General features: G+C 40.4%; 5 protein-coding genes across 8 annotated transcripts in view; 3 read left to right on the forward strand and 2 right to left on the reverse strand.

Annotated features, from left to right (window-relative positions):
* The first annotated feature begins 299 nt into the window (after nucleotides 1–299).
* Nucleotides 300–25,133, forward strand: nyap2b (neuronal tyrosine-phosphorylated phosphoinositide-3-kinase adaptor 2b). 2 transcript variants are annotated; one of them, XM_084732933.1, is made up of 7 exons: nucleotides 300–1,193; nucleotides 3,789–3,990; nucleotides 10,154–10,470; nucleotides 15,332–16,408; nucleotides 20,369–21,592; nucleotides 21,721–21,824; nucleotides 23,468–25,133. In XM_084732933.1, the coding sequence occupies exons 2-7, from the start codon at nucleotides 3,812–3,814 to the stop codon at nucleotides 23,762–23,764; spliced, it is 3,198 nt and encodes a 1,065-aa protein (XP_084589059.1). In that variant the 5' UTR covers nucleotides 300–1,193; nucleotides 3,789–3,811; the 3' UTR covers nucleotides 23,765–25,133. The 2 variants fall into 2 exon arrangements, with proteins under 2 accessions (XP_084589059.1, XP_084589060.1); XM_084732934.1 differs by having other exon boundaries at nucleotides 15,335–16,408.
* A 3,021-nt stretch (nucleotides 25,134–28,154) lies between these two features.
* On the reverse strand, nucleotides 28,155–52,379 carry LOC146317610 (uncharacterized). The gene is made up of 47 exons (XM_084732474.1): nucleotides 52,339–52,379; nucleotides 51,168–51,210; nucleotides 47,489–47,560; nucleotides 46,866–47,000; nucleotides 46,303–46,347; nucleotides 45,587–45,703; nucleotides 44,259–44,324; nucleotides 44,060–44,095; nucleotides 43,420–43,482; nucleotides 43,213–43,248; nucleotides 43,050–43,091; nucleotides 42,816–42,899; nucleotides 42,633–42,677; nucleotides 42,480–42,551; nucleotides 42,317–42,361; nucleotides 42,181–42,234; nucleotides 41,694–41,757; nucleotides 41,136–41,240; nucleotides 40,476–40,634; nucleotides 40,288–40,296; nucleotides 40,079–40,168; nucleotides 39,723–39,874; nucleotides 39,551–39,623; nucleotides 38,631–38,737; nucleotides 38,303–38,492; nucleotides 38,127–38,198; nucleotides 37,680–37,787; nucleotides 36,815–37,033; nucleotides 36,504–36,668; nucleotides 36,143–36,310; nucleotides 35,282–35,425; nucleotides 34,820–34,930; nucleotides 34,502–34,680; nucleotides 34,314–34,377; nucleotides 33,996–34,070; nucleotides 33,700–33,807; nucleotides 33,138–33,245; nucleotides 32,921–32,992; nucleotides 32,606–32,734; nucleotides 32,190–32,297; nucleotides 31,900–32,055; nucleotides 31,703–31,810; nucleotides 31,413–31,550; nucleotides 30,891–31,004; nucleotides 29,928–30,116; nucleotides 29,513–29,796; nucleotides 28,155–29,130 (listed from the first exon to the last, which is right to left on the reverse strand). The coding sequence occupies exons 1-47, from the start codon at nucleotides 52,377–52,379 to the stop codon at nucleotides 28,873–28,875; spliced, it is 5,022 nt and encodes a 1,673-aa protein (XP_084588600.1). The 3' UTR covers nucleotides 28,155–28,872.
* A 496-nt stretch (nucleotides 52,380–52,875) lies between these two features.
* LOC146317611 (uncharacterized) lies at nucleotides 52,876–83,932 on the forward strand. Its single transcript, XM_084732815.1, has 52 exons — nucleotides 52,876–53,103; nucleotides 55,645–55,698; nucleotides 58,755–58,844; nucleotides 59,004–59,048; nucleotides 59,167–59,211; nucleotides 59,318–59,380; nucleotides 60,339–60,392; nucleotides 60,556–60,582; nucleotides 63,167–63,235; nucleotides 63,389–63,451; nucleotides 63,536–63,571; nucleotides 64,554–64,598; nucleotides 64,769–64,846; nucleotides 66,077–66,130; nucleotides 66,305–66,370; nucleotides 67,310–67,354; nucleotides 67,451–67,504; nucleotides 67,594–67,635; nucleotides 67,753–67,837; nucleotides 69,363–69,398; nucleotides 69,530–69,703; nucleotides 70,707–70,796; nucleotides 71,057–71,140; nucleotides 71,235–71,305; nucleotides 71,559–71,747; nucleotides 72,156–72,327; nucleotides 72,453–72,542; nucleotides 72,671–72,778; nucleotides 73,314–73,408; nucleotides 74,096–74,246; nucleotides 74,357–74,467; nucleotides 74,615–74,779; nucleotides 75,065–75,151; nucleotides 75,287–75,427; nucleotides 75,696–75,794; nucleotides 75,919–76,014; nucleotides 76,292–76,431; nucleotides 76,563–76,689; nucleotides 76,784–76,864; nucleotides 77,060–77,158; nucleotides 77,257–77,304; nucleotides 78,634–78,816; nucleotides 79,088–79,218; nucleotides 79,526–79,598; nucleotides 79,880–79,954; nucleotides 80,605–80,730; nucleotides 81,134–81,229; nucleotides 81,576–81,785; nucleotides 81,884–82,061; nucleotides 82,220–82,334; nucleotides 82,436–82,608; nucleotides 83,382–83,932. Exons 1-52 carry the CDS (start codon nucleotides 53,032–53,034, stop codon nucleotides 83,506–83,508), a joined length of 5,028 nt encoding a protein of 1,675 aa, XP_084588941.1. The 5' UTR covers nucleotides 52,876–53,031; the 3' UTR covers nucleotides 83,509–83,932.
* A 4,268-nt stretch (nucleotides 83,933–88,200) lies between these two features.
* On the forward strand, nucleotides 88,201–90,750 carry LOC146317612 (somatostatin-1-like). The gene is made up of 2 exons (XM_084732814.1): nucleotides 88,201–88,583; nucleotides 90,059–90,750. The coding sequence occupies exons 1-2, from the start codon at nucleotides 88,269–88,271 to the stop codon at nucleotides 90,251–90,253; spliced, it is 510 nt and encodes a 169-aa protein (XP_084588940.1). The 5' UTR covers nucleotides 88,201–88,268; the 3' UTR covers nucleotides 90,254–90,750.
* A 13,440-nt stretch (nucleotides 90,751–104,190) lies between these two features.
* Nucleotides 104,191–144,179, reverse strand: part of fgf12a (fibroblast growth factor 12a) — a 49,162-nt gene continuing 9,173 nt past the window's right edge. Inside the window, exons 1-6 of one of the 3 annotated variants that reach the window (XM_084732810.1) lie at nucleotides 139,808–140,888; nucleotides 136,960–137,007; nucleotides 131,429–131,539; nucleotides 124,470–124,573; nucleotides 108,615–108,813; nucleotides 104,191–104,563 (exon numbers count right to left, since the gene is read on the reverse strand). In XM_084732810.1, the coding sequence (XP_084588936.1) occupies nucleotides 104,448–104,563; nucleotides 108,615–108,813; nucleotides 124,470–124,573; nucleotides 131,429–131,539; nucleotides 136,960–137,007; nucleotides 139,808–140,003 (774 nt within the window). In that variant the 5' untranslated portion in view covers nucleotides 140,004–140,888 and the 3' untranslated portion in view covers nucleotides 104,191–104,447. Of the gene's footprint in view, nucleotides 104,564–108,614; nucleotides 108,814–124,469; nucleotides 124,574–131,428; nucleotides 131,540–136,959; nucleotides 137,008–139,807; nucleotides 140,889–144,179 lie in introns of those variants that run through there. The other 2 variants (XM_084732811.1, XM_084732813.1) reach the window with 2 other exon arrangements.

Genomic DNA, 144,179 nt, shown 5'->3' on the forward strand with positions numbered 1-144,179 from the left:
GCACTTGAGAGCAACACGGTGTATTCACTGCAAGTGTTTTTGTGTCGTGGTCTTGTTTACGAGCTGTAAGAGAGAGGAGAGGGAGGAGGGAAGGGGGAGAGCGCAGTGGTTGCCGGGGGAAGAGGAGGTTGTGTCTAATGAGGTCACACCCTGGCAACCCGGTGACTCCTCCCTCTCACCCCCCCCCCCCCCACCCTTTCCACTTGGTCCCCTCTGAGTGTGCCCACCCACTCAACCCCCTCCTCACCCCCTGACAGAGAGAGCTCTCCGTGGTGCTGAAAGCAGAAAAACATCCAGGCTCCAGTTACAGTGCAGCTGCAGAGGGAAGGCAGGCGAGACACACGAGACAAAAACATAAAAAGACTACTTGGGGTGTAAGTGCCTGTGAGGATGAGTTGAAAAGCACACAGCAAGAGGGAGAACAGTGCAGGAAAGGAAGAAGAGAGGGAGAGCGGATGACGTCCCAGTAGAAGGTGGCTACAGTAGGCAGTGGGCGTGTTCTTCTTGTTGTGATCTATAGTTGGGAAGCCCGGTGTCATCTGCTTAAGCACAGACCGACTGTACAGACCTGTGTGGATGAGGAGGATGCAGGGAGCCGGCAGGGAATGCCAGGACTAGAAAACGCACACTGCTTTGCTTTACCTCAACCTTCAGGGCACTGTGGATGAGGATTCCTTCTGAGACATTTTGTGCATTCTGACGTATTGAAGCAGAAGGAGAGCATTAGAAAGACTGTGAGCGCCTGCTTGGTCTGCAGCTGCAAAGGGGAGTTTGATGTGAGAGTATTTGTGTCATGCTTGCGGTTGCGGGTGCGGTCTGTTGCTACGCTGCGTCTTCCTTCCATCTCTAGCATGTGCAGATGTGTGGAGCAGTGAAGCTGGCACCTGGCTCGGAGTTTGCAACCATCTGGACTGGAGGGGTCGCATCTCCCTTTTGTGCCCAGGGGAGGGAGCATTGGGCTGGGCGCCCAATGGCCTGCCTCCCCTCTAGCACCAGCCTTATCCTGGGTCACAGGGACTCCTTCTAGCAAGTCAATCAGTTGGACCGTACAATGGATGGAAGTCTATGTGGATTTAAGTGGAATAGTGCACTGGTGCTCCAGCATAGGTCAGAGTTCACTAGCGTGCACTGGACTCATCAGGGGAAGACAGAAGAAACGTTGGTGCACAAACCAGCAGGGACACAGCCCCTTTGTAAGTATGCATCACAATTCTGTTCCGTTTTGTTTGTATGGTGACAAATCATCAAAAGTTATTTCAGGGCACTTTTCATAAAGAGCGAGTCTTGTACTCTTTATAAACCCAATTTTTCCCACCAAGAGCAAGCACTGAGGTGACTGGCCAGAAAAAACTTACTTTTAACAGAACAAAACCTCAAGCAGATCCAGGCTCTTTATCAACACTTACTTATACATAACAATGACCCACAAACCCACAAATATGCTAGCAAATGCTCCATCATAATGCACGCAACAGTGTTTTTTTCTCTACTCCTTTCCACTTAAAAATCCCCAAAAGCAGAGATGCCAAGTGTAGCACCTGTGTGTCCTGGCTTTACAGGTTAATCTTCACTTGGTCCACTGTGCTGCACTGATGTGTGCTTGCGTGCACGAGCGCCCACGCGTGTTGTCACCAGACAATTGGCCTTGCAATCTTTTTGACATTGTGTCTCGAGAATATCCATGCTGCCCTTCTCTTGTGACATGGTTGCCTGGAAACAGAAACGGTGTGCCACTTTCATTTACTTTTAAAGCAAAGTGCACCTCTGTTCCAACTGTTGCGGCCAATGTCAACTGAGGTAAAGGGATAGAGGAGAGATAAGATAGGAAAAAAAGAGAAATGAAGGGGAAAGAGTGAGCATAAAGGTTGGTTGGAAAAAATGGGTTACTCAATTGACAGGTTTTATAGGGATTAGGAAATAAAAATAGCATTTTACATCGATGAGTTATGGGAGGACAATCCAATGTGAAAGGCTGGGTTGGTAAAAACAGTGTGATAAACAAGCTGATTCTAGTGCATAGTGCTGCTGCAGGCTTACAGGGATTAGGCAGGCAGGCTTAATTCAGCTCAAACACTGTTTGAACTGTGCCTTCCCATTGCTGCACCCTTAACACATCTAACCGGTGCACCTCGTTTCTCCTCAAAAACCAAGATTTATTTCCTTTGTACAGCTTTGGATCTCTTGCTGTGCCTGTGCATCAACGATAAGACCTGATAATCAGGGAGAAAAAATCCGTACACCACTTGACACCAGGCTTCTGTGCCCTAGAACTCTGCTCCGAGATGGTGAATCTGTCCGTTCTGTCAGCTCTTATCAGTGCCTGTAAAAACCTGTGCTAAGGAGTGTCGAGAATTCAGCATAAGGAGTGTAGCCGACAGATAAACCCGCCAACCTAGGCCCCATGCTGGACTTATTGATAGACAGACACGAGTCAGAGGGATGCTGAGGATGGCCAGACAATGGCCGGTCTCTCAGTTGGCCCTGCAATCTCCATCTGGCAACCCCCCACCACCCCTCGCTGCCCTTGCCTGCCTGCCTACACACACACAAACATACATACAGTTATCACAAGCCCCCTTCCCCTCCCCCCTCCCCACTCAGGCTCACACTCAGTGCTTCTCTCACACGTAAACAAGTATGAGTCTTAGGCTGATCTGAAAACATTGACCTACATAAAAGCATGCACTGTCTTCTTCTCTTCCACCACTGGCCACTCTAAATTCACATCCGGCTGTTGCATGTAGTATAGACAATGTTGCATGCAGTTGCACATGTTTTCAGGCATACTGTACATGCAGGCACACTGAGTCATTAGCTGTTCCATGCTGTGTTTGGATCTTAAGTGGCTGCAAACAATGCTGTTTCCCATTTAGAGCGAGTGAATCATAGTATGATTGCACCAGTGTGGATGTTTCATTGAAGAGGCTTTTCCTCACAGAAACATCCGCTCACTTTCTTGTGACAATGATGCTGTCAGTAATAGTCTTTTTACAGAATCAAAAAGCAGCAAGCAAGGAGGAGGATTATTTTTAGATCTTAAACATAAGATTGATGCTGATATCCGCATATGCAAAAGCATGCATCACAGTCTAGTACGAGTGGTTCGTTTAATCTGCGTGGTTGGTCCCAGGAGTGCAATATTTTCACATCAGAGCCCGGCACATATTACAACCGCAGAAAATGAAAGCCCGTTTTTCAGTATCATTCAGACATTCACTCAGTTACAGCCAGTAATTTCAGCCAGAAAAGGTGCAAACACAACTGAGAAAATGAGCAGCCGCTGCTTCTTACCCACAGCCAATAAGAAAAAACTAAAACTGAAGGTTATGAGTAACAGTAGCTTGATGGTGCATCCCTTGACTGTTTGCATATTTACATACATGTGCATGTGAGCTTTTGTGTTCATGTATGTATGTGTGCTCAGAAAGATGTTGGAACCCTCCAGGGAAAATGTTTCTTCTTGTGGACACAGGCATGATGCAAGTCTGAAGTATCTTTCCTAGGCCATGAACTCCACAGCAATATTCAGGAACCTTAAAAACAACAGCAACATCACACAAACTCTACAGTGTGACATTAATATGGTGCTGATGCAATCTTGTTTCATCTGTTTCCATCTCACCAAGCCTGACCTTGAAAAATGAAGGTTGAGAGAATGATTACTGACACGCTTGTTTTGCATTCAGAAAATACTTGTAGATGATACCCTAGTAGTCCATTATTTGTAGTATTTTGTGTATCTCTTGAACAAACATTGGTCACTAACATTTTCTTAATGTCTTTATCAGAATGCTGTGGAAACACTTGAAGAATGATGAGCTCCAAAGAGGAGGAAACTCTCCGTTTTTTCCAGTATGTTGAGGAGAATGGGCTGAGAGCCTACAACGGCCTGGTAGCTCAGAACTTGGACCACGCCAGGAATGAGAAAAATAGGACATTCCTGCAGGAGAAAAACGACAAGAAGAGAAAACAGGAGGAAGCCATAAGGAGGTAGGAAGATAACAAGCAAATACAGTGCTTCACAAAAGGAAAGGCAATTCATTGACAAAGGTTTTTCACAGAGATATCCTATTAAAAAAACATAAGTTAATAATCTGGTCTAGATAGGATAGGATAGGATGGCGGTAGAGCTCCTAGTTGTTTTATGAGCTAGACTCATAAGCACACCGATGGGATCCTGTTCTGCAAATGCAAGGATGTCACTGAGTTCACTTCAGGATGAGGTTGTAAGGAATTGGGACAAGTGGCCAGAGGGTCCCTGTGGCAATGGCAGGTTGCCATATTTTGGGGGTTGCCAGTGTGGACTGGTACACCCCACGATCTATAGAGGATAATTAATTTTTCACTTTTAGACTTATTTGGGACTTGTCCTTGAATGGAGGTCGTCGCTGCTCCATTTTTGAGATGGAGAGCGTTTAGATTTAAGACAGAGCGGGGTGGGCTGTGACAGAAAGTGTGTTAGGATGTGCGACATATTAAAAGACTTCTGTCTATGCTGTGATGTACATATATCTATCAACTTTGTTGGAGGAAAATTCTGAGAAGAGTTTGAGAAAATGTTTCTTTTTTTCCCAATCGATCTCATCCGAGAGAAGTCACATGTGCCCTGTTTCCCATGTTGTGATGAGCAAGCAGTTAGAGCAGAGCCACTATGCAGAGCATCACCACTGCGTGGTATCCCGAAACCTGAACGAGTAAGAAGCACGCACTCACAACGTGACGGGCACGTGGATACGGCGTGCTTGTGTTGTGGGGTAGAATAGCGAGCAGTGAGTCACAGAGTCATTGGGATGTTAACGGGGCATAGAAACATTGCAGAGGGGTTTGGAATGTGTTGGTGCGCCATTATGGACATTTGTGTTGATTTGTGTCCCAAAAACTGTATGAAGAAACACCAAGAGACACTCTGTCGACTAATTTTTGTTTTTGTTTTTTTGTTTTATAATATTTTTAAGGGTTTTTTCTATGATCTAACATGTGATAATATCTCTCTGATTCCATAATACTGTCTTAGTTAGGTCGATAGTACTCATAAGTAGCATTACAATTTGTTATGTGATTTATCTTTTAAAGAGGGACATCGAGGATGCATATTTTATCTGAGAGAACACTAGAGCTGCAATGATTAATGAATGAATGGATTAGAATTCAATTATTACATTCAATAATCTATTAATCATCAGCAATTTTATTGACCAAACAATTAATTGTTTAATCAAGAAATAATCAACAGATTGATTGATAGTCAAAATAATTGGTAGTTGCAGCATTAGAGAAGACCCATAATGCAGTAGAGAAACTCGTTTTCCACTGTAGTTGTAAAACAATTAATCTAATGATGCAGTGTGCTACACAAACATCAGTTTGCAGTGAAAAGGCTTATGGGAAATGTTGTCTGTGTTGTCATGGAAAATCATTTGTGCTGAGCCCGTCTGTCTGATGCGGTACAAAGTCTTTTAGCAGCTGTTGGGAGTTTTAGCTGTGCATCAGATGATTGCATTGATGTGGTTGTGGAGGCTGAGCATTCACATGTGTCCAGATGTGGTTCTTCTTAACTGATTTATTCAGGAACACTTTGAACCCCACCACATTTCTGTCAAAGGGTCATGCGAATCAAAAAGAGCTGCTTCTCAGCTGGCCCTGTGATTGTCAGTGCATGGTACAGCAGTATGCGTACTGTATATCACTCGATGATCAAAGCTGACTTAGAATTCAACTTTATACCTCAGGCATCAGAAAGACAGCTAAGTTACAGTTCTAAAAAACTCTCTTTTATCATTTGCCAGCCAAATTTCCCCTGCTCCTATTCTTATTAGCAGTCTGATGCAGTCCTGTACAGTAACTTGGTGAATGGGACAGGGTGACGCCTGAGGAAAGTGGCATCTACTGTCCTGCTATCCTTCCACTGTCTTTCAGCTGTTGCTGTAGCTAAAATATTAATACACAGTCACTGAGGACAAGTCTAAAAAATAACTGGATTTTTCATGAGGCCTATAAGTAGGTCAATGAGACGACCCATTTTTACAGTAACTGACTGAGAGTGAGAGGGAGTGTGAGGATTCATGTGTGCATGCTTGCATTGCGTGTGCTTCTGTACACATGCGTGCATGGACGTGAACAACAGGAAAATAGAATATATTAGTGTGTTAGGAAGAGCAGGAAAGAACAAATGGCCTGTGTGAGGGTGAAAGAGCTTGTTAGAGCAAATGTGTTTAAGAGTATGGGGTGAAAGAAGGGGAAAAAAAAAACTGTTAGAGGGAGATTAAGTGTGAGCTCCGTTGCAGGAGATGTGTTCTGCCTGGTGACAGCTGGAACAGCCATAGGCCAATCAGATCAGCACATTGGGTTTGAGTGAGGCGGGCCTTCCTGCCTGCTGCTATCTCACTCTAGGTTTCTGTTATTGTATTTCATCAGAAGAACTTATTCACACAGTCATACACACACATGCACGCAGGCCCACAGATTTACTTGAACATGCACATGTATTCAAAAATGCACACACACACACACACACACACACAAAGAACACACACTTACATTTACATATATTTACATGTGCTTGCAAATTCCAAACGGCTGTTTTCAGGATTCTTACAGGTGCTGGAAATCCTTGAACACACTTGAATTTTAATGTGATGTTTTCAAGGTTTAAAAAGTGCTAGGATTTTGAATAAAGTGTTTGAAACTGCTTCACACTGTAATTGCATGACTTTTATGATAAATGTCTCCTTTTCTTTAATTTGTCACCCTTCTGTAGAATTCTATCATAAAACATTATTTTAGTTATTTAAAGCACAATAAGGATTTAATGTGATGGAGAAATTATTTAGGACCTACTCACTCACACAGCATATTTTTGCACGGATATATGTAAATTACCACAGCTGTATGGGGCTGCAAAACCTTGATCATGCACCTTGAAAATGCTTGAAAAGTGCTTAAATCTGACTTTGGAAAAGGTGCATGAAACCTGTGCTTTCCTCTTTGTTTACCCTTTGTGCACACATTTATGCATGCACAGACAGACATCTTTTTTTCTATCTATTTTTTTCCTCCTTTAGTGTTTTGTTTGTTTCTGTGATGTTGTTTTTTCCTGTCACACGGTGTCACAGTGAGAGAACCAGAGCTGCCCGACAACAAGTCAACTCCAACTGGTTCCAAGTGCACCTGTGGTCTGTCCTCCAGCCAATCACTGGGCAAATATCCTATAAATAATCCAGTCACCACCACTCCAGTCACACCCACCCACCCACACACACGCAGCCCATGCATATGGGTGTGCGTGCACACAGTCGCAGCAGATGCACACCAAAAACATATGCAAGGGAGAGACTGTTGATACTGCGCTGCTGCTGACACCTGTGGCTAAATGCTGTAGATGAAGATTTTCTGCTTTCTTCAGAGGCATTTTGGCCCTAACATTGATAATTGTTTTTATACAGAATATGAATTAATGTCCTCTACACATAGGATTTTATGTTTACTTTTTCTAGAATTATTTGATTAGTTGTCAACTATTAAATTAATCCCTGACTATTTTAATAATCATTTGGTTGAAGGAATAAGAACAAAGTCAAAATACTGTGATTCCAGCTACTTAAATGTGAATATTTTCTGGTTCCATTGCTCTTTTATGACAGTAAACTAATATCTTTGGGTTGTGGACAAAACAAGACATTTGACTCGGGCGTTGGGAAACACTGATCAACATTTTTCACCATTTTCCAACATTTCTGGTAAAACTAATTGATTAAGAAGAATCAAGAAAATGATTGATCAAGAAAATAATTGTCAGATTAATCGACAATGAAAATAATTGTCAGGTTCAGCCCTATTTTTTTCCTAGGTTTCTTTAAAATAACATTGTCAATGTTGCTGCAGGGACCTTTCTCTTGTACCACCACTGTCATCTTTAAACAACAAAATGTCATGCTGTTATGATAAGCACACATGATGTGCACGTGCACTTTATTATTGTTGTGCGGTGGCAGCTGGTTTTGTGTCTGGTTTCTATGGGTACCCTGTTGCTAGGCAAAGATAAGCCCCTGACCAATGAACCCACCCCACCAAGCACCTTCTGTTCAGCAGCTGGCCTGGAGGGAGTCAGAGTCAGCAAAGTCACACACTGAGGGGTCTCACACACACACATACACACACATGCATGCACACACTGACACAAGATGGAGATTTGTCAAGACACATGCAAATTCACCCTATTTGATGCCATTTGGTTAAACAAATCTCTGACATTAAGCTTAGATGTGACTCTGATATGAGAACCAATACTGCAGAGTAGAGCCAGACAGATATATTGATTGGCTGATATTATTGGCCCAGTATTGGCCTATTACAGCTATACTGATTGTCAGATGATTTCAGAAATCTACTTGCCTGAAATCAATTTTTACTTGCCCCTGCAAACCTGTTTTATTTGTTAGTGGTTATCAAAAACAACAGTCTTAAGTTAATTGTCATTTTTAATCTAGGGCTGCAACCTCTATAAAATGTCAGAAAATAGTGGAAAAATGTACATCCCAGGTTTCAGAGTCCAAGTTGAGGTCTTTAAATGTCTTGTTTTGTCAGACCAAAACCAAAAATATTCAGTTTAATATGATAATAAACACAAAAAAGCAGGACGTCTCTATATTCGAGAGGCTGAAAATGGCATGTTCTGTCCTTTTTTACATGAAACATTACTTAAATAATTAATCAGCTATACTGTAATGTGTATTAGTTTCTCCTTTTTTGATCATTTACTTGGTCAGTCAAGTGGGTTACTAGATTCACTAGCCCAATGTGGCATTTTACTTGTCCCAGGTAAGTGACCAATCCATATCGTTGAACCTTGACCTTTCAAACATAGTTACAAAGTGCTTCATGGCAGCAAAATATAAGCAGAATCCAAAAAATGAGAATAAAACATTGGTATTGGAATTCTTTTATTCCCTAATATTAATATCGTCATTTTCCCTAAATATCCAGTACTGGTCAGGCTCTACTGCACAGATCAAGTGTGTGTACATGGCAAACTTATCATTTCTTTAGTACAAACCATTTTTCCTAAACACAAGCAGATCTTGAGCTTGTTTACTCTGTGATACACACACACACACACACGCGCACACACATGCAGCCCTCTTTTCCCCCTATTACTACCCAACACTCAGACATCATTAACGCTCCATTCAGGCCAATCATCCATTTATGGGGATTGATTGTGTACAGGCTGGGGGACTTCCATGGTGTCAGTATGTGTGTGGTTGTGTGAGCGGCGTTGGTCATATCCAGGGTTAAACTCAAATCAATGCTTTGCCCTGAAAGAGACCCTGTTTTCAGTGGCACTGACATGTCTGTTATTGTTAACTTGGCGATCTCATCGTTTGAAGCACTTGCACAGAATGAAATGCACGCGCGTGTGCACACATGCTCACATATGCTCACACAAATGGGGACATGTCATGATGACTCTGTGTCAGGGTATGTCTCCTGACAGGAACAGTTTCCAGGGCATGGAAACTTGGGTCAAGATTAGAACTGTGATTATTTTCATTGTGGATATTTTCTTGATTATTCGATTATAAACTGTCAGAAAATGGTGAAAAAAAGTTGATCAGTGTTTCTCAAAGCTGATGTCATCAAATGTCTTGTTTTGTCCACAACTCACTGCCACAGAGGACAAAAGAAACCACAAAATATTCATGACTTTTTTTCTTTAAAAAAATTACTCAAACTGATGAATCGATTAGTTGTTTGGTTCATAAAATGTAAAACAAATGTGAAAATGTTGATCAGTGCTTTTCAGAGCCCAAGGTGATATCTTCAGATGTGACACCCCAAAGATATTCCATTATTGCATCGTAGAGGAGTAAAATAAACAGAAAATATTCACATTTAAGAAGCTGGAATCAGATTATTATTACTATTTTTTCTTAAAACAGTACTCAGAGTGATTAATCCATTATCAAAATAGTTGGTGATTAATTAAATAGTTGACACCTCATTGATTAATCGACTAATCGTTGCAGCTCTAGTCAAGATTGAATGTAAACTAATATGGTATTTAAAACATTGTAGAGCATTCCTCATCGATTTACATCAATATTTCTGTTCTATTTACCTCTCTGCCCTCTCCCTTCCTGTCTTTTTGTTTTAGGACGGGTGAGGACATAGCAACTGAAGGCAAGCACTTGCGTATGGGCTCCATTACCATGCCGGACCCCCAGGAACGCATGCCCATGCCCCACCCGCATGCCCTCGCCTGTGGGCAGGGCTTCTCTGTGCGCTCCCAGTCCCTCCACTCTGTCGGTGGTGGGAACAGTGGGGGCGGAGGAGAGGAGGAAGTGGGAAGCCCGACCTCTAGGAAGCAGCCCCCACCCAAGCCCAGGAGGGACCCGGCCACCAAGCTGAGCATGTCGTCTGAGGCGGTGGACCACAGTCCCATGTCCACCTGCCGTGGGGAGAGATGTGACGGTGAGTGGTGGTGGCACTTCACACCAAACTGCTGCGCTATATATAGCTGCTCTCTGCAGTGCCCTCCTCAACTCTGTTTCTCCTACAATGACATGACATCCAGCTATTCACTGCATACTTCACACACATATATAGCATGTGTGTGTGTGTGTGTGTATATATATATATGTATATGTATTTACACACACACACACACACACACACACACACACACACACACACACACACACACACACACACACACACATATAATCAAACTAAGTCTTTTGTTATTAGAGAGACCACTAGCAGAAAAAACTTGCATGTTTTAGTACACTGGCTAGCACAATTGTGGATTAAAAAATATATGAGGAAAAGCTCTTTTCCGGGTTTTTCAAAATGGAAACTCTCACTCAGCCATTAGCAGAAAGTAGTGACATAGGTTGCAATGCTGATGCCCTCTCCGCCATCAGCCTAAGGGGGTTTATATGTCGTCATTCTGAAACCTGTGTCAGGCCACAAGGGGAGACATGTTTAAAAGGGCTTAGGAAAATAACATTTTGTTGCAAAAACATACATGCTTTGAACAAAAGATGAATATTCAGATTCAAATAGATAAGAAAGGAAAGATACCAAAAAAAACTTAAAAAAAAAATAGAAAAAATATGGGACCAGCCTTTAAGGATAAGTTGTAACTTTGTTTCACTACTTTGTTTCTTCACAACACTGTGCTACATTGTTTAAAAGTTTACCTAGTGATTTCATCTACAAAACAAAAAATTTCCTGTAGTTGTTATAAAGAAGTAACTCCCAATGCTGGATCTAGTGGCTGACACTTGCTAACGTTACTTAAGCTGTTGTAGTCATCAGTCTCTATCATTATTTTACACTAAGCATAAATTAAGCACTGTTTGTTGTTTGTTCATATGGTCAAATTTATTCACGGTAGCTTATTATGGTTTGTAAATAGTTTTCTTTGCTGTGACTCAGCCATGATAAATGAAGGTAAAATAAAAAGCAAACGGGTGAGCTGACATACTCTGGGCTGGCTAACTTGTGATTGCCTTGGGTAAACTGATGTGTGCGTAACCCAAAACATTAGTACTTCACATCCTGTGGATGACACACAACAATCAACTTTTTTCCTCGGGTTCCAGCCTACTGCAGCTTCAATGTCAGATAAACAAAAAGGTTGCTCACATGTTTTTCCTTGCCCTACAGCTAAATCAGATAGTATAACATTCAGAATCGTGAACTAACATGTTGAGCCAGGAATTAAAGCATCATAATGTGATGAATATGAATGAGTGGTACATTTTTGTGCCGTTTCAAGCTCTGGGCTTTGCAAAATATAGCTTCCTACGTCATTTTGTGTTTCGTAATAGCTGCACTTTAAGGCTTTGGCAGATTCTGTTTCTTCTTGAACTTAATGGTCATTCTATTTTGAGAATATTGAAGAGTGATAGAGGAAAGAAGGCGCTGTGTCAGTTTGAACAACAGAAACAAGTATTTATAAATGTTATCATTTTCTCAGCTTGTGCATGTAATCATCAGGTGCTAAATATCCACTATGCCTTTTGCTCAGACTTTGAATACGGGTGCAGTTTCTATTCCTGAGAGTTACAGTAATAATAATGACAGTAAACTTTATTTATATGTCACCTCTCACTGTTATAATTAATATAGTCACAAGTCTTGTGTAGCAAGTTGAGGCTCCAGTAACTCTGCTGGTTACAGAAGGTTATTGGTCACACAGTCACTTGTCAAAGCTGTTCTGAGTGCATATTGAGAAGGCAGAAGTGTCTTTACAGTTCTATAACCTCATTTAAATACGACATACTTTAATATTTCTACAAGGCAAATTACCAAGAAAGGCCAAACAATTTTCCTTCCAGTTAAAACTGGCGAGGCCAACATTTAGAGATGCCTTGATCAAGATCCAGTGGGAGCACCCTGCAGCAATTTCACTCAGTTTTCTGAAGCAAAATAAACAAACACAATATGCTTGCTTGGCCATGGATGAAAAAGAGGGCATAATTATAGTACATGAGCTCAGACTAAGACAAGCTTTAATGAATAGGACAGGAATTAATTGAGCTAACGAAATGTTTCCCCCAACAAGACACTGATACAACCATTGCTGCATACACAATGCACACAGTTCAACAGTTGTATTAAAAAAAAATCAACCACAGCACATGTGCATTGCAAAATTAAAAAATATTATTTAGAGAATAATAATAGTTTTTGGGGCAGGTGTCTGTAAGAGCAAAAAGATTTTAGAGGTTGCAGGAAGCTTTGACTCCATTTCAGTTTGGATGCTTGGTTGCCAATGTGATGTTTAGGGAGTCGCCCAGCCTGGCTCAGATTGGTGGGGATCTCTCTATGTGCACACAGATCTTCCTGGGCACCACGGCAACCATCCCACAGAAACAAGACCCCCTGCAGCCCAACCAATCACAGAATCACTGAGCAGCACGAGCCAATGGGGCTCTAGAGATGCTGAAGTCTGAGGCGTGCGAGCCAATCGGAGCGAGAGTGTGGGGGTGTCCCTGGCTGAGGGGAGGGTTGCGTGCTCTGTAGCTGGCGCTGTAGCGGGAAGGGGAGGAGCTTGTCAGAGTAGAATTCATTCAGGAGGAGCGATTGACCTAGATTCGTTTTCCCCAGGAGGAGAGGGAGGGGGGAGGGGGTTGCGGGTAAACACATCCGCTACAGGGGGAGGGGGAGAAGAGGGAGCGATGGAGAGGGTGAAGAGAAGGGACAGGGAGGAAGAGATGTTTGGAGGGATGGATTCATCATCAGTGCTGAAACAGAGCTCTGCATTCACCATGCAAACCTGTTAGTGGAATAAAGAAAAAAAAACAGCTTAGTTACACCACTGCATGCACCTTACTGTATGCACGCACATACTGTATATTGTATGTGCACATACTGACACAAAGAAAGGGAGGCAGAGTACACAAGAATGTGAGTATCTTGTCAGTTCAATTAAACACATACCAGGAGCACATCTGGGTTGAACCAAATCTTCTATTAGCACCTTATTAATTAGTGGTAATGAGGAGAAAATGTGGAACCCAAAGTCCTGTTTCATCCTCAGCTCAAATTAGCATCATCAACATCAACCTGGATAAATGCATGGCGTGCAAAAAAATCATCGCCAGTTAAACAAAACGAAAGGTTCTGGTTTGATTTTCAGTCGTAATACTTTTGTTTCACCTGGGGCTGGACAGTATATCAATATAATTGATATCATGGTATGAGATTAGATATCGTCTAATTTTAGATATTGTTATATTGTAATATGGCATAAGTGTCTTTTCCTGGTTTTAATGGGTGCATTACTGTTCGATTATTTATTTAGAATCTCATTGTGTTAATATTTTGTGAAAGCAGGAGGCTGTAACTGTATTTGGGGGCTCATCTGGGATTAGAACCTGGGGCCTCTCACACCTCTGTAATGTTGTTGCAATATTGCTATAAAGGTATTTGGTCAAAAATAACATGATACTTGATTTCGTCCGTATCACCTAACCCCCTACTTTGGATTAATATAATTGTGGCATAAATATGTATGTTGCATTTTAATGCTGTAGATATTTAAGACTGTGCTATTTTATATACTGTTGGGTAGTTTAATATGCAGCAATACATCATGTTCTATAAGATCATCATATGTTTGCATAGAATTTACTGTATGTTTATTTAGAGAACATATGTATTTTGAGATATTATCATGTATCACGGACAAGCCTAAAAATATCAAGATATTAATAAGCCATGTTGGCCAGCCCTAGTTTCACCCATTGGACTTTCTTTAATTTGGATTTTTTATCTAGATATATTCTCATCTTAAATAAAAGACTTTTAATATAACAATCCTTTAATTTAGCCAGTTAATCTAACTTTCTGCAACATTCACAAAGCTATACATTCAGATGCAACAGAAAATAAGGCAAGAGTTAAAGTCCCAGTCTCTGGAGACATTGACTTCATAGCTTGTGAGACTGTGTGGTATAAAGTGTGTACATGCCTTGTCCTAATTTCCCTCTCTGAATGTGTAGGCATGCGTGCATGTGTGCGTGCATGTAGCATTGGTGGTGAGTCATACAGTTACGGGAAATATGCGTGTGTCTGGGCCATCTGGTATCTGAATTATTAAAGGTGTAAAATCTGCAGTTTGAAGATTTCAGACATGGTCCGGCTCTTAACTACACTTATCTCCCCCTGCCTATCAGAGAAAGGGACACTCTTATCCAAACATCTCAGGGTCTGACCTAGAAATACACTGTGTGCAACCCAGTAGTATAGAGCGATGTGTTCTGTGAGTAAACTAGCATCAGTACAGTAGAATCTGGTCAGAGTGAACACTGTACCACAGGCTCACTGCACCACATCTAAAGAGATTCACACTGCAATGCTACGTCACCACTATCAGAAAGAAGCTCCACAGTGTGTGTGACCCACATACTATACTCACATACTGCTCCGCTGCCATATATGTGACCTAGAAACATGCATATGCCTCAACTATTCCCACATATCTGACTCAAGACTTACTACTATACACATTGACCTACATCTGACCTGCAAAACTGCAGCAGGCTTTATAGTAATGATAATTAACGATAAATGATTCACGAAAATAGATTTTTGTCAAATTTAGTGTTCTGTTGTGTATAATAGCAGAAAGCAGCAACAGAAGAGTTGTGTGAGCAGTGATTTAATACCACAAAAAATACAGTTACACATCACAGTCAACAAACAAAAACCAGAAAACAAACAATATGCTGTATATTTGTGTGTTTTTACACTGTGCTTGTGAATGTGATTTTCACCAATGGATTTGTGTGTGTAAACTTTCTTTCTGTTTGTCTTTTAGCAGCTCAAGGATGCAGTGAGGACTGCAGGAGGGTGCCACCGCCCAAACCTAAGAGGAACCCCAACACACAACTGAGCGTTTCCTTCGATGAGTCCTACATCAAGAGCCATGGAGGCAACGGGATCTGTCCCTCAAAACCCCTGCACCACGTCACATCACCCTGCGAACGCAACCCCTCGCCTCCGCAGAGCGATGAGAGCCCTACAGATGACTGTGAAGATGAACCCGTCTACATAGAGATGGGCGGGATTGATGTTGGAGCACGAGAACCCCTGAAGAGCGAAGACGAGGAGCCTGGAGAGTCTGTGTACGAGGAGATGAAGTACCCAGCTCTGGATGATATGGAGTACCGTACTGACCCTGTGGGGTGTCGCTCCGCGTGCCCCACACCGGCACCCTATGACCCTGAACCTCTCAGTCGCTGCTCCACTCCTCGAAACATTCCCCTCTGTGACATTCCTGCACCTTTTCCCAATTTACTCACCCATCGGCCCCCACTGCTGGTGTTCCCACCGGCACCAGCCCAGTGCTCGCCCAACTCGGACGAGTCTCCGCTCACCCCTCTAGATGTAGCCAAATTGCCCATGCTGGAGAACCAGTCCTACAGCAAATCGCCAACATCTTCCACTGAGCCACCCTCCTCTGCGCATATCCGCAGGGAGCTCACCGCCACCCCGACCCTCACCGTGTCTGGCCGCTCCTCTGCGCCTCCTCTACCCTGCACCCTCTACAAATCCTCCTCCTCATCGTCTTATCAGCGCAGCCACTCCGCTTGCCCATCGCCAGTCAGCATGGGCCGCTGTCTCACCCCTCTCAGCCTCATGCGTACGCCTCCCTTTGACGCTCCGATGCCATTCCCTGGAGGTCTGCCGCGGAGCGCCTCTGCCACCCCTCACGGCAAAGGCTCGCCACCTCAAGACAGCGTGGGCCGGCTCCATGGCTCTATGCAGAACGTGTCGACAGGGCGTTCACGGACACCCACTAGCCCACTGGATGAACTGACCAACCTGTTCACCACCGGCAGGAACATGCTGAAGAAAAACTCCAGTGGCAGGAAGTCTAAAGAGCCTGGAGAGAGTGAGTCATTTCACACATTTGTCAGATCATTTTGGAACGTAGTAAAGCAAAGGGCACACACGCATTTATTCATGTTTCATTGATCCCTGAAAAGCGTAAACCGCTTATGACAGCATCGCCTTTTATATATCTTGTTAATACCATGTATGTACCTAATACGACTGGGCAATATGGCTTATAAATAATATTTTAATAATATTTCTTCTGCAGTATACAACATATATCTTGATATGCACGCTTTCTCTAAGATACCATACTGTAAATTCTCAAATAGTGCAAACATATCACAATCAAGTGTCACAATATTTTTGACTAAATACCACAATATCGATGTTGCGACAATATTGTAGCAGGTTTGAGCGGTCCCAGGTTCAAATCCCTGACGAGCCCCCAAATATGTGGTGGCTTCCCGAAACAAAATACGTCTCCCCTGGGGACCGAAACCAAGACAAATATATTGAATTTTAAACCCAAAGCACCGGTATGAGACTGGCCTGCCTGCCGTCCAGATCTGTCTCCCATTGAAAGTGTCTGATGCATTATGAAACGCAAAACACAACAATGCAGACACCAGACTGTTGAGCACTTAAAGTTGCATATCAAGTAAAAATGGGAAAGAACTGGTGATGTATCACAGTTGTCCAGAATGAGTGTGTATTTACAACAAAAAGTGTTCAGTTTGAACAATAAACCTCTTGTCTTTGTACTGTATTCAGTTGAATATAGGTCAGAAAGTTTTACACAACATTCCCACTTTTTGGAATTGGTGTTGTACTGGTTGCACTACTACACTGCAGTGCAGCCTTTAAAACCAGGAATGGACAACATTTACGTTTATATGTATGCCATATCCCTATATAATTGTCTAAGACAATATCTAGTCTCATGTCATGATATTGATATAATATTGATATATCGCCCGTTCCTAGTACATATAATTTCATACAGTAAGAGAGGCTGATTTGACAGCACTAGAAGGAAGCTGCGACATCTCAGAATAACAAACAGGAGAGCAGGAGTAACATCCCAGAGTGTCTATGGACGACGTGGATAGAGTCAGTGTCTAAATTCTTTGTCTGCAGTAAACTCTAGAGCAAATACAAATAAATAGTCTTCACCTCCCATCAGTAATAGTCTCATTTCTGTTTTTGGGTTAACCCTGCTAAATTAGGAGGCTGTGCAGTGAATGCATTACTTCTACAGTACCAAGCATTGTGTTTGTGGCGCTCTCTGCAACCTTCTATTTGTTTAATCTAGGCCCAGTGAGCCAAGTCTGATACAGATCGTATGATTTAATCTGAGGGGATTAGAGACTAAAGCGGACAGCAGGTCCCTCAAACCTACTCATGGCATTAGGCCATCAGGCAGCATTGCTTTTAAATATGTAAACATCATGTTTAAATACAGATAGCCATGCCACAAGCAAGGCTCTGCCAAAATTAATGCAGCTGTGAAAGAAGACACAATTTGCTTATAACAACAAGAGTTGCTTAAAGTTTACAAAAAAGACACTAAATCACTTATGCTCACATTATCATATGGCGAGTCTGGTGCCAGCAGCATTATCAGTCACAAATTAACATTCTCGTTCTCATGCATAATGCAGCCACTATTTTTGTGTTAAAATAGCCACATTAAGCCTTAATACTTTGAAATCTAATGCAATGTAAATGAATGAAAGCCATCGAAATGAAAGACATTAAGCCAAACTAAATAAGCAAAAGGGTAGTTCATAAATGTATGAAGGATAGTGCAGTCCATGTAGAAGCATGTCATGCATTATTTGAAAAGGGTCACTAATAAATTAATAGTCAGCTTCTAATAATTTAGAGCGGAGTTTGACATGAACTTTAACCTAACAGTTGACATGTAACTGCAATGATGCTTCCTCTTCAAAGCTGAGCTGTACATTGTGAAAGAATTCTAAAAAATGATCTAAAATCTGCAATTAAATCCCCAAAACAGAGAACATAAATCATAAAAGAATTACTAAGAGTCCACACATCCATCCTCACTCAACGCTCTTAGCAACTACAACATAGCAACAGTGGAAGGAGGAGAAATCCCTGTTTCTTATTTGCAGATTCCCTCCCCATGGGTAATGCAGCCAATCACAGCTCAGGGCATGCCAGTCTACAACGGAGCAATGAGCTTCTGATGGGGAATAGCTGAGGCTCTGAACTCAAATCTACACCTGATCAGAGGATTTCAGATTCTCTTTTCTGTCCAATCAGCACATACTCCACTCATGATTAAGCCAATCAGGATGCTCCGGCAGCTGTGCATACGGGGATAGTAGGAGCTGAGGCAATTTATGAGTTCTTGATATTTTGACTTCAATGATAAAAACATTTTCTAGTTGGTGAACAGATGAACTGTTAAGTCCTACATTTTCTATGCATTGTCTTGAATATATTAGGGGGCTACACTAAGTGATGGTAAGGTTGTCATGGAGTGTGTTCAAGTACACAAATTCCCTGTGATATCTCACCAATGACAGTATTTTGTTCTCTTTCCCCATATGGGTTGTAAACAGCAACATATGCTTTCTATACATCATGGGTGGGCTGTGCTGACAGATCTTTTAAATTATTAATTTTTTTGATCCCAACACCTGTGTTCAGGTGCCACATGGGGCTAAAGGACTGACAGGTTGTGTGTGTGTTGCTGCTCTGTAGCTACAAGCACAGTGTAATGAGCACACAAACCTAACACAATGAATGGAGGTAAATTTTTTCTCGCTCCCTTTCTGAGGCAGTAACAGCTAGTGTGACCCACTTACCAACCGGTTAATCGCCACACTCCCTCTCATCCACACATACACACAGACACACACATAACACACTAAAAAGCCATATATGACGCATGACATGACAAGGGATGAGTATGACAAGGGATGCTCATGCATATATAGGCAAAGCCTACATGGAAATCAATCATGCACATGCATGTTTCATATATGCAGCAATGATCTAAAATGTCTTTATTGAGCTTCAGTGACATACATACGGCTCCCTATTAGCATTTGCTGTGCACACAGGCTGTAATATTGCAGTATATGTACACATGGTAAAAAGGAGTCAAAGGAAATGATGCAATTGTGCATGAAGAAACTGGAAAGTTAAACACAGAGGCATCTGATGTCAGCGGGTCATGTTTTAGAATGTGTTCTGTACTAGTAAACATGGTATGGTATTTTGGTACGTGGTATTTTATGGTATGATTATGTGCATTATTTTGTAGATTTAACAGTGAAAGAAAAGTACAGTGAAGACATAAAATATAAACTATAAATTTTTAAGTTAATCATAGTGTGCCATTGCTATGAAGATGCAGTTCTAAAGCCTGTTAGCCCAGATATTCAGTCATCCTACTACAGTCATTTACTGCAGCTGCAACAATGAGCAGTGAGTGACACCTAGAGGATAAATAATGGTAGTGCAGAAACTTGAAGCAGGAAAACAGTATTGTTTATATATGTAATATATTTATATTGTTTATATATATATATATATATATATATATATGCACAAATATGTTTAAATATAATTTCAGATTATATTTAAACAATTAATTTAGTTTATTACCATGTTTTTTGAATAAATTCTCTTTGGGTTCCTACACCTTTTCAGAAGTCAGATTCAAACATTTTCAAGTTTTTCCAGTAAATGACATAGCCTCCCACTCACTATTCTATCAGAGGGCACACATTAAAAAAACAGACAGATCACTAAGTGTGGCAAGTGAGGCTTAAGCAGAGTTGTTTTCATTTAATGCAAAAGTCAAAATCAATCTGAAATCTTTAATTTCTTTTTTTTAAAGCTGACTATTCAGTCGGAATGTGATTTGTTGGGAAAGTAATCAAATTACAGTTTCAGGCACTTTATCCAGAATCTAATAAACTTGGATGTGCAAATATTTAAGTGTTTGTGCTCTGAATTTTTGTTTTCTGTTTTCCAGCGGAGTCCAAAAGCAAGTCCCACAGCGAGTCCAAGCGCGAAGGCAAGGAGCGCCACAGTCACAGCAAGGAGTCCAAGCGAGAGTCCAAGGATCGCCACAGCAAAGAGTCTTCTCACCGGAGAGACAGAGACAAAGACAGAGACAAGGACAGAGACAAAGACAAAGACCGAGGGAGCAGCAATGTAGACCCACTGTCCCATAGACGCAACAGCAAAGACCGTACCTGTAGCAGTGTAGATGCACCACCTGTTCGCAGGGACAGCAGGGACCAGGGCTCCAGCAGCAGTGTGGAGCCAGTCCCGCTGATAAGAAGAGACTCCAAGGACAGAGGGATCAGCAATGGTGACCTGATGGTAAGGAGGGATAGCAAGGATAGGGGACATGGAATGGAGTCTTTGCTGAGACAGGACAGCAAAGAAAGAGAGAGACTGCTGGATCAGCCACCCGAGCTGTTACCGAGACAAGACAGCAAGGAGAGGGCAAGAAACGGTGTAGACTGTAGACATGAGAGCAGAGAGAGACTGCTGGATCAGCCACCTGAGCTCTTACCACGACAGGACAGCAAAGAGAGAGCCAGGAATGGTGTGGACTCAAAGCATGACAGCAGAGATAGGCCGCCTGAGCTTCTACCCCGACAAGAAAGCAAAGAAAGAGCTAGAACAGGAGCAGAATATAGGCACGAGGGCAAAGACCAGCGTCCTGATTTGTTACCCCGACAGGATAGCAAAGAGAGAGTAAGGAATGACATGGAGCACAGACATGAAGGTAGAATAGACCAGCCGCCTGAGATCATTCCACGACAAGAGACGTCCAGAGGCAGCAACAGCAAGGACAGGGCTGCCTACAGCTCTGAGTCCAAGCATGAGGGGAGAGATCGGAACTGCCACAACGGCGGAGATCTTCCTCCTCCTCCCCTACCCAGGCAGGACAGTAAAGATCTGAGCAGGACTGGACTCGAAGTGAGGCGGGACAGCAAAGACAGGAGTCTGAATGGCTCAGAGCAGCATCATTACGATGTCAAGAGCACAAAGAGCCCTTCTGCAATGGAGTATAGGTGTGAGAACAAAGATCGGGGATACCGGTCAGATGGCACACCCAGACGAGATAACAGAGCACAAGAGAGGAACGGCAGCACGGTGTCAGGGCAGCATTCATCCACCACAACACCTACTCACCATGGGAGATCATCCGGTAGCCCACCGATGACCACTGGAACAGGAAATGGTGAGGATTACAACCTCAAATTCATAAGAGAATCTCATATTAATCTCATAGTCTTTGCATATATGGCAGAGTGCATACATTTGGATAAAACAATATGAAGAAACATGCCATTTTTCCTCTCTTTGTAGATCTGAAAGCAGCACCTAAGTATAGCCGCTCACCTTCTATGCCTGCTAACCCCTCCCCGATGGGAACTCCACAAAGGAGAGCAGCAGAGACACAACAAAATCAGGTATGCAGAGTTGCTTGTTTTTCTTTACTTACTTAGTAAGTAAACTACTTACTTAGCCTGTTAGGCCCTGAAAACATATTTTCTCAATCATTCTCTTACTGTAGACTGACTGCAGTAATTTGGTTCTACGGTACATGAACACACAAGTTAGAACAGTTCTCGGTTTCACTAGAGACATGTCTGTAATTTGTTTTTCTCCTCTGTGGTTTGAATTGGGATGGGTTGGGTTATGTCCTTATGTGTACACACATTCTTCAATAAAGTAGAAGTACAGATACTAGTGTAAAAAAGAAAGAAGAAAAGTGATTGATTGATTGATTGATGTTACTCAAGTAGCATCAAGTGCAAATTAATAATGCACCTTAGGCAACATACCCAGGTCAAGGTAGATTTGTCACATAGGAAATTCAAAAGGCAATTGCTGCAATGTAGGCAAAGAAAACTGAAACCTCCAGCACAAGCTGGACTTGTCAGTACAGATAGCAAGAGCTAGCATTAGTGGTGTCAGCTATTGCCAAACAAACAACACAGAATATAAAAGATGCTAACTACACTTACAGTTTTACACTTAAACCAGTGCATATATGCAGGTTTTTTAAACACAACTAAACCTGCTAAAAATAGCCAGTTGACCGAGTAAATGAGTTTGCCCCTCTGTTTTTTGTTTCTGATGTGTGGAGAGCAGAGAGAAAGATGTTTTTTAAGTATCCATGAGTTCAGCTCTCATTTTATTTTTTGTAGATTCTATCTAAAGTTTAGTTTCTCTCCTGAATCACTCTTTGTACTTTCAGACATCAGCTTTATTTTACTGTTTCATGTTTGCCTCAGCTGGATAGGAGTTGTGTGAAGTCACTGCTGAAGAAAAAACAACATTTCCTGATTTTGCTGCTTCCTAATAAAATATTTTAGATAACAAAACAACAGGGAACCTTTAGTGTGAAGAATCTATATAAAATACAGTTTCTTTCCACCATCCAGCCACTCAACAAATGGTCATCAATTAAATACACACCTTCGAGGGGGTGCAAGCTCCACTGTGCTCGGCTGAGACACTGAGTCAAGCCAATCATGTGAAAAAGGAGCAAAAGAGTCACAAAAGTTACCAATAGAGGTGACATGCCTCTGCCAAAAAAAAATAGCATGTCTATGTTCATCACCGCCACAACTACTGCAGAGTCATTTGACCCAGGAATGAATGCCACTGGTACCCTTTCCCATTGAAGACAAACACCAGATTTCAGTGGGTTTTTTTGTCCAGTGTAGACGGAACTATACCTTTAAGATGCGTCTGCCAGTTGCCAATTTTGGTGCACAACAGAGTTCTCATCTGAGTCTGGGTCTGACTGAAGCTCAAACATGTATGATGTCTTCCTAATGGTAATGCCAGGCATCTCGATGAAATCTGCTCTTTCACCAGTCAACCTAGGACAAGTAGACTCCGGCCTATTTTCAGAGTTTTTTTTTTACTTTTATGTAAGAAACCATGTTAAACTAAATATTAATAATAGCAGAGTATTTTTACATACTTTAAATGTGTCTGGAGGGGGACTTTAAGTGCCAAGTTTCAGGAGTTTTTAAGTGTGTTACTAACTTTGAAGTCAAGCTGTCTTCCCCTCACTTAATGCGTTGACTCTTCCCCTCAGATGCCCCAGATGCCCTGGATCTGTGGAGACACTACCATGCTGGAACAGATCGAGAGGAAACGTACCCTCTGCATGGAGATCCGCTCCAGACAGCACCCGCACCTTCAGAGATCCCTGGAGAGGCCTCCTCCTCCCCCTCCGGACAGGAGCGAGGAGCGGCACCAGGAGCGGCACAGTCAGTGCAAGCAGGAAAGTGCGTCAGTCCTCCCGGGCTGGGGGAAAAGCAGCGGGGCCAAAAAGATCCGTCCTCCCCCTTACCCTACACAGACAACCGTGTTCTGGGACACGGCCATCTGACAGTAACAACACACTCACACCTCCCTGCCGCCACACAACCCCCAGTTACCCACTCCCTCTTTTTCCTCTGGGCTGTGCTGATTCTTCGTCAGGACGGCCAATAAGAGCACCAGGGGGGATGATACTCGCTGATGTCAAAGGACAATGGTGGTTACCATAGCAATATTTCTGCTCGTTCAGGTTGTCATGTTTTCTTATCATCACTGGTGATATTTGATATTTTTCTATTTCCCGTGATTGGATTCTTGTAATATAATTAGTAGAATAGATATTTGATGAATAGATATTTTCTAAATGAGATGGGGATTAAAAAGCAGCTTAAATGATGTATAGTAGATGTAGATGCAATCTAATGTTTGTTTTTATGTTATTTTTGTTTTGGTTCTTTTACATTTGAAAGCATAATCTATCAATACTTGTACTGTAGTAGCATAATTTTCTTATGCCCAACTCTTTTTTTGTGCTCAAGGGCACTAAAATGAATGGACTATTCAATTCTGTCTATATATACTTTACATTTTCACTGTTGTATTGTAAGTTGAGGAGTTAACGTCAACGTGCTTTAGATTCCAGCGCCCTCCATGCCTGGTCCAGTATGTTGTAGAATGTACAACAGTTGGTCCTAGAACAGAAACAGGAAACTTTGTGTGCTTCAGTTTGTATATTACAGTAAGAAGCTGTGTAGTCGCTACGTCAAAGCCTTTCGAAGCGGTTTAATCGTTTTATAGGAAAAAAACCTGTTGGCTGGCATGTTGTAGAGGACGGAGAACGTGTGAGAAATGTTTCTGCTGTATTCTAAGATACACTATGAGGGTGGGTTGGGGAGGTAGTAAATTAGAACATACATTATTAACAGTATAATTTCCAAAACCAGCCAAAGCCTGTTAAAGCGAGATATAGGTGTGGTTGCACTTTGGATGACGGTTGGTTATTTGAAAATGGGGTTGGTGGCAATAGCTGGCGAGTACCAGCGCCCTTACTTTGCCATGCACACTGCAAGCACCACGACACAGTGTAAATACTTGATGCCAACGACCAGCCCGTACAATCAACACCTGAGCTTTTAGAGCATTTCTTAATTTTACTGCAGATTATAATAGCCATATGCACTTGCTTAAGAAATAACTTTCAAGATTATTGCTTATATATATATTTTTGAAAATGTTAAAAGGTAGCTGTGCCATGCAAGTTTTAATTTATTGGCGGGGAGGTAAAGCCTCAGGAGGCTGGCTGTGTGTGACATGCAGTCATCTATCATTGGTTGTCTCCGACGATATTCCCAATTCAATTGGCTGGCAACCATTTTAGAGATCAAATGGTAATGCTTTATAATAAGGATACATTAATTAACCTTAGTTCATGCAGTAATAAGCATTAACTAACAGTTAACTAATGAGTTTGTTATCATTTACTAATGATGTTCATGTTAACTAAGGCATTAATTTATACATTTATGTTTTTAGTTTACAATGAGCGTCACAAACAGCATTAATAAATGGTCAGTTATGGGTAAGTAATGCTTAAGTATCATGCTCAATCATTTAGCTACTTTAGCTTATAAGCTAGGACTCTCTACATGAGGACTATAGATTGGGTCCATGGAACTCAAACCTTTCCAAAAAGTCATAAGTCGGAGGATGGTTGGATGACTGTTACCCTTAAATAAACATTTTTAAAAACAGCTTTCTATTAATAAAATTGCTTAGCTGTGAAGTTCATGACAAATATCATGGATCCCTATCAACCATGTACCAACATTAGTTAGTATCTTCATTAACGTGTAAACTATGGTTGGAAATGTTGTGTATTTTCTTTTTGCTAACAATAGATTAATCATTAGTGATTAATAAGACACAAAATGCAAGTTTTCTTTCTTTTTCACTTTTTCCTTGTTTTTTTTTTTTTGTTTTTTTTTTTACTTTTTCTCATTTTAAGTTGAACTTTGTTTTCTTATTCAACAAATGGCTCCACCAGACGAAACAAAGTCTAATGAAGCACAATTACTGTCATTTAATGATCAAATAATACCATTGTTGTCAGATAAGTTCTTAATAACAATTATCAGTTGACTAATAATTAACATCCCTCATCTAAACCCTTGTTAAATGTAAATAAGAGACATTTCTTAACATTTACTTACTGCTTATTATTGTAATTAAATGCTTATTTCTGTATTGTTATTGCACTAATGTTAATCGTCTATTTATAAATTATTAAATAATTACTGAATTAAGGCCTTAATTAAAGGTAGAATCAGTAGAATTTTTGGGAAATGTTTTGGGATGATAAATTATCATGAGTGCAGCAAAGTAATCAGAAAATAATGAAATCCAGGCAGAGAGCCAGGTTCTTAACTTAAGTCATGACTAAAAGGGATTATGTGCATATTAGTTTATACATTTTTCTTTTTTCTTTTTTTTGTTTTTTAAGGAAAATGTTGCTTATTGTGCCTTTAGCATGAGCATCATTTGTAAATGATACTAAACATATTAATTTACTGTTAATGAACTTCACGAACTAATGTTAATTAATGTACCCTTATTGTAAAGTGTTACCGATCAAATCATTTAAGGACCTATAACATGGCAGCAGCTCTACCCAGTCGAGCAGACAGGGGTTGCACAAAGGCCTACAAATCTTTTAGGCTTTGAAAAAGAAGTAACTGCACTACCCATCATATTCCATGACATTTAATCAGGCTGATTACATACATGTCCCTCTCCCCCTGCTCTCTCCCTCTACCTCAACCTCCTACTCACATCATCTAAATTGGTTCTCTTAGCACATTAAAATGCAATGTTGACATTGCCAAAATGGTGTGGGTTTGACAAATGAGCTAAACCCTCAAGAGTGGAGTGCAAGTGCAGTACCCCCTCTCTGGTGAGAATCAACGCTACAGAGGTCCCTCTGTGTTTTACCTGTATGTGTGTGTGAGGGAGAGAGCTGCGTGTGTTTGCGCGTGAGCGTGTGTGTGTGTGTGTGTGTGTGAGTGAGTGCCAAGCTACACTGTATGCAAGTTGAATCTTTAAAAATGATTGTTTTGAGACATTCACTCCGCCTGATCCATGATGTTGGTGGGTGGAGGCTGGAAATGTAATAATGATGATGTACAATCTTTTTGTGTGTATAAACGTGCACTGTGAAAAGGTAGGGAGAGCACCGCACTGTCAGAGTCCTCTGTCTTATTGCACTGAGTGTTCTCTTGTTTTGCGTAATAAAAAAGAAAAGGAAAAAACATGTTTGAGGAAAAAAGTACTGTATTCTGATTGTCACTTGGGTTCTGTTGAGAGAAATAAATAAATATGAACTTGAAACCCGCTATGGAAAACTGCATACTGTGGAAATTATTCATTTTATTCTGTCTTGGGATTTTTGCATGTAGGCTGTTGTAACTGTAGTAGCTGTTGAACTCTGAATGACTCATGATGTTAAAACTTTTTTAATTGAAGATCTCAACTTAGATGAAGGAACGGTCATCTGAATATTTCTCCAAAGGAGAATAATTTAGGATTTCAGCACTAGTCTCTGGGAAAGATGGAGGATTATCTGATGTGAGGTTGCATAAAGTGCTAATCAATAGGCAGTGTATTACCACCTAAAAATCAATTTCAGTTTAGGTGTACACTATATTTAGAATATTTTCACAGCTTTATCTTTCCCTCAGACAGCTTTTCCCATTGGGAAACCACTGTTACAAAAGAAAAATATCACTCTCCAAACCAACCAAACTCCATGGGCAAAATCAGTAATTTTGCCTTGCAGAACAAGGGAGTTGTTGGTCTACCACTGCCTCAGTCTGTCAGTTTGTTTGTGTTGGTGTGTGACTTTAATGTTTTAAAAGGGATTTGGATTCACCAAATTCACACAGGAGCACAAACAAACTAAAAGATCCAGGCACGAGTAGACCAACAACATCCATGTTCTGCAAGGTAAAATTATAGATTTCACCAATGGAATTTGGTTGCTGAAGACAATGACCTTGTCAAGAGCAGTTCATTGCTCAGCTTGCATGCTGGTGGTCCTCTCTGCTTCCACAAACATAGGGTGTGCCGACTGACGTCTTCTGAAGCTAACCCACTTACTATCGATAAGTACCTCATACACTCCCACATCAGATCAGGTACAGCAGCAAGATTTTTTTTAATATACATTATTTATTTAGCTTTGTTTTTCACAATTCACAAAGATACATTATAACAAAACACAATGTAAGACTTCCTAATGAAAAAAACAAAAACAGGGTAATGACATTATGTCAAAGAGATATAAGCCACCACAGAATCATATGGTATGCATTGGTGTTACATTTGCATTATCGAGGAATATATGACCTTCAGGTTTCCAAAGCTTCACCCAGCTCACAATTTTCCAAGAATGTAAGAAAGGGACCTCATTCTGTATGTTAGCTGTGTCAAAGTCAGTGACCAACAGATGGGCTTTTCACATCTTTCCGACAAAAACAGATCAAACTTTTTTAGTTTCCTTGCTGCAAATTAAGAATAAAGAGTTTAAAGAATGCAAAGAAATTGTGGAAAGGAAACTAAAAAAAACTTTTTTAGGAAATATTTTTAGTTTCCTTGGCTGAGGACTGGATACAAGGTAATTTGAGAAGTTCATGTTATAATCCAGAACTTTAGTGTCTTAGTACAGTTAATGAAATAAGGTGCCTTTCTCTGCATTGAGTTTGACACAAAAATCAGGTTTATTTTGATTCATCATATAGTAACATAAGTCCTCATGATCCAATTATTTGTAATCAGTTTGAGATGGGTATCAAATGTATTTACTGAGCATCTCTCACTCCACTCCCCCTCTGAAATATCTTATTAAAAGTCACTTATCTATTGAGTTGTACAGCAGCAAGATGATCAATTATAACACATTTTCATTATTAGAAATAGCACCTCATTGAACATGACAGGAAAAAGACAGTGACAGGACCATTGTATAAAAAAAGTTACTCAGGGTGAAAGACAGACAGCATTTGGTGACAAAAAATGTAGCTTAACAATTTAGTCGGTGAATTTATCTGAGTGGTAATCAGAATTGAAAATGGAATAGCTTAAAAGGGTTAAAAGTTAGAAATAAAACTGACAAGAGGTCTTTTATTATTCTCTGAGGCAGACGTGACACTGACTGGCCTTGCGTCGCTGTTGGTCACCTGCCTTGATAGTGCCAGGTCTCGGGGTGATAAACTGCTCTGCTGGAGTGACAGTGGTCAGCCAAAAACTGTAGAGGTTGCCAAAGTAGGAACAGGAACCGCGTGCGCCCTGACACTCTATGAAGGGGTGAGTCCGGAAATCCTTGAGGCAGCTACCAGTAGAAGTCAGAGACTGGCCGCCCCCCTCATCACCTGACCCTGTGTGCTGGAGGGAAGAGGGAAGCAGGCACACAATCAGTGAGCCCATACACTCTTAGAAATAAAGGTGCTAAATAGAACCATAAAGGATTCTTGGAACACTTTCAGAGAGTTATACCTAAAACCAAATGATTATACATCAAACTATCTGTGAAAGGTTTCACCCAGAACCCACTATGAGAGGTTCTTACAGAGAACCCTTCTATGGTGTAATGCTTCCACAAGAACCCTGTCATGAGGCTTTTATCTAGAACACATCTGGCAGGGTTTACCAAGAAGCTTTTTTTGTTATTCCAAAGATTTTATCTAGAATCCACCGAACCCTTGTTTTGAAGAACGTGGCATTTTCTTTCATGCTTACAATCAAACTTTTTTTTTATCACACTCACCAGGAGGAAAGAGTATCCCGTCCAAAGACTCCTCCAGCCACGTGGGCACGGAGGCACATTCTCATCTTGGCTGTGAAATGCCACCGCAGGCGCAACTGTCTCGCACACCACACAGCGGCTGATGTGGGAGCTAATCTCATGGCCAAAGAGTGGCATCATGGGTATAGGAGCGGTAGTAGAGAGCCAATAGGATTTGTCGTTGCGACTGGAGAAATGACAGGCAGCTTTGTTGCAGTAGGAGAAAGGCATGGTGGAGAAAACACGGAGGCAGGAGCCGGCCTGGCCTACAGGAGAGAGAGAAAGTAAAAGAGAAAGGGGAAGAAGTTTTTTTTTAATCAACCCTATAAACTCGCAGACTGATGGATAAACTAATTTCAAAACACCAACAAAGTTATCATTTAACACAGACTCTTACCGAGGTCTTGAGTGTGCGCCTTCTCTTGTCCCTCCAAGTAGACCAGACTGTATCCCACCCAAAGCTCACTGCTGCCTTCAGGGCACCGTGGCACCTGAACTGACTGGCTGTGAATAACCAGAAGCAAGCCCGACCTCACAGACGCCCCACGGCCTCGCTCACCTGGATCACCCGGTGAACCTGGGATACCTGGAGGATGGAAGGATTCAAGAAGTAGCCAGGTGAGGACAAGAGGGAGGACGAGATTAAATGACCTATGTATTGGAGGCTGTTTATTGCTGTATCTGCAGCTGTGAATGACCAAAACTTCATCCAGACTTTCTGACAGAAAATAAGTGTCTCGTTTAAGGAGACTATAATGCCTCTGGCAGTTATAAGTCCAGTGGAGTTTCTTGTATAGAACAGCCGTATTTCATGTTGGGCATCCTGACAAAATCTAATCCTGAATGAAAGGGATAGTTTGGATTATTTAATGTGGGGTTGTATGAGGTACTTATCAATAGTCAGTGTGTAATCTGCAGTAGGTGGCAGTGGGCACAGTGTTTCAGTGTTTTAAAAGGATAGTTCTGATGAGGGGCAGATGTGTACACACATATACAAAAATTATTTATTTTGCCCATCAAGTTTGGTTGGTTTGGAAGAGCAATATTTGCCTTATATAATAGCAGTTTCCTGGCAGAAAGGGCTGTCTGATGGCAAGGCAGAGTGGTGAAAATATAGTGTATTCTTCAACTGATACTGATTTTGGGTAGCTTAAATGCCTGTCCACAGCAGTTCATTCACGTAGCCTCTATGCTGGTACTCCTCTCTGTTTCTCCATACTGGGAGCCAACAGCCACCTACAGTAGGTAATACACTGACTATCAAACAGTATGTCATACAACCCCATATCAAACAATCCAAACTATCCTTCAAAACAGTGCAAAATTTTGGATTGTTAAATTTCTGTGGCTAATTATTCACCTTGAGGTCCAGTGAATCCTCGTTGACCAACATTTCCCGGGTCTCCAACAGGACCATTAAGACCAGGAAGACCTAAGCCATCATTGCCCTTATACCCTCTGGGACCCTTCTCTCCTGGAACACACAGATACAAACAAGGACAAGTATACACATAAAGACAACTGAGGATGATTAAAAAAGACACACAATACAGATTCAATCAGACAGTAGTCCAGGCATAATGACACTAAAGGTCTTACTCTGGTGATGCCTAGATTCCTAGCATCAGGCTTAATGTATTCAGATAGGTACCCACAGGATGACTGTATTTTTTGAGTTCAACTGAAGAAAATTCATACTAATATCTAGTTTCTTGAAACTTTTAGGTTCTCATGCAAAGAACTCAGCACACTGAGGTCAGTGAGCTTAACAGGGAAATATAGCATTATGTTGTCAACATAACAGTGGAAGGAAACAGCATGTCTATGAATAATAAGCATATAAAAAGCATGTAAAATTGGTCCCAATATGAGATTCTCTTGCCTTTACGTCCTGGAGTCCCAGGAGGACCCACATCACCAAGGAATCCCACAGATCCTGGATGACCACGTGGTCCTGGGGGTCCAAAGGGACTCTTCAATTGGATTCCACTGAGGGAATCACCACGAGCACCTTTGACACCTGAAACAAAACTTAATATACTGATTGTCTGTAGTTACATATATCACAACATTTTAGTAGTATCGAACGAGTAAAGGCTAAGTAAAGGCAAAATGCAAAAAAAGTGTTGCCGTAAAACTATGGTCATATCTCTTGGCTAGAGTGCCCCTCACCTATGTTTCCAGCTGGACCAGTTACTCCCTTGCGGCCTGGAGCCCCAGGGATGCCTGTCTGACCTTTATATCCTAGAGGACCCCTAGGACCAGCAGGACCTCTCTCACCTGTCAGAGAGCAGGAACATTTAGGGTGCGTTCAAGTGGAGCAAAACTCTGTAAATACTGATGGCAGCAATCTCTGCACTGTACTGCACCTTTTGGTCCTGAATAGCCTAAGTAGTCCTGGGGTCCAGGAGGTCCTTGGGGGCCCTTAACCCCCTTGCGACCTGGTAACCCAGGGAGGCCTGGGTGGCCAGGGTCTCCTTTGGAGAAATAGATGCTGCCTGGAGGGCCCTGTTCTCCAGGAGGACCTAAAAGCCCAACACAAATACCCAGCTCATGTACATGCATGCAAAAATGTTTGTTCCTAAATGTGGCTACACAAAAAATGAGATGAAACAAAAGAGGAACAGATGAACATGAATAGCCACACACACACACACACCTGGGATTCCTGTAGGTCCTTCATATCCCACATCCCCGTCGGGTCCCAGCGAGGGCGTGGGGCAATTTATGCCAGGGTAACCATGTTCACCTACGCAGCCAGGAAGACCTGAGGGAAGAAATACAGAAAAGTTTAATATCTTATCTCAGAGTATAGTATACCATACTAAACAAAAGTAGGATGAAAAACAGCAAATAGAGTGCAATGAAATGAATGATAACAAAAACACAATACAATCTGGGTGAACATATTACATACACTTATTGCAAAATCATCATTGTATCACTGTACTATTTTCATTGGACTTATACTGGAAGTGCTGTAAAGAGACAATAACTCAAAATGGGCTAAAGTGAATTCAAAACTGTTCAAAACACATGAATTAGATCCACTATTTATAATAACAGATATGATACCTGTGTCACCAGGTTGGCCCCTCTGGCCTTTAGGCCCAGGAAGAGTGCCCCCTGGAGGCCCTGGGAGGCCCTTGGAACCTTTGACTCCAGGAAAACCATCTGGTCCTCGAGGGCCAATTATATTTATGCCTTGAAACAATAAACCAGTACATTCAAGTCACAGAGTAAAATGTTATAACATACTATGATCTCATGTGCATTGACTAAATGAAATAAAGATAATCAGTACCAACAGAAACAACATAGAAGACAAGCAAAGAAATTATTGCTAAACTATGCTGAAAATGTCACTAAATTTTTTTTTAGCCCTCTTACCACTTGCTCCTTTAATTCCTTTTGGACCTCTAAGCCCATCCAGTCCATCCAGACCTGGCACTCCAGAAGGCCCTAACATAAAATCACAATACAGTGTGAGATTAATCCTGTTTACAGGATTCCTTACCACCACAACACAAATAACACAGCAGACACACACAAAGTGTGTATCCCGTCTTTCCAGTGATTGAAGAAATACCTGATATTATATTCATACCTGGAGGCCCATGTGGACCAGGTGGGCCCAGTGCTCCCACACCTCCAGGACCACCTGGAAAGCCTGGAGGACCTGGAAGACCTGTTGGGCCATGAGGCCCAGGGAAGCCTGTAAAGACAGACAGACAGACACACACACACACACACACACACACACACACACCAGCGCTCAAACCAACATGAATACAAAAAATGTATAAATTAATTATATTATATAATTATTATATATTAATTATAATTAATTATTAATTATATTAATTATAAATTTGAAGACAGTGGAAAGTTATTTATTGCCATCGATGTATGTGTGTCTTTAAGTATTTTACAATATAAATGGCCTGTATATTATGGGAGAACAAATTATCCTGGTTAGTGGCACTGTGTCTTTACACATATTTTTTTTTTATCTATTAAATTTTTTCCTGTGATGATCTAATATCCAACCATAACTGAGCACTCATAAGTTCAGAGGTGAACATCAGCAGTGTTACTTCATTTATCCACTTTTGAAATGAGTGCTGCAGTATATTACTTTTTTCATTCGACTATCCACAGGAAATCACCTGGTCCTCCTGGTCTTCCTGGTTCCCCGGGAGTGCCGTGTTGTCCAGGCTGTCCTGACCTTCCCGGGGGTCCTGGGTAACCTGGATCTCCTGGATACCCGCTAGGTGCTGAGGGGATATTGGGGATTTGGGATTGGGTTTGGGGGACATACATTTATTTTCAGTTATATATCTATTTACAGAAGAGACGATATGTGGATATGATTTTTGTTTCTGATGTTTCCAGTCCTTCCTCATTATTTCTAAACTAATTTCAGAATACATTTTCTGTTCAGTGTGGTATTTTCTTAACTCACAACATGGTCCATTTTCCCCTGGCAACCCTTTGGGTCCTGGTGGACCAGGTTGTCCATAAGATGGCCCTGGTTCACCTGGAACAGATTTGGACAGGGGTCATCAGGTTCAACTAAATGACACAGATATGAAATCCTGAGATAGGGTTAGCGTTGAACTTTATTGTTTTATATACTGTGTTTCAACATTATATCATATATTGATAAACCAGACATCAAATCATTCAATCTGCTGTCTATTCACATCTTGTTGTAAACTGCAATTTCTCTCCATGACATGAAACACCTGAAAACACCCTAACCCTAACCCCTTTGACTCACCCTTGAGCCCTTCAGGTCCCGGTAAACCTGGGTTACCCGTACATCCATTAAGCCCTGGATCTCCCTTTAACAGACAACAGATTCAGACTATTAAACATAATGACGATTACACATAATGGAGAGATAATAAAAAAAAAAGTGCACTGACAGACTCTACAATTATGAGACAATAACTGTTCATTGTGTACCTGATCACCAACATGGCCAAGATGTCCTCTTGGACCAGGAAAACCTTTGATTCCAGGGTACCCAGGAGGTCCTGGTATTCCTCCCCTGCCTGGAGCACCAGTGTTACCTTTAAGCCCTTGCACACCAGGCCACCCATCAGACCCTGAATCACCTGGCACTCCCCTTGGGCCCTTTGAACCTGTAAGCAACAAAACAAACTAAAATATGGTCCTGTACTGTTTATTACCATCTGTTGCTGCTTTTTGTAACAAAGTGACAAGCAGTTTAACAAAATCTTGTTTTAAAGCATTGTTTAAGTTAAGTGACAGCTCCATTGCCTGCAAATCCTTGTGGTCCTCGTACTCCAGTCCTTCCTGAAAATCCTGCTGGGCCTTTAGTCATATTCATGATCCTTGATGGTCCTGGTGCTCCTGGTGGACCACGTGAGCCTGAGTGGACCACAGAGTTCAGGTGAAATTGTTGCCAATCATAAAGTACACTGAAAGCAATATAACCAATAGCTGTATAGCCACTTCTGTAGCTGTATAGTCTATTCTGGACAAGTTCTGGTCAGGACTAAGTGGTACAACTATCTTTTTTTATGGTTTGTCCTCACGTCTAGATATTGGGTTGACCCTCTAGATTTTGCTACCCTGCTACCATCATGTGACTCTAAATAATGATTACATGTATAGGGCCTGAGATATATTTGATGTTTTCAAATTTAAAAATAATTGGCAAAAGATACTGAAGACTGAGCATGGCTATCACACACATGATGTATGTATACAGAGACTTACCTTTATGACCAGGTGCTCCTGGGTTTCCTGGGTCTCCTGGGCGCCCATCAAAACCCCTCTCTCCCTGTTTACCTCTAGGTCCTGGTGGTCCAGGACGGCCTGGTAAACCTGTGGTCCCAGCCCTGCCTGGATTCCCCCTTTCACCTAGATTTATTGAAAGAAAAGTCCCATTTCAATCAGGACAGACTAGTTTAGTGGTATAAAGCATTGGTGTGGACTAGATTTCTGTGTAGATCATTTTTTGTGGGTCAGTACATGAATCTTGTTAGTGCCACCTCTCCAGCTTGGAGTGTGATGCTAATGTTGGTGGGAAATGTGGTGATCAGATGCTGGGATCACCGCCAGGATCTGGAGACAGTTTAAGCCAAAGTATTCCAGATACAAGTGTTGCTATCTTATACTGGTGATGTCACATGAAGCCAGAGTCTCTGCAATAGTGATCAGGGTCGGAGCTGCAGTATTGAGGTGCCACCCATTCACCTGACTAAATAGCAAGTAGGGCTAAGCAGGGCTCATTATGATGTGAAACTCCCCTTCAAATGAGTCCCTCTGGACAGAATTTCTGACCTATATTGCAACCAGTCATGAGGGGCGATCTAGATGTTGTGGCTCCACTTTTGGGGGACTCTCATGTTGACTATCTTTATATATGCTAATGGTATAGAGGTACAGGTGAGTTGGGTGAGTTAATGAAAGTGTTCTGAATGGAAACTAGCTCCTGTGTGTCATTGGAGATACAGGTGGTGTGATCAAGCACTTGTCCGATTCTATGCTGAAACGGTTTTACATTAAATAAAATGATGAGGTGAAAACATAATGCTTTTAAGTGAAGTTTCAAATCGAGACAGGCCAGTGATTCACCTTTCTGTCCTGGCCAGCCGTCTATCCCAGGATCTCCTGAGAGACCAGTGCTGCCTCTTGGTCCAGCTGGACCCGGCAGACCAGGAGGGCCTTGGAAACCTTGTGGACCCCTCCGTCCAGCACCAGGTGGACCTACATCTCCCTTAAAACCCTTCTGACCAGGGTAGCCTATGCAAGATAATATAATTCAAGAGAAAGAAATAGTTTATGCTTAATAGGTGGTTAGATGGTGGCAGCACAATAAAATATTAAGTAATGTACTCTGGAAATAATCTTGACAACATTTTAAGTGACATTCAGGGGAACATTTGCAATGACAGCAAGGTATCTATAATTTTCTTTGCTGCTGCTGTGTGCTCACCTGGTATTCCCCTCGGACCAGGGTTTCCTGGAGGTCCTGAAGGGCCTGGTGATCCATGCAGGTCACATATGGTGCAGGGTGGGCCTATGGGGCCAGTGGCCCCAATGTCACCATTGACTCCTCTCTCACCTTTATAACCTGGTTGTCCAGGTGGGCCTTGTACCCCTGTAATTCAGAGACACTGATGGTAAACCAATTCTAATGTACAGTAAAGAATGAGAAGTACACTGTAACAGTTTCTGTGATACAAGACACATTAACTAAAAGTTGTTGAGTGTTTTTTGTGTTACCTAAATGTAAATGAAACTTACCTGGGGACCCTGGGCTTCCAGGAATGCCACGAGGTCCACTTCTCCCCACAGCCCCAGGACGGCCAGGTGGACCAGTAGTGCCTGGCCTGGCAGAAAAAGCATCTCCTGGGGCACCCTTCCTGCCTGGGGGTCCTGGTAACCCTTGACTGCCTTGAGGACCCTCAAGACTAACTCCTCTGGGACCAGGGTCACCTGGGTCCCCATCTAAACCTCGAGGTCCTTTTACAAATAAGACAAACACATGTAAGTGTACAAACAACCCTCCTAATAGTACAATAATTGACCCTTCCTAAGTCCCACCCCTTTTCACTCTGTTCACCAATAACAGTTGAGCAAGCTTGGTATCTGGTGGAACCTTGGTCAATTTTCTCCTTTCCTTTTTCCTGTACTTAGATATGCTATGTGCTACGCTTGTCTATGTCGAAAGGAAAAGGACATTATGAAGATGGTTAAAAGATGCTGCTGGAGGACCTGAAAAATGTGACATATGTAGTTACATCTTAAAATAACTAATGTTAGGAAAACACTTGCTAACTAGCTAGCTAACAACTGATGTAGATTACCAAGCTACTTTGCCAGTATTCTGCTAACATTAGCAATCAGATGTAACTAACTAGGTAATGTTTGATACAATAAACAGGAAAGGAGAAAGTTGTTCGAGCTTCTGTCAGATACCACATTTCTCAACTTCTATTGGAGTACAGTGCGAAAAGTGGCGGATCAATAAATTATTATCTGACAATTTTCCTGCAGTGCAGATGCTTGATGATCCACAAACTTGAACCTGAGCCCTCCAATGTAGGAAGATCTTTGACAAAATTGTGTAGAATTTAAAAACAATTGAAACATTATAGAGAGTCATTACCTTGCAGTCCAGTCCCTCCAGTTGCAATGTCATCTCCTTTCAAGCCTTTAGGGCCTGGGTATCCTGGAAGTCCCTGGACACCGTCTCTTCCTGGTTCACCTGGAATCCCTACAAGGTGCCAAAGAAAAGTAAAGTTGACTTGAGACATAAGCTGACCATGTTTCAAGAGACATAGACCATGTTTCTTTCATGACTTGTGGCTTATTATGTTCAACCAACTCTGCTAACAAATACATCATTTGTATTTAGGACCCATTTTATGTGACCCTGACAGTGGTGAGATGACACATTTACCTGCACTTTACAAAAGACTGATCAACAATAATTGCACTTGGAGTGGCCAACAAACAATGCATCAGTCACCTTTGACAAATAAATGAAATGTTTACAGTGCCTGGTGCAGTGACTATTTTTTAAGATATCATGTGTAACACAAACGAGATTTACCTGGTGATCCTCGCTCACCCGTAGGACCAGGTGATCCAACGTCGATTTCATGACAGCATCTCTCAATTTCACCTGGTGACATAAAAAAGATTTTTGAGTCAATGCCACTGGGCTTAATGTGGGAAGGAGTGTACTGACACCAACTGAGAATCCCTGAATTTAACCCAGCCTCTCACCTGGAGGGCCTGGTGGTCCAGGAAATCCTGGTAGGCCAGGAATTCCCCGATTTCCTTGAGGTCCAGGTAGCCCCTTAGGCCCTGGAATACCAGGACCTGGGGGGCCTACAAGCCCTGGAAACCCTTTGGGTCCTGCAACACCAGGGTAACCTTTGGGACCAGGTAATCCTATATATCCAGCACCAGAACCCTGCAAAAACATTACATGATATCGTAACTCTAAAGTATAGTATAGCAAAGCATTTTACATGTACAGTATAATTCACTATGTAAACAATTAACCATACAACTATCAATGAGTTTTAGAACTTAAAATGCACACACTCACTGGTGGTCCAGGGTCACCTGCAGGGCCAGGGGGAGCATCCTGTCCTGGCCTACCTGATGTTCCAGGAGGACCAGAGTGTCCAGGGACTCCTTGGTCACCTTTGACACCTTTCAACAACAAAAGGAAAGGCCATAAATGTTTAGTAAATCTTGCTGTGTCTGTGTGTATATATATATGTATGTTGCTGCTGTGCCTCCGTCGAGGAGACTGTTGTTACTATGGTTGATGCTGGACCATATTTGCCATGACTTTTTCAAAGAGTGGTAATCAAACCACTGGTTTTAATGATAATTAAAATGTGAAATGTAAATAATAACAGTCTGGAGTTTTAGCTCGGTTTACTGTGAAACTGGTTACAATGGAAAGATTCTTATTTTCAGGTACGGATGTAATGATCCCAAAACCTCAAGTATGATAATACCCTGATAAAAAGTCCACAATACATTATTTATCTGATGTGTGCAACATCTTAATTTAGCCTGCGTCTGCCTTCTTTCTTTAATAAAAAGAAGTAAAAGTAACCAGTAATGACCTAAGCATGTAAAAAATATTGCTGTGAATTGTCTTTGGCAACGAATGTTTGAATCATGCGTTTACAATTTCAAAATAAAAACAATGCAGCAATCCACAGTTGTCCTTTCATTAGAAAATTAAATAAAATTAAAGTAAATTTAAAAGATAACCAGATACTATCATAGTAGATATGATTACAGTATGGTACAGTATTGATATCACCACATTTGGTATATTGTTATATCCTTAATTTCACTGATTATACACCAAGAAAATCATACTTGTGAATACCATATGCCATGCCAATAAAAATCCTGTAAATCTTACACCACGGTCCCTTAAAATACCTACATACACTTTGCTCGTATGACAAAACTGTGTATAATACGGGTTCAACAGGTGCTCACCTTTACCACCTACCACAAAAGAGTCACCTTTTTGACCCTTATGCCCCTTTGAACCAGGAAGTCCTGGAGAGCCCTGCGAGACAACACAAATGAAATAGCAAATTATGTTTCTGAGGCTATAACAAAGAACAGACTGCACTTAATTATACGCTTTGTGTCCTGCTGTCCTTACGTCTGGTCCTTGTGGACCTTCATATCCACTCAGTCCTGGGTCTCCCTTAATTCCTTTAGTTCCAGGTAACCCTGGAGGTCCTGGATAACCAATTGGACCAGGGGGCCCTATGTTTCCCCCACCAGACGTACATGGGCATTCCCCAGGACAACCTATAGGAAACACAGATGGCAAATATATGACTATGTTGCAGTGCTTTCTTATACTTTTATATAGCCTAATTTGTCCTGTTTGTATAGTGCTATATATAGCAGGATAACAGGATGTTTTTAGATTCCACCAGATCTCAGTAGACAAAGAAGAACACAATCCCTGCTTGTAAGATCAACTAATGCTTACAAACTGTCATAGATTACCTTTAATTCCTTTGGGCCCTATGTTTCCAAGAGATCCTTTGGGTCCTATGTCTCCAGGGTCCCCTGGATCACCAGGCTCACAGTAGTAATCTGTGGGTCAGCCAGCCACAAATATTGACCAATATACATTTAGAACCCCTGCGAGTAGTTCTATTGCAAAGTTGATTTAAATATGATGAGACTTTCATCAGACATAAGGGAGACCTCACCTCCACATCCTGATCCGATCACATCATGTATGCCACAAGCCAGACGGTAAGTCCACATTCAAATGAACATATGCAAAAACACATGACAAGCTCACAATTATTCAAATTATGAAATTACATTTGTGAGATTCACTAAGATATAGGAAACTGTTTTGTGTTAAATATGAAGGAAGTACTAATTTGCATACCTGGACGACCTGGGGGGCCCATTTCACCTTTACGCCCGAGGTGTCCTTTAGCTCCTTTTGGTCCAAGAGATGGATTAGGTAAGTTACTATACAGTCCTGGCTCTCCCTTGTAGCCCTTGGGACCAGGCAGCCCTCTTGGACCAGGCAGGCCCGGCTCCTCTGGGAACGTGTGAGAGACAACGTGAACCCTCAAGTAAGGTTGGATCAAGACTGAATATTTTTAACTTTGCCATGAAATAAAAGGGGCAACAAAAGGCCTGGTAGTCTGCAGATGACACTGACTTATAGTACCATACTTATATCTGCAAAACCATGTCTGTCATGAATAGCTGGGCTGTCAGATTGAAGGAACACGCCAAGTGACGAGATAAAATTGGTTGTTATTGTTATTGTTATTGGTTGCAAGTAGCTCCTGGAAGAAATGTGACTTGATTTTATGTTTTTTTACACACCTTAATTCCAAATTAAGTCTGCTTGGGTTGTAATTTGTGTCAGCGACTTTGTGGCCATTATGAAGAGAATATTATTGCCAATATGAGTGTCGGAGGACAGAGCAGAGGAATTGATCAAATCTTGACCAGAGTGAGTGATATGCTCAGTGGTATACCGTCAGACGTAAGGTAAAAGTTAAGAGACCAGAAACAAAGGTTGAAGTCGGACCTGGTATTGTGTGCCCTGGAAGACCAGGAATTCCAGGCTGGCCCATTGCCCCAGGGTCACCTGGGAGTCCAAATGGTCCAGGATACCCACGGTCACCTTTAGCACCTGAACCATACAGGCATACAACAGAGAAAAAGTTATGATTATACTCATAAGGTAATTATGGTTGTTTAGCCTCACAGGAAGGTTTACATGTTTTAGTCATCATTGTTAAAGCAAAAGAGCATATCAGAAAATTTAAAGTCATATTCTACAAAAAGTAGTGTATCCAGCCATGTTATGGTGGAAATATGGCCGCTGAAAACATACAGATAAACAAAGGAGAAGTGGATTATGCTGCAGGAGTGGTTTTAGAAGTTTCTATGGTTCCAACTTCTCATGTTGTCCATTTCTGTATATGTCAATGGCCAAAACAATAAGACCAAGTTTGTAAACTACTAGACTTTAATTTTTTCAAAACATTTCACATTATCATATTGAAAATATAAAATGTACATACATGTGTGGCCACATGTAGCTCAACCAGTGAGGAGAGTGTAATTACTGCTATGGTCTCACCTCTAGTATCAGCTCCATTCAGAAACTGCTCGGGACCTGGAGGACCTGGATCTCCTGAATAACCCTGTTAGATGCAAAGTCAAACATGGAAGCTGTAGTCATGAACAGAATATGCTCCTGATGTATATAATACTGCTGAAGATGAGAAGCATGGTGAAGCAACACTGGTCTTGTCCAGTAAATGTGATAATCCCACTGAGCAACCACCAGAGGGCAGCAGAGAAGAAAGATTGTTTTTCTTTAGTTTTTTCATTATTTGAAGGTGAGCAAAGGGATCACAAATTACAGCACACGTCTGCCCTGCTGGAGAACATAGATCCTAGTCATCAATATCAAAGTGAGTCCTTCAAGCTTCCCTCGCTGTGCTGCTCTACGTTTTCAGTGTGATGGTCCGTTTTTACAGAAAATGTTATTCTATTTGCACTTCACAGAAACTTGCTAATTTTGTCCAGATTGTAATGTAGATTACTTTGATGCTCATTCTCACCTTTGGCCCAATTCTTCCAATGAGACCTGGAAGTCCTCTGTCTCCGTGGAGACCCTGAAAATACAGTATATCAGTGTACTGAACCTATAAAAAGCTGTCTAGGTATAGTAAGTGATTAATCATGTTACAGGTCTACCTCAGGTCCTGGGGTTCCATCTCTACCAGGATATCCTGGAGGACCCTAGAGATGAAAAACAATGAAGTGAATATTGTGTGTGTTTGTCTGTTTAAACTTTAAACAAAAAGATATACACACATGCTTTTAGTCTCTATTGCATAGTCCAATTTAGGTCACCTACCCGTGCTCCAGGAAAACCAGGGATTCCTTGCTCTCCTTTAATATTTTGACTGCTGTAGTCTCCTAAACCACCCTGATAAGGAATAAAACACAAATGAAATACCTCTCTCTTCTCTCAGACAGACCTGTAGACTAACATACAAGATACACTCACGCTCGGGCCTCTTGGTCCACATGGTCCAGGAAGACCTGGGTCTCCCTGAGAAGTAGAAGAGAAAATAATGAAAAATTACAGCAAAGAGAAGAAGAGCTTGATTGAAAGAACATAAGTAAAAACATAAGTTTGAGTTTTCCATACAGTAGTTTGTGTAAATACAAATGAGAGTTTTTCCTTCACCTTGTAACCTTTGGGTGGAAGAATGACAGGAGGAAATTCTACGATTTCTTCTGGTCCTGGTGGGCCAGGTTTGCCCGGCTCACCCTGTAAAGTGAATTAAAGGGGCTGAGAAAGGGGCTGAAGACATTTGCCGGGGTTGTAAGTTGGATGCATTGATACAAATACACACACCCAGAAGCACACACTCGCATATTCACTTTAACATAGCTGCCAAAGGTGAAAATGGTTTCTTACATCATCACCTTTATCGCCTGCCAGTGATCCTCCACGGTCGCCCTAAACAATAACCAAAATTTTAGTAAGGTTTTGTGTGTGTGTGTGTGTGTGTGCACACAAAGGTGTTTTCCCTCTTTTTTCATATTATGCACTGGCAAAAATTGTGAAGCAGGTGACTCACTGGCGGTCCTCTCAAACCTTTAAGTCCTTCTGATCCCTGAAAGGAATCACACATTAAGTTTCACAAATATGTAAAGCACTGCATTTCCTTTTGCAACGTAGATCATAAATATTTGTTGTCTAATATATATACTGTGCATGTGCAGGTGTATACGGTCTTAATTATAACCTGTTTAAAAAGCATGTTTTAAAAAAAGTGAAAATTCACCTCAGGTCCAGGGAGGCCTTGAGGGCCAGTCTGGCCTTTAGGCCCGATGTCTCCTTTTCTCCCCTGAAAAAAAGAAAATCAATCATATAATTAGATAACCCTACAAGAGGTTATCAAATTAAAGAAAACCCCAGAACAGAAGCAGAGCACAGATCTGTCATCAAAATGTGGAATAAGTTGTCGACTATGATTGTTGAAGAACCCAGTGAGACAAATTTTAAAAGACTAACATTAATGAATCGACCTAACAATAGAATTCTGTAGATTCCTGTCCTATGTCCTGTCCAAACCTGTTCAGCTTCTTCACTTATAATAATTATTTAACAGTAACATAATTAAATAATAGTAACATAATTAAATAACTGTACTTTGTTTCTAGTGTTCTTGTTTTTTTTTATAACACAGTCAGTTTTCTATTTCATATTTATGCTATTTTGACTCCCAGTACTTGCCTTAATCTTAATTTATGTTTTTTGTACTTTGTTAGTTATTATGCACCAATATACCACAGCAAATTCCTTGTATGTGAAAACCTTGGCACTGTGATTCTGAAGTCTTGTTTTATATGTTTTGTTTTGTTGTGTGATATAGTGTGATTATGCTGCTCTGCTGTCAAAAAAAGAGAAAAAAAAAAACATACGGGTCGACCAAGTTCTCCATCTCTACCGGGCTGCCCCTGTAAGATAAAATGAAATGAAGATTAGAGTGACGAGAATTTAAGATGAGAATATTTACAGGCACTGTAAATTAAAAGTAACTATGAAATTGCTCAAACAGATATGACATTGGTGAATACCAGTCCATCATTGTCTGAGCTTCTCCAGACCAGGGGAACTTACAGTAGTTCCTGAGGGGTCACTAATATACACAGGTTCTCCTTTAGTTCCTTTCAGTCCAGGTGGACCCTGACAAAGACAAAATGTTTACATTAGACACACAATTAACAGAAGCTATTGAAATTAGCTCATTTATTTTGGATCATGTGGCAAAACCTTGAATCATGTTGAGTAAGAATGAAGAATAAAGAGGAATGAAGAGGATTTAACTGATAATTCCTACAGTATCTGCATATTGCATCTGCTGTATTAGTTCAGCTGCAGTTTTTCAGGGAAACATCACCATGGTTAAGATTTTTTTAAAGCTAACTGATAGCAGGCCACAGGATTCACATTCAGGCCTCTCATCAGCCTTACCACCGTCTTTACTTCTCTCTGTGCTATTTGAAAGTAAAACTACACCCTGCATTGCTGCCAAATGCTAGCATAACTCATAAATTGTGTGCTGCAGAAACCCTACGTTTGTAGATACACGACAATACAGCCTGACCCACATTAGTATTTAAATGTCAATAAGTATCAGCCAGTAGTATTCTTTTCCCAAAATGCAAACATAAACAAACATTTCTGATTATTATTCCCTTGTTTGTTTGTTTTATAAGATTTTGACCCTGTACTGACATACATTGAGTGTCACATTTTTCACTGATTCTAGATTTCCTTAAACATATACAAACACATTTTTTGCATTTCTATATTGTGATTTCTTGTTACTTGGTGGTAGTCGACATATAAACCAGTACAGATTTATCAGTCTAGATGCAATATACAGTATCTGTGTACAATAAGAGCACCAACACAGTCCTTTACACTGTGCAGAAGAATGTAAACTACATGGGTACAAATACTATAAACATATTAAGAGCAAGAAATACTGTTTCCAGGTGCATTAAGTAGATTAAATACTTTTTCTGGGAAATACTTCATAGCCAGTACAAACATGTACACACAAACAACTTAATCATGCTCAGTGACAATGTTAGTTCAACACTCAGTGTTGATGTTTATTTCATTGATTATTACTACATTAACTATACATTGCATCTGTTCTTTTAGTACAACCGCAGCTTTTCAGGGAATGATCACCATGTTTAGATTTTTAACTGCTGGAAAGAGACACAAACTCAGGTCTAATGTCTAACCACCACCCTTATCTCTGTGCTATTTGAATGTCAAACTACATCCTGCATTGCCACTAAATGCTGGCATAGGTCATAAATTGTGCAATGCACAACCCCTTCCTTTCCTGCAACAGCTAAAGGACATCTGAAGGTCTCACTCCTAACTGAATAATGGCAGGACAGAAATGTCAGAACAGGAGTTACACTCACCTGCAGCCCTCGGAGACCATCCAGACCAGGATGACCAGGGAATCCTGGTCGACCTGATGTCCCATTACAGCCGTCCAGTCCTGGCAAACCAGGCTCACCGCCTGCTCCAGGGTGGCCCTGAAAAATGTAGTGCAGTTATGGTAGTGAAGCACAATTACAGAATATAAGAAGTCACAATCATGATTCAAGTCAAATTATGCTTTACGGCATTCATAGCTTCAGGCCCATATTGCATCTGAAATAATTATATCATGCCATAATTATACATACCATAATTATATAGTGATTAAGATGAACAACTTGAGATTTTATCAAACACAAACACTTGAGTAATGAAGCAGCTGCCTACGCATAGAAGGAAACACATCCATATAATACTGTGATGTGTCCACTAGGGGGCGCACCAGACACATTTCAAATCACTGCACCATTTACTGTGTAATCTCTTATATTGTTCATCGTTGAAAATACCACATGATATATTGATAATTGAAAAAAAGTCTGAAATTATTATCAAGGTTCTATTTTTAAGGACTTTTGAGAGACTGTGGAAAAACAAATGAGGAGTACGGCAACTCAACATTTAGCTAGGCTTGACAAGATGGTGAAATCCCTTCAGAGAGTTACTTACCTATAAAAGATTATTACTGTCAGTGTGACCTGTAAGTGTCTTTTTCTGATTTGTAGATACAATTAATAAAAACTGGTTTACTCACTGGTGAGCCATCATGACCAGCAAAACCAGGAACACCAGTTTTGCCCTGAAATGTAAAAAATATGGACACAATTCAGTCATTACAAAATTAGATTACATCACTCCCACACCGTCTGTTCTCTGTCACTGGCAATAGATTATTTTGAATAAGTTTAATAATGTACACTTTTTGCAAGGACAAAGGGTTTGTTTCAACATTGGGGAGGACACATATTCAGTGGGGGGCATCCCTCAGGAAATTTTGAGCATCAAAAACTTTTTTAGGCCTTTTATGCATCAATTTATAGTGGAGATGTCTTTAATCATATAAAGGGAAACACAAAAGTCAGGCAGCAGGTGACAATTTTAAATTTATAATGAAGATAATGGAGTAAGGCTCTTAGGCGAGTGGCTTCTTCAAAATACAAGGTCTTTGCTTCTTTCATGTTTTTATTACAACAAACGCATGTGTTCTAAAAAAAAAAATACACCTAGTCTGATCATTAGCTATACTTGCATGCAGTATCTGTTCCTGTCTTAGCCACTTAGCACACACACAATATGCACATGAACATGGACACTAACTCGGGCTCCTTTGGGCCCGTCTGGGCCATGTGGTCCCTCCGCTCCCCTCCTGCCTTTCTCTCCAGGTAGCCCGTCATGTCCCCTTGGTCCCATTGGCCCCCGGAGGCCTTGCTGGCCCGGCTTCCCAGGAGCGCCCTATGTGGAGAAAAGCAATGTATATAAATCTTAAACTTCTGTTGTGAGTACCACTTTTAGGATGAAGAACACTTTTTTTTCCTTTAGAAACATTAAGCTATCTTTGGCTTTTATCCACCTCGATCAGCAACCAAGGATTTGGAATTGGCTCTTGCTTTCTCATTTACAATTTTTGGCTTTAGTAACTGTGTTTTATTACAAAAAGCTATTAGGCACAACATATGATCTGCCAAATCAAGTAATCTAATAATTTCTGGTTCGTAATTTTCACATTTTTGTATCTACTTTTTTCTTCTGTTAGTCTTTCAAGACCTTCCTCAGGAACATATAGAATAATTTTAGAGAAAAATATGAAAATATTTTCCACAGCTTTATACCTTTCTAATGAAAAAATCAACTAAAATCCAAAATGCCAATCCACTGAGAGAATAATTAGGCTAAGGATAACTTTCCAATACATAACAACATGAGAAGAAAAGAGTTATTACCCGTGCACCTTTGGCAGGAAGACATTGACAAACACTGCAGTCTCTCCCTTGACAAGGGCCCTCAATTTTACCCTAAAACAAAAAGAGACAAACTATAGCTTTAAATGCAGAGGAAACTGATCATTACTGGATTTGGGAGAGCGCTGGTGCTTGGTCGAGGCTGTATGTGTATGTGTGTGTCCAACTGGAGCAGATTACAGTCGAGGGTCAGAAGACATTAGTGGGAACATCAGATAAGGTTGTGGTTTGGGCACATGTGCCACCCCTGAGTATTTTACAGCTTTGAGAATAAGCCATGAGAATAAACACATTTCCCACGGAGTCTGGACACTCCTGACTGGATGATCAGTGTTCTCACATAAACATGGGTAAATAATACGTGTTCTGACCTTGATGAGAAAGAAAACTCACAGCACTCCATTGTTCTCATAATGTACTGAAAAACCATTTCATGAATCCACACCTCCAGATGACAAGTGTTCCCACCGACGTGTGCGTGTGAGTTTGAGCGTATAGGCAGTTTCACATTGCTGAGATGTCTGTGTGACAAACATTTAGTAAATTCTCAACGCTTACTAAATATTTGGACGGGTTTATGGTGGTGTAACATCTGTTGACCCTCTTTACTTTCTCTTTCAGTCCAAACATTCATGGCTATCTTTCGCAGCAGTCACAATAACATACAACAGTTGGCTATGTCTTAGACAGACCACTAGCATTTAGCGCATTAGCCAAATTAGGAACACTTAAACACTGGCAGGTCTCCACTGCTGCCTAACATACTGTAGCAGCTAAACAACAATTAGCTTTAAAGTATGACCAGTACAGTTTCAGATAATTTAGGACAACTCCCTGAGTCAATGAATATCAAGATCATTGTCATCAGTTAGGCCTGCTTTGTCGTTAAAAGGATCTTACTGCAGGCCTATCCAACTGGCTATTTAAAAAAACAAGCTACTTCTAGGTGTATGGGTGTTTACATTGTTTTATTAGTGTGCTGATGATCCCATTCATTGCTTACGTCTGATTTTATGAAACACAGACTTTTATTATTTTGAGAAGTCTTAATTTGGGCTGTTTAAGCAGAGGGAATTTAGGCGAGTCAAACTGAATGAAAAAGAGATGTTAATTGCAACAGCGTGATTTTTTTAAACAACAAGCTACTTCTAATCTAGAATTACAATGGTGCATTGTTTTTTTTTTTTACTGAAAATAAAAACTAAAAATGTGTAATGTTTTACACACATTTAAATTCCTAATTTTACAGGACAGATATAGGAAATTTAAATACCCTTGACAAGTTACTTTTTTCACATCTGGTCCTTCTAAAAAGAAGTAATGGAATAAGCCTGTGTACATATTGACTGATGGTGCTGTGTTGAGAAATTAAATATTATTAGTTATGAAATGCTTGTGAATGTTACCCTGTAAACATTTAGCATTACATTATTAAAATACATCACAGCTAGGAGCTTTTCTCGGAATATGAAAATTGGAAACAAATTATAACATTTTGCAAAAGTTGAACTAAGTTGTAAGTATGCAAAATTGAGTCACATTTGTGACATATTTGCTCAAACCAAAATTATCTTGCTAGCTGAGAACATTCATGTTGTCAACTATGTATCTGTGCATCCAGGTAATAATTCTAGTATTATTTTTCAGCTACACTCAATAGTGTTTTGCACCAAGATACATAGTCAAACTAATACTGTAATCTAAATGCTACTACCAATATTAATTATATATTGAACAGAAGTATCCCTCTTTCCAAAATGCAAACATAAACAAACATTTCTGATCATTGTTCCCTTGAATTTGTTTGTTTGTTTGTTTTAAATAATTTTGGCCTTCACAGGCCTACTGAATGGTACATTTTGCAGTTTAAAAATAAACGTATTTAGTCTCTTGTGGACAAACTAACAGCGACAGTGTTTCTAGATCCTGATTTATAGTGTAAACCATTCTAAATGTATGCAATAAGCCATCTGGGTAGTATGCAGTATTTGTGTACCATAGGACCACCAAGCAGTCCTGAACACTGTGCAGAAAGAAACTAAACTACATGGTTACAAATATAAACACAGAGATAAACACTTAAAGTTTCCAGGTGCATCAAGTGCATCGAGGAATTTTCTGGGAAATAGCCAGTACAAACTATACAAACTATAGTCCATCTGTCTGTGCCAATCAGATTGGTTTTGGGAGAATATAAGAACCCAGATGTGTATACAAGCAGCTGACATACCTAAAGTTATGTATATTCACTGACATAAAGTGTATTGACAACGTTTGGTTTACAGTAAGATTGTTGTTTGAGACAAAACCAAACTACATTCCTGGCTACTGTAGCAGCAGCAGCAGTCGCAGCAGCTTTTATAAAAATCATGTCATTATCAGCAAAGGTAGATCCTCAACGCAGAAACAGACAGTGAGTTAAGTAGAATAAAAGAGGTTTATTACAGGGATAGCGGAATGAGGATGGCAGGCAAGGCAGATCTGAGCTGAGCAGGATGGCCTGCCGAGGGCGTAGGTGTGGTTGACTGAGGGTAAGCTTGGGGGTTTAGTAAGCAAGCAGGAGAGGCAGGAAGGCGTGTTAAATACCAAGAAACCAGACAAGAAAAGCAAATAAACAAATGAGCACATTTGCAAAAATCAGTCATTATGCTGTTCTCTGAAGTTTGTTCTTTCATTTTTATCTTTGTTTTTTTTTTAGAGGCATTTCTTCATCAAAGGTCATTTGAAGTAGATATGTTGGGTTTAAGGGTGTAACCCCATGCATTTCCCTGAAGTTTCAATAGAATTGACACCAAAGTCTGGCACCAAGCAAAACAAAGTTTTTTAGTGATGTTACTCTTTCCTGTTGGTTCGTTTTCCTGGTTAAGTACAGGTAATGCAGACAATATCAGGAATAACTCTGAATATGTTATTGTAGGGTGGCCAAGAGCAAGAATCTACCCCTGCAACTGAAAAAATGATCTAGTGGTGATGAGTTGATGGAAGGATGAGATGGGTTGGAAGGAAGATATGCAAGATGTGCAGGTAAAGTGAAGGAAGGAACCCATGTTCATACTGTGTGATATACTGGTAACTCAGGGTATAACGTTAAGTAGTAATAAGAATGTCCTCCATATGTAAATTATGTGATGCAATGGTAATATAGTCCAAAACAACACCCTCACAAAGTAGTCTCAACACAAACTGTACATTTTAAGAAAATGAATATTCATGTGGGGTGCAGGGCTTTTGAACTGCTCAGAAGGTGCATGTGTTTCACCCAGTGCACTTAAAAAGCATGTTTAATCTACCGAGGCGCTAATCCACTAAATAATTTAAACACAGTCTTCAAAACTTTACTAAAGCAGAAGGTTTCAGCCCAGATCAGCACATAAGTTTCTGAATTTTGAATTTTCTGCAGTTTATTTAAAACAAAATCTAAAACTCAGAGAATATGGATTATTGTTTTTTGGCTAAATTCATGGGATCATTGAATACAGTTTTGATTACACTAAGTGTCTGCGACGATGTATCTAATATTTCTCTCTCTCTTTGTATTTTTGCAGTAATACTTTTTCTCTTGAAATTATTCATTACAAGGTTTTTTAGATTTAAAAGTTGTCAGTATTGATATTTTACTTTTAATTAAAACTTTTTATGAACTTAAAGGGGAACGTCTTACCGCATTGAGCTGCTGCACCAAGATAACCAGTACGAGGAGCCACCTGTGAATGTAACAGGGATAATGATTAAACTTTAGTCTCATTTAGCCTGAACTACTACTACTACTACTTTACACTGACTACTAACTACTCTACATTACTTTACACAACCATAACCATAACTGAGTTAGTTACCTCAAGTTACCTCAAGTTACCACCAACATCTTATAAAATTCACACAATGTAAGGCAATAGTTTTATTCATTAAAATTAAATCTGAAGAAGAAACAAGGGAATTCATCTTGCTAAACTGCTACACATCAGCTTAAAATGTGTCGCTCTTGTGCACAGGAGAACTGAAACTCCTTAGAGAAGGAAAGCAACGAGAATGTTGTCGAATGTTTTCACACTGCAGGTGATACCATAGTGTGTGTGTGGGCACATGTGAGTGCAAGTGTCAGTGTGGTTTATACAGAGTCTAAAAACTGGAATGCAAGGATGGGAATGTGTTGATTATCAGAATAAACAGGCAAGAAGTGTGTTTATCATCAGGTGAATACATTTACAAAGTAGGGGATGTTTACAATTGCTTCAGTTATATTCAATATGTCAAGGCTCATTGACATGTACAGTATTCTGTAGTTGAAAGTATTTTTAATGGATAGTCAGATTTCGAAAAAATATGTTATTAAGGACAGTAGCTCTCTTTCTTTCTATTCCAAATAAAAAAATATTTTTTTCATAAATAATTATTTAACATTTCTTAATTTTATGATGATGTGATATATAACAGTTCAGTCACACAAAAGCAATCCAGTGATCCACCCCATGGACTGAGAGAATAGATATATGAATCAGTGAGATACAGTAACACACATTTTTTTTAATTATCTCACTGCTCTATACTGTGAACTTTTGCACATTCCACTCCATTATTTTTTGTCTATGTTATATATATATATATTTTAATTTATGATTGTTAATGTTTTTGTATTTTTCTCTTACTATGTTTATTGCTATGCACCAAAATACCAAGGCAGATTGAGTGTATGTGAAAACCTACTTGGCAGTAAACCTGATTCTGATATTACCATCAGATGTAGGTGCTGCTACATATACCAGAATGATCATTTGCATGTCATATTGCTCTCATTACTACTAATTAATTATTTATATTGCAGTAAGACTCACCTGAGGGGTCGCTGAGTCTCAACAGTAACTGAGAATCCCATCTCTCATCTCATCAGTCTCCTCAACAGGTGAGTGTTGCCTCAGTGCTGCCCTCTGTGGTGGATTAAAGGAAGCATGAAACACCAGAGACACCTGTGAGCAATGGTTCAGTTATTATGTGACATGAAAGAGTATCTTTGAGATCAAATTTAGTACATGCAATTATGAATACAAAAATCTAAATATGCCACTGATAAAGAAAATGTGTGGCGTTATCCTGCCCAGCTGATCTCCTCAGACATGAAATTGTACATCCCATGTTGTCCATGTCAGTAGCAGTCCATCATGCATATAAAACAACTTTCAAAACTCACCCAAATTTAGAAGCTCATGAACTCTTTGGTGTATCCCAGGTACAAACTAATCTCCTTGCCTGAGCATCAGTAAAAACCAAACAGAGCGACCACCACTGATTCTAAATATCGGGACTGAGACGAGGAGAAGGAGGATGACTGGGGTTGACTGCGTGAGTTCAGACCGCCTCCCTCTTCAGGGTCAAATTAAACAGACAGAGAACTTTACTTTACCATCACCCATGTTGCAGCAGTGGATCGGTGTAATGTGATGGCTGGTTTTTGAGGAGGACACTCAAAAAGACATGACTGTACATTGACACACTCCTGAGCTTTTGATATAACTGGACCAAGAAAAGCCATGGGGAGGCCAGTGTTCGTGGCTCCTCTTATCATGTTTGCTGTGATGCTGATGGGCACCGGAGCCAAAGATGTAAGCTATTTAATTTTTCCTTCCTGACATAACATTTTTCAGAAGAAAGATCTGATTTAATTTAGCCAACAGCGCAGACTCTTATCTGCACAGGTACTGAAATGCAAACACTGTATTTGCTGCATGCACATGGAGCACTTGCTTTTATTTGTAATCCTTTCAAGGTCTCACTGTTGCTTGTTACACTGCAGAAACTGAGTAAATTGCTGAGCTAGATAGTTTATCTGTCTTTTTCAATTTTTCTTTTTTGCATATTTTTAATGCTGTTGAATGTAACTTTTCCTCTCTGTTGCTGTAACTCTCCCAGGTCCCACAAAAAACCCCACTAAATCACTGTTTATAGGAGAAAAGCATCCTTCTGTAACAGCATGTTCCTTGTGCGTTTCCTGTTTTGTATAATGTTAGCACCATTCACTCTTCACAGCTCAGCTTTGATATACAACTCTGTCTGGTCTGTTTGGAACTGCAGTGTCTCTGCTTATCCGCACACATCTTGTATCCTGAAGAGATGCAGGATTTTTGCCGGCTGTTTGCACATGTACTGTGTACAGTGTTCGCTGGGCTATGTTGGTGGGCCTTTTTATGGAAGGTCATGGAAAAGGGACAGGAAATATGAGAAACACAAACAAAATGGGCACCCAGCACTATACAGAAAGGTCAGCAGAAACATTTTTTTTATTAGTTATTAACATCTTTTTTCCTATTAAAAAACTCTTCTGTACATCACCAGATCGATAAAGAAACTAAAGATCATGAATGATGAGAAAATTAGGGATGCAAGATAAATATTGGTGGCAAGTAATCATGTGTTGATATTGGCTTATCCAGTTATATCGGTCTAAATCAATATTGGCATAAATTAGCTGATAATTATCAGCCAAACTACTATCTGAAGTTTTTTGATGAACTTTACTAGAAAAACACTACAGGTTGTATAAAATTCTTTTTTTTTTTTTTTTTTATACAAAAATATGAAATTATTGGTTATCTTATCAGTATCGGTCAAGAGAAGGAGGTAATTCATATTGTGCATCTCTAGAGAAAATCTACATTTTCATGTTGTTATAACCAAGTGGCTGTTATAACCATGGCAATACAATCAATCCTAGCCTAAAAGTTAATACTTTATCTGAAGGGGTGTGCATAAGACTGTCATGACACTGTCTTAACCATGCCATGACACCTGTCATAAACACTCATGAACATGAGTCTTAATGAATGTTTATGACTGTTGCCATTAAGTGTCATTCAGTCAGTTATGCCATTTTTAATGCAACGCTGACATTGTTTAAGATGTATCTGTTATGACAACTTGACATTGTAAAACTTACAGAAACCATTTAGTAGGGCCACAACTAATGATTACTTTAAGATTACTTTAACTTGTCTCAATTATCAGATTAATCAGAAAATGAGAATTATCAGAATTATCAGAACACGGTGAAAAATGTTGATTAGTGTTTCCCTAAACCCAAGTTTTATCCACATCCAAGAGATATTCAGTTTATTGTCATAAAGGAGAAAGGAACAGGACAATATTCATTCAAACAGTTAATTGTTTATTAGAATAGTTGTTGATTAATGTAATAGTGGATTCATAATCAATTAATCATTACTGCTTTACTCTTGGTTTTGAAATGGTTTTGTCCTGGAGCAATGCACTCTGGTACAAGGCTAAGATGAATTGAAAATGTAATGCATCTGAAATAACTTCGTTAAGTGATAGTGGTTCATTATATCAGTAGATTATAACCTATTGTTGACCCGTTGCTGACTACAGATAACCCCCTGTGCATTTTACTATTTTTTTGTTACTGCTGCTTCACATCTTTAGTGCATTAGCCTCAGTGAACCTTTCCTCTGCTGATAAGCAGTAATGTTTATAGCCTTCAAATTAAAGGCCGCTGCATTGGACGGAGACACAGGAGGTTTTAGCCCTTAACACAGGAGACTTATAGATGTTATTTAGGCAAATTGCTTCCATGAATCCTCTGCAAATCCTCCAAAATGTGTAAACTCTTCACTGTGCAAACAACAAATTATAGACCTCACAGCAACCATATTTATATGAGATAATAGGGTAAACATAGGTGTTTCTAATGATAATTAAGGTACCGTTCCTTAATTAGTATCATTGGTAGCATCTGTGTTTACACTACTATTTCCTGTCAAAATGGCTGCTGTGAAAAAGGTCTATTGATCAACATAATGTTTGTATAAGTTGCACTTGATCATTCACCAATTTATGTCTCAAATCAGTCAATTACCTTCAGGAACTGCAGCCTAGTGGTTCCTAAGCTGTGGGGAGGACTCTTCAGGGAGCACAGATCCATTAAACCGGGTTGCATATGACCATGGAGAAGGAGGATGAAGAAAACTAAATTTAGAGGAATCTGATTTAACAAGAAAGAAAACATGCTAGTGAGGCTATAAAGAGTGAGCCGACCACTGCTGTCTGAATTAGTATAAGGTCAGATTGAAATTACAGTGTTTTCCATTTACATAACACTTACTGAACAGTGTTACAATTTCTTTTTTTAGTGTGCGTGCAGCGGAAGATCAAGGTGCCACTGTGAAGGAGTGAAAGGCAGCAGGGTGAGTAGAACATCTGTTGTGAGTGTAAACCACGCTCATGATTTTGTTTTCTTCAGCCATCACAGATCCTCTGACTGTATAGTTATTATTCTTCTGTCACATGTTGACCTGTCACAGTAGGAAGAGCATAAATAACATTAACGACAGCTCTGCAACAACAGTTAATCAACGCCGATTGATTAAGATTAAGGCAGTGCTCAGATTTGCTGCTGTAAAATGGCCTATATTCTGTCTTTCAAAAAAAAAACAATCTTTATCGTTGATGTGATGTTATGGTTTTTATTTTGGTCTTTCTGGTGTATTAGACCAGTATTTATAGTTTCATCTTGTTGAGGCAGTGGTTTATTTGATTTGATTTGATTAAAAAATGATTTGATAAAAACAATGCATATTTTCCCCTGGCCTGTAGAGCTATTTATCCATCTAGATTTTTTTGATGTGGGTTGCACAATTTTGGAGATACTGGCTGTAGAGATGTGTGCCTTCTCTCCAATGTAATGGATGGTTTGCAATGCTTAAGGAGCCCCCCCCCCCCAAAAAAAAGAGAAAAAAAAAGTAAAATTCAAAACCAGTGATCTACCACTTCTTCTACTACCTCTTTCTACTATAAAGAAAGTAGTTCCCACATAAAACTACTCTCAACAAGGTGTGTGGATCATCTTGAGTCATGAGTCATGATTTTTTTGGAAAGAGACACTAGTTTTGAATTTTTCAAATGTAATGTTCCCACAAGCTGAGGGCCTTTTAGACCCATTATACTGGAGAGAGGGCAGACATCTCTACAGCCAATTTCTCCAAAACTCTGCAACTCACACCAAAAAAATCTAGATTTATAAGTAACACTTAAGTCCAGGGGAAAAATATGTATCTTTAACTTTGCAGTGAACTGTCCCTTCAAGAAGGGATTCCTGACAAGTTTATGGTATATAGAAAATGTTAAAAAAAAATGCAGCACTAAGTTAAGTGCTGCATAAGTTACATATTGTTTCACTTTTAATGGAGCTAAATGGAATTCAGCCATCATCGATTTTATCATTTACACCTGTGCTTTTCCTCCTGTGACTTGTCAAAATGTCCTCTTCCTGCGTTATCACTGCCACCATCATTAATTTAAACATCCCTACAGCAGGTCTCCCTTTCAAAACAAGCCTGGCAACAGCGGCACACTGCTACTGTGAATGTGTGTGTATTTCAGGCCTGTGTGCGTGTGTGTGTGTGTGTGTGTGTGTGTGTGTGTGTGTGTGTGTGTGTGTGTGAAATAACAACAGAGTGAAAACATGTAATTTCCCCAAGAGAGATTAATATACTATGCCTCCTCCTCCTACTGTCAAACCTCACAGCTGCTTTAAAAACACCACACTGTACAGCAGCTTTCACAATCAAAGAAACAGAGTGCTTCAGGTGCATTTATCCAGCAGTACACTCGTCAGATCAGGTGCAGAGACTAAACAGCTCTTAGCTAAAAAAGCATAAATCGCTTCTTATCAAGTTTGTCTCAACATCCTTCAGCTTGTTAAGAGGCCAGCTGTTTCGTTTTAAGTCAATTTGCAGTGAGCTCCGAGCAGAGAGAGTAGAACACATGAAACCTTTTTTATTCTAACAGTTCAGACTCAGCAGTGGTCTGCGAAAAATTGACATTCCAGATTAGCATGAGCCAGTCAACAGTTTGCAAAGTGCAGTCATCAAGAACATCAGGTATCAACGTCAGGTGTAATTACAGCTTGTCTGCAGATAATCTCAAATACTACTGGATTGACCTCCGTGGTTCAGAATTCTTGAAAAACCTTGAAAACTTTTTTTTACACGACTTTTATACCCTCAAGTTTTTATGTTTTATGTTTATGTTTTGAGGTCATTCCATGATTGTGAACAGGATATCTTTCTATAACACCTTCAGGGCATTTCTCCTAACTTGACATAAATGTTCACTTGACCTCAGAGAGGAGCTTATTCAAATTCGTTGTTCAGAGGTCAAAGGTCAAAGTCACTGTGACATCAGTGAACACATTTTGTGGCCATGTATTCCCTTGCTAATTATGACAAAATTACACACAAATATCTAATAGGATAAAATGACATGGTGATCATATTTTATATTCAAAAGGTAAAACGCCATCTTCAGGGTGAAATCGTAACTTTCAGCTCTTTATCAGTCCTCTGTACTCCTGTGTAAAAATAGTCTCTAAGTGAAGACAGTGTGTGTAACTGTAAATTATTCAATGGAATCACACATTGTGCAAAAAAATATGCTTATTACCTTTTATTAAGTCACTTCAAAGTTACAGGTCAATATAGTTAAATTCTGAGTCTTCACCTCATTATGAGTCTGAACAGACATGGATGTAAACTGTAACTTGACCAGATGGTGGAGACATACAACTGTGAGCCAGTAACTCTATTTTTTGACTGCTCTGTTTTTTACAACCATTGACAACTGACTTCTCGCTCTTGTTAACCAGTCACTCGGGGCCGCAAGCGATCAAATACAAACAAATATCATCCCGTTTCAGCTTGGGACACCATATGTTAATGTTGGCTGAACTTTGCAAACCTGCACTGGTTGCATCTGGCAGTTGTGATGGTACTGCAGAACATCTGTTGTCTGGTGGGCAACAACAAAGTTCAAAGTAAGAGAGTAATGAAATGGACAGCTTTGCTATTTACTGAATTTTAGAGTGTTAAAAATATAATACGATCGTTTGAAATGATTTCAAATTATTATGTAAACTACCGATTTTGTTCAGAGAGACCTCTAATATCAATATAATTTGAAAGTTCCATGTTTCCATTTTGAATTTAAGCGGGCATTTACCTTCACTGGTGACATGCAATGGTATTTAAGTATACAGTAAACATCCAGGAAACTCTGCAAATACTTCAACAACTTCATCTTTACTTACATCTTATTTAAAACATTTACAAATTTGTGAAGTTTAAATTACATCTCCATTGTTGTTTATTGTCATTTGCTGTCTGTTTGTCTCCCCGTCTCTTTTTGTCTGTCTCCCTCTTTTTATCTCTCTTACACACACACACACACACACACACACATACAGGGAGACAAAGGTTTTGCAGGAGATCAAGGTCCCCCAGGGCCAGAGGGTCGTCCAGGAGCTGATGGTCATACTGGACCAATGGGACCAAAGGTACATCCTCAAATACAATACTGTTGTCAGAGGGCAACGTTGACTGTGTATAGACTGTGATGGATTACACTTTCTCCTTGTGTACCAAGACAACGCCTTCAGCTTATACTGCATCTTACTAGATCGCTAAGATTAATTATGAGTTGCTGTCTTTGACAGGGCAACACTGGACCTGTTGGACCTGAGGGGCCAAAAGGAGATCCGGTACCATAACTGTGCTGTCCTAACTTGTTTTTGTTTGGGTGTTTGTTGGGTGTTTATTTGATGTCTCAGTATGTATAATTGTGTATAATATGTACCGGTTTTGTTACTGTCATTACAGGGACTTGAAGGCAAAGAGGGATTTGCTGGATCTCATGGTTTACCGGTGAGATGTCTTACTCTCTTGTACATCGATGTTACTCTGTTCATTATAAGCATGTTAACAGGTACCTGTTGATTTTGTTTTAACCTCTGCTAATCTTCTCTTTCAGGGTGTCCCAGGTTTGCAAGGGCCTCAAGGACCCCCAGGGGCCCCAGGCTGCAATGGGACAGATGTAAGTAAACATTACATATTGAATTAAACAAACAGTCAATCAAATTTTATTTGTGTAGCACTTTTCTTGCAAAATTCATTTTTATGGAAAGTTTGGATTACTTGACGTGGGGTTGTATGAGGTACTTATCCATTGTCAGTGTGTAATATACAATAGATGCCAGACAGCACGCTGACACTGTAAATACTGTGGACAGGGTCTGCAGCAAAAGGTATTTTAGTCACTTAAAAAAAAGATCCACTTAATCAATATATATCAGTTTAAATGTATGCTATATTTAGAATATTTTCACATCTTTATCTTGCTGTCAGACAGCCTGTTAAGAGGAGAACGTACCATTAATTAAGCCAGATATTGCTCACTCTTACAAGACCAGAGTCCACTGGCAAAATCAGTCATTTTACCTCACAGAACATGAGAACGGCTGCTCTACCACTGCCTTAATTTGTTTGTGTGAATTCTGTGAATTCAAACTAACCTTTTAAAACACTGAAGTCACACAATAACACAAACAAACTAGTAGATTGAGGCAACAGGAGACAAGCAACTACCATGTTCTGCGAGGTAAAATTACTGATTTTGATTTTTTGAGAGTGATATTTGGCCTATGTAACAGTGGTTTCTTGTCAGAAAAGACTGTCTGATGGCAAAGTAAAGTGGTGAAAATATTATAAATATAGCATACAGTTAAACTGATTTATTTAGGTGGGCATTTTTTTTTTAGTTGGCAGTGCTTTGCTTGACTTCTTACAGCGGTGCTCCTGCTGCTTCTCCAAACTGGGAGCGTACTGACTGACATGTACTGCAGGTTATGCACTGACTATGAATAAGTACCTCATGTTGCTAGCTTTGCTAATGGAGGTGTGAGAAGTGAGCTTTTCAATCGCACTTTTTTTTTCTGTTCTCAAACAAACTTGAACCAGTCTCTGCATATTTTCAACTCATTACATACTTTTAGGGAGAAGATGGATATCCTGGTATTGATGGGGCCCGTGGCATTGATGGACCTCCAGTAAGACATAATATCAAAAATATATTTATGTTTGGTTAAATGTTACCAAATACAACAGTTTGTTATATGTCTTGTCAACTTAAACCCTTTGTTGTTAAGTGATATTCTTTAGATTAACCATTGAGAAATTTGTCTGTGCTTCAGCTTTGTCTTTTCTTTACAGGGTCCACCTGGTCTGCCTGGACCTAAGGTAATAACAAAATAATGCTGTTCCACCCAGAGCCACTTGTTAAGTCTGTTTTTTATTTAGGAAGGGTGATACTGCAGAATTACTCAGCACCTACTCTCTTCTAAGAAGTTTATTAGCAGGATCCTGATGCACCAAGTAAAGAAATAACATGACGCTGCACAAGCAGGCGCCCTCTCTGCCTCCCCGAGCTCCCACAGCTCATTTTGTACCTGGTCCATGTGAGACCAATAACCTGTGTAAAGATTTTCTTGTTTTTCCTTCTATCAAGTTTGTCCTTCCTTGCACAAGAATGCTAGCAGTGTCTGTGACCAGATTGTACTGTACTGTGCTGTACTTTAGACTGTAGGTTTACAGTGTATCAGATTGTACATTGCAGACCTACAGTCCTACATCAGAAAGTAATTTTTTGTGTGCATCATTAAGGCTGTAATCACGCTGATTCTGTTTCTCAGTCTTTGCCTGAATATTTGTGCTTTGTGTGAATCTGTAGACACAATTTGCATGCACCTGCTCAGCCATTCTGCTTATTGACCTTTCATGTGATGGGAGTAAAAACCTGTCCTAGCAAAAGGTTTCAAAAGACCGCACTCCTCCAGGTTTTCAGCTTTCACAGTCACCTCCATTGGTCAATCTCCCCAACTGGGACAGACTGGCAGCAGTGATGATTACAGAGTCATATGACCCCACAATTGACAACTCGCCATCTATTAGACTTCCTCCAGTAGTGGTGACACAGGTGTGTAATAACCACTGACTGTAAACAAAGATGCATGCTGCATCTCCACTTCTCCGGCTGCGAAAATAATCTCATACTTGTGTTGTCATTTGGAGCCAGAATAATGATCAGGGTTCAATTACAAAATCTGGAAAATTCTGATCTAGATTAAAAGTTTTGAAATACTGGCCGCTGCTGATCAGCAGACAGCAGGGGGAAAAAACACACAGTGCTGCAGAAAAATAGAAATACCCAAAAACAAATTAATTCCTTTTCATGAACTAGTGTTTCTATGCTATTTTTCTGGAGTACTACAAGAACACTAAAAAAGGATGGGTCATTATATCACTAACTAACATTCTTTGTTCCAAATTTTGGTGACGGTTCTATTGAACCTTATTATACAATGTCAGTCATGCTATTTGGAGACCAACTGCAAAAAAAAAAAATCATAGATATGTTGGGTTTTATTGTGCTCCTATAAGCTTCAAAAGACTGGTATCAAAGTCTGGCAACAAGCAGAGCATAAAGTGTTCTTTAGTGATGTAGTGCAACTTTATTTTTTTCATTTTCCTGGAGTGCTGTGAATACCACCTCGTGGTGTCTGTTTTTTTCCTGCTGCCTGCTGCACAGCGGGTGACAGTGATCTGAGCTGATTACTGCCTCTACAAGAAATGCCTGTTGCTCTCTTTGCCATTTGCCTGTGAAAAGTCTTGTAGATGGAAATGTTGCTTTTTAAAAGAATGTTCTGAAAAATAATTATTTATTTGGAATAATAGTATTTATTTGGAGTCTGACAGTATGCAGACTTTTAAAAATAACCACCCATTTTGCACTTTAGTTACTTGACTAGGCATGAAAGACAATTAGGGCTCACTATGAACTGAAAGAAAGCCTTTCTAATTTCACCTATGACAACACAATCAGTACTGGACTTTAACTACTGGAGTCACGCCCTGCTCACAAGTCCTCCAAAAGTTCATAGACACCCCCATGAGAGTCTGCATGATGAGGCCAACAGCTGCAATGTAGACTCCATATGAGAGTCAGGGTGCAAATATTCAGTGGCAACACACTTGTATCTAAAAGACAATTAGAGTAACTCCTGCACACTGTCTCGCTTTCTGCTGATGTATTTATTAAATATCAATGTTTCGGTCTAAACGACTTTCATCAGGTATGATTATATCAGCAGAAAACAAGATAGTGTGCAGGAGTTTCTCTAATTGTCTTTGAGTTGAATCTTCCTCCGATGCACCTGTCACATTCAGAGATTTTTTTCAGTAATTTTGATTTTTGATTGTGTTGTGATGTCAGTATTGCCACACAAGAATGGAAATAATATTAAAGAATAAAGAATATTAAAATAGTTTTTGTTGTTCAGTTGCAAAATACATAAAGGTTTGTAGATCAACTGTGATCTGTATATTATAATGCAGATGTAATGACAGTAAACTGACTGAATGTGGATTTTTTTTCTAAGACAGATAGGCTGTTCATTATCTGTTTTGTAAATGGATGGTTCATTAATCAGTCTCTTGAGATTAAATTAGGCTGTATGTGGCACATGAACTAAAATGAGTTTGACACTCCTGTTTTATGTGGTCGTTTCATGGAGGTAGGCAACCCACAAGAATTTGAATGTGGTCATTCTAATTCTGAGCACATACATGCATGTCAAGTGCACAGATACATAAAGATGAGTGATGAAGGCTACAGAGCCCAACCGTGAGCTGGTTACAACTATGCAACTATGAAGAATTATTACATCTGTATTTCTACATGCCTGTAATTATTGGGTATTTTAGCACCAAAATGAGGAGATTTAACAACTTCAGTGTTAAATAAAATGTATTTTCTATTTCACAGGGTGAAACCCCTGTAGCGGTGGATCCAATAGGAGAGCCACGTGGACCACCTGGGAGGGATGGAGACCAGGTAACTATTTAGATTGCATTTCTGATGACACAGTTTTGTTTGTACAATATTTCGCGGAGACTTTCCATAAAGTAGAGATAGAAAAAGTAGTACTAGATCAAAATTTCTTTCTATATGTATTCACAATGACAGTGAATGTCCTTTACATTTCAGGGATATTCAGGGATCCGTGGGGAGCGAGGACCACAAGGGGACCCTGGACCTCCAGGCTCTGTCGTGAGTGAAGTGTTTTGGTTACTTTACACAGAGTTGACAAGTTATGAGATGCCTGATATAAATGTCCACATTCTTTTTGAACAGGGTTTTCCTGGTCATAAAGGGGCTCCAGGAGAGAAGGTACTGCTAAGAAATATTTCTAATATTGTTATCCCAGGTTAATGTTGGACACAGTCAACTTTGGTACATAAAAGCAATATTATGTTTCATTTTTTCTTTCAAAAACAACAGTATAGTGGCATGAAAGAACATACAATTAGAATTATTTGGCATATTTTATATATGTCAATGGACTTGCAAGAGCACAAAACAAGGAAAGTAAAATATAAAAAAATAAGAAACCACATGTACATCTACCACTGTTACATGATAAATAATGTCTATCATTCATCCCACACTAAGTAATATTTCTTTGTATGTGTGTGTCAGTGTTTGACAGCTTGTACCCATGATAACAAGCATGAATATTTGCTGGGCGTCTAAGCAGCACAGAGGAAAACCACAGCTGCAGGTTTTTTTGTTTTGGCCTGGTTCAAGTTGGCAGTGTTCACTCTGCCTGGGAAAATTTCCTAATTGTTGGCATTGGTTGGCCACAACAGTGCTTGGTCTCTGGAAGGGCAGTATTTTAGATAGCGTGAACATCTGCAGGTGATATGGCCTCCTGATTTCCCATGGAACTCCTCTCAGACAAGTGGTGATAGGGTGTCGTGTATTAGGGGAGGAACATGGCAGTTGATAGCTGCTGAAGTAAATGTGGGAACCTGACCACAATCAAATGAAGGAGTTTTTGAGAAAGACTGGGAAACCAGTTTCTGTTTGTGTAAACCACCTTAGGTTTTAAGTTAAGGCTCGTCCCTGAGGCAAAACATTTAGGAGCACTGCATATATTTGTATTACTCAGGATCTCAGGAATGCATAAGGAAATACCAAAGTAGTAAAGAGCAAACAATTAGAAATTCAAGTGTTTGACCTCATAACATCCTAAGGAAATCATTATAGTTACTTTACACTGATTTTCTTTAATAAGGCATACTTAGATGATCATTTAAGGGAGCCTAAATGGTTTTATGCAACAAGTAACAAATGTTTTCCCGTCCTACAGGGTCAAGAAGGCCCAAGCGGTACCCCAGGTCCTCGTGGGCCAAAGGTAATTTCTTTTTTAAACACACTGTCAATAACTTTGCATTCAATTAAAAAGCACAGGATGTTTAACTGATAACACAGCATTGCATCATTATCTTTTTTTCTGACTCTTTTTGTGAAATGATCGTAACATTATCTGTGTGCGTAAAGATGATCTCAATTTGTTTAATGTAGGGGAGACCTGGACTACGAGGCCCACCGGGGCAGCCGGGTCGAATTAAGGAGTTTTTAAGTGGGGTTCGCACATTAAAGGTATAGTAACAGACTGGGGGTCACTGTAGCATATGACCTTTTGTTAAGCCCCTCCTCTGGATAGCAGCTGTTCAATCATAGAATAACAACAGTACTAGGTGCCACAGGTCTCTACATGTTGAAGCGATGTGCATGGTGCTCCAGGAAGAGCAATAATTAGTATCACATGAGTTTGGAGGGTGGCGTCTTTTTGTACACTTTCAAAAACATAAAACATGACAGGAAACATGTAGGAATGGATTAAATGCTACATAAGTTTTAAACAATAACAAGAGTAATCTCTTAAGCCAACATCCACGGCTGTCAGCTAGAAATTAGAAGTTTTTTTTGATTACTTCTCTATAGTATAGTAGGAAGTGCGAGAATGGAAAGCTTGACAGACATAGCAACAGTAACTAAGGAGGGCGGGGCTTAGCAAAGGGTCACTTCAAAGAGTAGTGTTCGCTTTATAAATGGGGACAACAGTAATACAATATCATGGCTGCATTGAAGCCATCAAAATTTTTGTTTCAGGTGATGCATGACGTTTTTCATTATTAGCGTATAATCCAACTGTTCATCCATGTAGTTAATAAACTGTCATATTTATTTTTGTCGGTCAGTTTGACATGTTTTTTTGATTTGCAACTGCCCTGAATGAGAGCGCCAGTAAAGTCTATCTGAGACATAGCCAGTCAGTGCACAGGAGGCAACACTTCTCACACCGTGTTTGTATTTTCACACATCAAAATTAAACATAAGCCCAATGGTGTCTCACTTCACAGGCTGGAACAGTTTCAGTGGCTGATTGAACAGCAGGCTTTCACACAACCTCCACTCAGCCAGGGTTCAAAATACTGGCTGACAAAAATGTTAATTTCTCTTAGCAACTGGAGGAAGTAAAAGGGAGAAAAGAAAAAAGATCAGTTGATATTGAGGCTGTTGACAAGGTGACCTGAAAGTGGTGTGTGAAGTGTGAAAAATGGAAGGACTCTCAGCAGCATCAAGAGCTCAGTAAAATTCATTGTAATCTTTTCATTATTGTTTGATAAGGCTTGTATAGAACTTGAAATTGGGGCCTGGTATTGGCACGACATGAAAAGGTCACAGAGATTCTTCCTCTTAGGATTATGAATGTCCAACGCAGATTTTATATCAAAAGAAATCTTGGTCTATACAGGGCCAAAATGACAGACTGACTGTTGTCATTGCAACTAATGAACCATAACTTGAAGTTTATTTCTTATTCAGGGTGTAAAAGGAGATTACGGAGACATAGGGGTGAAGGGCTGCAAGGGTGAACAAGTAAGTTACTTTTAAAAATTCACACTGCATGATACTGTCTGTCTGGCATCGCACATTTTATTAATCCCCTTTCTGATTTTTTTTAAATCCCAAAAGACCATCCCTGCCATTTGTTCTTCCTTGTTAGTATTGTGTATTTATCTCGTCTCCTTCCTCATTTCATTCTGTTCTCAGGGAGAACCTGGTTATAGCCTTGACGTCATCGGATCAAAGGGAGACCAAGGACCTCAGGGCCCAGAAGTAGGATACTACATGCCATCTATTCAATTCATCCCTCACCCTCAGGGCACCAATTCTCATTGTGCACAGCGTCCCAAAACAAATATTGGCTGTGTTATTTTGACTCGTGAACCGCATCTGTCTCCCTCCAAACAGAGATATTCCACCACTTTACTTAGCATTGAATGGACCATCAGTCACTTTGGGAATAGCTCAGTGAAAAGGGTGATCAGCAGAGGGCAGCAATGCAGCATTAAACTCAATGTGATTTTCTATCAAACAGGAAAAGAAAATAGGCACATTTTCATTTGTCCCTCTGTAAATGCAGCTTATTAACTGGCAGCTCTTTGCCTTTAAATTTCTTGTATTTCTTAAGAGAGTGACTGTCGTTGTGGCTAATTTGCCTGGTTCTTATTTAATGTATTTTATTGTGATGCAGTTTTCCTTTTCCAAAATTCACAATTTTCTCCAATTGAGGACAATAATACTAACCTTAAACCTAATTTTATGAGTCTATATATGGCATATATTACCAGTAACCTCCCCATAGCTCCCTTTTTGAAGACCCACTCTAAAAAAGAGAACTGCAGACTCTTCGTTATTCTGAAGGCTTGTGAAATACCCCTGAACTGAGGCATTACTTTTGAGGGTCCTCTGCTAATCACATATGTAGCGACGCCTGCGAGCTACTTCAGACAGTCAACTTAAGCTGTCCTCCTCAATATCTCTTTGTAAACATAATCTGTGAGGAGTGATGAGGTCGGAGCCTAGACACCAAACTCTAAAAGTGTAAAGTAAGTTGTCTGACTGAACTAAACATATGTAATGAAACAGGGGCCTCCTTCAATACCAATTGTTGATTCCTTTTATAATCTTTTATCAAATAAATCAAATAAATTAAAGGATTCCTTAGGATCTTGATAAACTGTTTTCTTCTTGTTGTCCTCCATTTCCTTGTAGGGAAAGCCAGGGAAGGATGGTGATCCTGGACAATCTGCATTTAGGGTACTCTGCCACTATGCTATGAGTGTGTTTGCACTTTGCAGTGAGTCGTCATGTTATTATGTGTGTGGCCTTTGAATACAATATAGTTTCCTTTAGGGGAGGCCTGGCCGCAGAGGTGATCCAGGATATCCAGGGACACTAGGAAGGACGGTTAGTGACTTACTTAGTGGCACAAACAACACCCATCAGTCATTTGATGTTCTTTGTATCATTCTTTTATTGTATACTTCAATATTTAGGGTGAAAAAGGAGATAGAGGTCCCTCTGGTCCACCTGGAAAGGTGAGTTTACTGTTTTCTACTTCATACTCCTGATTTTTCTGGTATTTTTATGTCAGTATTTATTCAATGTATTCCCCACCATGATTTCACTACACACCCCTGTGGTTTTGTTTACAGGTACTTGGGCTGGTGACAGACCCACTCAAAGGATACCAGGGAGATCCTGGTCCTCCAGGCCAGTCTGGGCCTCCCGGGCGTCCAGGTAGATAGAAATAGTGTTGTGTGAGCAGACTGCAGGCTGAGAAATAGTGAAATAAAAGACAAATTGATCAGTAAAGCAAAGGATAACATCAGTGTCAGCCATGATTGAAATGCAACAATATTTCAAAAAAGTTGTGACGTGTAAAAATTGTAAGTAAGTAAAAACAGAATGCAATGATTTGTAACTACTTTTTGACTTTATTAATTCGAATATAGTGCAAAGACAAGGTATTTTATGAACTTTGTTGGTTTTTGTAAATATACACTCATGAATTTGATGCCTACAACATGTTTCAGAAAAGCTGGGACAGATGCATGTTTACCATTGTTGTACATCACATTTTCTTTTGACAACACTCAGTGTTTGGGAAAGGGGGACACTAAATGTGGAAGTGAAATACATTCCCATTCTTCCTTGATATATGACTTCAGGTGCTCAACAGTTGGGGCTCTCTGTTGTATTTTGTACATCATAATGCACGACACATTTTGAATGGGAGACAGGTCTGGACTGCAGTCTAGTGCCTGAACTGTTTTGCTACAAAGCCGCGCTCTGTTGTTCACTGTGAACAAGTCTTTGAAAAACATGTAGTCTGGGTGGCCCAGCATATACTGCTCCAAAACCTGTGTGCACCTTTCAGCATTAATGGAGCTTTCACAGGTGTGACACACCACCATATCATAACAGATGCTTGCTTTTCAAGTTAGCGCTGGTAACAATCTGGATGGATGTGAACTTGTCACTTGTCCACTCTCCATCAGTCCATCTCAGATGAGCTCGGGCCCCAGAGAAGTCTGTGGCGTTTCTGGATTATGTTGATATATAGACAGCTGAGTCTTAACTTGCATTTGTAGATGCAGGAACAAGCTGTGTTTATCCACAATGTTTTCCAAAGTTTTCCTGACCCTATGTGGTATCCTTTATAGAATTATGAGGGTTTTTATTGCAGTGCTGCCAGAGGGGTCAAAGGTCCAGGGCATTTGAAGTTGGTTTACAGGCCTGGCCCTGAGATTTCTTTGGATTTTCTGAATGTTTAACAATATTATGGATTGTAGATGGTGAAATCCCTAAATTCCTTGGAATTGTGTGATGAGAAATGTCGTTCTTAAAGCATTGGACTATTTGCCTACATAGTTTCTCGCAAAGTGAAACCTCGCCCCATTGATGCTTGTGAGCCTTTTGAGGATGCCCCTTTTGTAATGTTCATGTTATCAGTTAACCTGTTTACCTGTGGAATGTGCAAAACAGGTATTTTTGAGCATTTTACCACTTTTACAGTCTTACACCTTCTTTGAAACGTGTTGCAGGCATCAAATTCAGAATGGCTGTGTATTTACAAAATAAATTTAAATAAATTTTAGCAGTTTTAACATTAAATAACATTAAATAACTGTTTTAAAATTGATTTGCAAATCATTGCATTCTGCTTTTGTTTACATTTTACAGCATCCAAGCTTTGTAGTAATGTTGGTTATAAGGCTATTCGTGCACACACAGAAATAACAAGTTATAATTCTTTTGTCAGGTGTTGTGGGGTTTCCTGGACCTGCTGGACCTCCAGGTGTGCAGTGTAGAGGCTATTCTCATCTCTCTCTCTCTCTCTCTCGCTCTCTCTCTCTCTGTATATTTTGCAGTACAACGTTTGGGTTCCCTGGACATTTTGCTTACAGTGTCTCACTTTACATTATACAGGCCATTCATCTGGGATTTATGAGCCAGGCCCACCTGGTCCCAAAGGCTTTCCAGGCCCCAAAGGGGACCCTGGAGATCCAGGGGTGTATCCAGGACTCCCGGGTCCAGATGGGGATGTTGGTGATCCAGGGCTCCCTGGGGATCCGGGCCCACCTGGACCTCCTGAAGACAGAAGTATGTGTAAATGTATTCTTTCCAAACAGTAGCTACATCTGAACATGACATCCTCTGCTACTTCAGATATTCTTACTACTTGTATTGCTTCTATTTTCAGTAATTAGATAATTAAATATCTTGATTAACTCACTAAACTTTTTTGCCTAGGTGATGTTTTCGATCATGTGCTTTTATTCTTTAGGCTTCTGACATGCAGTAAATGTTGTGATCGCTTGCTTTCTTCTATTTTCTATGTAAAGTTAACTGTCATTTACAAAAAACACAAAAACATTAACATTAGCCTTATGAAAAAAAAAGGTAGCAGGATTTGGGGTTTAAACAGATAGTTCAGATAGCTCACTCCAAACAGCAAAGTGTTTTTCCAGAAATTCATGAAGAGATGCACACTCGCCTCTGCACGGTAATGCGGTTGGTAGGTGTAGTTTGGTAGAAAGAAAAAAGTTCCATTATAAAACTGCTCACAACAAGGTCTGTGTATCATCTTGAGTGAGCGGGTCATGATTTCTGGAAAGAGACATAGCTGTTGAGTTGAGTAATTTTTGGGGGTACTTTGAGCACCACAAGCCGAGTGCCTTTTAGTTCCATTATATTGGAGAGAAGGCAGACATCTTTACAGCCAATATCTCCAAAATTCAGCAACTCACACCAAAACTATCCAAACAGATAAATGGCAGTATAGGTGAGAGAAAAAAAGAGAAAAAAATGATTATTTTTTTATTTTGGGGTGAACTGTCCCTTTAATAAACGAGCAACCATTTACTGTATCAAAGACTATCTGGTGAAAAATGAAAACCAAACAAAATGCTGAGACATACACAAACATAAATGCCTGAGGTTGCATTCATATTCACACGCAGAGTTTATGGTACGCTCATTTTTGATCAGTCAGTCATGAGTTGATCATTTTAATTTCTCAAGTACCACAAAAAACCATCAATGATGAAAAGAAAAATAGTTACATACATAGAGTGATGGACTTTGTTGCTGGTATTGCTTGTAGCTAACAGGATTACCAAGGGTTTCCCAGGAATGAAGGGAGTGAGGGGTTTACCTGGACTTCCTGGATATGATGGGACATTTGGAATGAAAGGTGGGAAATTAAGTGTTATTCAGTAAGTAATTGTACCCATTTTTTTAGTTAGTCAAATTGGTTTGACATCTTTTATGACCTGCTAACTAACATTCATTGATAAGCTAAGCTGGTAGACTGTTACATAAACGGCACTTTGATATCTTATCAATGTCCTTTTTAGTTCGTCCAACAGTCTGAGACAAAAAAGTCAGAATGATGAAAATATAAATATGAGCCTCACAATAAAAAAAAAATCCCCATGCCTATGCTTTGTACAGGGCAAAAGGGAGAGCCCTGCTATGAATGTCATGGATCAGGACCCCCAGGAGCACCAGGTCCCCCTGGTCCACCAGGCGTCCCTGGTAAAACCACTCACTAAACACACAAATGCTACCAACCCCATCTTACTTCTACGTTCAATACAGTTTTGCTGGTAATTCTGTTTCTGTCACTCAGGCTTCAATCAAGGACCAGGTGATAGAGGTGATCCAGGCTTCCCAGGAGGCAGGGGGTCACCTGGAAGTCCAGTAAGACAGCATAATAATAATAATAATAATAATAATAATAATAATAATAATAATAATAATAATAATAATAGTAGACAATGATGCAGATCAATAACATTTGGCATAAAAGCACATAAAAAAATGATGAAGCACAGAAAAAATTATGTACACAGTGATACAAAAACAATGAACTTGGGGGTGGGGTAGGGGGGCGCTGCATCAGAGTGGGGGGGGGTTTCTTACAAATATTTGTAAACATCATTCTTCTCTGAAGGGTCGTAGTGGTTTTGCGGGATTTCCAGGCCCTCCTGGGCAAAAGGGCGAATCTTCTGCCTACAACATCCCTGGGATAAAAGGAGAGAAAGGACACCCAGGACAGCCTGGCTTTCCTGGCACGGACGGCTTCCCTGGGACTCCTGGGCTACCAGGTCGCAAAGGCAGTCAAGGGCCTCCAGGGGATTCGGTGAGAAAGTTTTGACAGACTTTTGTGTCACTAGGGCTGCAAGTAACAGTTATTTTCATTATCTACATTCATATATCTATATATTAGTCTATAAAATGTTAATAAAAATGCTCATCACAATTTCCCAGAGCCCAAAGTGACATTTTTAAATTGCATCTTTTGTCCAACCAACAGTCCAAAACCCAAAGACTCTTCATTTACTATCATAAATGACCAAGAAAGCAGCAAATCCTCACATTTAAGAAGCTGGAACCAGTAAATGTTTGACATTTTTGCTTGAGAAATGACTGAAACAATTAATTGATTATCAAAGTAGTTGGCAGCTTTTCAATATTAGCTATGTGCAAGAGACCATCTAACAGAATAAGTAATTTTGGTGATTGCTGGAATAATGCGTCCACTCTCTAGTATCCCTATCCTGGAGCAGAGGGAGACCGGGGTTACCCAGGTCCAGCAGGGCTTTTGGGCAGACCGGGACCAGATGGTGAGCCTGGTCCACCAGGATATGGGCTTCCTGGATTTCCAGGGAGTACAGGAGATGATGGAGTACCTGGCCTGCCTGGAGCGCCTGGAATTCCAGGTAAATAAACATACTGACCGATATACATTTTGCCAAACACATTTATACATAAACACACAAGTAGACCAACAAAAAAACTGAATGTCCATTGAATGTCCTCGCTTGTCTCCCTAATTCATTGATAGGCCAGAAAGGGGAATCTAGCCACATCCATGCCAAAGGACTTCCTGGCCCACCTGGATTTAAAGGTCTCCCTGGCCCACCTGGAAGACCAGGTAAGTGTAGATGGATGGATGGATGGATGGATGGATGGATGGATGGATGGATGGATGGATGGTGGGGATTTACAATGCCATACAACAGATGATGCGAGTGACTCTCATTCTTATCGTCAAACATCCAGGTAATAATGGAGTGCCAGGCTCCCAAGGACAACCAGGGCCACCAGGACAGAAAGGAGAACGTGGTGACGTGACATTTCCTGGAAGGCCTGGGGTCACAGGACAGAAAGGTAATCCCTTAAGAGAGTGGGGGGGCAGCTAAAAGTCCAGATGAAGAGGCATTTCAAGAGTATCTAGTTTGTACCCTGTATCTATCTTGCACCTCGTGTCCAGCGTAGCATATTTCTCAGTGAATCAGGATACACAGGTGGGACTTAATGTTGGGAGGAATTGGATTTAAACATTGAAAAGTGAGCATGTCATAACCTGACATACCATGCTGTTGCTAGTTAGCTAATTAATGAATCTTAGCTCTGTGCCGCTAAACGTTGAAGATTAATTGAGGAGTGGATTTGTGGGTGGATGTCATGGTATCACTGGCTGAAACTGGTTGGTTGGCGCCTACATCGGCACACATCATGTTTAGTTATACAAGAAGAGAGCATGATTGGATTTTGATATAAGAATACAAAGAAATCGATTTTTTCATATATATTGTTAAGTATGTGCACAGTATGACCAGTGATGTGATCTAAGAAGGTTTAAAAGTTGTTTTCATGTTTCTGTCTCTTTTTGGTGTTTTTTTCCTGTGTGTGTGTTGTTCAGGTGACAAGGGGCAGCCAGGTCAACCAGGCTTTCATGGACAGGGCTTGCCTGGTCGACCAGGCCCTCCTGGTGTTTCTGGTCCTCCAGGACAGAAGGTTAGAGACACATACAAAATCTGTATATGCAAAATAATTATAGAGTCTTTTTTTACAGTAGTATTCATACAGTAGTATACATCTATATATGGTGGTGCCTTAGTAATTATGACAGGGATGGTACAAAGAGCAAGAAAGTATTTATATGGAGGAGAGAGGCTGGATGGATTTGTCAAAACAGATGCAGGACTTTCACCCAGGAGACCAGTGTTTGAGTCCTGTTTGAAACCAAAAGTCAACACTCAGTTATAAGTTGATAATATAACCCCCAACTACAATCTTTTCCAGAACCTGACCAAACTCTCACAGTTTTACAAAGTAAATTCAATGTCACATGAAAAACGTCCAGTGTACTTGTCGCTGCCGGTACTGTCCACCAGTCTTATTTGCCATTTTGTAATTTTATGAGGACATGTTGCAGCTGGTATAAAATATAATGGGAGTTCATTTAAGTTCCCTGAAAGGATGTTAAGGATTCTTCAGGTGTTTCAGTACCACAGACAGCTCTCACTGACCTCTATGCAGATGTGATTACCTCTGTGTGTTTTACTATAAAGTGAAAAGTCACGACAGATTAATAGGACAGTGTTTGTATGGGACAGCACAACAACATTGGCCTACTGCAAATACATTGAACATTGTGAATATGAATAGATAAATAATGTGCTGTGTGTTTGTGATAATCAGGGTGATGGTGGCCCTGGATACACTGGGCCCCCAGGCATTCCAGGCATTCCAGGGCAAGATGGAGATCAGGGGCCTGTAGGAGATCCTGGGATCCCTGGCTTCCCTGGGAATCCAGGACTAATTGGCAATCCTGGTTTGCCCGGAGAAAAAGGTACAGTACTTATGAGTCCAAGATAAAAAGACAAAATAAGAAAATACTGTGCATTGATGATTACATATTCATTCAAACACATTTGCTGCTTTGTTATTTGATACATACAGGAGCTAAAGGTGCTGTAGGCCTCCCAGGACCACCTGGTACCAAAGATTCGTGTATAGGTTTACCAGGACCAGCAGGACCACGAGGACCAGATGGCTCTCCAGGACATCCAGGTCAGTGTATATTCAAGTCATCAGATGAACTTACCATATTATCGCTCAGCTAATTCAGCACCGTCCAACAAATCAGCCTCCTCCCTATTTAGTACCCTCAGCTCTTCACCTCCATTTTGTTCTGTCCCTCTGCCTTTCCTCTCCCAGGATCTGATGGCTCACCCGGACAGAGGGGGAATGCGGGTTTGCCAGGGTTTGGTCGTCCTGGCGTCCCTGGTGAGCCTGGTCATATTGGGCCATCAGTGCCAGGTTTTCGTGGGCCTCCTGGACTAAAAGGGATCAAGGGACAAAGCGGCCTGCCCGGTCCACCAGGTGTGTCATTGTTTCTCTGGGAGGCCAAAACACAAATGTGATGATTCTTCAGTTCATGACAGATAAGAGGTCAAGTTTTTCAAATTTTGAAAAGCTAAAGCTAAAGCTAAATTTATATTATTATTTGTAATTATTCACAATATGGGTTGCTACATAACACACTTCAAGAAAAAGTCAAATACTGTGGGACTTACATACAATTACAATCAAAAAATGGCTGCGGGTCAATTTTACCCGTTGGTGCTGGCACTTCTACTGTTAAAAGTTTCACTTGGTATTCTTCAGGGCTGAGAGGAGACCCTGGACCAGATGGATTATCAGGATATGGACCAGAAGGATTGCCTGGAATTATAGGACAGCCAGGCCAAATAGGTAACAGACAAACACAAATACTCACAGACAAATAAATCAGCATATAGTCCATTATAACTTCTACCTGCTGGTGATTCATTGTAGCTGTGTACTGTATCTGGTTCTTTATGACTGAACTATTATTCCCTATTACAGGCGCCCCCGGCCTGGATGGAGCCAAAGGTCCCAGGGGTGCCGAAGGCATACGCGGGGAGCCAGGTCTCAGTGGTCCTCGAGGCACTGAACCACCAGATAGTATAGGAGTTAATGGGCCCCCAGGGGACCCTGGTAATCCGGGTAAGCTTTACAGCAAATTCTTCTTGTAAAAATATCACTCTATATCCACTTCCTGTGAGATTAAGTTACATCACAAAATGTTTATTCTTGTCTTTTATTCAGCCAGCTAAGACTCATTGACACTGAGGTCCCAATTTTAATGAGCCCTAGTTACATATCATACATAGACAAAATGTAAAATCATAATGTATGTCTTTGCATGTATGTATACTGTGTACTGTTTAGCTTAATAGATGATAATATTCTAACTCTACCTGTTCCTTGTTAGGTGAGCCTGGTCTAGCTGGTGTCCGTGGAGATACTGGAAGTGAAGGACCAAAAGGACAGAGAGGAAGAGTGGGAGCACCTGGGAGCCCAGGACAAAGAGGTTGAAAAAATTGTTTGGCCTTTGTAACAATAAATTTGTGAGGAATTTGGTTCAATAAATCAAACTGGCTACCTTAACGATTTTGGAAACTATATGTCTTTGCTGTGTGTTTTTCTGTGTCCAGGTATCCCGGGTGATCGAGGTCATGATGGAGCATTTTCAAAAGGAAGTCAAGGGCCTGCTGGATTAACAGGAGACCCAGGAATCAGAGGGCCTCCTGGTAAGACCTAAACTTTCATACAATTCCACACGTCTAACCTCACAAATTAAAGGTAGTGAGCACCACAAGCCAAGAGCCAAGTTACATTATATTCTAGAGGAGGCAGACTTGAGGAGACATCTCCAAAGCTTGGTGTCTCACACCAAAAAATCAAGATGGATAAATAGCACTACAAGCCAGAAATATATGTTGTTTTAGGTGAACTGTCCCTTTAAAGTACATAAACAAGCGCTGTGCAGCTGTAACATAAAATAATTGTTTGGCTTGACTCTCACAGGTTCAAAGGGAATAAAAGGAGATCCAGGAGTCTCTGGAGGGAAAGGTCCACCTGGTGCACCAGGTGCACCTGGTCATAAGGGAGCCACTGGAGATCCAAGCTACCATGGATATGGTCCACCTGGACCAGTAGGACAGAAGGTACTTATGGCTGGTCTAATTTTTTTTTTTTCTTTGTAATAGATGCAGCAGAGTCCAAACTAGTAAAATACTAAAATGTGAATAGATTTCTCTCTCTTCTTTCTTTTTATTCTTCCTCTTTTTGTCCTCAGGGTGAACCAGGGTTGAGCAGTGGCGATAGGATGAAGGGTCAGAAAGGTGAACCTGGTTTAGGTGGAATTGCAGGCCCACCAGGAAGTCATGGAGCCAAAGGAAACCACGGACCTGTTGGATTGAATGGTCGCTACCACTCGTCACAAAAACATGCCAGCTTATGACCAGTTGGACTTTTTGCTCACTCTGTTAACATCTCCACTTTATGCTGCTTCTCCAGGTCCATCAGGGATTCCAGGGCCTAAAGGTTCAGGTGGGCCTCCAGGAAGCATAGGACGCCCAGGACCTCAAGGACCGCCAGGTGAAGTCCTTTGAAATAGTTCTCTTTTGTATTTTAGACTATATAAGGATACCTTGAATTTAACCTTAACATATTGTAAAATTGCACCCCACTGTGTAAACTTTACTGTAAATGCTCAAGTATTGCACTTTTCCCACTCATATTTTTTTTTTTTTTTTAAGTTTAAGCTTAAATTTTCACATCTGTTCACCTCAGGTAACCCAGGTCCACAGGGTGGAAGAGGTCATCCAGGTCCCAAAGGCAACCAGGGCCGAGATGGGATCCCTGGACCACCAGGGCAAAAAGGAGAGACTAGTAAGAGGAATCCTACATGAAAAGTAGCCTGTTGAACAGTTTCCTCAAAGTCATGGCTGCAGCCAAAACTTATCTATCATCCCATCTTTCCTCTGCAGGTGTGGTAGGAGGGACACCTGGCAGGCGTGGGGACTCAGGTCAACCAGGTGAGTCTCAGGTAAATGACATCATCCTTTTCAGGAGTTTTTTCCCTACCCTCAGATAAACCTTGCCTATAGGATCAGTTTAATCTTGTAGTCATGTAATAGTTAAGTCAAGGTAGCATAATATTGCTGTTCGACATGACTTCAGACTACAACAATACAACACATAAAAAAACTCTGTCCTAAAGCATTTACTACAGTAGTCTCTGACTCATACATTTTAATGTTTTCAAGATTTGAAAATTACTTGGATTTTGGATGAAGCACTACTACCTGAAAGTCTAATTGCATTACTTTCATAATAAAACACAGCTTGAAACTTTTTCCTTTCGAACTAAATGAAGAGCCTCGCTCACCACGCTGAGTCTGCTTGTGTGGCTACATTCAGTACGATCTGTCAGTCTTTGTTGACGTGTGGAACAGTGAGTGGGAGGCTGACAGACGACAACATGCCAGGAGGTTGTTTCAATGAGCGATGGCTTGAAAGAGATAAATGAAAACGATTTTATTGAAATTGTTGTTTGCCTGGTGATTGTTTGAGTGATTGTTTTATATTGGCTCAGACAATTTTTGCCGAGTCCATTTACAGACAGATGACAGATACCGAAAGATGAAACCTTGCTGTGTTTTCCTTTAATCTGTCACCCTTCTGTTGAATGCTATCACAAAAGTAATTTTGATTTTATAGAGCAATATCTGGTTTAAAATGTGATAACAAATGAATCATTACTTGTATATTAATAAAAATGTAATTTACCACAGATGTAAGGTCTCTCTTTGACCCAGTGACAACTAGTTTTCATAACTAATATAAGAACTATTGTAACATTTCTTCACTTCCATTCACTGAGTCTCACATTAACCATTTTGGAACCGATCTGGTGAGGTCCACTTCCCACTCAGATTGATGGTCTGCTTTGGCACTCAACCAGACCCTGATGAGGTCTCCTGCTGTAAATTTATATAATATCAAGCAATACGTGAGTAACGCACAGGTTTGTCTTATGTGTGATAGTGCACTTATAAGCAGTATTATGTAGCTGGTGTGTTGCAGAGCACAAAAGACATTTCTCATGAACGCCTGCATAAACTTCTAAAATTAAATTGAGTTAATTAAATAAGTTTAATGCCACCTACCCATGTATAATTTGTGTTCATTGCTATTTGCATAATTGTGGTGTGAGCCAATGAACAACAATAAAATTATCTATATCTAAATGGTGTGAATAAATTCAGAGATGATGGAGCAGAGATCCACTGTTCAGAGGGATACTAATGAATAAAAACTTTTTTGTTGACAGCATTTGACGTCTGTGTGTTTCTCCACTATAGGTCCACCTGGGAACTCTGGTCCGCCCGGCTGGTCTGTTCCAGGGTTTCCTGGACCGATAGGAGACAGGGGACGTTCAGGCCCACCTGGGATCTGTGGTCCAAGAGGACTACCAGGAAGAGAAGGGGCTTGTGCCCCTGGGGCAAAAGGAGACCGTGGCCCTCCTGGCAGTCCTGGTTGCCATGGTGAGGATGTACTATTGGAGGACTTAAGGGTATCGACTACCCTGAATCTACTAAATCAGACGGCAATCTCAGGAGTCATTTTGCTCATTGAACACTTTTTGTATAACCTGATGGTCTGATATAGCTTTTTTAATGCAAAATATACACAAATCAATACTTTAAAAGGTGTTTTTTTTTCATTTACTTGGACATATTAGTTCCTTATTTTCTTGAATATGAAAATGTCACTCAGCAAACATCATTCTCTGTCCTCCCTGTTGTATATATGTAGGCCGTCCTGGCTCACTTGGCCCTCCAGGTCCCATAGTGCCTGGGTTAAAAGGGGACACAGGGGACTCAGGTCCTACAGGAAGCCCAGGCTATAGTGGACCCCAAGGAGATCAAGGCCCTCAAGGACCACCTGTAAGTGACCCCAGCAAATATATATATATTTATAAATATTTGCAAAAACCTCAAAAAATGTTTTTTAGAAGTATTTAACAGTATGATTTTTTAACTTTCAAGCTAGATTTTAAAAGTTGTAAGTGCTACAAAATGAAAATGACAAAATCATTTCCTTTCAGCTTATTACTCAAGATGGGATCACTTTTAAGCATCATCTGCAGTTACATCACAACTAAATCTCTGATGCTAAGTCTTCAAAGTTGCACTACGACACTTCAAAACAGTCTAATCTTTGACCCTCCATTGTTTCATTTGCCCCCCCCAGGGTGTAAGAGGCACACCTGGTCCCCCAGGACCAAGAGGTGATTACGGTCCTCCTGGAAACCACGGGCCTCCTGGTAATTTGTCATTTCAACTTAGCCTATAGATTAGGTCTCCTCTTGGAATTTCTTCCCCAGGCAAAAACAGAACTGTCACCACAGAGGAGCAATAGTCCACGATTGATTTATGTTCCCACAACTCAGAAGAAATACAAATGGGACAGAGAATAAAGGGGAAACATAAGAATAAGATCTATGAGAATGCATTTCACTTTTCTTCTGTGATACACAATAAGATGAAATTTATGTAATATATTGTGGTGACAAGCTAATTTCCTCGTAATCTATCTGTGTTTTAGGTGACAGGGGAGATCCCGGATACAACCCAGGCCGGCCCGGTCCGCCTGGGCTGAAAGGTTTTCCTGGACGACCTGGTGAGGCAAAAGTCTGTCTTACTTTTGTGCACAATAACCAGGAATAACAATTAGCCCTGTCAGTATCGCCCACTTCTACATTTCAACTGTCAATCAGCTATGACTAGCAGCAGAGATGCCATATTTTACCCATCACTCTCAGACAACCTGTCTAGAACTTGAATATTTAACACACATCTGACATTTAAAGGTCCAGTGTGTAAGAGTTTTGGGTTCTAGCATAATTAATGCCCCGATAATACCATAACAGGCTGCGCTTCCTGCCCCACATAACCACATGAAAATGACATCAAATAGTAAAAAGAACTTCACGAGTTTGGTGTTTGAGTTGGTTTCAGAGATCCATAAAGAAAAGTCTGTAATTTTAGCAGCGTCAGCGGTGGAATTAAAAGGGGAAATGAGTGCTGTTAATATCATGTTACCTGAGGGTGAGACTGTCACTGATATAAAGAGGACATGCCTCAATATGAAAATGGCTTCAAAGAAAAAAAAAAAAAAACACCTCACCACAACAAGGGGCAAAAGATGACTGCAAGGGGTTCGAGGCATTTTCGATGCAAATTCCAGACATTCCAGGATATTCACCATGGACCAAAATTATTATATATTTTGGGAAAAGTTTTCTAACTGCTCCTACTCTATCCCTACAGGCCTCAAAGGTGATCCAGGAATTGGAGATGTGACTTATGAACCAGGACCTCCTGGTCTGCCTGGTCCCCCTGGCAATCGAGGACCTCCAGGGTTCACTGGACCATCAGGACCGCCTGGTCGTTCAGGTCCAAACTTTTAAAATATCCTAATATGATTTAGTTCCCGTTACTTGTGCTCTTCAAAGCCAAGAATACTGCAGTTAATTTCATCAGTCTGATACCATACTACTAACAAATAAATTGATAAAGACAGATTTTCTTCTAATAGTTTAGGAATTCTATAAGCTGTTTCAACTGTATGCTCCAAGACTTGAAGGAAAGTTGGGAAAAGGACCTTAATGTTGATATTAAGGATGACGAATGGGATGATGCCTGCAAGAGTGCAAGGACTTTAAGCATCTGTAATAGAATAAAAGCTTCCCAACTCAAGGTTTTACACAGAGTCCATATCCCTTTCAAAAGCCATAAGTTTGATTCTAGCCGAGCAGGTTTTCTTTGCACCATGTGACACTGAATGTTTCTGTCCCAGGCCAGCCAGGCAGCAGAGGACGGCGTGGTCCTCCAGGACGTAACGAACCAGGACTTCCTGGACTCAAAGGAGAGAAAGGAAAAGCAGGACTGCCAGGTGTGTGCATGTGTGTGTGGGTTAAAAGGTGTGTGACTGTTTGTATGTGCGTGCAGTTGCTTGAAATGTTATGATGATGACAACCTTTTATGTATTTGTACATCTCCACACGTCATATGTTTGGTGCAGTGGCAAAACACTCAAGAGAACCAAGGTTCAACTCTCAGCAGTAGTACTGCTGGCTAGGTTGTGGGTTAAATCAACTGAACTTGTGTATGTGGGTGGGTGAGTCTCGACACCCTCTGGTCTTAGTCATTGCTCGGTCTCGGTTTTAGGTGGACTTGACTACACTGCTTGGCACTTCATGGTACAGCTGTACAAGTAGTGTGATGTGGTTCCTCTGCAGGTCCAGATGGCAGTGTCGGAAACCCAGGTAAAAAGGGTCCTCCAGGGTTGCCAGGTAGAGGTGGTCCAGGTTTTTTGAACAGTTTCCTGATAGCAAGACACAGTCAGAGCACCCGTACCCCTGACTGCCCTCAAGGAACCAGCCTCATGTACCATGGTTACTCCTTCCTCTTCATGAATGGAAATGAGAGAGCTCATGGGCAGGACCTTGGTAAGAGGATGGAAACCTTAATGAACAGAAATACTGTGCAGATTCTCAAAATCTTTTCTTGAGTCTTGTGTGACATTGTTCTTCACACTGTCTCTTAGGCTCCATGGGAAGCTGCCTCCCTCGTTTCTCCACCATGCCTTTCATGTTCTGTGACACAGAAAGCAACTGTCGCTATGCTTCTCGCAACGACTACTCATACTGGTTGTCCACTGACAAGCCTATGCCTGCCAAAATGACCGCCATCACAGGGGACGAGCTGGCATCCTACATCAGCAGGTGGAGGACTTCATACATATAAATACTCAGACTCATATATAATGTTGTTTATTTCTTAAGCAAATACAAAATACAGTACATTTTCTGTTTATTTGAGTATATATTTTCCTCTATTCAGTTTGTTTTTCATTAGCTGAAAATGTTTGCCTATTATTTAGGTGTGCAGTGTGTGAAACCACCTCCAATGTAATAGCCGTCCACAGCCAGACAGCTGTGACACCTAACTGTCCCCATGGCTGGGGGTCCCTGTGGACTGGATTCTCATTTGTCATGGTAAAGACATCAGTGTTTTTTTTCCCCTCTCCTGAATCCCTGGAGCTTCTCTTCTGTCATTTTCCATCTAATTTTCTTCCTTTGACCTTCATCCAATCTAGCAAACTGGTGCTGGGGCAGAGGGCTCCTCCCAGCGCCTGGTTTCTCCTGGCTCATGTCTAGAAACCTTCCGCCAAGTGCCCTTCATCGAGTGTCACGGCAGGGGAACGTGTAACTACTACCCTGATTCCTACAGCTACTGGCTGGCCTCCCTAGACCCCAACACCATGTTCAGGTAAACCGTTCTCCTCTGTGTCTCGGATGCATGCCACAGAGAAAGCCTCTCTTTCACAGTTAAAATCACTTTATGACCTAAACAGCTGCTATTTGTGGCAGAATTTCTTTAGAAATGTTTTCTTCTCAAACCAATCTTAGAAAGGACATGTTTATTGAGATTCAGTAACTTCCTTGTAATGAACAATTTTATTATGCTACTTTAAACTTGATGCAACTTTATGCAGCTATTAGGCTGGCTTTACACAGTGAAACTTTCACAATTTCACAATTTGCAGGTTGCAAATTGCATGAAACATAATGTCTATGCAACTTGAAAGTTACATTAAGCAATTAGAAAAACAATAAAAGTATCATTGAACATGTTTATTTCATTAAAATTAACTTGCTGTTGCTTGCTGCTGTTGTTTTGTTTTCTCGCCAGATTACATCAAGTAGGAAGTGTCATTGTAACTACATTTGCAAATTCATCTTATTTTTATTTTTAGCGTTTTCTCACTGAATAATATAAATTCAGATGTGCTGTTTCGCTTTTTCTCCTGGCACTGGCTGGCAACTTTGTTTCATAATGGCTCTCCAAGAGAATAAGAAAGAGAGCTGTCTCATTAAATTTTACTGACATGTTGGAGGACAAAACACAACCTAAAAAGGCTAAATATCTAAATAAATATCCAAAACTTTACTCAGGATTTATGAATATATTTCTAACATTGTGTTTGTGGTGTGTGTGTGTGTGTGTGTGTGTATGTGTGTGTGTTTTGTTCTCTCCTATAGTAAACCCACTCCTGAGACACTGAAGGGACCATCTCTGTTGAGGGTCATCAGCCGTTGTCGAGTCTGCAGGAAACAGTTAAATGGCATAAAAGGCGGACGTGGGGACTATATAAGCATTTACTCTTAAAATGTCAGTTAAAATGAAGTATGAAAATATGACAAATGTGAGATAGAACAGTCTTTGTAATGTTTGGTGTGCTTATCTGTTTGTTAAACTGGTGCTTTCATTTTACAGATCTGTGTTTATGAGTCTTAGCTCTGAATAAAACACACATTTAAAACACATTTCAACTAAATTGCCAATCATCTTTAATGGAAGTAGTTATATAAGCTCTGATGATTATGTACATTGAGATTAATGAAACATTTAGTGAGCCATTATATCTTACAGAGGCTGTAGTGTGCCAACAGTGTGTTATTATTCCAGACCTGGGACTCAATAACAGCTAGTAACAGCGGTAATAAAAGTACCAGTAGTACCAGTAGTAATACTAGTAGCAACAGCAGCACTGTGACCTATTATGTTTATAACTAGTCTTCTCTGAATTATAAATGCTTTAACTTTTCCTGTCTAGATACTCTGTTTTACTTTAACTTCTTCATCCCGTGTTCTTCTCTTTTTAACATTTTTTAAGCCTCCGCTCCAGCGGCAGCTGTGGCCAGAGGTGCTCTGGTTTGTCTGTCCATTTGACCGTCTCACTCTCATGAATGTGATATCTCAGGCACGCTTTGTGAAACCTTCTTCAAATTTGGAAAAAATGTCCACTCAAGAAAAAATTTATAGTATTTTGGGTGTCTGAGGTCACTGTGACTTCACAAAACACATTTGTGGCCATTATCTCAAGAATTCAAACAAAAAAATTCCCGCTAATGTCTAACAGGTTAAGATGAAGAAGTGAAGTGATTTTATTTCCAAAAGGTCAATGGTCAGCCTCACTGTGACATTATAATGTTCTGCAAAAACACTTTGCTGGCCATTATTCAACCCCATAACTCAGGAACAGAAAGGGAGATTGTGATCATATTTCACACTTGGTCGGATACACTAACCTTGGCTGCCCACCTTGAAACTGTGCTGATTGTATGGATCTTCGGTGCTGCCGGGTTGAAGATGTGCAGTTTCACCCAGGAAAACTGTTAAGCCAGGTGGCGAGGGTCTTCTCTGACGAGGCCTTGGCATGGGTCGGTGACAACACAGATTTCGTAGAGCTCTACTCAGAGTTCTGCAAGGAATCTGACAATGCACAGTTTACAGTGTCATACCAGACAACAACCGTGCCTCTTCAGGCATAAATGTCCACCAAATTCTCTCCTCCTCTTTTGCTCTCATATTCTGCACCCTCCCCCCAATCCTGTCCTCTCTTACCTCCTGTCCGTAGGGTCCTGAGGGGGTCCGTCGTGCCCAGGTGCTACGGCAGATTCCCCTCCGAAGTTTCCCCAAAACGAATTTTATTCACAATGCTTTCACTTTTCATTTGTTCCACCTTGTAAATAAATCACCTAAATGCATACTGCTGAAGGTGCGGTCCTTGTTAGTGAAAAGACAGACTTCATGGGTAATTAATGGGTGAGTCAAACACGATCAAAAACTGATTTGTCTCTCACTGTTGACTACCATACATATTTTTTCCAAACCAACCAGAAGGGGAGGGACTTCGTCTCTCTAAAGTGCATTGAAGTTTTGTCACTGAGGAGCTTTCCAACCATTCTATGTTTCCAGCCGATCCTCACTGCAACTGTTGTTTTTAAAAAAACATCTTACAAGTAAATACCCTGAAAATATTCCCCAATTCTTAGTACTGGTAGGGGGTCAGCTTAGGCCCTGCAACCTGACTTGTTGGTGGAGGCACACAACCAGAGGCAGTAATTCTAGTTCTTTAATGTCACTGGTATTACTATTATAAATAACCCAGTGACATACTGAAAATAAGTCATCTGTGACAAAGACAAACCAAGATTGTGACCAGGCATACCGTCATTGATAATAATAGAACACCCACTTTGCCCATGTGGTTATTTCTATGTGACTAAGGCTGTCTTGGATTAAAATATGCACTAAATGCCCTGATGTGTGCAGACGACAGCCACTTTACTGAGGAATAATTAACCTGTCTATGCAGTGCTGTCGTCACTGTCATGTGTTTGCTGCTCTGTTCTGTCCAATCACTAAATGCTGTAAAAAGGAAGCGGTCACAACAAACGACATGTGTTCCCATGACATCTGGAGAGGCAGTGTGAATGCGCAAATGTGACGCCCTTGCTGTGCCGCAAATATGGAGTCATTTGTGCCCTCCCTCTAAAAGCATTTCTTTGAATTTCAGCATGTTAAATGGTGCATGGAAAAGATGACATTTTATGACTCATACTGCCTGCAACTTTTTCCAATCCATCTCTAAATGAACTCACTAAATGAAAGGCAACACTGTAATCAAACTGCTGCTGCTGTCTCTGTGGCTTTGGGCGTATTAGTATCTCGAGAGTATACATTGTGGAATCATTTTTTACATCTCCCTCTATTTGGTGTGTCAATTAGAGGAAATGATATTAAATTAGAAGATAAATAATGGTTATTTTTATGTTATGTCAGTCTCCAGGATGATTCCACATGTGATGTTTGAAAGAAGCTGTTATCAAAAGCTGGATAAATATGTAATTTCTATCCCTCAATCATCTTTCTTTGGTCTTATTATCTTATCTTATTTGTCTGCACTCTTCACTCTGAAAATCAGTAGAGCAGTATTTTCCCCCGAAGGAACAGTCATTCACGCTCACTCATCCAAATCTGCCACTGATCAATAGATGCAAACTCCCCATAGCTCGATGCAAAAAGGCACAATAATGTCCTCAAACAGCACTGTGTTCAAAACACTGTTGCTTTTTGGCACGCAGATATTCCAAGATATCGATTGCTCAGGGTCTAAAATAACAAACAGCCTCATATGCTTATGTAAGAAAGGCAGCTAACACAAGAAACAGCTGAAGAAGAGCTCAACCCTCTTGTGTGAATTAAAAACGTGTGATGAAGTATCGCATTCACACTGGTTATCTAATTAATTTTTGACATTTTTGGAGCAAAATCTTGGCTGGTCACGACTCTGGTTCCAACACATCTGAGGAGCCTGATATAAGAAGCAGCCGCTCCTTGAATGCCACCTTGAATTAAATAATTCTTACATGGCCTGGTGCAGACAGTTGTCAGCATGGATAGAAACACTCTTGCTGTAAAGTGCTCTCGCTAGCCTTCTTAACAGGATTATTCTGCTCCCGACAGTGCACTTACTAATTGTTTAGGCAGCTATATTAGGCTTCTACACCTCTATAATTGGGTTAGAATGGCGATTTGTTGAAAGGTTGTTGCACTTCAAGGTTGTCTCCTGTTTGAGAAGGACACGTCCTTTTGGTTTTCTCTTAATGCACTGCCTTACACAGATATTAGAATAACAGCTGTTCTTTTTTTTTTTTTTACAGGTTAGCTTCATGTGTTGAAAGGTTTGAATAGTGTCAAACTCAGAATTTTCAAAACATTGTATATTAGAGAAATTTATGAACTACAATTACGTTCCACTTTAAGCCTTTTTTCACCCAAGATCCAAGTTCAACTCTACATTATTCTAATTATTCTAAACATTTAATTGCAAGAGATTTGTTCACACTGATTACTAGTTATTTATTCATTTTTAAACCAGTTTTGTGTCTGTAGGTAAAATCCTTAGAAAAAACTGTGCATTTCAAAGTCTCTTCCATATTTAAACCTAATGTCATACCAAATTAAGATGCACCTTCACGGGTATATGGAAAAGATATACAGAAATTTTATTAAACGTTCATGTGTTGTATCTGAAACTTGGGAACTTATAAGTATTATATATGACAGCATTTGATATGTTTAATATCAAACTGACATGAGTTTTGCGACCATGAATAAAACCTTACAAGACCATGATAGGTAGACGTAGACACACTTTGAGAAACTTCACTTAATGCTGGTCATAGCCCAGAATTAATTGTAAATAATACTTTCCTTTCCTTGGAAAGAGTTTCTTTAAGTTACCTGGACTGTCTATAAAGTGTAGGGTTTTTGTGTTTGGCTTGTGTTTGATCATTTGGGATAAACTTATAAAGACCTGCTGGCGGTTATGAAAGGAGAAATGGAGCAAACGTACATTTATTTTTTTCCATTGTCCTTCAAACTGCATTTACAATTAACAGTTTTGTTTTATTAGTCTTTTGACCCACATTGCCTTTACATTTATCTGAATAAAATGCACTGTAAGGTAATTACCCTCCACCTTTAAAACAGGATCATTTTAAGAGTAACTACATTTTCAGTCCACATAATGCAGTTGCATATTTGCAGCATGTACCATTACAAAATCATTATACCCTGTGACAAATAACGCCTTTATTCAGATGCATTAGAACTGTTAAGTTAAACAGAGCAGAAATCTCATTAAAGAGATTCCCAGAACAAACTCACAGGGGTGTAACAAATGATAAGTTGACCTTTATGGCCTGTGGATATCCCAGTGTCTCTGCGCTGCCCACTGATTCAACTTTATGACACAGCAGGGTTAATGAAATCATTGTTTCCCGCATGTCAGCGTCATTAATGTTTTATTTTACATGAGTGCACATCGCACTTCTCTTACAGGAATTTGCTTTTAAGCAAAGAGGCAGGGGGGATCTTTCGCATTTACACCAATGACATCAGGATGACCTTCACTTTTACAACCAGATTACAGTGTGTTTATGTAAATGATGACACTAGGAAAGAGTCGGATGGTGAAAATGTCCTTATTTAGACCTTTTGTCTCACTCCTAATGGCTGTTGTAAATTACATAGTACATGCTTCGGTGCACTGATGGGGGGCAAACACAAAATTGAGGATGGTCTTTACGCAAATAACCTGCACACTCCTCCTCCTCCTGGGCCCAGGTTCCACTTTAAAAACAGACGTGTCACTGTGCTGTACAGTTACGGTGCACATCAGCGGTGGGTGTTGTATGACCAAGAAGAATTCCCTCGACGAGAAACACGCAAGCAAGACTTCACAAGCAAGGATGGCCCGTATCTTGTGCACTTTGGCACTTTTGTGTTTTGCGTTATGTGTGGCAGAAAATACAGAGACTGAGCAGAATTTTAAAGACCTCCAGCTTCAGCAAGACTCATTGTCATGGTTCGACAAAGTACAGGATGAACAGGTAAGATTTCTTTATTTTCTTGATATGGTTCTCCACGTTTTTTCTGTGTTTTGGGGGTGTTAGATTATCTTTTTGGGGCTTTGTGTGGGACACCCGAAGAGCAGACAGGAAAGGGGGTAGACAGAGGGGATGACATGAAACAAAGGGCCACAGGTCTGACAGGACTAAAAGTTGAGAAAACCCCAAATTTCAAGATACATATGGCAATATATTTTCAAGTTTTGAACCCCAACTCTTAAGTTCCAAAAAAAAAAAAAAAAACCAACTATCTTTTGTTGAGATAATTTACTTACTTAGGTGAACTTTCTTTGAGTTTTAGAAGCCCAAACAAGTCAAAAGATTAAGTAAACTCACTGAAGTGAAAGTGTATAATAGTTTATATTTTAAATTAAAACTATTTCAAATATTCAAAATGATGTACGAAGAACAGTAATTTAACTAAAGATTATAGGTTGGCAAAACCAAATTTAAGATTTTTAAGATACCATTTCACATTTATATTGGCAGAAAAAAGTACGCTAATTACTATTATCTTAATTGATTAATATCACTCAACCTCATATTAAAATCTTTTAATCCAGTTGCTTGTCCTTTCTACACTTGAAGTGGAGCATGAAGCTGGATGGTTGTGCTCAGATGAATTCTGACCAGGCTGCACAGTTCATATTCGTGGTTATTGGTTCCATGTAGGTTCCATTTTGCAGTTGTGTGATCAAAACACTTTTAAAAGTGTGACTAATGTCACTTTATAAAACTAACATTAACTTAATAATCCAACACAGTTTTAAGAGCTGTCAAAAATCTTATTTTAAGGCCTAAAATTCAGATAATTGGATCTTAGACTTTTCAAGGACCTGCAGGAACCCTGTATATCTACAGAGGCTCCTTTTCCATGGAGTTCACCTTGTTTCTACAGTAGCCCAGAATGGACAAGACAAACACACTACAGGCTCTCCTACAGGCTGAAGGGAAGAGTGAGACGAGGTGCTAGATGCCACTAAATACTCCAGACTGGTCCTTTAACATCTTCACTACTGAAGAATTTATGTATGTTGTGTGTGTATGTCCTTCCAATGATTGAAACCAGTCGCCAAATCCCAGCTGTGATTACCCTGCAGGCCACAGAATGTCCTGCCGACAGCTTTTCAATTTATAAAGTTTATCTCTGCTTGTGCACACACATTTTATTGATCCTGATCTGTTAAAAGTGTAATTTTATTCTCAGTGAGTCATTCTGGATGCTGTCAGAGCTACCTGCCGGATATCTGTCATTTGATTATCCTCACAGCTGCGCCTCCATGAAATTGAAGATTAAAGATTAGAGTGCATACACAACTTTGCTTTTCCCCGTCTGGCTATAAGCAAAAAATGCAAAAGTTCTGTAACATACAATAGAAATTCATATTTCCCTAAAGTACAAACACGGTGAAGTAAAATTTCTGACATTTACATAATGTCAATGTTTTCCTCCACAGGACTCAACAAAGAAACACAGTTTAATGGACTTGCTTTATAAACTCTCCAAATCGGGAAATGGAATGATTTCATTTCAAGGATCCACAGACACAGACAAACAGGAGAAGATTCGACGTGGACTGGGCGTCACCGCGATTCAGACTCGCAGAGCCGGCTGTAAATTCTTCTTCTGGAAATCCTGGACTGCCTGCTAACTTCGTTGAGCCAGATTTTGTGACAGTCTCTTTTTTTTATAGCGAATATGTGGTTTTCCCTTGACATACTGTTTAATTTATTGCTGCTTTAAGGTTCCATTCAATCATTTCCAACTGCATTTTGTCTCAACATTAATAAAACAAGTGCTTCATGCTATTCACCCTCACATAAATGCTCTGTGTTGATATGATATTTAATTGTTTCATAATTTTCAGAGGATATTATCTCAGCTTTAATTAGGTTGTGCCTTCACATGAAACTGCCTTTGAATAAAAGAAGAGTGGAACACTGTTGCAAACTATGTATGAATATCTATGATGACTGTAGACACAGGTTTCATTATATTAGACATACCAGTAACTCTTAAAGCCTGCGTTCTTTGAGGTATGAGATCACCAAAATGATTAGCAAGAGAGCTTCTGCACGGCTTGTTAGCACCCTGCTGTGAATTTGTTAACTTAAAGTGAGGCCGTAATATTTGAAACAACATTTAACACATCGGTTTTCTTACAAATAAAAAGTTGAATTCATAAGCAATAAAACACAAACTTGCTCATTTCAGTACTCTGAGTTTTTGTTGTCACAACCTTTCTTGGTCTGCTATGAGCAGTAGTTTATAGAGGTTACTGGTTCATGTTAACTTATGTTTACTTTTGCTGTTACAGTTTCCCATATCTGTCATTTGTGGCCACAGCATCAGCTGCCCAGCAGAAGTATGGTCTACATGTAAAATATGGCCAGAATTTAAATGTATAACTTTCAAAAATAAACTATTGTTTTATTTTCCTATCAATACAATATGAAGAAGTAACAGTTATGATATTGTGTCATAGATGCTGTATTGTGTTGTATTGTAGTATTTCAGGTGGGAGATGTGTCCAAGGTTGGGAGGTTTGAACCATTCTGAGCATTTCCACCAAGTATAAATCAGAACATGAAAAGTTTGTTCCCAGCTAGACCAAAAACATACCAGGTTTCCAAAGTGGGTGTGTTATATTCTACAGGTCATTGTGCATTGTGCAATGGCCCCTTGTCAAGTCAAGTATTGACATGCATATTTTATTTCACCATTCTCAGGTAACTTTACACAGTTTATTGTGGTGAATCTCAACATATTAGCTGGTTCTGGAGTGCAGGAACAACTCAGAACTGCACCAACAGCTCTTCAGCCACCTCTCATTCTTGCAGTTAGCGTAACACTTGTTGACCCTCTCGATCCTGCATGCCTGCATTATTTACAGTACACCTGACCGTCTGGAGGAGGTGTACACAATGAAGTGGGCACTGAATATTTAATGATCGTAAATGAACAGTTAGAATGGAAAGGCAGCTGCAGAACCCTACTTATCCTGCCTGTCAAAGAGATGTGCTTGAAAGAGTCCTGCAGAGAGCTGAAAAAAAAAAAAAAAACTCAGCAAGCTTCCATCAGGACCAACTGTGCCCCACTGGCCTGTTGAAATGAATGTTGTATTTGATTGTGCATCTATTATATTCTAAATCAATCAAGCTCACTCACATCAAAGTCTTTCTTTATACATAAGCCCTCTTTCTTTGCCACATTTTCACTCCAGCAGAGGAGGCTGTTCTTCTCTTTGTTAAATCCAGATAGACTTAAAATGTAATAAATGTCTGCAGTGTGTTTGATGTTCCCAAGTGATCTTCATGGTAGACTAGCAAAGCAATACACCAACAACTTTACAGGCATCTATTCATCTTGTCTTTGATGTTCCTTCAATTGTTATTCCAATGATTGGAGCATATTTTTCCTGACATATTAGGTTATGCAATCTGCAACAAGAGAAAAGACCTTGTGTGCATCTGTCTGATTCATAAATTGATAATATATGCATGTATGTGCCAGTGTGCATGTTGTTAGATATTATTGCACTGATGAGCATGTATTTGGGTGGTTCAGTAGCAATGCACATCCTAGAGGGCTTTCCAGTAAAAAATTCACCCACTTCCAATGTGTATGTATTATGCATGCATGTAGAACTGTGAGATAAATGTGGTGAGAATAACACAAACTCATTAACCTCACACAAGCACAGAAGACTGCAGGTGGAACACAAATTAAGAAAAAAGAAGTAGGGTAGATGTAGGGTGCAGGAACAAGGAGATCGGGGAGAAATGTATCAAATTGGAAGGAGAGGTGGAGGGGGAATAGAGATTAAGAAAGTGAGAAAGCAGAGGAAGAGAGGATGAGCACGGGGATGAGAGAGAAAATTATTAAAGTAGCAGTGTTGGAGCATAACTGCAGTCAAAGCTTGGCTTAGTATCCTTTCTGTCCCTGGGCTATTGGGATTCAACAGAACAGCTTCACTCTGTAACAGGAACCACTGCCAGCACATTAACATGCTCATACTGCAGAGCTTCTTCAATAAGAGTGTGTGAGGGTAACAAATACAAAGTGTGTGAGTGGGTGAGTGGGTGTGTGGGCGGGCGGCTGGGTGAGTGGGATTACGGTGTGCATGTGTGTGTGTGCGCTAGTGTGTGTGTGTATATGTGTGTGTGTGGGTGGACGGGTGCATGTGTGCTCTGTGCATGGACTTTTATGTGTCTTGTGTCTCAGCGAGTGTGTTTGCTTGCAGAACTTCTATGCTTTCAGAAAGAAAGGTGCCTCTAGAACCATAAAAGGTTTTTTTGGCTTGTCCGCAAAGGGTTTTCCCACGGGGACAAACCACCTGGGTTGTGGTAGAACCTTTTATAACAGTTCCACATGAAACCCTTTCAGAGAGTTCTGCCTAGAAGCCAAGGTAAAAGGTTATACCTAGAAGTGTGATCTCTCTGATTAGAAAATGTGTGACTTTTTTGACACCAAAAGCCACAAAACAAGTAACTCAGGCCTTGATACTGTCAAACCTTGACCACGTGTGTATTGTTATAAGTATGTATTGTATAATTTTATGCATGTGTTGGACCACAGTAAGAATAGCAGCAGGATTTGCTGCAGCTACTGGGGATCATAATAAACTAAACTAAACTGTATCTGTGAAAAGTTTCACCCAACACCCTCTATGAAAGGTTCTACAGAGAACAATTCTATAGTGTAATAGCTCCACTAAAAACCCTCTTCTATTCTGTTCTATTGCAGGTCTTTCCTTCTTCTTATAAGAACCCATCCAGGGGATCCTACTGAGAACCTTTTCATATTTCAAGCATTTTATTTAGAACTCATTCAGGGGGTTCTTCTGAGAACGTTCATATATTCCAAGCAGCCAGGGGTTCTACAAAGAACCTTTTTATATTCCAAAGTTTTATCTAAAACCCACCCAGCTGGTTCTCCTGAGAACCTTTTTATATTAAGGTACAGAGAATCTTTGTTGATCCCTTGTCAAAACAGTTGAACAACTTCAAAAAGGGTTCTTTGGATGAAAATGTTTCTTAATGTAACCCTCAGTCTTACAAAGAACCCTTTCCTCAAAAAAAGGGGTAGAACCTCAGCCCTTCAGGAAGAACATGTTTGGAACTTGAGAGTGTAGCATCTGCAGACAGGAGAAGCCTAAAGCAGCAAATCACAGAGAAACAGAAGCAGAAAGAAGGTAAAGTGATCTTTTTTATTGTCTCAAGGACAGTCTCAAAAGGTGCCACAGCAGAACTGTAAAGGTTTGGTCTTTTTAACCATCAGAATGCATTTCAGTCAAACATGTATAATCACTCCCAAGCAGCTACCCCTCCCATCGTCCGGAAGTAAACACATTAGAACCAATTATCCAATACTTTTGCCAACTCTGAGCAGTGGATCTGTATGTAAAAGACGCAGATAAAAAACACTGAGCCAGCTAGATCAAAGGAGCATCACTGAGCCTTAATTGAACAGAGACCAATTATTTTTAATGAGTAGAACTCAACGCCCCACTTCTGAGTAGGAGTTCCCTCATTCTCTCCCTGGGAGGACGAGAAAAGAGAAACAAGCGGAGTCCCAGTGGCACAGGCCCATATCAAAACAACAGGACAAAAAAGAGGTAGAGACAGCGGGAAAAAACATGCCTGGGATAAAAGATCGGGAATATTTTTACTCTGTGTGCTCATGAGTCTGCAAAAGACAAACAAAGTCATGTGCAGGTCTGTATAAATAACTGTAGAGGCCAGGAATAGATGTCTGTTGTTGACCCAGCTAATTGTAAAACCTAGAAGTTCTCCACACCTATATCTGCTCACCCCACAGCAATACAATAAAAAGCCTCTCAAACCTACGGACAACCCTTCTCACTCCTTTACAGGTGATAAATGCAACTATTTTCTGCTGTCCATTCATCCTCTCTGTATTCAGCTCCTTTCTTTTCCGTGGTTCTGTTCCTCCAGCCCTCAAACTCGCTTCTTTTACACCTATATTAAAAAAAGTACGGCCCTGACCCTGACCACCCCAGCAATTATAGACCCATCTCCAATCTCCCCTTTCTATCTAAAATCACCTCCCAGCTCAAATTGTATCTGGACTCCAACCAACTCTACGGACCATTTCGATCCAGTTTCAGATCCCAGCACAGCACAGAAATTGCCCTAATAAAAGTCACAGACGACCTCCTCCTCACCTCTGATGCCCACTGCCTCACTATCAATCACTCCATCCTCCTCTCTTGGCTTGAATCCTCCCTCTGTATGTCTGGCACTGCTCTCTCTTGGTTCAAACCATACCTCTCTCACCACCAGCAGCTCATTAGTATCAATAAATCCAACTCTAATAAAGCCTCGGTCTCTCAAGGTGACCCCCAAGCTTCTGTGCTTGGTCCCCTCTTCTTTACTTTCTACACTCTTCCCCTTGGTCACATCATACACTGCTGTGGCCTCCATTCCCACTGTTATGCTGATGACAGTCAGCTCTACATCTCAACCACATGTATTACTTATTACTTATTAAATTAACATAATACGGCCTTGCATAAAAAGGGTAAAAAATAAAAAATAAAAAATAATTAAAAGTCTCTAAAATAGAAAGTCTCTACAGCACCAAGTCCCTTTTTAAAAGTCGATCCGATCACTCTACTTCTGTCGCTCTTTGTTACTGCCACACACCAACCCTGCTGCTCTCTGTCAGCTTTCTAAAGGTGTCAAGACTGAGTGTTGTGGCCCAGCAGACAACGCGGGGATGGGGAGCGCCACATGGCCTGCGGTCCCTTCTACCCGGCATGCCGTACTGCTCCACAGTTTTTCACGTCCCCCAAAACAATTAACAAACTACAGCGCTTCCAAAAATCAGCTGCCCGTCTGCTCACCCACTCCTGCACCAGAAATCACGTCACCCCATTCCTTAGAAAACCACCACTGGCTCTCCATTCAAAAGAGAAACCAATTTAAAATTCTCGTCATCACCTACAAAAGCCTCCTACATCACCGACCGAAATTGTAATTTATGACACTTATGACACAGAGATGTATTTGACATAATCCTGGCGAAGGGATTTTTTTGTATTGCAGTGAAGTTGTAAACTGTGCCAGCTGAGACCTTTAAAATGCAATGAAAGCCATTTAGTCTCCTGCCACAAATCTGCCACATTTTAACACAGGTGGTTTGAGAGAAAAAGAGGAGAGAATGACATTATGCGGTACCATGGGAGGAGAATTTTGGAAAATACACGGAATGGTATTTAAGCAGTCAAAACTAATTTAGTGTAGTTTTAAAAGCACCACCTGTTTTGTCTGTTAAATGAACAATTTAAGAGATTAAAGTATCAAACAGATTTATATCAGGTGCACGGTGCGTTCACAGTATTCAGAGGCAACCTGCTGGTATAATCAAATTTCACAGCTCCTTTATCTCAGTGAGATGTGAGATATCCTGTATACAAACCTGATATTCTGACCTGAGGGTGGCACGAGAGCTCATGGAGTGTCCAAAATGGAAACAGTTCATCTTCTGGGGGTCTGTGGAGCGTGACTGTGCTCTGTAAATGTCACAGCAATGTTAGATTCTCATATTTCTTGGGTGCAAGTGGAGATTTTGACCCAGTGATGGAACCAGAGGAAAGATCACTCACTCATGAATAACCATAGCAAATTTTGAAAAAGTCATGGCCATTGGTTTTTATCCTCGCTAGTGGCTAGCCAGATGGCAATTTATGGATTAGGATTAAATTATATACATCCATGACCCACAGAGAATGGACTCTACTGACTTTGGTGATCCTTCTCCTTTAGCACCACCAGCAGGGTGACATTTGTGGTTTGGCGTGAAATATCTCAACAACTGTGTGATGGATTGTCATGACATTTGGTACAGAAATTAATGTCTCCCTCAGGATGAGTTATGAACACTTTGGTGATCTCTTAACTTTTTCCTGTAGCATGATCATCATTCTAAATATGGGCTAAACTAACGCTCCCATACACCATGCATTAAAATGCATATCGCATGATAGTGCTGGTGAAAGTACTGAGATGCATTGAGGATGGATTGTGATGTCACCCCACCTCTGGAAGTGTTCAAGGACACATTTTGACCACATTAACTACAAGTGTAGTTGTGTTTGTGTTTTCAGTTTAAATTCAGCAACTACGTGGGCAGGTTGTGGATGCCTGTGGCTCAGGAGGGAGAGCAGGTCATCCGCTGATTGGTAGCTTGGCAGTTCGATTCCTGGCCGCTGTCCACGTGTCAAAGTGTGTGATTATGGTGTGTGACTATGTGCGTAATTGTCAGCGAATGGGTGAATGTGACTCATAGTTACAACAACATGAATGCCAAAACTATCTTTGTCTAGAAGCCAGCAAGGCTAACAACTTGGTGAGCAGGTAATATGATGCAGGCAATATTAACATTTCCAAAGGAAAACCCTATCTGACCAACATTATACTGTATGTTTACATATAATATAATATAAATGAGTATATTAACTTACCATCCACTGAAAAATGAACTTCCATGGTCTCCACCATTTCTGATAATGTCAGCAAACATATCACAACTCATGAATATAATATGGACTCATTTCATAAACACAGCAAAAACATAATTAAATGTTTATCATCCCCAGCTGCTAATTATCAAATATTAGCATCGACTAATGTGTTAACATTTAAAGCCTCTGAACACCCACACAGGTGTTTTCAATTACTCTGACCTTCCGGATGCATACTGCTGCTATAAGCCCGCCATTGATTGCTTGGTTTCAGTCAACATCATGGCATTCATTATCTATGTTTTCAAAGTCCCCAGGAAACAACAACCTACATGCTGAAAATAGCAAATTAGCGCCTGGGATGCTAATGGCACACATGTAAACGAGCTAGCAGCTGTTACTTTTTTCTTTTGCGGTGATTTAGCCATTTTAACGCTAATGTCCAATCAAAACAATTTCCCCCTCAACACTATTTTGCAGCAGCACCATCACTGCATCCTGGGCTTAGCTAAATATGTTTGTGATTGGTTTAAAGAAATGCAAACAAGGCAGGTCATTTTTCCCCTATAGCAGAATGTGCATGTGTGGAGCCAGACCTGAGCACAGCAGAGAGAAGTCTGGCTGCACAAGACTAGTTTTCAGTTAGTCTGGCTAATTAGAAAGTCTTCTCAGGACTGTGTGGGTGTGTACAGACTGTAATTGATTGGCATTTTCCTGAGTCTCCTGTTAGCTGCATTATACCTGTCAGGGTGGGAAAAATTAAACCCTCATCATTCTTATTGGTAGATGAGCTGTGTGAACTAATAAATCCCCACAAAGATCTGGCCCACCTTCAACCTGAGCAGAGGTCTAATCAGCCAAAAAACTTAAAACACCTGTGTGGGTGTTCAGAGGCTTTATCTTTCAGAACCACTGTGCCTCCCTCTCTGCAGCCTCATAGACTCACTCTTCTTAGTCTGGTTGAGATATCACATCGTGGATCAAAATTTAGAGGAACTTTTGATCTGATGGTGTGTTGAACAGAAAGATGGGCAGACTTTGCCACCCTGCTGGCATTTCATTCTTATTAGACAACTTTGAGGAAATATAAAAGAGTACAAAAGTTATAACAACTACTAGCCAACATAGTATATTTTTAGAAGAAATGAGGAGACGTCATACACTAAGCCCACAAAATATAATATTTATTATATTCCATTATAAATGCCCTGCATCAAAGTCCAACCAGCTGTGTAATTTACTGACATGCTGATAACATATTTAATTTCATAATTTGGTTAAGAAAGGTGAGGAAGCCTTTCCAAACAAAACCATCCACCTCTTCTCCGGGTTATCCTGCATGTCCAGTTTGCTGTGACACTTTGGGCAGTGGCCAGTCTGTCAGCTAAAATGATTGCTGGCTACATGATCGTCTCGTTCTGTCTTTGAAATCAAGGTTATTTTCATTTAGGCATATATCAAAATTTGCATTGTCAAGCTTAATCTCATAAAGAGTATTTGGAGGTTGCTAGGGCCTGCTTTTGGAAAAGGTTGTTTTAAATTGAGATAAATGCAACACAAAGTCATTTGTCATTTTTGTTTTGAAGCTGCAGTGTTCTTGTCCTAGTCTGTTAAGATATGACAAATATGTGTTTGACAGTGCAATGCGTTTAATGCATTCTCTGCCAACTTACTGTCATATAACTTTTCACACAATGAAACAGGAAAATAGCTGAAAAAAAGTTAAACATTTTGAAAGCAGTTATTGTGGTACCTGATTCTAATGAAGTGGCAACATAATTTTGAATAATGTGGGTAAAGTAATGCTTCATAGCAATGATAGCATATTATTATGAACACTGGAGGTGCATCTGCACTCCAGGGCAGATTTCAATACAGCTGTCGACTCCAAGGTTGCCTCTTCCACACAGGAAGGTGGGGGAGGACAGGTGGATGTGAGGGGTGTAGCAGAGGCCACAGCCACAGCTGTAGCTGAAAGGAGAGGTGAAGAGAGTGGAGCAACCTTCAAGCTGTTCTCAGCCCTCGCCCTCCCTGTGTGTATCTAAACAGATGACCCTGTTTAGACTCTAAGCTCCCACGAGAGTCTAAATCGCTGGCCTTGACTTGTTTCTGTATCTTGGTGAAAGTTAATTACAGAGGTGGATGCAGTGAGCATGGCGGCATATTGATTGAGTTTATGCTCAGTGAGCTTAGGTTTACAAACATTTTGACAGCAGTGTGATCTGCAATTTGCATCTTATTGTGATATATTGTGAATACGCACCAAGTGACCTCAGATGCTGTAGTGGCACGGCTCTGGGGTCTGCGGTGTTGATCTCTTGGCCTCTTGAACCACTTTTGGTCTGAGACTGAAATATCACAATTATTGGATAGATTAGATTGAAATTTTATACAGACATTTATTGTCCCGAAGTATAAATCCCACTGACTTTCCTTTTTCTTTTCCTGTAGTACCTCCAGCGGGTTGAAAGTTGTGGTTGTTAATGACATTTCTTGGCAACTATTGGTTGCTGTGAACTTTGGTATTTGAACATTCATGACATGATTACTTTAATATTTTAATGATCCCCCAAATTCATTCTAATTTATACCGGCAGGGAGTACCTTTTGTCTCACCCTTGTGGCATTAATAATAATTACACAAACATTATCATTGTAAGCGTATGACATATGCCTATAGTTTTTCCACCATGCTTTAGCCTGCTCTGTCCTAAGGTTGCTCCCCCATTCAGTTCGGGCAAACCAATCATTGCTGTTTGACATAAGGTTTGACATAAAACAAATCATGGACAGTATACCAGCACAGCACCACAGACTAGCCACTGTGATAGCTTTAATCAGTAGGGCTGCCCTTTTATAATTCCCCTAAACCATTAGTCAGTGAGAAGAAAAATCTATTTGGGGGTTGTGCCTTGCTGTTAGAGCCGGTATGCAATTAACAGCGATTGTTGCAACATGGACCTTTTATTCAATGGAAGCCACTTACCAGTGCACTGTGTGTGACTCTGGCTATAACTTGTTGCCTTCGTTTGTTTGGGTTGTTTTTATTGGTTTTATTTAGGTATGAGGATTAAGATTGGGTCTGGTTAGGGTAGGAATATCAGGGTAAGCCAATCAGATGGCAGATTAGGACCCATCATGTAGCGAGAGGAAAACACCCTGTAGAGCCTGAATATTTTCATATCAAATCTGGATTTAATTTCGACCAAACCAAAGTTGGTGATTGTCTTAACAGTGGAAAGACTAAGCAAAGTGTCATGACAAACACATCCTCCACAAATATATCAGCAATCATCAGTTGCTGGGCCGACAAGGGCCTGTTGGAAAACTTCAACATCTCGTCCAACCCTGGTGTCAACAAGTTTCTGTTCTCTCGCTGTGAAACTAAAAACATTTTCTGATGGTCAAATAAATAATTAAATTAATATCCTAAACATGCAACAGCTATTCAGCTGATGTCCTGAACTGGCTTGAACTAACAAAAACTAGTCAACTAGCATAATCTTTAGTTAGGGGCAGCCCTATTAATCAGCATTGCATGAACTTGTTTGGCAAGAGCTTGAAAATAATGGATATAAAAATCCTGCAATGCAGGTTTACGTTTCACTTATATTGAGAAATAATCATAACATGAGCTGGATGGATAGGGACAACATTTTGTTCTGATATTCGTGGTTTCCAGTGGATGAACCCTGCCGGTGTTAGTGACTCTCTGACTTTTCCTATTGCTCTGCCATGATGTTGACATTTGTGGTTTTAGGTGAAAGGTTACAATAGCTATTGGATGCCATGGTATGTGATTCAGGCATTACATCAGACAAAAATGTGAATTTGTCTGAATCGAGAGGGAGAAACTCAAAGTGAAATGCTGGAGATGGAGAACTTTCATCTAGACTCTTTTCCCAATTTTATTTGCCTTTAACCAACTATCTTTTCGTTCTCCCTGTCTCATTTTCACCTCTTTATATCTCTATCTTATTGAGAGTTCCTATGAATTTGTCCCCCGGGTTGCAGGTCTGCACACCTCCCAGCCATTTACTGTAACTGAAAGAACCACTGAAATAGAAAAAAGAGAACAAAACTACCTCCCAAGTCCTCCCTCCCTCCCTCCCTCCTTCAACTCTGCTGTTCTCTGTGCTGCTGCAGCCATCAGCAGCAGGAGAGAAGACAAGCCACGTCCTGAAAGTCAGGGGAGCCTTCATCCTCCTCCTCCTCCTCTTCCTCCTCCTCATTCTCCTTGCAGACAGCACGGAAGGTCTGTTTCCATGACAACGGGAGAATTAAGGGCGAAGGAGCGCCATCCCAAAATGACACATCGGATTTAGGGGCTAGTGAGAAGATAAATCACCTCCGGTGAATTGATAGAGGAAACAGGATTGGATTTCCTGAATGTGAACGGCATAAAAGCCCACGTTGATGGATTTAGTTTGTCTGCTTATCCCGCCGCTTCTCTTGTTCATGCAAAGAGTGACATTAATAACAAAAAGGATACACACAACAGCTGGCAGTCATGATCAACAACACATTGAATCAATCACTGCGTAGGTGAAGGGTTTTTTTTTTGATAACATAGTCTTTATTCTTAAACAATCACTAACTTCATTCTGATTTTTAATAATCAATGCATATTTTTTATTTCATCTCACAATTCATAATGCATATATGAGCGTGTTCCAATGCAGTGAAATCATCTGCAAACATAAAAATAATAAATTATACTTAATATCACATACGACCGAAGCCATCGCCCACCCTTTCATACATCAAGAAACCCCCCGAAAAGTGCTCTCCTTCACTGCTTCCTCACATTACAGCTATTTTTACCTCCTTGCTTTATTCATCCCTTTTCTCAAATCCTCTCATTCTGCTGTCAACAGTTGACATCGAGTACATCCAATTTCATGCATTGCTTTAAGTCCACATGTATCTCATTTGCACCAATATAAACCTCTATAAAAAGATACCTATATATGCTGGTCTTGCCTGCTGACTTTCAGTGTCACGTCTAATATACTGTATGTATCAGTGTTAATGCCGTAGGTGCTGTGGAAGTCGAACTAATCTACCGTTAGCTCTTGCAGGTAAGTCGCACCAGCTATGGACCTGGGCCCCAGGTGGAAGACCCCTCCTAGATGATATACAGATGATATATCACTGCGGTTTGCTCTGTGCAACTGAATGTGTGCTATTTACTGTACAAACCACCAACTTAGCGCATGATTTTCCAACCAGATACAGGAGAGATGTATAAACTCTCGCTAAAATACTGATCAAAATGTTGCATAAAAAAGTTTTGGATGTATTCTCCCCAAATTCGAAACAATCTTTTCTCCAAACCAAGCTTAGATCAACTCGTGCTTTTTCTCCTGTAATCCCCTTTTCAACCTTCCTAACCTGGCTCGGCTTTGCTGTACACCACCTTCAGTGATAAAAACACCTCCTTAAACCCCACACCGGTGGCCAGGCTTTGTGCAACGGGTGCTGGACAGCGAGCAGCCAGCCTTTTATGTCTGTGGCCCCATTCACGGAACAAGTGTAGGACTTCCTGAGTTTAGACGAACTAATTGGGGATTAGGAATGAGCTATGTGGCGCACACGGCGTACGCGGTGTACCAGTCAATTCACCTTGTTTGTACAGCCCTGTCAGCATGTTGATTTATGAAAGAGAAGCTTTCCTCCACAATGCAGCAAATGGCTCATTTCATGGGTCACAAAACCAGGATGGGGATGGAGACTAACCACGTCGGAGAAACCAAACAATGAGATGGTTAAGACACCCTCCCCAAACCTGGCTAAATTTTGTTTCCTCCATGAGACGTTCTGCTTCCATTGTGATGGTAAAGTCTAAATGATTGTGACCTTACATTGAAAACATCAACAAGTCAGGTCAGTAAATTATTAAACAGTCAGGCACCCTGTCCACCAGTGTTGAGAAATCTCTAACGCTTTCACAATAAAAGTAACAGAAATAGTTCTTGAAAACCAGTCAACACATATCGTCACTGCCAGGCCTGCTGAAAACGACTCCCATTCTTACTCTTTTTTTAGAAAAAACAGCAGTTATCAAGGATTATTTCATGATTTGTCCATATATTTGTCCATAAAAGCCTGAATAATGTTATATAGTTATATTTTGAGAGTTGCTAGCTAACGGCAGAGAAAAGGGGTCTGTATTTCTTGAGGTGCAAATGTGAAAGTGACCTTTTTTTTTTTGGCCATGGCTCATAGTGCTGATGCTGGTCGTCCTCTCAGCTTGTGGAGAGAAACTATTCTTTGCCATTTTTCGACAAGTTTGGACATCTCTTTACTTAAAACCTAATAATCCTTGCAAATGTTAAGAGTATATTGAAGCTATATCAAAACACCTTTGATTCAGTCTTATGCCTACTTATACGACTTTCTTTGTCAGACTTTTCTAGTCAGCTTGTTATTACTATCATTTAGAGACATACTAGACTGCTCTCTATTATATTGCTTTAGTCAGTCCTGTCCTGTCATTGCAGGACAACATAGGGGAGTTCATTTTAGAGCATTTGAAACAGCCCTATCTGTCCTATTAGTCACGTTAGTTACACTTACAGTACACACCTGAGTAAGTTACATCCCTCCCTATAAGCACTCTGTTTCCATTGGAGTCCAACACAGAGAACTATCAAATACATTCAGTCTTACCCTCACACCAAAGCAGGTAGTGTGACAGTGCAGTCAAGATCAAACTATGAGAGAAAAAACATAAGATTAATTGAAAAAAAAAAACCACATCCTTTAGTCTCAAAAACAAATAAAAAGCCAGATAATCATGAGAGTAAGTGGGATGATAACAACAGATTAGTAATGATGATGATGTTATAGTTATTACTGACAACAATAACACAATAAAGCATATGGGAGTGCAATAGCATTTAGAAAAGAAACCAATGTATGAAAATTGAACATGTATTAAAGCTTGTTTTTCACAGCATAAATTGGAAATGATAGATATTTGTATTTGTGTGAAGAGAGACCACCATTCCTTTGTTTATTTATCACAGCTTTTTCTCTTTTTTTGCATAAAATGTTGGTCAAGTCCTGATTGAAAATGTTTTTTTTTTTTCATATATATATATATATATATATATATCCTCTGGTTTCATATTAATTCATCTAAAAGGTTTTCACAGGCAAGAGTTCAGTTTTGTTTTTGTTGTCTTGGGTGTACAGTAATAGCTCCTCCTCATCGTCGCAACGCCCTCTCGTTTTCTTTATCAGAGGGGATGGTGGTGCGTGTTTTGGGGGGCGGTGAGTTTTCCTTAGGGCCCCTCCCCCTGAGTCAGGATGAGGCCACTCCCCCCCCTGCTGGAAGCCCCTCCCCCCGCTGCTATGTGGAGTCCTGATTGACAGCTTTCCCTCCGTTCATGGTGGGAGTCCCTGAGCTCTTCCTGGAGCGGTGCTTGTCCTCTATCTCATGCAGTGACGGCTCCCTGTACATACAAACTGGAGTGGAGATGGAGAGAAGAGAGGCAAAAGGAGACGGAGGGAAAGAAGAGGAGAGGACAAAGAGGGGAGGGGCTCAGAGAGAGGGGACAATGGAGAGCAGATTGAAGAGATGGATGTGAAGACAGAGACAAGGTCAGGTGTGAGGCTGGAGGGACAATTATACCAGACTGGGAGGGATAAGACGGGGAATTAGGGCAATGTCAGCACTTTTCTTTTTTTATCACGTTGCTTGACAAGTTTTCATGATCATATCTAACGCCGCTCTCACTACAAACATTACATTCAAAAATAAACCTGTACCCACAACAGCTTAAGAAATGCTTACACTGAACTGGTGTCGGCTGTTTTTCTTGAGTCTGGTACATGATAAAACAACAAAACAATACACTTTTAAAAACTGTTTGGATTCAAGAGTTAGATGGGAGGATTGGTACCACTCTAATACACATATGATAAATATGAAGCTACAGCTACAGCCAGTTATCTTAGCTTAGTAATAAGACTGGAAACATTTGGCAAGCTTGCTAGTCTAGTAGGGGAAATCGGTCCCTTTTTTTTTGTAACCTGGTCTTTAAGCACCCTAATGATGTCTACTTGAGAATATTTATTGTTGTTAAGGTCAACTAAAGTCCCATGGGGTTTGTATTGCACACATTTTGAATTTATGTCAACATGAAGGGTGAAAAATGGCAACTTTCATAACTTTTTCATAAGTTGTGCAACCACTCTTTATTGACGAAAAATAGAAAAATAACTAAATAAATAATTTTAGGCTCATAATAATGTAACTTTTGCTATTTTTTGCAGTAGTTTCCTGCTTTAGGCAAATTGAACTACTTTATTCTCTCATATCATTTGCAATGTTATTACATGGATATCAATAAGGAATATGGATTGAAAGTCTAAGAATATGGAATAAGTTATGAAAATTAGCCTTGGCAACATCACAAATTCTCAACTAGACACAACACCCTAAAAAAACAAGTTACAAAAAAATTCCTTTGAGGTGCATGGGAACCCCTTTCTCCTATTTGACTCTGGTGTTGACAAAGGTGACAAATTCTACATACCAGCACCCCTAAGGCTGTATTCATACACAATCAGGCATTACAGTGGTGTGGGCAGTGGGTGTTTGGAACTTGACTGCTGTAACAGTCAAGAACTAACATTTTATTTTTATGATTTACAGGTTTTCTTGCCACCACTGCTCACTCTGCTCATTCAGTCTCTCACTGACTCACCCACAGCTGCAGTCTGTTTCTCTCTCAAACAAATGGACATGAACTAAAGGAGGCTTCTTGGCATCACGATACTTCAAGACACATGCAGACATCGAAGCTACATGTATGTAGCTAGGAGAGTAACATTATTTGGTCTATGAACTCTGCATAGATAGTAAGGGCTTTCATGACTGCTGCATTTTACTGAAATATATCATAAAGAAAATCAAAAGATCTCAAATACAATCAGTAAAGGGTTAACTAATGTAAGTAGGACCAGCCTGGGGGTAGGTGAAACAGTCCTCGGTTGGCTCTGAGAGGCTCAAAAGAGCCACGACCTTATTAGACTAAACCTCCAGCAAGTTTGAGCTGCAGATACTAGGCTCATTTGTGATGAGCCAGGCCTCCACAATGCGTACTGGTTAAATTTCTGTCTGACTTGATCCCAACTTACTCTGAAAACATGGGCAGTGATAACCTCGACTGGCTGTCACCTGATTGATGAGCTGACTGGCTGTGATTGGCTGTTGACAACACCACACATTTTAGAAAATTGTAATTTTTTGTGTAATTGTAATATTTAATGCTAGATATAAAACTTATGGTGTGCAATGAATGTTCTCTCTGCTTCAACTTCATCAGCCATCAACAATACATGCTTTACTTCTTCAGCTATGGTTATCTGAATGTGATGTGTGAACTACAGGTAGCCTATAAATTGATCTAACAGGATTTCTGTCACGTCCTGTATATTCTCTGAAGGCTGGTAACTGTCTGACTTGACTGCAGCTTTTTATCACCACCTCCCGCTGCAGCCGTCTGATCTCATCTTTTCTCCAGGCGAGGCGCAGTTCATTTTGATCGAGCCTATTGTTTGACTGCGGCAACAACGCAATTGCTTCCTTGATGGGGTTGCAGGGTTCTTACGTTCCCTAAATACCTAAAATTCTTTTTATTTATCGTGGCTGACCACAAATTAACGATTAGTCTACAATGCACGGTGTCGACTAGTGGTTTTGAGAGGCGACAATTCTGTGAAACCCCTAGTGAGAAGTGCCAGGTATGGTGATATTTCAGGCTGACTATAGAGGGAGTGTGATTGCTGGCTTGCATGATTGGCCACCGCAGCATGATATCTCTCCAAAAGTTGACTCTGTTTCAACTTTTCTGCCACTTTTCTATGCCCCCACCGTCACAGCCTAAACAGATGATCTACATTCAAATGAATGAGATGACAGGTATTTTCACTGCAACGCCTGATAATGTCTGAATGTACCCTAAATTTTATTAATTAACTCATTATATCTTGTAAAAAAAAAAAAAAAGAAGAAGAAGAAGAAGTGTAAAGAGTGGAGATAAAAACCACAACTTCAGCTTTGGCATGGATCAAAGAAATCAGATATGACGAGTTAGTGAGCTGATTTATATCTTTGGACAGAGCCAGGCGTTTTGTTTCTCCATGTTTGCTGCCATTATGCTAATGCTAAGCTAACCAGCTGCTGCTTGTACATTCATATTTAGTATAAGTGGTATCAGCATCTAACTGTCAGCAAGAAAGAGAATAAGCGTATTTCCTAAACTATTCCCATAACAAGTCCTGTATTGTATCTATACATATTAAACCTATGAATTTAAAAGACAATGCCAGACGTTTTCTAGCCTATTAACTGCAAATGTGTATACTTTAAATTACTTTCAACCCTCTCCAGCTCTACCATAAATTGCTTAAACTTTTCTTCAGACCAACCACTGTTCCACTAATTTCCATAATGGAACTTTCAGAGACATTATAACTTGCCTCAGATAGTTAATCCATCACAGCAAACGCACAGTAGTGTCACTGCGAGATAATTTGTTTAGAAAACTCCCCTAGTGGGATACTGTGATATCTGAAACTAGACACTTGGCTGCCAAAATGAAACATTTCAAATACAAGGACTAATAGGCTTGATTAACAAGGGCTGAGAATATAATTCAGATTAATTAAATCTTAAATATCTTGTGCCCCAGAGTGCACATGCCAAAATGTTAATTGTGTTGTAAAGATTGTAACTAAATGTCTTTATTATCAGTATGGTGTACCCCATTTCAGTAGTGCTTTGCATTACAGCTCAGTAATAAAATGGTAATGACAGTGGGATAAGAGATTGATAATTGATAACAGAGGTAATAATGAAGTAATACCATGCCATACTAAAGTAATAACCAGGTAATAGCTTGGTATTAAAAATAAGGACAACAGATAGTTCAGCATTTTGCCGCCTTGATTCAGGGTTATTACACAGGAACTACCACACGTATTCAAGAGTATTAAGACACAGTATTAAACATATAATTTGTGCAATATTACCTTGAAACAAAAGGGGTTATTTGGAACATAAGGATGAATTTCAGCATCATATTGAGATAATCACCAGTTTAGATTTCCTTCTTTAAAGGTAATACACTGAACAGTACTCTATAATACTGTAAAAACATCAACCTGTATTACTACATTATTATGATCAGTTTATTATCCCATCAATGGCACCATTTTGCCACTTTAAAATCCAAATATTGCACTGATATAACAATTTTATTCTTAGCAGGATGCCACATTGTTACCAAAATATGCCTCACTGCAATCTTTAAATGTGTTTCCCCACTATTACCCTTTTTTTTAGCCCCTAATTACCCTGTTACATAAATTTCAGTTTAATATTACCCAGATGTAACCACCATTTATAACCTGGTTGTTACATTAATATTACATAATATTCATCTTTATTATCAAACCACTGCATTTAACAGATCAGTTTAAAGCTGTTCCAGAAACAGTTTTCGCCTACCTTCGATGGGCCTGGGCACAAAGTGTGACGAGGGTTTAGTCTTCTTGACCCGGTTGCCCTTCATGACTTGTCCCTCCTTGGTGAGGCCGAGGAACCAGGCCCGGCCCGACTCCTGCTGCCGGTACACAGTGGACGAGTAGATCACATAGTAGTTCTCGAAAACAGACTCCTTGAACTTGCACTCCGGCGTGAACATCTCCTGCAAAAAGAGGGAGTGAAGGACATAGAGCTCATACTTATTCCCAAGCTGTCAATACAGACTTTTTGTCATGACCCTCTGTGACTCGTACAGATGCAAAAGGTACCCTTTAGTGGCTGTATGAGATGCTCCGGGCCTCCAATATAGTATTAAGATTGAGAAAGCCTGAAAATGGATGAGGTGTGGGGGCATGGATGGGTCAAACAAACACAGGACTTTCACCCATGATGTTACATGCATCATATACTTTGCATTAAGTGACTTTCAGCTTGCGAATTAGTTCACTTACATCACATGATGTACCTAATGTAGCACATTTATTTTAACCTAAAACATGAACCTTTCCTAAACCTAACCAAATAACTTTGGTGCCTAACACAGCTTCCTAACCGGAAGCAATGCAAATGAGCAAGAGAGTTTTTTGCTTCTGTGCCTTTGCTTCACATTGAAACCTGCTTTACTAGGGCAAAAGATGCTGATATCCTTTCCATTTTGGTTTCCCCTCATCAAAGCGGTCAACATGGACGACGAGAGACTAATTAACAAGTTTGGGAAACTGCATATTTTATATGATCCGCAGCAGCTTTTCTTTATGGGAATATTGGAAAGGAAATGGAGAGCTGTTGGGACTTACAATTAAGTTAACAGTCCTCCAACTATATAGACACAAGACTGATTTAAGAAAATTATGTCGTTAGTTGAGTAAATAACTTAAGACCTTAAGTAAGACTAAAGACTTAACTTAAGACTTAACTCATTCATCTGCAGAAGGAGAAATCACAAACAGCACTGCTGCGACATCTCTCGTAGTAGGCAATCTCTGGATAATTTTATGTCCTCCATCTCCATCTCAAGTTTTCTTGTTTGCTGTATATTAGGAAGCTGTGTCAACCAAAAAAGTTTTGGTGCCTAAACCTTCCCAAACCGCGACCAGAACTGCAACCTTTCTGGCCACCAGTGCTTAGTACATGTGAGTACAAGTACATGTGGGCTCACATATTAAGCAACACATGCAGTACATATGACTCAACACATGTAAACACACAAAATCAATTTCTGTATCCACATAAATATCAAAGGCACTTGCAGAAATAACCAGCAAGAAAACAGACGGATGATTTTAATGAAGTCTCATTTGGGAGAAAAAAAGAGAGAAAGCTGTGTCTGTTTCACTCTGCCAATATTGGCTCTCATCACTAGCATGTGTACATTGCCAAGGTCAGTAAACATACTGTATTCACACACACTCACACACTCACAGACACACACACACACACACACACACACACACACACACACACACTTGGAATCCAAGTAATGAGAATGATAGCCTTATTACAATATTGGTGAACAATGGAAGATTTTTATCTCTCTGCTTCATTATCAAAGCAGCGAGTCAAGGAGAAAGTCAAGGGGACACACAGGAGGTGGAGTGGAGTGGAGGAATGACAGGAAAAAATGGAGAGAACCAGATATTGGATACATGGTCGGGACTGAGTGCAGTGCCAGATTATTGCCATGACCGAAAACAATGCTCTTGAGAGCCTCACCCACAGCAAAAATTTGGTTAATGCATCCATCCTAATGAAGATAATGGTGGCAGTGACCTTTAAATAGGCAGGAAAATGTGTCTTTGCTGCTTGAAAAATAAAATCTATACTTAACAAAGCAGGTGAGCTGATTAACGTGCGCTGACAAGCTGGATGCCAAAACTCATCACCCTTGCCCCTCATCTGCGCTCTCCTCCTCGTCTGAACGCTTCCTGACCGCAAGAGGCTCTAAATTAAAAACTAACGCCAGTCAGTTTGAAGGGCGGGGAAGTCGTGTGTGTCAAAAATAGACGCGGGTGATGTGGAACAGCTGGCTTGGTGGATGTTGTGCCGTCTCAGTTTGTGTGTGTGTGTGTGTGTTTGGGTGTCGGTGCTGTATTTCATTCATTAATATCTCCTGCAGGGTTCTGTGCCCTTTTAAGGTTGTCCACTTGACTGACAGCCCAATTCTGCTTCCTGCTGGAGGTGACTGTTTACGTGTTTGTGTGTGTGCGTGTGTGTGTGTGTGTGCGGGAGAGTTAGGGAGCCTTGAAAAGAGTAAAAGATAAAGGGGGGGTCGGACCACACAAATTGCAAAAGAAAAAAACCCCATATCTCAGTTACCTGTTTACGATCTCCCTATGCCAATAATTTTATTTTTAACTTTATTTACCCTGGTTTTGACATATCAGTCTCTGATTTTTGTGCTTACCCTCTAATACAAAGGAGGTGAAACTAATTTTATTTGTGACAAATGAAAAAAATAATGAAAAATTACATTAAAACTCCTCATTACATGTCTTACCAGAAAAAAATAATGGTCATACTGTACAAATTATTTCTAATAATTTTTCATATGTTAAGATCAGTTTTTCTATTTTTTATTTATGCTGCTTGACTTGCTGTACTTGGTTTCATATTTATTTATATTTTCTCATTCTATGTTTATTGCTATGCACCAATATACTGCAGCAAACTCCTTGCATGTAAAAACATACTCAGGAACAAACCCAGATTCTGATTCTGAAAACTGTTGACAGAGAGGTCTGTGGATCCAAAACATTACGTTTGAATACAAAATGCTATTTTGCAATGCTTTATGCACCTCAGACATCTTCACTGTGTTTGGTTGGAGGGAGAGAGCTCAGATAATAATATCTACCAGTAAACCTGGGGCAAATTAAACCTCATCTATCTACGTGGTTAGATAGCACCGCCAGTGAGTGAGGCTCTATGTGGTTTTGCAATTCAGGTGAAATGACGATTAAAATATGTCTGCGGGACCACATTATGCAGTAAACAAAACTTTGACAAATTGCCACCTTATACAGTTGTCATGGCAAACCTCTTACAACCAGCTTATTTACACATCCGGCAGACATGCAGCAACATTAGCCTTCATTTAGAGTCTCGTCTCCAGCCACCTGACAAAGATTAGTCACACAATCACTTTCATTCTAGCTCTTGTTCCTTTTTGCTCTCTTTTTTAGCTGTAAAATGCTCCAAAATGTCCAAAAGCAAGTCGCTACCTTCGTCTCACAGCTCTCTGGTGCAGGCCAGGTACTGTTAAGTTGTTTTATCAGAGCTTTTTGCTGAAAAACATCTGCCTACTGTGACTGGAAACAACTCAGCTAATGGAAAATTTGGAAGGGGCATCACAGCTGTCAATCATTTTTCTTTTAAATTTGGCCGATCAGAGGCTTAGAATCCTCTGTCAATCAAAAACAATCATAATCCGCTCAAGCCAGTTGTCAATCATATTTACATTAAAATAATCAGCTTTCTCCTAGGAGAAGGGGAAGGTAATAAACTAAAAGAGACATTAGCAGGGTAGATGCTGGTCTTATTTTTGCTCTACGCCCAGTAATATGCCACTTTATTAAAGTCAACCTCCAGACATGTCTTTAACAATTTAAAATTCTCTGCAAGAAGTGATAAATTGTGTCTGACTTTTTTGTTTTGTTTTGTTTTTGCAAAGTAAGTTCAAACACCTTGGCTTACATACAGCTCTACACCTTCATCACCTCCATCTAGTATTTAAGGTTTCATGAATATGCAAATAGTCCCCACCCTCTTCTTGGCTCTTCTCTTTGATTGACAGAGGACTGTAAGTTTCTGATGGGCCAAATTAAAAAAAAAAAAAAAGATTGACAGCTACCACATCCATTCAAACTCTCTGGTCTGCAGAGGGACCCTACTAGGTAGAAAAAGAGCCGTGAGATTCATAGTTGTAGTCCCTAAAACCAAAACAATGAGTTGAAATATGCTAAAAATCTCAGTATAGCTGAGAGGAAATGCAGAGTTGGGTGATAAATCTCAATAACACACAGTCATTTGAGCCATTCTTCATGTATAAATTTTGATTAGCGCAGCTCTAAACTCCTAATCCCAAATGAAATCAATGCCGTTTAAAGAGAATGTGTGTCTGTGCTGGCACGGCACGCCACAGTTCAGCAAATTAAGCCACAGTGTTTGTGACCGCCCATTTTAAGACACAGCAGCGCGTAGCAGGCTGTGCAAAGGACTCGGGCAAGGTGAGGTCACATGGTCGGCAGTGTGTAAACGTCTCGCTGGTCGGCAGGAGGGAGGACAAGCTCTGTGGAGAGCTGGCGACTGAGTTTATCTGGGCCTGCTGACACACTGTCAAACAGCAGACATCTCTCTCTCTGCTGGGGCACCGAGGGTCACGCCGCGCCTGTCTGCCCGCGTGTGAGTCTGCGTGAGAACATATGTGTTTGAGTGTGTGGGGGGGCAGACAGTGATACATTACAAACCAGCAGGCTTCGTCCCTTCTTCATCCGTTTGGAGCACAAATCAGGCTGAACGAACAAACACACACACCCACACAAACACGTGTGCTCTACACTCTTAGAAATAAGGGTTCCATATGGGTTCTTCCTGAAGGGCTGAGGTTCTGCCCAGAACCATTTGCTTCTGAAGTACCCTTTTTTGGAACAAACAAAACAAGGGTTTACCAAAGGTTCTGCTTAAGACTAAGGGTTGCAGCAACAACCCTTCTTTATCCAAAAAAATTAACATTCTGGAAGAAATGTTGTCAAGGGTTCTTTGTACGGTAATATATAACAATTCTCAGTAGAACCCAATAAATGTGTTACACAAAAACCCTTGGAATATGAAAAAGTTCTCAACAGAAACCCCTGTGTGGTTCTAGATAATATCCTTAGAATATAAAAAGGTTCCCAGTAGAATCCTCTGAGTGTGTTCTAGTTAAAATCCTTGGAATATAAAAATGTTTTCAAGTAGAACTCCCAGAATCTGTTCTTGATAAAAAAAAAGTCTGGGATCTAGATAAAACCCCTGGAAAAAAAAAAAGGTTTGATAGAACTCACCAAGTGTGTTCGAGATAAATCCCTTGGAATATAAAAGGTTTCTTGGTAGAACCCTATGAGTGGGGTCTGGATAAAATCCTTGGAATATGAAAAAAGGGTTCCTGGTAGAACCCCCCATGTGTGTGCTAGATAAAACCCTTGGAATGTAAAAATGTTCTTGGGAGAACGCCTCAGATGGGTTCTTGTTAGCAACATTTGAAGGTAGAACAGCTCTTGATAGAAAGCCCCAGAGAGGGTTCTGGGTGGGACCATTACACCATAGAGGGGTTCTCTGTAGAGCCTTCCATTGGGTGACACCTGGTTCTAGATATAACCCTTTATGTTGAATTCTAGGTAGAACTCTCTGACAGGATTCCAAGTGGACGCTTTATAAAAGGTTCTACCAGGAATCGAAAGGGGTTCTCCCATGGGAACAAGCCAAAGAAACCTTTATGGTTCTAGTTAGCACCTTTATTTCTAAGAGCGTACCATCCTACCCTTCACATTCAGCCCCTTTGCTTTGCTGACACACCTCCAAATATGTGCACAAGGACGCCACTCTGTTACTGTCTGTGCGAGGGCTCGGAGCGGTGCCGAAGCACCATGACTGCGGCTTGGGAATGATAGGGGTGGAATGTAAGTGACTTTGAAGTCTTTGACAGAGTACCTTGTTTGTGGATGACTGAGTGGGAATATGAGGTGGAGAGACGGGGTCGGAGTCTCGCGTGATTAATGAGATCTCCTTAATGGACACGCGTGAACCACAGAACCGCACGGGGGAAGAGAAAGCACAGAAATACACACAAACGGCGCACAAACCCAGTGTAGCACACATGCTGTCATTATATTAAAATGCACGCCAACAGGTTTGCCCTGTCGCTTCCTCCGCCAGGAATGCATAATCAGCCAAAGTTGTTAGTGCCGCAAAACGAGGAAAATTAAAAAAAGACGTGCCACATTTCAGGCCTGTGCTTAGTGATAGTAAACTGATCACAAGGGCGCCTATTTATATTCAGTGGTGATCTGAAGGAGAAAGGAGAAGGACTTGTTAGTGAAACCGGGCACGTGAGACTGCTCACTCTCCACCATTAGGGGTCTCAGTAGGGAGCTGAAGATAAATAAACACAGAGGTCCACCTGAGACCCACTGAACAAACACCATGAAACTGGGAACAGAATATAAATGTTTTAGCAGCGTAAGCACACAACATTTTACATCGATTTTTGCAAAGGCTATCAGCTGAATTTACAACAGCTTTGGCTAGTTTCAAACAGACAGATGTTCATTTTCCATCGCCTCATCTATTTAAGCAATGATTAGCTCTTGAAACTAAATTTAATCCCTCATCCACAAAATATGCCGAGAACCTCATAAATAAATCAAGACATAAGACATGAATAAAAGACTGGGAAGATTCTGCATCACCAGCTAAGTCAAAAGAACGCAGATCAGTCTATAGCTGCAATAAATAACAAGATGGGCATTAGAGATCAATCAATGATAGAGATCAATCAATGATTCCATATGTATTATTCAAGGCTAAAACAGACGGATGTGATTCTACAGGGACAGGTCTTAAACGTGGTAAAAATGGGGAAATTATTCGATGAGCTGATCCCTACTTTGTTTGCATCTCCTGCTCTACATGCACACACACGAGCATGCAGATGATGCAACACAGATGTGTTGACTGCACAGGACAGGAATGTTAATTTGCAGTGAACACAAGAAGATAAGATGAACAGGTGAAACAAGATGCACAGAAAACTAACAAACACTTTTAGGGACATCTTAAAGAGAAAAATCACTATTTTTTTTATGTGTTCATGGTAAATGCAGTCAGTTGAAGCAATAAATTCCTCAGTATGTGCTATACTGACAGAGAAAGTTCAGTTATCCTGCTGCAAAATCTGTTGTTCTTCCTGCATCCAGTGAAGTCAAAGTGATTTAGTTTGTGTTATGGAAGAACTACAGACTATTGCATGTGCTGTCGCAGAAATTCTGGGGATGCACAAAATTGGATTTTTATCAATATCCACTATTTCCAAACTTATTTTGTCTGATGCTGATATATGCACATATTTTTTTCCTCCTAATTACAAAGAACATCAAGTCTCTCCTGTAGTGGAATTAACATACAGTGCATTATTATGCCAACTCTTATCATAATGGCCAGAGGCAGATTCACACAAAATATAATTCCTTTCAAATTGCACACATTCGCCCAGCAAAATAACAAAACTACTGCTGCAAATTTTTTTCCCTCTTTGTTCTTCACTAATTCATCATAATGATCAGGATGGGGGGTTCTTAAGATGGACAATTAAATTTCTTGTGCTGAGGGAATGTGATTTGGCTCCTCCTCACATGACCAACATTGAGCAAGTCTGTGGTCATGATACACTGACAGTTAATTCATGAGTGATGTTATAATTCCCTCAGTAAAAAAATGAACATAGATGACTAAAAATGTTGTAGCCACATATGCATTAAGTCATTCTTCATGTTGCAAGTTTCTTCTCTGGAACTAAGAGAAGCAAAGTTAATCGATGAACTGTATTTTCCGTCATTCAGGTTCTGTTGACATCTGAAGCTAAAGAAGATGGTTACTTTCAAAGTACATTCAAGGACTTATAGCCTTTTTTCACAATATGTTATGTCAGCGCTGACCATTATTTTATATTTTTCATTTGTTTTCATGCCAGCCTGACTAATGTGAGGATGCATCAAAGAAACAAGATCTGCCCGAGCAATAAAGGCCCATTTCAAAGAATCGATCCGCGTCTGTGTTGGTACAAGTTTTCTGTCACCTAGTCAAAGTAATAGCTATAGGCTATGGCAGTGATACATGGCAACATGGACCGTAGGTGTCAGAAGCTTGCATGCAATGCATCCTGGTACATGTAAGCAAAGCCAGCACGGCCCCGCGAGCAGGAGAACTCAGCTTTCTTGGTTAACAAAGCGTGCAATTAGGAATTCAACTGACTACTGACTAAAACTGATTGGGCATCCACATGAAAAGTGGTGAATTTTCCCTTAACATCACATTCAGGTTAGACCTGCAGCCGATGTGATGGTAACTGGCAGTTACTTCAACTAATGGCCATGTCTATCCAAGCGTGGGTTATATGACAGCCTCATGTTGTGCCAGTGATGAACAGTTGTGGTGTTAATGCCCTAACAAACAACACCAACGAATGCTCATAAACAAGACTTATGACAGCCAATGTAAACATCAATGTAAATTATGTAAATGATTAGGCCTCAGCAACAGACAGCATGCATTTTGTTGAGAAATACTGAAGGCAAACTGTGGAACGCAGGAAGAAAGAGGGGTATGACATGCAACAAAAGCACCCAGCTGGAATTAACAGACATAGAGTACAGGACACCCTACTGGGGTGAGGTGGGGGTGCAGGGGTAGGAAATATACAATGAAACATAAAGTAAGAGAGCCAGATGTAATGGATATGAAACTGGGTTGCCAACAGAACTGGGTTGAACACCTCCTGAATCCAAATCAGATACCGGCTCCAGTTATCCGGCTCTGCATTGAGGAGCCCTGCTGCTGCCGACAGGCGTCCTTTGACTTTCGGATAAAGATGTGGAGGATATGGCGGGGGGGACCTCCATTTAAATATGGGCCTGAGCCACTGGTGTATCTGAGAGATTTGGCCTCGGTGAGAATCCCAGGCCTGCCATGGAACTCCCGGGGAGCTCATTATTATTCTGGGAGAGATTCAGGTCGGGGATTGTCTAGACATTACTTAAACTGAAAAATTCTCTTTCTCACTTGTTCCATCTCTCTCCTCCCCCTGTGCTGTTTGTCTTTTTCTCTGTCTCACTCTGAAAGTCAATCACTTTCAAACAAGGTTCTGTTGTGTCCTTCCTTAACTTCCCCCAGAGAGGACATTGACGGTTAATGGCTAAAATCGAATCACAAACACATACTAATGGCTCCAATTGTCCTGGAGAAAAACCCTTATTAGCCATACAACTCATTTCCTGATCCTCTTTACTTTTCCTTTTTTTTACCTCCAGACAGCACTGTCATTAGCTGTTGACACCGTTAATGTGCATGTAGGTTAGGGCTTAAACAGTCAAATACTCAATTAGCTGATTGACATGTCTGAATGACCAGCAATTGTGATAATGGATAAGTTGTACATCATCTATCAGGAAGATTATTTTCATCCCTTTTTACTGTCAGACAGTCCTTTCTGATGGGGGAAACTACCATTTTACTCTCTTCAAAACCACCAGACTTCTTTGACAAAAACAGTAATTTTACATTGTACGGTTGTTGTGTGACTTTGATGTTTTAAAATGTTAGATCACATCCAAACCGATGCTACTTGTTGCAGATCGAGGGAGTGGCAGTCCAGCAATTTCCTTGTTCTGCCAAATTCTGCCCTTGTTTCACAAACCATCCCTTCAACCATCCCATGTTTTGAGGGAGACAGAGGGAGACTGCGAGCTACAGACAGTGATGGTGAGCAGTGAAGTTGTCAGTCTGGCAGTAAATGTACAGTTTAGGTTACAGTTTATCAGTAAGTAAATGCTGCAGCTTCTCGAGACCAAACCATCTGTTGTTTCCCAACTGCTGGAATAGCATTGCTATGATGGTCAGCTATGCTTACATTAAAAGAGTACTATCTGCAGTAGAAAAACAAAGATGAAGTACTGAAACCAAGTACATTAAAGTCAAGTTGAGCCATACTATGTTGTGGAAGTACATCTATAGATGACAGTACTTTTCTAATACTTGTAGATATTATTATGTACAGAACACCTCAAATCAGATGTTGTCGATTTGAGGCTTTAAATATAATCTGCAGATGTCAACTTAAGCTTTTTATCATTGTCTGACTTTTTATATGCTAACCAATAAAGTAATAAACTGAAAAAAATATTCTACAGATTAATCACAGTCGTAATGCACCCAAACACACTCAGACTTCACTCAAGTTTTCAATTCAACTCAACAACAGCGGCAACTCCTTGTAACCATTTTTGCTCTAAAGGCGGAGAAAGATCAAGACATGGGAGGGAGGGAGTGGGTGGGCAGAGAGACTGCTCACAAAAAAGCCCTTTTGTCATTTGTCACCAGAACAAAATCTGAGGCTCTCGCTGACCTTCCACACCAACTCTCTCTCCCTCAGGGCCTTCACTGAAGGTTTTACTGCGACACATTATTTTTTTTCCTGTGACATAAATAAGAAGCAGTAAAATTAGAAGCCGACTGAAAGAAAGAGCAGGAACAGTTCAGATGGATGGATGGATGGATGGATGGATGGATGGATGGATAGATAGATAGATAGATAGATAGATAGATAGATAGATAGATAGATAGATAGATAGATAGATAGATAGATAGATAGATAGAGATGAGGAGAGGCAGAGAGAGAGAGAACAGTGGTTACTGCTGTGCAGTAAACTAGGTCATATTGAGAAGTGTTATAAATAATGGAAGGGAGCTCTTCATTGTAGATGCTCAGCCCCCACGCACTTCATTGCTAAACACTCCACACAAGCATTATCACCCTGCTCACCCGTGGCTACATCAGCTCCACTTAATTGATCAACAGTAAGAGTAAACTGACCACTGAAAAAATGGCTACCCGACACCTGGATGAACGACCAAAGAGAAAAGCTTCTCAAAGTTCTGTTGCAGTACAACTTCTCCCAATCATCTCAAAGAAGATAAAGCTTGTCGCATTCACTCACTAACAAGACAAGTGCAAAGAAGCAGGGAGAGGAAAAGAGGGGAAAAAAATAAATAAAAAAAAAACAAGGGAGCGTTAGAGACGTAGGAGGATATCCCTCAGTAATTATCTCCCATGGGAGGGGGGTGAGGGAGAGAGCTGTTCATCTCTGCTCTCAGATGTTAGGAAGACTAAACAAGACAACAAAACAAGCAGTGAGAAACTTTATAGTTTGTAGAGGCAAAAAGAGAGCAATGGAGACCTTGAAGAAGAGGGATGGGATAGCAAGAGTGAATAAGAGAGGAGGGAGGTGGGGAAAAAGATAAAGACCCAGACAAATAATAATAAAAGTAAATGCGAGTAAGTATGAGAAATGAAAGTGAAGGACTTATTTTATGGCTGTGATTGCACCGCGGGAGCTCTCATAAAAGTGTGAATAAAGACTTGAAATGTTCCCTCTTACAATCCTCTTGAAACACTAAAGAAGTTCTCACAACGTCTATCACTTTATAATCTGGTGAATTTAACTGGTAAATCAGCGCTTCACAAATGCAGATCTTGTACTCTTAGGGGTGCTTTGTAGTACTGCAGGGGGTACTTGAGATTTTTTTAAATGCTTATTTAAAAAATATCAGGCAATTCCTAAAATACAAACCAGAATTCTAAAAAAGTTGTGATGTTGTGTTCTTGTATTTTTTTTTTGCTCCGTAATGCACCACAGATTTTCAGTGGGAGACAGGATTGAACTGTAAGCAGGTCAGTCTAGTACATGGACTCTTTTACTATGAAGCCACAGTGTTGTGACATGTGCAGAATGTGTCTTGGCATCGTCTTTTTGAAATAAGCAGGGACGTCCCTGAAAAAGACGTTGTGTGGATGGCATCATATATTGCTCCAAAACTTGTAAGTACCTGTCAGCATCATGAGTTATCCTCGATTATTTTGGAATCGGGGTTTGTAATCATACAATAATCAGTTTTAAAAAATGGTAAATGTAAATGTAAGCTCGAACCATTTTATATTCAATATTCCTATTTTCAATTCAATCGTTAACTGTGCAAAACTGTCAGCTGCTGCAGAACCTCACAGAAGACGAAAGCGAAAAATGCAATTATGTTCAAGCTGGAAGCCAGTTTTGGTTTTGCATGAAACTCAAGAAAATGGACTTTGTGGTTGGAACATAGGAGTAATACAGCTGAAAACACGGAGGAAGAAATGAAAAATTAAGTGAAAAGACAGCCAACAAAATACTGTCAGTATCAGGAAGCATATGTTTCAATGGGATTAGCACAACAAGCTGACACTGATGGATGAAACACAACAAATCCAAGCTGGAGCAGTAAATCAGCAAGTGTTTGATATTTTGTGCTTGAAAAATGACTGAAACTATTAAGCAGTTATCAAAATTGTATAATACTAGTTGTCTTTTGATCAACTAATCGAATAATCGAGAAATCAGCTCTACTGTCAAGCAAAAATACCAAACGTTCTGTTTGCAGCTTCTTAAGGCCTCTGGGAATTTGGCTTGTGTGCAGTGTTTTTTTTTAAGCTGGTTGGGGGCTACTTGGCTGAAAAAAATATTTAAAAGGGGGTACATTATTGGAAAAAAGTTAAATAATGGTAATTAGCAAGAGAAATAGAGCCTATATATGTGCTTTCCTCCAGTGGTTTGCATGTTAATTTAGCCTCTTTATGAGCACTCTGTGGCTCTCCAAGGCTTATAAGCCTCCCTGTGATCCAGCCTGCCACACACATTCTGCTTACCAATGCATGTTAATTTCCCATGCTTCACATCTGAGAGAAACCGGACCTCCTCCATATGTCCAGAGACTGCATTTGCTTTGTGGCTGCAATTAAAAATGGCCTTTCAAACGTTACTGCAGAAAAACGCCTCGCCTTCTGACAAACACCCCCCGCTCCATGTGATAGAAAGGTCAAAAAATGTGTTCCTCCGCCCATAAAAAAGATGATTAGAATGATACACTGAGAGTCATGTTTGTCGGGACTGAAAGCTGCCGTTTGACACCGATGCACTGAATCACTTGTAATTAAGAATAATCATGACATCAATGATGATTTCATGGATGGGTATGTGTGTAGGGGGTCATACAGCGTCCCCCAACTTGGATTCAATTCAATAAATTAAAAGATTGCTGCCTGGGCACAATTAAGCTTTAATTAGACATAGAAAGGTGGGTGGAGGGTTATTATAAGCCTCATAGTAAGGCTGTGAATTGTGCGCTTGTTTATGAGCCTTTAGTTGTGAATGAATCCGTACCTGGGTGAGTCATAACAGCCTGCGCATTTATTCTACGTCCTTCTCTGAACTTGTGAGTGCTCATACATCTGCCGAGGCACCGAGTTGTGCTCAAGTTGTACTGAGCGAGAATGCTTGTTTTTTCTGAAACAATGGCACTGAATTAACTCGACTTTGCACATTTTCTTAAATGCAGCATGTACACCATTTATCAGGTCTATTTCAAAATGTTCTTCTGTCTCTCTCTCGCAGTAAAGCGACTCCCTTATCAATAAATGTAAGTTGCAATGTGACAGACTCCTCGTTTCACTGTGTCCTTCAAGGATTTTATGAGTATTTTGAGAAAGAGAAAAGTTCGATGGGCAGTTTGTGAATTCCAGCTCTTGCCAGTCATTGATCATCGCTGTCTGGCTATTGCAAAGTCCCCCAGCAGAGGTTTGTTGCAAACACAGCCCTCCCATCCTCCGTCTTTCTTCTGCAAAACTATCTTCAACTGGATTAGGAAGCATGAGACTGGAGGTTATATAACCGCACCAACTAGGGATATCTTCCTGTCTCTACATCTCTGCCTGTGCCCCCACCCCATTTCTCTCTCACACACTCTCTCCCACTGCAACTCATTTCCACAAACGTGCTCCAGAAGCATGTCTTCATCCTCAATGCAACAGCTACGACTTAATGCTTTCTCCAAACTGACATCTGTGACTGTGTCCGCCCCCGCCGGAGCATCTGCTGCCCACACCAGCCTATATGCTTCTCATATCTTTACACTGCAAATAAAATATCCGTCTTCACAATATTTACTCCCCCACTGAGTCTCACTAAGGATGTTATTTCAAAACCCGAAGGAGTGTCTCTGCTAATGCGGTGAAATAATTTAACGTTTGTCAAGGCGAGTGCAGGACTTTTATAATCATGCAGTACTAGTACTAGATTACAGCATTACTGCAAATTTTATTTTGAAGGGTCATTTTAATTAACACATCTATGGATCAGCACCAAGGCTAACAACATACCAAATGTTTTCACTGGGTGTCACATTGGGTGTTGGATTTATCATTAGTATATTTTACCATGTTTCCATAAAAGACACTGCAGCTCAAGGCTGGATTACATTACATCACTTATGCACTGCTTTATCCCTTAAAGGAGCTATGCTACGTTTATGACACTACGCTTCAATTAAGTCCAATTAAACATAATTATTAAGGCAGCCACAGTAAATATGTTGCTTTGTCACAACGGTAAAGCAAAAATCCACACTGTCACAGCCCTATGTAGTGCATTTATCTAATGTGAGAAAATACAGTTTGTCAAAATTACTGAGAAAAAAAAATTATACAAGATTTATCACAGCTCAGACTGCAGTAAAATAAAATGGATGTTTTTGCAATAAAATGGAAGTCTATCTGCCTCTCATATCTTTACACTGCAAATAAAATATCCATCTTCACAATATGTACTCCTCCACTGACCCTAGAGAGGATTTCTTTAAACATCAGAGGGTGTAGCTCTGCTAATGAGGTGAGATAATTTTTCAAGGCGAGCGCAGGATTTTTAGAATCATTCAGTGCTACGGCTGTGACGATAACCACGTTACCACAATACTGCGGTCATGTGAGTAATCTCATTACTGTCATCACCACAAATTTTATTGTGAAGGGTCATTCTTATTATGGATCAACACTGTCACATACAGGTCAGGAGCACAGCTTCTGATTGGTCATCACACTCAAACCGAGGCTAACAGCATGCTGACAACAACAACTGTTTTCAAGACAGAGAAAAATGCAGATATAAGTATGGAAGACACTGGGTGTTGGATTTATCATTATCATATCTTTCCACCTCTCCAGTAAAGACTCTGCAGTTCAAGCCCAGACTAACTTTGCATTACCTTAACATACCTTAACCTTTCCAGCTCGGCTTGCTTCAGGGCTAATCCCCTTCACTTATCCAGCAGTTGCCAGCTTTTGGGTTTTTTTTTGTTTTTGGTCTTGAGAAGCTATAGTGCTTATTAACTGACACACTGTAATCTGTACTGTACATTTAACGCCAGACTGATAGGTTACTGCTCAGTTGAAGTACTCACTCACTTGCACGCCCTAGACACATATGCATTGCCCTATTCCTTAAAAGATCTAATGATAGGCTTATAAAAGTATGATTAAGTAAAGTCCAATATAAAGGAACTATTAAGGGAGTAAATATGTTGCTTTGTCACTACGTTAAGAAAAAAATCCATACTGTCTCCGCCCTATGCTGTATATTTGGCTAATGTGAAAGATTACAGTTTGCCCAAATTCCTGAAAAAAGAAAAAGATTTATAACAGCTCCGATTGCATTAAAATAAAATTGATGTTTTTGCAGTGTAGTATATTTCATGACAGCAGGAATCCTGAATAGAAATCAGCATGAAAGTTGAACAAAGCAACATTATCCACATCAAAAGACAATGATATTCAGTGGATTTTCTGTTTATAGCCGCCACATAACGAGCCTCTGTTAGTAGCCCGTAAAAGAAGAAGAAGCAATTTTAAAAAAGGGCTGAGCACTGAACTTGATGTCAAATTAAATGTAAAACATGCACGGTGCTGCTTCAACAACAAAGGGGGGGAATAAGTGCTGCACAGCAACACAAAGGCACATCTGAAGAGCTCTCGAATAGAGCAGAGATGAAAGGGTTTGGAAGGGCTGAGTCTTTGCTGCAGTGGGATATTAAAAGAGACAACAAACCGAACAAAACACAACATGTGTTAATGAACAAATACACACACTGGCAACACATACACATACACACACACGTGCACAACTGGTGCAAGGGGTCGCATCTTACCGAGCTGTAGAGCATGCCCTCGCCATTCATGGCAATGTAGAAGCCACTCTTCACTCCCTGGATGGCCACCACTCTCAGACCCACAGGAATAAGATTAAACAGGGCTGCAGAACGGACAGAGTGAGAGAGGGTCAGACAGACAGATACAAAGAGGCAGAGACAAAAGAGAGACATCAGACAGAAAGGACAGAATAGGACAATTGAGTTTTCACTTAACTCTTGTAGACACGACAGCCTCTGATCTCTGTTCTTTGGCTATCTGTCAGCAGTAAAGTGAACGGCACAGGACATGGACAACAGGAACGCTGACGCACGCCAGCGTGACAGTGGAGCATTAACATTAAAGCGGAAATCGAAAACTGTCTGGTGACAGGTAACTGAAACGATACAATGAAGACGGCAGAGCGTCGTCGTTTTGTATCAACAGATAGCAGAATAAAAATGTCCTCATCCAATCAGAGGACATATTTCATCATTTGTTATTTGGTAAATTGATAAAATGACAGACTTAGGAAGCACAGAATGATGCAGATTTTGTGAAATGACAGTAATTTCACATTAATTTACATTTATATGACTTTTTGTGTGCAACAGCTCTGGTTTGCAAAGATGTAATTGGCGTTAGTGAGCAGCAATACCAAAAGAAACTTGTTTCAGTTGTGCAACAGATGATCTCAAATGTGCTTATGCCCCTGAAAATGTTGTTTCAAATCTGAACTATTTCACTGTAACATTAAATATTCATGACTTAAGGTGAAAAAAACACTTTAAGGTATTACTTATTAAGAGTTTGACACCAATAAATGCTAATCTGCTCTGTGCTGATTGGTGCATGGATTTGTGACATCATCTTTTACCATCCAACTCCGTCCCACTTTAAAATAGTGACATCATCACTGATAAAACAGACACGAAGATATGAAGGGGTGTTCATAAGACTGTCATGACACTATCATAACCATGACTATGTAATTTTTAATGCAAAGTTTACATTGTTTGAGATGTCTTTGTTATGACAACTTAACCAGTCATAAACATACCATAGTAGTCTTATGTGTTAATGTTACAATACTGTCATATGTGGTTGATTTTGATAATGGTTGTCATGAGACCATTATAACTGAATATTTTCACTGATTTCAATTACAGCAATACATTTTGGACTTGTCATAAATATGTTATTAAGTGTTATTCCACAGTCAAATGCTTTTATAATGTTCCCTTTGACTTCAACTAAAGTTTTCATAAAAAGACACTGACAGATTATATTGTCTTGATTAAGTTGTCATAACAAAGACATCTCAAACATCATCACCATTGCATTAAAAATGACATAACTGACCAAACTACACTTAATGACAACATTCATAGAGACAAATGCATACACCTTCAAATAAAGTTTTGCCAAATCTGTCATGTGAATTACCAAAAACTGTTTTAACTTTGGCAGAGACTTGTTTGTTCATGTTGGACCTCATCAATCATAGTAATAAGCTGATTAAGAAAATTAGTTTTCAGGGCCTTTAATGCCTAATAACCATGCAGATGAAAGATGAAAAACTAATTGAATTACTTAATCTGAGAATTTTTCATTCATCCATGTCATATGAAAGAACTAGTGTGTCAGAAGCAACCAGACATTTTTTTTTTTTTGGTCTCAAAGATGTTCAGCCAGTCATCTAAGAGGCTTCGTAATTTCTGCAAACAACAAGTCTAATTTTATTCGAGTGCTTCTACAAATGAATCGCCGTTATCTCTGTGGGTAAGTTCTATTGAATCCGAGGACTGAACTGTGACTTTGGATCTGTGAGGGTGTGAGAGGACACACTTTACGTACTGCGCGCTCCCTATATTGTTGGGATGATTGTTCTGCAAGTGGCGATAGGGACTATCAGATAAAGCTGGCAGGGGCGAGTGGAGACATGCCAACACGGGTCTGTCCTCCGAGCAGATTCAATTTCACTCAATAACTATCGACGTGCAGCTTTCGCCTGCCAATGGTTTAACTCTGCCCTCAGGCCACTGGTACGGTTGATACACACCGGCCACTCCTGCAGTTAACGTATACCCTTGAGTTCCAGCTGTTTCGGGGTATAGAGGCAGGGGAGGTGAGTCCATTAGCACCTTGAATTTTGTCTCTCAATCTCTTTTTTCATCACTTCTCTGTCATAACTCTCTCCTTCCCCTCTGTCTGCTCCCTCTCTCCTCTTTCCATTTGCCTTTCATGGCTGCTGCCTTTGTCGCTCTGATGACTGGCGGTGTCTCTCAGAGGCAGCGTCCACAGTTCTGTCACGTATCACAAAACCCAGGAGTGTTCCACCCCAGAGCACCTCCACCTATCAAAACATATTCTATCTTTTTTTTTTTCTGAGAAGCCTCTTGCAATAGGGCCCTCAAAAAGACTATTTACAAAGCTTGGCTTCAAAAGTGGGAGGAAAAGAACCACAAAATATGGCGTCCAAGTGTGCTATTTTGCTGTAATTACTTTTGGCCGTCCCTGGTCTCATTTACCTGCCAAAATATTAAACAACTGACGTGAGCTGTCATTCGGCTACCTTCTAAATGTCCAGCTTTTCTATTTGCCGCTCCAGCAGTTGATGGACTCCACAATTACAGCGGCACTGACTGCTGTTAGAGCACCTGATGACTATTCCGGAGGCGATTCCTCTTCCTTAATAACCTCAATCCTATCTCTCACCGAGGGAAGAGAGTGGCTGGGCTTGGTGCAGGGACAGGGCTAAGAGATTTCCAGGGATCTTCTATCGTCAAAGGGACAGACAAAATGGCTTCAAACAAGCCAATAAAGCAAAATCCTTGAAACGGCGAGTCTTCCAGTGGAGCAGTAATCGGCTACAAGCAAATCCTGCAGGTAGGCTAAAGGAAGTGCGTTTGATGTGAGGGATAGTGGCTCAGGAGGAAATAAACCCTGCAGGAAAGGTTTAGAGAAACACTGAGCCAATCTTCAAATGCCAAGGGCATGTCTCCAAATCCAGAGGGAAATGCAAATCCAAATATGGGAGAGCTAGAATACAGTATAGAGTTCAGGTGTGCTCTTATACAATGGGTTGCACCAACAAAGAAAAATGTAAGTTAAAACTGGATCACAGTTTAAAATGGAGTTTAAGGTTTTGGTGCAACAGAATTAAATTTACTGTAAGTGTAGAGTAAAACTAGACTGAGGTTTAAAGAGAGGCTTAACTTTAATCTTTGTGAATTTTTAGCTAATTTAAAACTTTGGTGTAACATATTCCATTATTTAATTGAGGTTAAAAATTAATCCATGTTGTTGCAACTCAGCCTTAGTGTTTAATAATGTCTTTAATTCAGTTTTGGTGACAGTCCGCCTCCATGCCAGAGCTTAGAAAGAACTTGACATTTGACTTGAGCTGATATATATATAAAAAAAGTCTTGCTTCTTCCCTTCAATCAACCGGGAGGCCGATGGAGAGTGAAAGCCTGATACCGCAGGTGTCTCATAACCAGCAATATCTTTCTAGAGCGTCACTGTATGCAGGTAATTACTGCAGGCGATCAACTGATGCCAATCAAATTAATAACTGCTCAAATTTGAACATGGGTGTTAATTAATTGAATGGTGTTTCACAGCCCTTGCAGTTAGTTAAGCGTAGCTCTGCCAGCCATGCTGAAAGACTAATATGTACTGCATTATAACAATCCAGTCTATTCTATTACCTCTCACAATTTACAGTCAACTTACAGTCTAAGTATACAAAAGCCTAATCAGCAGAATTGCATTTATTTTTATGCATTTCTACTGCTAAAACTATTGGTAACACCTTATGGTAAGGGTACATGAATCATTAATTCATACATGACTTCATGCATGAAAACGCATGAATCCATTAATGTAGTACTTCATGAATTATCAGGAAAGTACAGGACTGAATATGTAGTACCTTATGCATGAGTTAATGCAAGAGCAATACATTAATTAAAGCAACAACTAAGGTATTTCAATCATCATGATTTCTGAGTTATTAATGATGTTCTTTGTCATAGATAAGTCTGCCATGAGGGGGAAAATTCATCACTTTTCATGTGGATGTCCAGACTATGATGATGGTAAATGTAGGGTGTACAAGATAACTGAGTTCTCCTGCTCGCAGAGCTGTGCATCAGCGCCTACGTCTACCAGGATGCATTGCGGACAAGCTTCTGATGCACCCATGTTGCACCACCACAGTCTGTAGCGATCGAAATCTGACCAGTCACAGCAGTGCTCATGTATTTTGCTGAATTCAAAGTGTTGTAGCCATGATAAACTAAGCATTACCTCTTCATTACTTCATCATGTTTGTGGCCCTTCAATAAATAAAAGTGGTGACCTGCTCTGTCTTTCACACAAACAAATAACATATAATTAATTGCATTTGTTGCTTATGCATGCATACAGACTTTTTCACCTAGCTAGATAAATGATAATTGAAATGGAGTCCAAAGTTATGATTTAATCTGCATTTTTTTCCAAATACGTAATGCTTAAATAAACAGAATTGCTGACTTTATCTGAAGGTCCACACTTATGATGAAATCATGAAGAAGTGATGCTTAGTTAATCTTTCTTTAACCTTAATTTATTCAGGTGAGTTTCAGAGTAATGCTCTCTTCTTCAGGAACGCCCCGATTGCATGCACACAGTTACACATTCACACCTTGAAGCTGCACATGCACAACCAGTTTCACTAGAGCAGTTCGGGTTAAGGGGCCATCCTCAAGGGCACCTCAGTGGCGCCAATGAGGGAAGCGCAAGTGCTGCTCTTTCACTTTCCCCACCAGATTTATCCTGCTGGTCGGGCGATTGAACTGGTGACCTCCCGGTTGCAAGCTCGCTATCTATAAATATCATGATTACAACACTTGGATGTTTACTGCTGTGACTGGCCAGCCTTGTTTTCCTGTCCCTTTAAGTGCAGATTTACGTATGGAGAAGGCATGAACATCAATAATAATTCAGAAATACTGCAGTTGTTGCTTTAATTAACGTATTGTTCATGCATCAAATACTGTTGACTCATTTGTGTGTGTTCATAAAGTACTACATACATGGATTCATGCTTTGAAGTCAAAATAATTGATGTATCCTTAAATATTTGCTGTTTAGTTGTGTCCTTGTCTCAGTGCTTGTTGTCATTCAGCACAGGAATAATAAAAAAAATGGGATTGAAACGCACTCTGGGCTCAGGTCGCACCTAGTATGCAGGCAGCATCATGCTCTTCAATCCCATCGGTTCCACTGAACCTCCCCCTGAAAATAAATTGCTGTATTCCATCTGCCGCTGCTGCTGAGGAATGCTGCAGGTCAGAGGGTGGTGTGGTTCAAGGGTGGGGGTAATCTATTATTCTAATAATCCAGCCGACCGATCGATAGTTCAGAGCAAGACCTGAATACCAAATCTGCTACATCCATTTCTATCTCTCCTAATCACTTGATCTTTGTCTTTTGCTCTCTCTGTCTCCATTTTTTTAACTCAAAATGCTCAAAATTCAACCGGCTGCACCTCTCGCTCCCCTCTGCTCGCCTTCTGTGTCTTCCTTCGGACAGTCTCTGAGCTGGAGGCATCTCATATAGAGAATTATTCATTGGGTACAAACGGAGAAGGTGGTATTTTTAGTTTCCCGTGGCTGAATTATTCACTGCATTCCTCCATCCCTGGGCCAGCAGGGCTGCTTAACAAGAGGATTACCTAGAGGTGGGGAAACCCTCACATACAACAAAAACCTCATCAACCCTGAACCCTCACAACACAATGCAGGCTCAGAAAGACCAGCAACGTGTTAAAGGTGCACAGAGGAAATGCATTATGTGGATGTTCTTCCCCTCTTGTGCAGTAATCCTTTTTGCTATGAAGACTCTTCATTTATGTTATAAGGAGCCCTCACTGAAGATCTATCTCCTCATAAAATATAAAACGACAAGTGACAGGGAGAGACCGTTCTTTTCACCGCATGACTGCTACGGTCCAGCAGCTTTGGCTCCAGCTTGCTTTAAGATTGGCAGGATGTTTTAGAGAAGAAAGGTCATGATTGGTTTCCTGTCTGGCTCCTCTCCAGACTGGGAGTGTCGTCATTATCGCTTTGGCGACCATTCTCCGTTGACATATATCTCTTCTTTGATCCGTCACTTCTCATTGGAAAGTGTTACAAAAGCCTTTATGTTTTCATATAGAAGACTCTCTACAGATTTTTTTTTTTTTTTTTTGCTCTTGTGAGAGCGGAAGGGGTGTGATCGCTTTAGGGGGAGTATACCCCGGAGACTATTCATCCACTGGTAGTGCAGTATGGAAATTCGATCGCCGGTGAAATATTGCAAAGAAGTGGCTCTAGCAGGGATCCTCGACGCTACAGTTGTTTCAGGCGATGGGGTTTTCCAGGAAAGAATTTCTGCTGTGATAATCACACACACTCCGGAGCTGAATCAATCAAAACAACGTGACACTTACAATCATGCAGTGTACACAGCAGAAATGGTTTACTTAGAGAGACCAGGGCACGGATACTGGAATTAATTCCACTTATGGGCAGAAATTTTAATACAAGATGCTCCATAAATATTATATTTACTTACCGTGAGAGGCATACATTTGAGAAGACTGGGTAGGAATTCATAAACCATCTGAGGAGGTTCTGACACATTTATGTCTACAGTTATATCTCATGCATTCTATTGCATAACCAGATGCAGAAAAGAGGGCATTCTGCCTTGTGGAATTTGGTGAATAGTTCCCTTTCAAATTGTAGGTTTTTTCCAGTGATAATTCAATTCAATGAGGGCATCTTAAACTAATTTTGGAGTGCTTTAGGCTGGCATCAGTTATATAAGAATTAAAAATGATTAAGCGCCAGCATATAAAATGTGGTAATATATTATATAACCAAGTGACTCATTGCCATTAAATGTTTCATGCTGGAAGCTGTAGCTTCCATAATGCTCCACTCACTGTTGTCGCTGTTCTCGTCCTTGCTGCCGTCGATGGTTCCATCCGGCTGCATCTGCAGGTAGAAGCCCTGCTGGCTGAACAGTCGTGTCACGATGCCTTTCAGCTGCGGCTCTGAAACACACACACACATGCACACGACACACGCACACACACACAGACCGTCGGCCAGACCACAGCCCCCGTCCCCACCAAGAATATGTCAGAGTGGCATTCTCGTAATTGTCACAAAAACACACACAGAAGAGGTGATGCTTCTGCCTTCAGCTACATGTTTGCACACTCACAGCTGTTCTTATCAAGCATTTAAATGTTTAACAAACAAATGTTTCACAAACATAAAATGTACGGTGTTTAACCAGTTAATTCTGTGGAGGATGGAGTGAACCAGCGGAACAATTATAGACTTTTCACCCACTACATCACATTTGCCATTGTGTTTTCCTGTCAGATATTTTAAAGCCTTTAAATACTGTTTGTAAATTGCAAAATTTAAAGGTCCAGTGTTGGAGATTTACAGACATCTATTGGAGGAATATGGAAAAAAATTGGGTTAATAACAGGGATATTCAACTTGCTTTGCCTGAGGGTCACAACATTAAAAAGCCCATATCTCTTTTTTTTATCTCTTTATTTTCAAATTAATTGATTAATTAACTTAACTTATTGACTAGATTGATAAGGTGCAGAGACTGACAGATAAATCCGATACTTAACATTTATTTTTTTTTAGTTGGAAATGCTTTAGTAACATTTGAAACAGCTGGATCCTCTTCAATCATGCAATCACTTAAATGTTGACATGATTCATTAACATAAACTGCTCCTGCCAAGGACAGAATAGCATATTTAAACTCTTTTAGTGTGAAATACTCATTTTGAAGCAGAATTTTCTTCATTTCTGCATAACTTTTGCTCCTCTTAGCGAATAGTTGTCCTCTCCTGCATAACTCACCGTCTGATCTTATTGCATTTTGCACAGCCTGAAAGGCCATCACACACAGATCAGCCTTCTCTCTGTTTCTAACAGCCTCATTTATCCCATCGTACCAAACTGGCATATCTGTCCCTCCTCTCTGTTTTCACTGAGAATTAGAAAACGGTTGAAGGGCCACCCCGTACCCTGTGAGAGGCCAAATTTGGCCCATGACTACAAGTTGAGTATCACTGCTTTCTAATAACCATCATTAATGAGTCATAAACCAATTCAACTTAGTTAATTAAACTAGGTCAATTAGTTAATTAAACTTAAGTTAATGGTTATATTTACAGTAGAAAATAATAACTCAAATAATGTTAAGGAATGCTTTATAACCCTTTTATTAAGGAATTGTGAAATACAATAACCATCAGGATGATGTTTGCAGATAAAATGTTCTCACTCTTAATTTGTCAAATACAGCAGCACGGTCAGCGGCTCTACGCTTTAAACTATGATGCTGTAGGTTCCCCTCGAGTGTCCATTTTTCATGGACAAGGCTCTGCAGTCAAGTTGGAAGAAATGAATATGCAACATCTGATTAGACTTTCAAAATACAGCAAGAAAAACTACTTGGATAGGTTTAGGAAAAGATCGGTTTTGGGTAAAAATAAGTACATTACTTGCATTGCGGTTATGCTCAATCGTATATTTGTGCAGTAGCTCGCAACAGAAAAACCAAACACTGACTCTAGATATGGCCTTTCACATGTTTCACAGACACTGTAGTTTCTCCTCTATGCTTGGAAAGTAAGGGTGAGGCTTGGTGAAACCTCACTACTTGATGCTACTTCATCCAACACACTGGTCCTTTAAATACTCTTTGAAGTCAATTTCTAAATATTCTCTATTACAATTAACCATTTAGAAAATGAACACTGAAAAAGTCTTATTGTTCTTGTGGCACAATCCAGCCTCCGCAGTTGTCTGCTAAGAAAAGAAAACTCAAGACTTACAGCACTAGAAACACTTCAGTCCAGCTGTTGAATATTAATACAACTTTGATGGACAGTTTGTAATGAGTCATAATCCCAATATAGGGTAAACAGCTGTTTGACTGGAAGGCCTTTACAATGAGAACACCATGACAGAAAATCAATGTTACTTTCTCACAATGTTTCACTGTATCTGGCACAGAAAAATGTCTGATTTTGCAACCCTTTTAAAACTTACTTTGTAATGTACACCGACATGCCAATGGTTTCTTTATTTGGTATGAAGCAACAGTGCATTTTTATGTAAATGAAATTCTTTCTTTACAGGCAACAGGTTCACCTCAAAGGATTCCAGCGCTTTTTTTTCTTGACCTAAAGGAAACTGACCTAAAGTTTCTAGACTTTTTTTCTTTTTTCACTGCGGTAACCCTGAGCCGACCTCCAACTTCGAGGCTGTGACATCTGGCGCACGGCCAGAGCGCTGCTCGGAGCGCTCAACACTTCAGGGGAGCAGGTGGAAACGAGGATTAGCTCGGGGGCAAAGAGAGCCTCAGGCGATGCCAAGGAGAAAAATAGATGTGTAAAAAACTGTGTTTATCTGAGAGAAAATGTAAACGCCGTCTCCACGGTCTGTCTAATGTCCGGCAGCTCTTTTGATTTCGTGTAAAAGCGGTCAGATGACACCATTAGCAGGTACAAGACTTAGGCTGTGGCTTTTGACGAGTGAGAGGTAAAGCACTGAGATTTATGAGTGCAGATAAAAGAAGAGATTGAAAGTATGTATGTGTAACTAATACAGTCATATACTTCTCAAGATTTACTGCGAATAATTAAACACTACTGCACAGTAATGCTGTTTTTGCAATGGCAGAGATTTTGAGACAAGCTCCATTGAAATCATTCAGCAACTCAGATTCTGGATGTTACTAATCCTTTGTTTATTCCCTCCCTCTCTCTTTACTCTCACAAAAGAAACAAATTATGCATTTTGTCACAATTGAATTGCTGCTCACTTTCATTTTACGTGCCTGAATCAACATTCAGCGAATGAAAATGCGTGCTTTGTTGTGCGAGGATTGTTGAGTGAGCCTGGCCGTCCTTCAAGGTCACACAGTAACAAGACTTGGAGTTGGAGGTCAGGCAATCCAGTGCAGTCCACTCAGGCACGTACAAAACCCCAAACGATTTGGCAGAGAGAAACATTTCCAAACTTGGTATCGGTAGAGAAAAAGAAGAAGGTTCAGCCAGATCTGTCTTCAACAGTAACAGCAGATGTCGAGTCTTTACTTGAAAGCTGATCACTGCAACAATCACAGATGCAGATGCTCTATTTATATTGTACAGAAGACAAGTGTCTGCAGAAGAGAGCCCAGAGAAAGACTAAAAATGAGTTCAAGTTGATAAATATGATGGAAATAAATCAGGGATCTGTTTCAAATGTTTTGTGGCTATCAACATCTATTCATATTAAGATTTGGTTTGATATAGAATAATGGTTATCAGAGATATTGGACTAAATTTACTTTAAATTCATCCATTTGTATATTTAAAGATATGTCGCAGGACACAGTGAGGTATCCACAGAATTGGATGGCTATTTCTCGCTTCATTTCTATTAAAGAAATTCATCCTTTACCACTGGAAATCCACATACCCTCCTATGCTATTACACTGAAAAAAAAAAAGAAATGTGTCATTATTTGAATATGGAAAAGACAATACCCACTGAAATTAACAAATCAACTCAATTTGAAGAAAGAAATATTGCAAGCATTGAGTGCATAAAAAGTGGTCTTGAATCTGGTTTGAGGTTTTGTTTTTGTTCTTCTTGTTGTTACAAACTCATAATTTCAATGTAACAGGCTTCACTAAATGTTTGAGTTTTAGATCAAACTCAAGCCCTTATGTTTTGAAATAGATTAAAACAAGTTTTGCCCACCTATAATCCTTTCGTGAAATGATTTACTTTTCTTCTTTAAATGAACTTAAAACTGAGTTTTAGAAACCCCCAAAATTCTGGATTTCACAAATGATTCAGTGATATGTGAATCAGATTTGTCATTACTTGGTTGCCTGAAAATTTATGGTTGCAGTTCAATTAATTTACTCAACAACTTTTGAAATACAAATTTTAGTTTAGTAAAATTCAAGTCAGCTTTTTAATAATAAAACTAAATCATCTAAACAAAAGATTATAGGTTGGGAAGCTTATTTTTAATTTATTTCAAAACAGAGTTTGATTCGAAACTCAAAAATTTAGACAGCTGTCTTGAAGTTATGAGTTCTCTCCACTTTTTTTACAGTGCAGATATGAAGATACAGATGTTGAGCTTGTACATTAATGTGGAGTAGATGTGTGTTGGTGTTGTTCTATGTCTTTTTGTGTTTTTGAACGTGTTGTTTTGTTGTTAAGGTTCTGAGTCTTTGTCTTGTCGATGTGGAAAATGTGCATATAATGAGAAATCTAAATAAAATCTTCTAGAAAAGAAATAAGTGAAGATTAAACTGAGCTGTGACCCCTCAGCTGGAGCAGGTTCACCTCGACTGTACATCATCCTGACCATCAGTGCCGAACTCACCTACCCCTTGGGGTGGGGCCCATCAATTCCCGGGACAGGGCCCTTCATCATTCATCACAGGCGGGGTGAGCAGAATGTGTGTGTGTGTGTGTGTGCATGTGTGTGTGAAAGCACATGGGAGTGTACATATCAGTAAATCACATGTGATAACTACACTTCCATAAATTAAGGCCTCAACATGGGCCCGAGCAGTCGCTGACGGCTCATCAGTTCCAATCATTTAGCAGAGAGTGCTCTTTGTGGGTTCGTCTATGTGTGTGCATGTGCTGACATAAACGGGCTGAACCCCGGAGCATACAACACGTGTTTGTGCATGAAAAATGTCTCTCAGTGGCAACATGTGCAGCAGATCATCCTGTGTGTGTGTGTGTAAGAGTGCGGGCCATTAAAACGTCAATAAATTTACTTCATACCAATACAGAAGGACAAAAACATTTAGGTACGTCGACAAATGGCGTCATGACCATGAAATGGTGAATGATCACCTGTTCTGATATAGCGTTTGACAGGGAGGAACACATCATATTCATGTACACCACTACAGTAGGAGCCTCTACACAGAAGTACTTGACACATATTTACAGACATAGAACAAGGAGCGAGGATAAAGACTGATCCGACATTGACTGACAAAGAGAATGAGGCAGGAACAAAATGAGAAGAGGCAGAGCCAAAAGACAAGGAGAGGAGAGAGACAAACGACTGGCTATAGAAGAGCTTCAGCTACGAGAAACAACAAAACAAAAAACAGGTACGAAATTAAGCTTAAAAAATCCAAGAAAGCCACACAGAAGAAGGAGGAGGAGGAGGGATGAAAGAAAAAAAAGAAGAAGAGAAATCAGCGAGGGAGAGGGTCGTCGGCTGTCAGACAGGTGTTGAAGCCCCACCGCCCCTCCCCTCCCTCCCTCTCTGTGCCCTCCCCAGAACCCCACCTCCCCCCCTCCCTGGCCGAGGGGGAGTCGAACATGGTGCGCGAGAAGATGGGGTGGAGGAGACGAGAAGAAAAACACAGCACACACGGATGGAGGCTGAGCTACTGACCTAGCCTGCAGCCCTTATGGGACACCTGTGGAGGTTTCGAGGGTGCATCTTACGAAGGGGGGGAATAGAAGGAAAAACAACAAGTCTTTTAAACAGGCAGAACTCATAAATTCTCCAGTGTTATTGGCTGTTTATATGCAAATATATGGCAAGAAATATAAGGATCATCAATTAGAGGAAATACCTGCCTGCCTGTCTGTCTGTGTGGTCATGTATGTGTTTAGAGGAGTTACCTACCTGCCCAACAGTGTCTGGAGGCCTGATTGCTGTCTGTCTGCTCATGTTTCTATTAGGGCTGGGCAATATAATCAATATCAGTCATATCAATATGACACTGATACTGTGATATGAGACTAGATATCGTCCTAGATTTTGGATACTGTTACACTCTTAGAAATACAGGTTCCAAAGTGGTTCTTCCTGAAGGGCTGAGGTTCTGCCCGGAAACATTTGCTTCTGAAGAACCCTTTTCTGGAGTAAGAGTTTGTCAGGGGTTCTTTGTGAAACCAAAGGCTCCATTAAGAAATGCTTTCATCCGAAGAACCTCTTTTGAAAGAGTTCTTCAAGGATTGCTGAAATTTTTTGAGGAACTCTTTCGCCAAGGGTTATTTGTGCCATAATATAAAAGGGTTCTCAGTAGAACCCCATGGATGCATTCCAGATAGAGCCCTTGCAATATAAAAGGATTCTCAGTAGAACCTCCTGTGGAGTCTAGGTATAAGCCTTGGAATATTAAAGATGTTCTTGGTAGAACCCCTTAGGTGGCTTCTAGATAAAAACCCTTGGAATATCAGAGGGTTCTCTATAGAACCCCCTGGATTGGTTCTAGATAAAACCCTTGGAATATATTACGGCTCTCTGTAGAACCCCCTGAATGAGTTTCAGAAGTTACAGAAGTGTTCTTGGTAGAACCCCCAAAGTGTGTTTTAGATAAAACGCTTGGAATGTAAGAAAGTTCTCGGTATAACCCTTTGGTCGGTTCTACATTAACACCTTGGAATATAAAAATGTTCTCAGTAGAACCCCCAGAGTGGGTTCTAGATAAAACACTTGGCATATAAAAAGGTTTTTCATTAGAACTCTCTCAGCGTGTACCAGATAAAAAGTTTGAAATAGAAAAATGTTCTAATTAAGGCCTCCTGTGTGGGTTCTAGATAAAACCCTTGGAATATAAAGGGGTTCTCTGTAGAACCCCCTGAATGAGTTCTAGGTAAAGCCCTTGGAGTATTAAAAGATTATCGATAGAGGCTCCTGGGTGGGTTCTTGTTAGCACCCTTAGAAAGAGGCAAGGGTATGGATAGAAGCCCCAGAGCTGAACTGTTACACCATAAAAGGGTTCTCTATAGAACCTCTCATTGGGTTAGGGTTAAACCTAAACCTTTCACTGATGGCTTGAGGTAGAACTCTCTGAAAGAGTTCCAAGAGGAACCTTTATAAACGGTTCTACCTGTAAATAAAAAGCATTCTTATATGAGGACAAGCTGAAGAACCCTTTATGGTTCTAATTAGCACCAGTATTTCTAAGAGTGCATATCATGATATGTCATGTGTTGGATTTAAAGGCTGTGTTACAGTAATCGTAATTTTCTGAACTCATCAGATTGTTCTAGCTGTTCTGTTCTTTGTCTTTACTGACACAGTCATTAAATCCACATTAGTGATGATTATTTATCATTTTGTTCATATTTTGTGTAAGTACCAATAATCATTCCTACCACGCTGTCGTAATATCGATATCAGTATCGGCGGTCAAAAATATCGTGACTCATATCACCCAGCCCTGGTTTCTAATTCAGGCATTTTGTGGCAGTTTTGGCGCTGAGATTGTTTGTTTGTCTGTCTGATGATGAGGCTGCGCGACGACAGGGATTTAATTTAGTCTGTCTGGCTGTCTGTCTCCATTGTCCTCCCTTTCTGCCTTAAAAATTGATGTCTGTCTGTCCCTCCTGCCTCATCCCTCATCTGTCTGTCTGCAGGACTCTGACTGTCGTCCATCACACGACAGATCTCTCTGGATTCGGAGAGAAAGAGGTGCACCGCTGGCTTGCAGACCCAGGAGAATAAAAAAAAAGGGGGGGGTGGGGGGCTATACCATGGAGTGTACTGTAGTAGGCACGGAGCCTATGTCTATCAATACAGCCAGAGTAGCTCTTAATCACTAAAGCTATACCTCCTCTTCACTGCAGTAAAGCTCCCATCTCTGCAATAAACATTTACCATTAAAACATTTAATCTGAAAAAAGCCTTGGTGCACTGCAGTGCAACTTATCTCCCCTCTGTACCCCCAATCTGCAGCAATATTGAATTAAAGCAGCCTTTTTTGAGTGTATTCAAGTTGTGTGTGTGTGTGTGTGTGTGTGTGTGTATATATATATATATGTGTAAAGAGGGGAGGAGGAGGAGGTGCAAAGAATTTAAATCGAAGGTTTAAATATACTGGGACAAAAGCTACTCAAGCTCTGACTGGGACACATCAGGGTTATTGATTATTCTGATCACAATAAATAAATAAAGGGGGGTAACGTCACAGCATATAGATCATTTCCTATACATTCAGGCTGCTCTATATAAGGGGGTAGGAGGAGGAGGTGTTTGTGTCGTGCGGTGTGGATCGACAGACATGGAACAGGTGGATTTTTTCGCACCGCGGAGGAGAAAATCTACCTCTTCTCCTCCGGTTCAGATTGTGGAGCCCTTGACTGCAGTATAATGCTCCAAAGAGGGGCGGGGTGGGAAGGGGTGGTGGTGGTGGTGGAGGGGGGTTGGGGAAAACCGCTTCCATTCAATACGCACACATAACACACATCAGTAAAAAATAAATAAATAAATAAAAATCTACAGCACTGACCTGGTCGCCGCCGAACGGGTCTTTTCTTGCCGCTGCAGAAACGGACTTTGCTGAAGACCCCCAAGAAATGCCTCTCGCACAGAGAGCGGGGGTCTTTGCTGGGGCTGGGGCGACGTTTGGAAGTGGAGACCCGGTCGCTGTTCGACTCCCTCGCCTGGCGTTTCTGGCGGATCAGGGAGCTGGCGATCGCGGCCATATCTCCCCGAAAAGCGAGAGTCTAGTTCGGGGCAGAGAGAGGTCGGATCTTTGGTGCAGCTTCTTGTCGCAAAAAATAAAAAAATAAAGAAACCGAGAGAGTTGATTGTGTGTTTTTGAGTCCACACGTTCAACCGAATGTCATCCTGATCAGAAAATCCTCCGAGTCCCGGCCGGGCATCATTTCATTGCGCGTCAGGCAGCAGCAGCATCCTCCGGAGGGGACAGTGGTGGGGTGTAAATTCAGCTTTATAACACTCAGGGCTTCGACTCAACAGCCACAGATCTGATATAAAACATAAAATCTACGGGCTAGGCCACAGGGGCCGACAAATGAGCCGTGAATACATGCAACAGTGTTGATAAGTTGATGCAGCTGCGTGTCATGGGAGAGATCTCAGGTATTCCAGGTGAACGCGTCTGGCGAGCACGACTTCGTAATCCTCATCTGCACAGCAGCCCTATCCTATAATGACTCGCATCATCCTAAATCCGTGGCTGAAGAAATGATCCTAACTTTTTTTTTTCCTTCTTCCTCTATAATTATTTACTCCATGCCCGTCGATGAATGAGACCGTCCCGCTGCTGCTCCAGGAGCCCAAAGCCGTGTGAGCGAGCTCAGCCTCCTCTCCTCCTCTCCGGTTCCGTCGATGGCACCTCTGTCTGAATGCAGCCGGGAAAATGGAATCGGCTACTCTGCAAAGGATGCTGCTGCAGAGATGTAATTTAAGGCTGCAGGGAGGGATCCTCGTCTGAGGAGCAACAATTAGTTGAGGCGAACAAACGCCGGAGTGCTTTTTGTTGTAGCGCACAAATAATAAAGTAGCCGAAGAAGCATTATTTCCAGGCAGCGCGTCCCGAATGGATGCTGTCTGTCGGTGTGTTACATCGCCGACAGCGAGAGAGAGACAGAGAGAGTGGACGGTCTCTCTCTCTCTCTCTCTCTCTCTCTCTCTCTCTCTCTCTCTCTCTCTCTCTCTCTCTCTCTCTCTCTCTCTCTCTCTCTCTCAACCCCTCGCTCCCCCCTCTCTCTCTCTCCCTCTTCAACTCTTTTAACGCAATCATACGTGATTGAGGTTCGTATTAGGAATTCTCTGAGGGAAAGATAGATGATCTCCAAGAAGAAAAGATGTGAATATAAAGCGTATAAAAAGAAAAAAAAGAGGGGAGAAAGGGGAATGGGTGAATGCTGGGTTGATGCAGAGATGGGCACAAATACATCAAAAAGTATTTTCTTATAAATCAGAGCCAGACAGACATATCAGTCCGGTGTGTATTAGGCTTGGGCAGTATGAAGGTATTACAGTATGTGTCCCGATTTGACATATGATAATGTCCATGGTGTAATTTTAGTGAAATAAGACAGGAACGCATCACTAGATCAGCCTCCCATGTGCTGATCCCAGTACTGGCTGATTAAAATAGTTACAGTCAGAGATAACTTTTTCACAAATGCACCAAACTCTGAAATGAAATCCTGTATTATATCAGAACACTAACCTCTGCTACACATTTCAGACAGGCATATAAAAACTATCTGATGGAAGGACACACTTGCAACCACCGATTTAACCCATGATGTCTGCCAACTTCATTGAAGTCCTTGCCTCTCTGAATGTCCATGTCAGTGTTTCTCTTTTTGTTTTCAGTTTTTGTTGACTGTCTCTGTTTTGTGATGTGATTTTGTCTTTTATGTGCCGCAGAACAGGAACCTGCTGTAAACCATTTTAACTGAGTAAGGCCCATTTAATTTGAACTGATTTTATTATGTTACTTTCAATTTTTTCCTGTGTAATAATAGAGAAATGAAAATGAAGCATTGCCATGGACGATGATGTCATTGATATTTTTTATATACTTTCTTTTAAACTTTTTATATGTATGTATGTTGGCTATTAATTACAAAATTGGGCCATACTGTTTTTTCTTAAGTAAATCAGGTTTAAGATGATATCCAACCTTCATTTTTGCACCGAGGCTCCTTAAAATAGACATCGATCAATTCTAAGGCTTTTAAATCATAATAATACAATGGTTGAGGACTTAGTGGACAAAGACTGAGGCATCGCATAAATCATAAATACAGATGTTCCTCTTACTATTAAACTGTATTGAGGTGATGTATTGTAGTGCGCCCACCACCAGAGGGCAGTCTCTCTACTGGCGGCCTCTGGGACAGAAACACTCTCAAGTGTTTGCTGGCTCACCCAAGTGTTTGCTAGTGAGTGGTAACTTTAGCAGACGAGAGAGAAAACTAGTGGCAGACTAATTACTGTGCCACTTGTAGGAAAAGGTGAGCAGAAAAGTTGTCTGTCTGGTAGTAAATGTACAGTTTAGGTTTGAGTTTGTCAGTGATTAAAGGCTGCAGCTTCTGCAGACTGAAGCTCCTGAGTGTGTGTTCTGAGTGTGTGAACGCTATGCCAGACACACAAACACGTTCAGTCTGCAGTGCATCACATCACTGTTTCAAACAGAATAAAATGACATTAAATAACACACTTTAAGTATTTGAAATAATCAAAAATAATAAAATATGTATTTTAAATTAATTTAATTAAAATGTGGTCTGTCTCTGGGTGCGTGTTTATGCAGAGGAGAGTTCTTTGGGAAGATGCGCCCATTAAAGGAGGCAGCTGATCTCATTTATTGTCTCTCTGAATTACAGTTAAAATCCGAACTTGCAAGAGACTTTTCAAAATGGGGCCATGTCGGTCAGCAAGCAGTGTGCATAACAGAGATAAATCATAATCATCTTTTACAGCACTCTTATCCTCATAGCTTATACTTAAGGGACATAAGCAGGCGTTTTATCTTTCTAAAATCCCTGTGCCATAAAGAACATATTAAATCTGGCTAAAATGATTACCTGCAACAGGTTCCTGCACAACCGGAAACACTAATGGTACACTGAAGACCCAGACAGTGGCACAACACATGGATAAATGCGATTTAGGGCTTATGGGAATGAAATAGGCCACCCCATGACACACCAAAACATTAGAAATATCATCCTCAACAACAACACAATAGTCCTTTTAATAAACCATGAAAAATACTCTGATACCAAAGCTTAGAAAAACGACCTTTTAACACTCTTCACAGTAGAGAGAGCGCATTTAAGTGGCCATATTATGTTCATTTTCAAGCTCATACTTTTATATTCTGTTTCTTCTCGAACAGGTTCACATGCCTCCTTGTTCAAAAAACACATTAATTTCTCATGCTGGCTATAGCTGCTGCACCTCTACTGGCTATTCATGTGTCTGAAACACTCATTCCACATTTTAGCCCCTGGCTCCATTTACACCTGGTATTAACATGTGATCTGTGCCTGCATAAGTTATCCAGATAAGAAGTTAAGCTACGTGATCAGAATGTGATCAGATCTGCCTGACAACATCTGGAGGTAGTCTGGTTTACACTGTGTTAAGATTTTTCGGTAGGTGTAAACGCAAAACAACGTATAACAATCTGGATAAGTTGTCTGGACACAGATCACATTTTAACACCAGGTGTAAATGGGGTGTTTAAGGGGACAGTTCAACCAAAAATGAAAATTCAGTCATTATCTACTCACCCTCATGCCTGTTTAGGGTGAAGTTTATTTTGTTAATGTGCAAAACACTGCTGGAGTTTCACAGGAAAACAGTGTCACAGAATCTCCCAAACAATAGAAGTAAATGGTGACCAGTTTTCAAATGTAAAAAACAATTAGAAAAAAAAAAACATAAAATCCCCCTATGCTGCTTTTCTGGCATAATCAAAGTCTTGTAAAGCCCTGACATGCTGTTTGCACGCTGTCACACACACACACACTTGCACAGTTTAGACGGTGTGCATGTGCATGTGAACGTGGCTCCAAGCTAAGGCTCTACAGTGAAGATTCAGGCTAAAAACATGGTGTTAATATTTTTTTTTTCAGTCAACTTGGCATGCTGGGGCTTTAGGAGACTTGGCTAACACCAGATGAGCAGTATGGAGGCATTTTATGTTTTTATTATGTTGTTTTTTTACGTTTGAAAACTGGTCACCACTCACTTCCATCGTGTGGGACTGTTTTCCTGTGAAACTCCAGCAGTGTTTTGTGGATTAAAAAAACTAAACCCGACCTTCAATCAGCACGAGGGTGAGTAGATAATGACTGAATTTTCACTTTTGGGTGAACTATCCCTTTAAG

This window comes from Lutjanus erythropterus, chromosome 12 (genome assembly GCF_056507025.1).
Source record: "Lutjanus erythropterus isolate fLutEry1 chromosome 12, fLutEry1.hap2, whole genome shotgun sequence".
NCBI classification, from domain to species: domain Eukaryota; kingdom Metazoa; phylum Chordata; class Actinopteri; order Lutjaniformes; family Lutjanidae; genus Lutjanus; species Lutjanus erythropterus.

Excerpts from the sequence above, each read along its gene's own strand:
- nyap2b (XM_084732933.1), top strand. The coding sequence starts at position 3,812 with ATGATGAGCTCCAAAGAGGAGGAAACTCTCCGTTTTTTCCAGTATGTT. Across the intron at positions 3,991-10,153 it reads CAGGAGGAAGCCATAAGGAG|GACGGGTGAGGACATAGCAA; the intron begins GTAGGAAGATAA and ends TTTTTGTTTTAG. Across the intron at positions 21,593-21,720 it reads GACCACTGGAACAGGAAATG|ATCTGAAAGCAGCACCTAAG; the intron begins GTGAGGATTACA and ends CTCTCTTTGTAG.
- LOC146317610 (XM_084732474.1), bottom strand. The coding sequence starts at position 52,379 with ATGGGATTCTCAGTTACTGTTGAGACTCAGCGACCCCTCAG. Across the intron at positions 39,875-40,078 it reads AGGGCCCAAAGGAATTAAAG|GTTGTCCTGGGGAATGCCCA; the intron begins GTAATCTATGAC and ends TGTTTCCTATAG. Across the intron at positions 34,378-34,501 it reads TTGGCCATGTTGGTGATCAG|GGAGATCCAGGGCTTAATGG; the intron begins GTACACAATGAA and ends TGTCTGTTAAAG.
- LOC146317611 (XM_084732815.1), top strand. The coding sequence starts at position 53,032 with ATGGGGAGGCCAGTGTTCGTGGCTCCTCTTATCATGTTTGCTGTGATG. Across the intron at positions 63,452-63,535 it reads CTGGACCTCCAGGCTCTGTC|GGTTTTCCTGGTCATAAAGG; the intron begins GTGAGTGAAGTG and ends CTTTTTGAACAG. Across the intron at positions 72,779-73,313 it reads TGGGGTCACAGGACAGAAAG|GTGACAAGGGGCAGCCAGGT; the intron begins GTAATCCCTTAA and ends TGTGTTGTTCAG.
- LOC146317612 (XM_084732814.1), top strand. The coding sequence starts at position 88,269 with ATGGTCTTTACGCAAATAACCTGCACACTCCTCCTCCTCCTGGGCCCA. Across the intron at positions 88,584-90,058 it reads ACAAAGTACAGGATGAACAG|GACTCAACAAAGAAACACAG; the intron begins GTAAGATTTCTT and ends TTTCCTCCACAG.